Genomic DNA, 123,270 nt, shown 5'->3' with positions numbered 1-123,270 from the left:
TTATTATGACATTATATTATTATATAATTTATTATACGTGAATTAATATCATATATGACATGTTAAAAGTTAAAACCGCGTTGGTGAGCCAGAGACATTTTAGTGATTTTGACCCAAAAAAAAGTAAAATTATAAATTTAATTTAATTGCGTTGGACTATATTATTATATAGTATGCTTGTTTTGTCTTTTTTCAGGTGTGTTCTAACCAGTTAGCGCGGTATAGTCAAAACTGGGTATTTCGGACCGAACCGAAATACAATTTTGGGATATGATTTATTGGTATTTTATTTATTTGTAATTAATCTGAAAATTAATTGAAAAGAGGTTTTATATGATATTGACCTATTTGCCCTTATTTGGTGTTTATGCTTCTTTAAGGCCCTAGGGGCATTTTGGTCATTTTGACCAAATGTGTTATGTTGCAAAATGAGGATTTTGGCATTATTGGATATGTAATTTTCTGGGTTATTCTCCTCTCAAAATCGATCCTCCTTTTCTCTCTTAAACTATCTCTTTCTTTGTTGAATGTGTGAGTTGTTGCTTGGATCAAAGCTTGGTTTGTTGATCTTTGTGCTTGTGTTGAGGTAGCCATCTTAACTAGTTTATTTTGAATTTCAAGCTGCTGAAATAAGATTGAAAAATATGTTCTATGTGTGAATATGTTCATGTTTGCATGTGTGATAAATTAGGGGGTAATCTTAGTAATCTTGATGTTAATTTGGCAGGATTATAGGACCCGAACTGTGATTAACAAGCAATTTTTCATGCTCGTAATCGGGCACTATGGTCAACCAACCTAATTTACTCAATCATTAACCAGCAACGAATTTGGATTAACAAGCTTGAAAAAGTGACAGAAGCTTTCTTGCAGTATCATAGATGAGGACTTCTGTTTGTTGAAGAATCATGACTAGAGGCAAATTCATGAATTAAAATATATAATTAGATTTTGTTTCGTAAGTTTCTTTTAAGTTGTTTTAGAATTAAAATATATATATATTGTTAAAAATATTTGGTCCCTAGTAAAAAAAAAATAAGTACTTCTCTTAAAAGTTACATGATCAGGAAGTATATTTTTGATACAAATTATTAATTAATTATAATCTATGGAACCGGACTTTTTTAAAATTTATGTTTATAAAAACTTATCAAAATTTTCAATCGATGGTTAATTTAGAAAAGTCCATCATAAAATGACCATGCTTTCACATGTCCCCAATATATTAAACATATACTACAACCCTAATAATTAATTTTCAAATTAACAAATCTATTTTCATCAAATCATGAATTAAAAAATAAAAAATATTATTAATTTATTATTCAAATGAATAAAACATAATTAACAACCTAAATAATATCTCAAACATTAAAACTAAAAACAATAAATCAACTAAATACTAAAAACTAATATAAACTAGAGATCTAATAATAATCATAATTAAAAAAAAAAAAAGCAATAATAAACTAATTGTTGGTGGTGATCATGGAGCTGTCTTCTGAGCACTTTTGCAATATGATGCGCAATCTAGAAGTCCTTGAGCCCACTCGGCGTTAGGGCACTTGTTTATAACGTCGATTATAGTGTCACAACACTCTTTAGGAATGGGTGCTTTATCAAGACGAAACAATGCAATCTCTTTATAGCATTTATGAAGTCTAGGTTCCTCCGCACAATATTTACGTGCTAAACCATTAAAATATGGTGCTGGTGGTGACGGTGGTGATGGCGGTGGCAACAAAGACTGTGATGGTGTTGCTGGTGGTGGTGGTGGTGGAATATTTGTCGTAGGCGCGTTGCAGTGAAGTTGAGCTTGATAGAAAGCGAAACGAGATATGAAAGAGCGGTAATAAGGTAAAGTGTGGGAACAAAGGTCAGTATTGGGAGTGATATTTTTGACTTTGTCACAACATGTGGAACTAATAGGTTTTTGCGTATATGTGAAGCTAAACATCTCACCAATGCATGGAGTAAAATCCAAGTATTGATTCATGCATGCCCTCCTATTGTTGTAATAATCACCAATATTACCATAATCATAAGACCATCCCTCACTGGAATTGATCAAGAATAATGACAATGCCAAGACAATAAATGAGTTCATCTTCATGATGAGAAATTGTAGAGATATAGAATTTTAATTTGGATACAATAGTTATCAAAATGTAATTTTATTTATAGAAATGTATGCATATACACTGGTAACTATTAGCCGTAAATATCTCATTTTCTGTTGTAGTAATAAATAATAATATTAATAATATATATTAGTAGGTAATTACCTTTAATTTATTTATACATATATATAAAAAAGTTAGTTATTTGGCAATATGCATAACTATCATTTTTAAAAATCAAAACAGCATATATTTGTTCTCTTCGTAACTTTGTATTGAGTTAGTTTTGGTTGACACAGTTCGATATTTTTTAATAAATAGTTTAATAAAATTTAATGATGTCAGTAATTAATAATTATTATTATTATTAATGAGCCAACAAAAAACCTAATCAATCAAAGGATAATAATTTCTTGATGGCTAAAATCAATAAAAAAAATACAAATCAAAGAATGTTTGTTAATCCTGTTCAATAAACCATGCATATCGAAAACTTTCTTAACTAATTATATTCTTCTTAACTAATTAGCTTAATAGATTTTTATTAAATATTTTTAAGTTAAAAAAAAATTACATTGATTTTGTTGTAACAGCATTAACAAAACAACATTATTTTTACAACACTACTTCGCATTTTAGTAAAAGAACAAAAAAAAAAAAATCCCTAGAAAAAATTCATAAAAAAGTACAAATTTTATGAAATAATCTCAAATATTATAATTTGACAACTCATCAATGCTGATTTTTTTTTCTCTTTCCTGTTACACTGAGAGTGTTCATTGGATTATAATAAATTCAGTGTAAGTGTTCCATAAATTATGAGTGTTTACAAAATTAAAATGTTTCATTAACAGAAATAAGCAAATTGATAGAGAATAACAGGATAACTGAAATGTTTCATTATACGTACCTAGTTGCTACCAAAACTTAATCTCATGATAAAGTTAAATAATTTGACATGCATGATTAATTAAATCTAATATCAAAAACAAAAAGAAACTTATTTTGTGTGTGTGTGTGTGTTTTGCTGAAAAGAACACAACCAGAAACACAAAATCACCATGAATTTTTATTTATATAAATATATACATTTATATTTATAAGAGAGCATATATATAGGTTCCATCACGTACATGCATTAATTTGATTAATTCCATGCAAGATAAGATGTTTACTAAACATTATTATATATATATAACTACTTGTATAATTAACTGTAATCATGCATGTGATCAGCTGAATAAAAAGTCATATTATAAACAAAATTCAAAGATGGTGATCATGACCCCATTAATCCTATAAATTAAAGAAGTTGTGTATATATATATAACTTCTTGTGTTAATAGCTTCATCAATCCATTAATTCTTCTTTCAGCTAAAAGTTTCCTAGTTGAACTTCTCTTTACTACGTACTTAATTAACTAATTACTCACCAATCCGAATCATTAATGGCTTCCACAAGTGTATGTTACACCCAAATTGTGCTCATTATCATGATGATCATTTTCATTATGCTACAAAAAAATTGTGTTAAAACACAGTTAGTGCCTGCAGTTTTTATATTTGGAGATTCGATTGTAGATGTTGGTAACAACAATAATTTACCAACTCTCGTCAAAGCAAATTTCCCTCCTTACGGTAGGGATTTTGCAAACCATAGATCAACGGGTCGATTTTCCAATGGAAAATTAGCCATTGATTACTTAGGTACATAAGCAATTATTGCGATTTTATTGATTCATATATGTAGCATTAATTAATTATATTGTTTTCAGACTAATTGATTTATATAATATTGCAGTTGACACTCTCCAATTAGGCTCCTATCCACAAGCTTATCTAAGCACACATGGAGTCAGCAATGAACTTTTGATTGGAGCAAATTTTGCTTCAGCTGCTTCTGGATATGATGATTCCACAGCTAACTTATATGTAAATTATCTATTTCACATTTCTTTTATATTTTATTTTTTTGAACATGCATTTTATGGATCTCGTATTTTAAAAGACAATACAAGATTTTTTACTTTTAGTGACAACAAAAATTGTGACTAAACGTAAAAAAAATTGTAATTGATTAAAAGGTCTGTGGCTAAAGGTATTAGTCACAAATATTTTTGGTCAAAATATTTTTTTGAATATAATTATTAAATTTTAACACCTAACATTGAATACTAATGATGTGTGTTGTAATTTGTAGCTTGCTATATCATTATCGAAGCAGCTGGAATATTATGGCGAATATCAATCGAGAGTTGTCGGAATGATAGGGCAAGCAAATGCTTCGTCCATATTTTCCAATGCACTTTACATAATCAGCGCAGGGACCAGTGACTTGATACAAAATTATTATATTAGTCCCATTCTACAAGCTACCTATCCAAATATTCACCAATATTTTAACACTCTTCTAAGAAATTATGAGCAATTTATTGAGGTACATTTAAATATACATACACATACACTCATTATAATTATGTGTAAACCATTATTAATTATAGATTATGATTTGTGTAGAATTTGCATTCGATGGGAGCCAGAAGAATTGGAGTGGCTTCACTAGCACCGCTAGGGTGTTTGCCCGGAGCCATAACAATATTTGGATTTGGAAACAATAATCAATGTGTGGATAGGCTCAATTATGATGCCATGTATTTCAACACAAGATTAAATTCCACTTCCCAAATACTAAGGAACAGATTGTCTAACCTGAATTTGCTTGTGTTAGACATATACCAACCTCTCTACAACTTAATTGTCAATAATCCTATACAAAATGGTATGTAATGATATATTAACAATTGTATATATTTTAACGTGATATATATATATAGTTGTAAATAATTAAACTTAATCATCATGATTATTTTTGTAGGGTTTTATGAGACGAGAAAGGGTTGTTGCGGATTAGGGACGATAGAAACGGCATTACTTTGTAATTCATTAGCTATTGGAACATGTTCAAATGCATCCCATCATATTTTTTGGGATGCTTTTCATCCATCAGATGCAGCTAACAATTTACTTTCTAGTTATATGACTATTGCTGGTGCTTCCCTCCTCAACTAATTAATTAATAATTAATTTGTCGTCTATATTATATATTTATATTATAATTATGATTATGATTATTTTTCTTATCATTTAATTATTCAATATATTTGTTATTAAATATGTTAATAATATTATATGATAGTGATCTTGTTGTTTGTAATTAATAATAGTGATTTACCATTCTAATGTGTTAATTTTGGTTTACATTTGATTATGTATGATTTTGTTAAGTTTTTGCTTTCTCTTAATTTAGACTTGAAAACATCTCAAAAAAGAAACTCAAAGCTCCAATCGACAACACATGATTGCATAGAATCGAAGTTTTTAATTTTCAATTAACTTTCTGTGACAGTCAGTAGTCCCGTGATCCGTAAGGGGAAATACCGGGTAAGCTGTGCAATCCCACACCGCCTGGGGAAGGTCAAGTGGGATGATTCCGAGACTATGTAGGTATGGGACTACACAGTTGAAGAGGGCTTAAATGGATTGATTGGTACTACCTATGTCAACAAGGTGCATCTTGTTTTTCGGTAGCCCGTCACGAAAGAACTCCACAGTTAAGCGTGCTTGACCTGGGAGCAATTTCAGGATGGGTGACCTCCTGGGAAGTTTTCCCAAGAAGCGTGCGAGTGAGGACAAAGCACGCTGGAAACACTCGTGTTGGTCTGTAGGGTCAGTCATCGATCCAAGAAGCAGCCAGAGTGACGTACTCGTGTATAAGAGCCATTCATTCCGTGGGTGTAAGGGCCCAATGGAGGCTTGAAGCGGGGACGTTACAAATGGTATCAGAGCCTTGACCCAGCCGGAAGTGTGGTCGACGAGGACGTCGGACCCCGTAAGGGGGGTGATTGTGACAGTCAGTAGTCCCGTGATCCGTAAGGGGAAATACCGGGTAAGCTGTGCAATCCCACACCGCCTGGGGAAGGTCAAGTGGGATGATTCTGAGACTATGTAGGTATGGGACTACACAGTTGAAGAGGGCTTAAATGGATTGATTGGTACTACCTATGTCAACAAGGTGCATCTTGTTTTTCGGTAGCCCGTCACGAAAGAACTCCACAGTTAAGCGTGCTTGACCTGGGAGCAATTTCAGGATGGGTGACCTCCTGGGAAGTTTTCCCAAGAAGCGTGCGAGTGAGGACAAAGCACGCTGGAAACACTCGTGTTGGTCTGTAGGGTCAGTCATCGATCCAAGAAGCAGCCAGAGTGACGTACTCGTGTATAAGAGCCATTCATTCCGTGGGTGTAAGGGCCCAATGGAGGCTTGAAGCGGGGACGTTACACTTTCACAACAACCTTTTCTTGACTCAATTATATGCTGACGAGGATGATGGGAAAATTAAATTTCTAATTCTAAACTAATAAGCAAAATTAATTAGTACCATTTTCAAAAGAATTGTTAACCAAACTTGGAGTAGTCATATTGAGCCTATGGTTGAATGAAATTGCATCTTAGATAATTTAGCTTACATACACCTTAATATATGTCAATGTGTAGTTAGTGATATTAAATTACTTATTATTTAGGGTAATTTCAAGAAAAATACTTATATTTAGTGTTTAAAAAAATTACTTATTGTTTAACCTTATTTTTTAGTGAAAGTCTGCATTTCCATATACATTATACATAATAACTTATAGCTAGCTTTTCAAATATTTATTTGTAAAATTTTAATATATATGAAGAAATAAACTTAAAGACAAAATTGAAAGGAGTGACTCATTAACCTTATTATATTTTTAATCACAACAACAGAATGAGCAAACAAATAACTATCAACTTGGTCAATATGCAATTATAAATATATGCATCATATGATTCATGATCACATAAATCAATCAAAAAAATTAGTATTTGCTTGTTATATATGAATATATATGTATCATATATATATATATATATATATATATATATTATATCTGGAGATTCAAATGTTGATGATATGCAAAACAATAACAATCTCCCAACATTATTAATCAAACTTATACAACTTTCTTCAAAATAAACTGGAAGATTCTCTAATGGTAAGCTTAATTAATTGTCACTGCATGACTTTCTTGGTAATTAAAACTTTATTTTTAATGTATATATTGTTTTATTTTTATTAATTGTCACAATTATTGTTGGTTTTGTTTACAATATTTGGAATGTTAGGATTATAACTTTAATCTCTGAGATATTGTTTGGACTATATATTAATTATTCTTTATGTAGTATAAAAGTTGATTTCTATAAATAAGATTTACTATAGGAGTTAAATTTTAGCATTTGTAGTATATTTTATTGCCCATTTATGATTATAATTTTTATAATTTAATGTACAATTACTTCATGTTTTATTTTTTAACTTTTTTTATTTTAGGTTGCAATTTAGGTAAGCTTGCTATGTAAATTTTTGTTAAAATGTAAAAATGCAAAAAAAAATAAAAAATAAAAAATAAAAAAATTGAAATGTAAAAATAATAATAAAAAAAATCATGGTTAAATTCTATGAGTTAAGTTAAAAATAAATTTTATAATATAATTTACTTGGTAGTTTATAAAAAAAAATTATTTTAGTTACAAAATAATATTTTATTATATATAAATAGATTTTTTATTAAGATATTTCATAGTTTAGAAAATGATGAATGATATATAGAGAAAAGAGGATAAAGCAAAATGACTTTTTACTTGGTTGATCAATATATTACTTATTCATAAAAAAAAAATCCTCATAAAAAAATTTCAATCTTGCAATTTATGTTATTATATATTATATAAGCATAGTCATGTTTTCAAATCCCGGCCACCTACTTAATCCAAACAAACTACCGCCCTAATAATTTGCTAATTAATAAATTTAATAACCAAATTCTCCTTTTAATTAAAAAGGAGAAATATTATTAATGATTCAAATGCAGACATTAACAATCTGAGATAATATCTCAAACATTCAAAAAAAAAAAACAATAAAACTAAAATCAAAAGACTAATTAATGTAAACTAAATAATAATAATAATAATAATAAATTAGAAAGAAAATAAATCTAATTAAAAAGGAGAAATATTATTAATGATTCAAATGCAGACATTAACAATCTAAAATAATATCTCAAACATTCAAAAAAAAAAAAACAATAAAACTAAAATCAAAAGACTAATTAATGTAAACTAAATACTAATAATAATAATAATAAATTAGAAAGAAAAAAAAATCTAATTACTAATTGTTGTTGGTGACTTTTTCGGAAGACTTGTGCAATAAGGTAGGGTATTTTGGGTTAAAAATGGAGAGCACTGACACTTGTTTGAAACATCGATTATAGTGTCACAACAATCTTGAGAAAGCGGTCTTTTATTGTTAAAAAAATATTTAATATCTGGATAATATTTACGAAGTCGAGCTTCTTCTTCGCAATTTTTTCCACAATAACTAAAAGTCCATGAATATGTTACCGGCGGTGTTGATTGTGTTGGCGATGGTGGAATATTTGTTGTGGGTGATTTTTTCAGAAGACTTGTGCAATAAGGTAGAGTATTTTGGGTTAAAAACGGAGAGCACTGACACTTGTTTGAAACGTCGATTATAGTGTCACAACAATCTTGAGAAAGCGGTCTTTTATTATTAAAAAAAGATTTAATATCTGGATAGTATTTACGAAGTCGAGCTTCTTCTCCGCAATTTTTTCCACAATAACTAAAAGTCCATGAATATGTTACCGGCGGTGTTGATTGTGGTGGCGGTGGTGGAACGTTTGTTGGGGGCGCGGTGCAGTGAAGTTGAGCTTGAGAGAAGGCGGAATGAGATAATAAAGAGTGGTAATAAGGTAATGTGTGGGAACAAAGATTAGCATTGGAAGTGATATCTTCAACTTTGGCACAACATGAGGAACTAATAGGTTTATTCCTATATGTGAACCCAATCAACTCACCAATGCATGGCTTGAAATTCATGTATTGATTCATGCAAACTATAATGTTGTTGTTACCATTATAATATGGCCATGGAAATCCTTGGGTTGAACTCATCAGTGTGGTCAATAATGACAATACCAATAATGAATAAGTGATCTCCATCTTCTTTGATCTTCCAAATATGTGATAATTAATATAATAGATTGGTGTTTGTATGTCCTCAAAATGTAAATTATACGATATAATATATATAGATATATTTATATAATAGCTATTTATCCGGTGAATATCACCTCACCGTTAATCTCTCTATTATTGTTTCATTTTCAAATTACAATGAGAAATGTAAATATATATTATTTGTTATATATTTTGGTAAAAAAAAAAGATAGGAATCTATAAGATGGTTTTTTTTTTATGGATAAGAACAATTGGTTTTGGACTTTATAAAATATTACTTGAATCTATATGAATTTAATTTAAATTTTTATATTATCATATATAATAATTAAAAAGAAAAAACCGTGATTTTTAAGAAATAAACAATACAATAATAGAAATATCTCCATGAAAATCTCAATAAGATGAGCTTATTTTCGTTTTTTTTTTTTTTAAAAAAAAAAAGATAAAACTAATAAAACAAACATTTAAAATTTCAAAAGGGTGATATTTTCACTATATATAGTTATCTAAATATTTCTAAAAATATATATATATAATAAAACACACACTATCATCAACTAAAAAAACCTAGATCGATCTCTTATCTCTCTTTCATACTTTTCATGATGAAAAAACAATCAATAATTATTGTGTTGACTTTGTGGTTGACCATATTGATGAGCACTACACATGGATGGCCATGGCCTTATAATAAGAGCAACAAAATTTGCATGAATCAATTAGAGAGTATTCAACCATGCATTGGTGAATTATATAGCTTCACATGTTGGAATCATCCCATATCTTCTTCTTGCTGTGCCACAGTCCTAAATATTCCTCCTTCCGCCATTGACCGTTGTCCCGATCTCTTAGCTTATTATACAAATAATTTTGCTTTCTTTCAAGCTCGAAAATATTGTACCGTTATGTATAACATTCCATCACAATCACCACCATCACCACCAACACCACCAACACCGCCATCACCACATCACGAATAAAAAATGTGTAGATCAAGAAACTGACTTCTTCCAATGTATAATTTGTAGAGATATCGCAGTAACATGAAAATCCGATCATCTTTGTTGCAACACTATAATCGACGTTATAAGTGCCCTAAAGATGTTGGATGGGCTCCTATAATTTAAAAATGTTTGTACTATTGATAGGGTTTTCGGTCTCTTGTGCTAATTGTGAGTTGTCGATAGTCCAATTTAGCCCTAACTATATTGCGAAAATCTTATTTATTTTAGTTTAGTCAATATTAGGGTTTTTCTTCTTAGTTTGGCATTGCCTATTTGATCAGTTTATATATATGTGCTTTGTAATTTGCTTTTTCTCTGTATTCTATTAGTATACTATAAATATATATACATAATAATTTTGTGTTTGAGCTATTCATATTATGATTTTCTTTTTTTTTTTTTGAAAAAATTTATATTATGATTTCATGAGTATTGAGTACTTAATAATTATTTCCGTAACTACCATTCCGTTAAATGCATTCATTAAAGTAACACATGTCACCATATAATAGGTCCACATTCATTTTTTTTTCCTTCAAAAAAAAAGATAATTCAAATATATTTTAATCTGTTTTTTTTTTAAAAAAAAAATAAATAAGTAATTTAAAAAATAAAATAAAAACCCTAAAACTTTACAACACCATCTCTTCCGCCTCCAATCTCATCTACCATAGCCATCATCTCCGGCCACAGCGAACCAACGATCCTACCACATCGCCCCTCTCATGTTTCTCTCTCTCACCTCAGCCCCAACCGCCCAATGATCCAGCCCACCGCAGCTCCGACGAAGACAACCCCATCCCGGCCACATCTCCAGCCCATCGCACCTCCGACGGTGACAGCCTCAGCCAAGCCTTGGCGATCAGCGACATCTCAGGTACTCCCCTCTCTCTCTCTCTCTCTCTCTCTCTCTCTCTCTCTCTCTCTCTCTCTCTCTCTCTCTCTATAAATATATATATATATATATATATATATATGCAGGTTCAATGGCGCAGAGGATTTTTAATTTTTTTTTTTTAAAAAAAATTATGAGTGGATCTATTGATGGGAAAACTCATATCTGAGACTGAGATTAGTTTGTGACTTGATAATGTTTAATTTGTGTTTTAAATTTTAGAACTCAGATCTGATATTTTCATGAGTGTTCTTGAGTTGATTTTAGTGTTTTTGAATCTGATTTAACTAATTAATTGTTACTGTACGTGTAATATTGATTTGAATCTAATTATTTTTGTAGGTTAATCTGAGCTACAAAGTTTAAGTGATTTGATTTTGTGGATAGTTTAATTATGAATTGGTAGTATGAATAATTTTGTATAGCTTTTCTTCTTGTAATTTAGTTTAGAAAACAATGATTTTTTGTTTATAAGAAAATTGAAAGAAAAAATATTCTTTGGTTTAATTTTGATTTAAGTGTCCAATATAATTAAAAAACTAATTAAACATATTTTTTAATTTTTATAATTTTAAAATATATTTTTTATTAATTATTATTTATTAAAATAATATTTTAATATTTTTTCAAAATTAATATGAAATGGATCAATAAAAATATGACATGTGGCATTTTAATAAATACAATCAGCATTTAACAGAATAGTAGTTACGAAAATGAATAGAAACCAACGTTTGGTATTTAATTAGTCAAAATAAAAGATGAGGTATTTAAGTGTATGAAATCGAAAACATTAGGTATTTATGCCGCAAATAACCCTTCATTAAATAACTTACACTGCACAAATCGTTTGTACCGTACTACACACTTTTAAAAATTTTTTGTGGTACAGTTGTGATTTGCATTTATTTTGCATATTTTTTTAAGAAACAATTCAATATATAATGACTTATATATCTTTTAATAAGATGTTATTTTTATTGTTAATTAAAACATTATTAGATTGAATTTTAAATTTTCATTATAATATTTAATAATGATGATAGTGTAAACTGCTCAAATCGCACTGTAACATACTGCATTTTTACAGTGTTTGTTTTAAAATCTTGCGGTGCAAAATTAATACAGTTTAGTCTGAAAAAAAAAATTACAACATGCACTACGTTTGGATCGCGAATACCCGTAATTATATTTTGCAATGTAAGCAATTAATATAACTTCCAAAAACAAAATTACAAGTAAGAAAAAAACAACAAAAACAAAAACAATTGCATCAATGCATGAAAAAAATCTATATTTAGAAAATTGTCTTTAACAATTAACCTTTCAAATTCAAACTTGTTTTCACCATCACTTCAACAATATATTATTTCTAGGTCAATATAAGTGCTAATGATGCGCTAAGACATGAAAATTTTAGAAAAAGATTACATTAATTGTTGAAATATAAACCTAATCAATTTCACAAAATTATATAATAATCAACCAACAAATTATTAAATTAATTTTCCAATATTTTGTTTCATCTCTTCTCTATACAAATGACTTTCCTCTGGCAATCTTTCTCTCTCTCTTGGAAGCTCATTACATTGTATGTAATTTGTTTAATTAAATTTAATGAGTAATTAGTACTACTTATTATTTATTATGGAGACATAATTAATCATTATTGTTATATTAATTAATATTTTCTCAGCTTATGGTTAATGAATGGTGTTCAATCACAAATAGTTCCAGCAGTATTTCTTTTCGGAGATTCAGTACTCGATGTTGGTAACAATAATAATTTAGCGACGGTTGTTAAAGCCAATTTTCCTCCTTATGGACAGGACTTCAAAAATCACACCCCTACCGGTCGATTTTGTAATGGAAAATTGGCTATTGATTTCTTAGGTAATTAATAATAATTGTGGTTTTTTTTTAGGTTTGTTCGGGTTGTGTTAGTGTTTGATTTTTGTTTTGTTTTAGTTTCTTTTTCTTGTTCTTTTAGTTAATTATATTTAGTCTCTAATTAATTAATTTTTATGTTTCTAATAATTGCAGTTGACACTCTAGGGTTTGATTCTTATCCACTTCCTTATCAAAACACAAAGGCCACAGATAGAAATCTTATAAAGGGAGCAAATTTCGCTTCGGGTTCTTCGGGATATGATGATTCTACAGCCAATTTATATGTACAAATTTAACTTCTTATTAAATTAGAAATCAAATTATAATTAAATGACTTCTAATATGTATATTCATGGTGATTATTGGATATGTCTTTTATTTTTTTTCTAGGGCACAATTTCATTGACAAAGCAATTGGAAAATTATGGAGAGGTCCAAAAGAGAATAATAGGAATGGTTGGTAAAGAAAATGCTTCATCAATATTTTCAGGTGGTCTTTATGTAATAAGTGCTGGAACAAGTGACATTCTTCAAAATTATCATATTAGTCCCACTCTTCAGAATACTTATTCATCTATTGATAAATATTTTGTCCCCCTTCTCAAATCATTTACACAATTTGTTGAGGTACGTACTACTTACAAATTTTTAACAAATTTTATTATTAATAAACTACAGGGTGCTTCTACAATCAATGCATCCCCTAGTACTGTTTCGATATCATTCTGGAAATTTTTTTACTCTAATCTATTTTTTTTATAATCGTGTATGTTATAGTTATTAATTGAAGACGATCTAACAAAATTTTAAAAAATTCGAAACAATTTACAATATAAAAAATATTGTTCAAACAGTATATATATTTCACATATGTATAAAAGAATCACATGTGTAAAAGACTATATGAATCCTGATTATAAATAATTAGACTAAAAAATTCTACCCTATATGTCAAAATAGATAGAGAACTAATATCAGTTCGTATCCCTTTTAAGAATGCACTGTAAAATTAATTATGTAATTATTAAAAGAAAATGAACCCTTAGCTTAATTTAGTGATATGCATAAATTCTAATTTCATGCACGCATGTAACTATATTACCTATTTGACATATATTTAATGATTATAAGATTTTTTGATTAAGAAATATATACTAATTAATTTCATATATATTATATAGAAATTGTATTCGATGGGAGCACGAAAGATTGGAGTGACTTCATTGCCACCACTAGGGTGTTTGCCTGGATCGATGACAATATTTGGTTTAGTAAGTGACCAATGTGTGGAAAAGCTTAATTTCGAAGCAAATTCTTTTAATAAAAGATTAAATTCAACTTCTCAAGCCTTGAAGAAAAGGTTATCTGGCTTAAACTTGCTTGTCATAGACATCTACCAACCTCTCTACAACCTTATCAAAAACCCTAAACAACAAGGTACGTATAACAATGCATATATATATATAACTTTTTAAGTAGGCGCATCACTTTTACTTAGGAGCGTCTTCTATTTTCGGCATTTAGAAAAACTATATTCCAATTTTTTCATCATGGCAGTATACAATATAGTTACAGTAGGTATAGGCCTGGCGTTGGGCCTAGGACCCACCTAATCTAGGGGCTTAAAAAAAATTCTCCTTTTAAAATTACAAATTTTTTAAAAGATTTTAAAAAATACCACATTGTTTTCTAAATAAAAGCTCAAAAATATTAATTTTCTTATACTCTACTAAATTTCAGGGCCGACCCATGAATAGGCATTTTGTACCTTTCCGAAAAATTCTATATAATTTATGGCATCAAAAGTAACTATTTGAGTTATATTTTCAGCACTTTAAAAAAAATTCTATATATATGCTTTTTCTTTATATATTAATTGTATATTATTGATTAATTAAGTACATGATTATGATATATAATTATTAATGTACAGGATTTAAAGAGTCAAAGAAGGGTTGTTGTGGAACAGGATTGGTAGAAACTTCAGTGCTATGCAATAAATTGCAATTATTTGGTACATGTTCAAATTCATCTGAATATGTCTTTTGGGACTCTTTTCATCCTTCTGAAGCTGCCAATAGTATACTTGCTAATGATATGGTCTCAGTTGGATCTTCCCTAGTCTTCTAATCATATATTATATATAATTAATTTATGTTAATAGTCACTGCATATATATATGCTATTTAATTTCTCATGTTGTATATTACTTATTATAAGGTGCCAGCTCATCTTGGTAGCTGGAGTTTTAGTTGTTAATTAATTACTATATATGATATTCTAGAAGGATTATATTTTACTAAGAAATATTCTCTTCTAGCCCTTTGTCAATTAAATTCTAAGTGTTTGGATTCAAACAATTACAAATTCTATTTTACTTAAAGTTAGTTAATTAATTACATTTGGAATTGAATATAACTTGAGGTACTTTATATATTTGTTTAATTATGTGATATTGTGTCACATCTTTGATTCTAGTAACTTTCACATTACATTGTGTAATTGTTAATATTTTTAACTACTTAATCATAAAAAAAAATTATGAAAAAAATACTGAATATGTATAAGACATTATAATAAGTTGCAAAGGCATTATTTTTATTATACGGCCTTGATAATTGATACATAATAATACAAGCCACAAAAACACTATTACTCGTGATTAAACACACCAACAATACAAGAAATTAATAACAAGTCATAAAAATTTAATATTCAAAACAAAACAAAATTAAAGACCTTCGTGGTGATTTGTAACATTGGGATATATATTATTACATACATATATAAATATATATATATATATATATTTAGATGAGGGAAAGACCTTGATTGAGCAAAGCATTAGCAAGAATTTTATTGGCTGCCTCAGAAGGGTGATAAGCATCCCAAAATACATACTCAGATGCATTGGTACATGTCCCCATTGCCCTAAGATTGCATAGAACTGATGTTTCTAAATACCCTGATCCACAACACCCTCTCCTTACTTCAGAAAAACCTATTAATAAAATCAAAACATGATAATATCATATTAAGTACATATTTCGGTTTTTTGTACTTTGACCTAATTTCGATAATTCTTTGCAAAATGACTCCTATCAAAATTTTTGACAAGATAAAAATAAATGTCATTTTGCAAAGAATGATTGAAACTAGCTAGCTAATTCAAACAATGTCAATAATTTATAAAAAAAAAATAGAAAACACGGCGTACCATTTGTAGAAGGTTGTGAAATAATGTTACGAAGAGTCGTGTAAGTATCCAAGACAACCAAGTTGAGACCAGAGAATCTATTTATCAAGTTTTGAATTGTAATATTTAGTCTTGTGTTGAAGGAAATAGCGTCGTTGTTTATTCTTTCGACACACTGATTACTTCCTGAGCCAAATATTGTAATCGCGGCCGGTAGACAACCCATTGGTGGCAATGTTGTAACTCCAATCTTTCTTGCTCCCATGCCATATACCTCCTTTTTATATTAAATAATAATTAATTATTATTATATGTAATTTTTAAATAATTCAACTTTAATATAAGATTTATACACAAATTTTTGTGTTTAAATAATTCATTTTTTAACTCTGTATTTTGTAAAAAATAAACTTTTAGGACTGAATTTTAGTTAAAATATTTTTGATTAATATTACTAGGTTTAAAAAGTTTGCCTTCTCGATAACTTTTTTTCATATATTTTTTGGAAAAAAAAAAATGCATTGTTTAATTGTGGAATATAATTACCTCAACAAATTGTGCTAAGTTTTCGAAGAGAATGTTGAAAAATTGGTCGATAGTGTAAGTGTTATGAAGAAGAGGGTTGATATAGTAATTTTGGAGAAAATCACTGCTACCAGCGCTAATTAGGTAAATTCCACCCGAAAAAATGGATGAAGCATTGGCAGAACCCACCATAGACACAACCTTTCCTTGGTAATCTCTATAGTATTCTACTTGTCTCGATAGAGGAATTGAATGCTGCAAAAAAAAAAATAATTTCATAACATGTAATTTTACGATTTTTAATATTATTTATTAAATTAAAATACGTTCGTTATAAATATTATATATATAGAGAGAGATTATATTTACATATAGATTTGCTGTAACATCAAAATAGCCAGAAGAAGCTGAAGCAAAGTTGGCCCCAATCAATAGGTTTCTTCCAACAGCTCTTCTGCTAAGATAAGCTGGTGGGTATGCACTGAACCCAAGCATTTCAGCTGTTTAAAATCGCAATAAATTATAAAATATAATACCATATTAGAGAAATTTAAAGTAAAACATAAAAATATACTATGCATAATAGAAGGGATTTTATGTAAATTTAAATAACACAATAACCATAAGTATATTTGCTTTGTTTCTTATGTATAATATTAGGTAAATAATATTTTAGACCTTTTGTTTTTGTTAAATGATGATTCCAACCATGTTTTTAAAATAGTATAAAATTTACCATAAAAACTTCCAAATTAAAGTCAAGTTGAATGTTTCTTTGTAAATGTGTTTCAATTATTTTGTAATTTTTAAATTTAACAAATTAAGTCTAATGCTCAAAACAGTAATAACAAATTGAATAAATAGTGTCTCAGGTTTTAAATAAATTTTTCTTAAAATAAATAAAAAAGAGCTGTGTTGTAATGTGAAAAATAAATAAGGTTGGAACTTAACTTATGTTGTATTTATGTATCCAAAATATTAAAATTACTTATAGATAGGGATATTATGTACCTGTAAAATCGGTGGTTAACTTTCCATTAGAAAATCGACCAGTGGGCCTACGACCTATGAAATCCCTACCATAAGGAGGGAAATTTGCCCTAATAATGGTCGGAATTTGGTTGTTATTACCGACATCAACCACTGAATCTCCGAATATAAACAGAGCTGGAACTAAGGGTTGCCCTTCAACCAAACACAAAATAACAAAAACAATTGTACCAAAAATGGCCAAACAGTAACTTTCAGAACCCATTTTATATAACATTATAATAATATTATTGTGCTTTTATAATATATATATATTTTCTGAGCTAAAAAAATTTAATTTTGGCAATGCAAAAATTTATATAGGCCTAAATGATATATATATAGCTCTTTGAAAGAGAATTAGAGTTGCAAGAAATCTATAACATTTTTTTAAGTTCTTGATTAATTGTCTCATGGTCTTTCCATTCTTTGTATTAGAAAATTAATTGCCAGAAACTTTAGATTAATACAGTTCAACTAGCAAACTTTTTCTTTTACTAAATAGTTCCCCAAGCTCATGAATATATTTTGTACAACATAATATAAGTTAATTAAATATACTGATTTTTGTGAAGAAAAAAAAAACATTTAATGTAATATTTCATCAATTTCTATACCACATGTCAATACAATTAATTTAATATATTCTCTTATGCAAAATTATAGCTTAGGTTAATCTTTGAATCTTTAATATTACATCTGAATATTTATGATTATATATATAGATATAAAATATATCAAAATCATAGTATTATTAATGATGGTCAATTTTTTTATTATCCAATAAATAAAATTAATTAATCTTGAGTAAAACCAATTGGAAATGATCATTTAGATTTGATGGGTCGCCAGCAACAATGTATATTTTCATTAAATATGGTCATAGTTTTCTTGTGGACTCTAATTTTGGTTTGGCTTATCTCTAAAGAAAATGATATATTAATTTATCTATATTAGATTTGTTTATAATTGCAAAAAGAAACCACTTCTGCTCCAATAACTACTACTAGTTGTTTTTATTATTTTATTTTTAAAGAAAAACCACAATTTTAACAAGTGTAAATATATGTAGTAGAAAATAAAAAATACCAAAAAGAAAAAGATAGTTGGTTTGTGTCTTGATTATATATATCATTTGAGCTGTTCTAGCTTCTTGGACACATTAAAAATTATAAGACCTAATTTGAAGCTTTAACAAGAAGTTGCCATTTGATCTAATTATCAAACAAAACTCGTAGGTTAAGTCATATATTTTGAAAGAAATCTTTTTTATATATGATCTTTGATCAGATCATCATGCAAAGATATACATGCATATACCAAAGTACTTTAAAATAAAAGAGTTGTCCCTTTAAAATCTAGTAGATGATCTTCAATCTTTGACTTTGCATATCTTCAATCAAGAAGCCATAATATGAAAATTCTTCTCTAGAGCTGCACTACAAAAAATAACTACTTTGAGTGACAATTTTTTAGTCACAACATAAATGTTTTGTGACTAAATGTGATTTTCAGTTACAACAAAATGTTACTTGTGACTAAAATATAGCATTTAGCTATAAGTTATCACTAATTTAGTTTTATTCACAACAAATATTGTGACTAAAAACACATTTAGTCACAATAAATTGTAATTTTTATGACTAATACTTTTAACTACGGATATTTTAGTCACAACATAAGAATGATTTTTTATAATTAGTCACAATTTTTTTACTTTTAATCACAAATTTTATATTGTGACTAAAAGTAAGATTTTTTTGTAGTGCTGTCCTAATATATATTTTAGTAGATTTGTTATCAATAGCCCATTAATAACAATAAGCTAAGGGAAATTTGATTTTCTATACTTACATATACCTAATATTTTATTTCTAAACTAATACATATCATCATTGAAAATATATGATCACTTTATCTAAAACCCAAAAATACCCCTCTCAAATTTTCCATACTTTTTTTTAGTGCAAAAACATAAAAAAAAAATAATAAAAAAAAAAAAAATTGGTAGTCCGATGGGGTCCGATGGTAGTCCGATGGTAACCTGATGCTACTTTTGTATGTACAAAAACATAAAAAAAAAAAAAATGGTAGCAGATTTGGCCCGATGGTAGTCCGATGGGTCCGATGGGTGGCCCGATGGGTGGTCCGATGGTGGCCCGATGGGGTGGCCCGATGGATGATCCGATGGGTAGCCCGATGGGTGGTCCAATGGTGTAAATGGGGTGATGTAAATGGGGGTATTTTAGGGATATCATAAAAATTGTCATATTTTACAAATATTAGTTATTATTTGCTTAGAAAAAAAATTTTAACCAAATGTAAGCATAAAAAATCAAATTTCCCTAAGCTAATTACGGTTTTTGTTCTTTGTAAGTACAAAATTATGTTTCCAATCTGAACTATTGAAGTTGTTTAGATTTAATGACATATCCAATTCAATTCAATTTTACTAACATGAAGATTGTCCTAGTACCAAATCGTGCACACCAAACTTTGATATGCATCAAATTGTGCCACTAAAACTTTGATATGTACTAAATCGTATTCCCTAAACTTCTACTGATATCAGACTTTCTTTAATAAAATTCGACAGAAATCCTTTAGAAAGTATATGGTGTCTCACATTCTTGTGAGGTGTCATCATATCGTTATCAATGTAATTTAATATTAATTTTTTTTTTATTTTACTTTAATAATGATGATAAAGAATCGATGTACTATTTATAAAACGCCACCTCATACAAAATGCTCTTATTCCAAACTCATTTAATTTTCCACCATGGGATTTCTCAAAAATTATTATGATCTTTACCTAAAAGGTATCCTTATTAAAATGGGATTTCTCTATTAAACTTAGTTGTGCGGTGTGTATTAACAACTTCTTTCCATGATTTTGGGCTCATTAAGGGAAATCAAGAGAGAGTTTGGAAATACATGTTGAGTTCTTTATACATTTATCTTTGCCGACCCTCTAGAACTATTGCTTTGCCTAACTCGAGCTAATTCGACCTCAATGGCATCCCCCCATGTTGGACATGTTAAGTTGAACTGATGTTGCTGATCGGGGTCAGCGTCGAAAATTAAAAATTAGGATGGTGCTTCAAAATCAATCTATAGTAGTGCGTACACTATCAGAGGGAGGAATCGAAAATTGGGGCCAAAGTGTGAATAAATTTATTTTGTAGAGACAAAATAACAAATAATTATATTTAATTTTGGGATAATTGCGACATATATAAGTACTAAAAATTTTGAGTTTATAACCGTCATAATTCTAATGATTTTTTTAGCAGCATAAGTATTTAATTTTAGTAAAATTGTAATTTTAATATAGACCCTAGTTTGAATTTATTAAAAAAAATAAAATTAATTAATAATACATGTTTCTATAGACATCTAATGATTTAAAATTTGAGTTATACACATTATGTACTGTTTAAAATATTAACAGTCTTACTGAATGATGACATAATTAATTATAATTATTTATCTTTTTATATATATTTTTTTTAATATTGTCCTAAACTTGCTAATAATAGTGTTACATATTTATTAGCAACATCATCTTTAGTGACCTAAACCCTAGCTAATTCATCTTATATTTGTTGATGCATGCACTCATTAAGTGAATATGAATAGTTTACAAGTCAAAGGAATTACCTAACAAAAAGCTGCATGAGCACTCGAGATTCATTTCTTTCTTGTCTTAAAAATTCAATGCAACCACATCTAATAAAGCTGCCTCTTCTTATAATTATTATCTTGTGATCAAAATAAATAAGAAAAACATCGTCACACAGACATTACAAATTTTTATGTGCTCACATTTATTCGAATTATACATACATAATAAAAGGATTATATATATAATTGGGTGTTTCTATAATGTATCTTTTTAAAAAAGATATGCTGATTCATGTAATTATCTGTTTTAGCATCTAGAAAAAAAATTTGGTCATTTTTTTTCTTAATCATGTACGTTATAGTTATTTAAGATATTCTACAAAATTTTGAGAAATTTAGAATAATTTACAATATAAAAAGAAGTGTTCAAACAGTTTATTTCACACGTGTATAAAATAAAATAGTCACGTGTGCAACACACTGTTTGGACCCTATTATCAGCGTATTAAATTTTTTTTGAATTTTTTAAAATTTTACAGGATGTCTTAAATAATTATAACTTACATGACCATGAAAAAAAAATTAACTAAAAATTATTTTAAATACTAAAATAGATTTAAATACATCGGTACATTTCTTTTTTTTTTTTTATTGAAAGTATGATTTGTAGAATTTTCGTATATTAATTTTATAATTTTAAAATATATTTACTGTCACGTGGAATATCATGAGCTTTAACTCCCTTTTTTAGCTTTGGCATAGGTGATCTAGCTTCACGAGTCTTTCTCTCCCGGTAAAGCATTTGAGCAACCCTATTATATATCAACACAAAATTAAATTAAACAAAAATACAAATATCTTATATATATATATATATATACTATTTTTTTAAATGAGATGTCCTCATATACTTTCTGTTTTGGTATTTAGAAGAATTTTTTAATCTATTTTTTATATATATTCTTGTGTATTATAGTTATTTAAGACATCCTACAAAATTTTGAGAAATTCGAAATAATTTACAATATAGAAAGTAATAATGTTCAAATTGTCTATTTCACACGCGTATAAAATAAAATAGTCGCGCATGCAATACACAGTTTGAACTCTATTTTCGGCGTATTAAATTTTTTCAAAATTTTCAAAATTTTGCAGGTTATCTTAAATAACTATAACGTACATGATCATAAAAAAATTAACTAAAAAATTATTTCAAATACCGAAAGAAATAGGGTACATCAGGTGCATTGTAAAATTTTCCTATATTATATATTAGTTCCATTTATGATTATATGAATATATTTTCAAAAAAATTTATGGTGCATCGATACACCCTTACCCCTTATTTGTTTAGCATCTAGAAAATATTGTAGTTATTTAAGACATTTTACAAAAATTTTGAGAAATATAAACAAATTTGACATGTTGTAAATAAGGTTCAAATAGTGCTGATTTATTTTATATCCGTGTAAAATAAATTGTTTGAAAACTATTTTTTATATTGTAAATTATTTCAAATTTCTCTAAATTTTATAAAATATCTTAAATAATTATAAGATATACGGTAATGAAAAATAATTAAACTAAAAAAATTTCTTAGATCCCAAAACAGTAGAAAATGTTTCGTGCACCATTTTTTAGAAATACATTGTAGAAGCTCCATATATTTTTAATATATATACCTTTTAAGAGCTTCTCCATTTGTAGTTCCATGTTTAGGAGAATAGATACCAGTTTCCAAGTTGACCATTGAAACAGGTTTTTGCAACAGATCTTCTCCAATTCTCACAAGCTTGTCTAGGTTTTCTTTGGTAGCATTATCCATTGAAGATTCCTTATCACCTAGTGTGTCATCCTACATAATAATAAAAAACAATTATAATTCATTAAAAATAAATATGATTTTTTGAAATACTAACACATTTAAATTGTGTCCCTTAAATGTTTTCTGTTGTAAAAATTTCCGAGTTATTTCTGTTTGTTACTAACAAACTACTGACATATAATTCAATTAAGAAAACTAAAAATGTGAATTATTATTAAATAGTCAATTAAATTAATTATAACCTGGATTCGAAGGTAATTTTTCTCAGAATGGAGAGCTTGAAAAACTGTAGAAAGAAAGATATCGGCTAAATCGCTACTAGCTTGAGTGAAAATATCGACCAAGGGAGTAGAGTTGTGACTACTTAACCATCCCAAAACACCCCATTTTGCAGCCTCATCAGCTCTGTATTTCTCTTCTGATTTAGCTGAACCTGTTCCTATCGATATCACCAAAAATCGGCCGAACTCCATCGGCTTGATTGGAAAGAAGTCCAGATTTCCTTGGAAAATTTCTTTAGACACTTCATTTATAGCAACCAATGCCTGAAATATTGAACGTTATGAAATATATACAAATATACATACACGGTCGCCCTAGGTTATGGCGGGCTAAGCTCGAGCTTAGGGTCCACCTATGTTAGTGGCCTAAATAAAATAATATTTTTTAAAAAATATATATTTATATTTTTTTTAATAATTTTTAAAGATATCATTTATTCTTATAATAAGGACTTAAATTTTTTAAAAAAAAAAATTCCTAAGACCCGTTTATACTACTTATAGTATTTTCAATTTTATATATATCTTAAAATGATATTTTACAATGTAGTTAATAATGTCCCACAAATTTTTCAAGAAATTATGTTAGAATTTTGGATAAGATAAATGGGATTTCATCTAAGAACCAATTGACAATAGAAGAATAGCTCATTCATCCCATATATCACAATTTATATCCACACATTAACAATATGAGACTGACTCTGATAAATCAGAATTCAAATAACCTTTAATTTACACAAGTATAACAAACCATGTTTGATCACTAATGGGAGAACATTTGGGATCATATGTCACCCTCAATTTTTTCTTTAAAAAAAACATTATGAACATTAATGCCAATAAAATTCATAATTGAACATCATGAAATATATTATACTAAATACATGTAAATTAAGTTAATTAAGTAATTAATTACCGGATTATTGGCAAGAACACCACCATCAATAAGATGAAATTCTCTGAGTTGACCATTTGGGGTTTGGGTTTGAAAAGAATGAGCAGGAAGATATGTTGGTGCAGCTGAGGTTCCAATACAAATATCTGATAACTTAGCATCTAGGCTTGAGTTTCTTTTTACCTATAAACATAATAAATTATATATATAATATTTTATAGAGAAATTAATTAAAATGAACAAAAAAATAAATTTCTATGTTAAAAAATAAAATAATAACATTTTAATTAAATATTTAATTACCTCATAGGTAGAGAAGACAGTAGGTTGGAGACGTTTGATATCAAATGTTGGAATTATGAGATTAGTGAGTGTTTGGTGTAACCTCAGATCACCTAATTTTTCTTTGAGAAGTTTATGCAAATACTTCCCATCATATTTTGGTCCCATTAGTGATTTAATTGATTGGATTATCCCACCAAATGAACATCTACATATAATAATTAATAAGAAATAAATGTTTTGAGAAATGCTAAATTAAAGGTACACTTGCTCAAAGTCTTTGTATACATATTTTAATTTAATAAGTATTATAAAAAAATATCTATTCATAAAGATAAAAGCAATCCTTATAAAAAGTGTCCGTATAAACAACTCGAGTAGAGATGCCTACATTAATATTTGTTAGTAAATGAAGCCAAATGACATTATAAAATAATACGTTATAAGAAATGACAAAAAAATTAATGTTCTCTATTGGTATGCCAAACTAATAAAGAAATGCTAAAGAACATCAGTGATGCTTAACACTAATTAATCACAAAGTGATAAGTACGTTTAAAATGTGCTAAGCACTACTGATACTTAATAACAGTGCTCTTATATATATGCATACTTTTTTCATTGGTTAAATTAAATAAAAAGTAATTTGTAGGGTCAAATAAGTACTAAAGTAGCATGCTATTATAATTGGAGTTGCCCTAAGAAAGATAAAGCTATAGCTTAATTTACACCAATCAATGAGTACATTGGTGAGATAATTATCATTTGTTAATTAATATTATAAATATATAATAATCTGCTATTCTGAGGATCCGACCACCTTGATTCATGTGGCGAATGAGGTTTGGTCAGCATGTCTGCAGTTAGACCTGCCGACCAACTTGCATCTACCACGAGAATCAGGTGGTCAGGATGCTCAGGGTGAACGACTTTATTAATATATAATAGTGACCATGTATGCAAATTCATATAAGACTATTATTATTATTAGATTTGTTCCAAAAAAAAACAAGAAAGACTATATAATTATTATTAGATATTTCATATCCTCAATTCATAATCATGCATGTTAATAAAATATTAAAAAAAGAAGAAGTTAGGTAAGAAAAGATTTGAACGTATACCTACATAGTTTGTGTTATGATTAATATTAAATACAGGGCCGTTTCAAATATTTTGGAGGCCCTGTTCTAATTTTAAAAAGTGAGTCCCTATCAAAAAAAAATTATAACTTGTAAATAATATTTTTAAATATTATCATATTACGAAAATATATTTTACATAATTAATTAAGCACCTAAAAACTTAAACAATTTTATTAAAATTGTTGTTATCTCTAATGCAACTTCAAGCTAATATCAAATATTATGGGAAAAAAATTAAAAGACATTAAATAATAAAAAAAATTAAGGAAAAACCTTTTTTTTTTTAATTTAGAATAACAAATTAGTGGAAGATTAAGTTATAAAAAATTTAAAAAGTCATACTATGCCTTTTTAATTTGTGGGCCCTGTGCATTAGCACTCCTTGCACGGGTAAATAGCTGGCCCTGATTAAATATAACATTTTATTACAATCTCTTAATCAGTTTCTACGTTTGAAATCATATATGTCGGAATAAAAAAATTCAATTTTTTATAGCAGTATTCGATATAATTAATTACAGATCATCTCTATAAACTTTTAAAAAATTTCGAATAATATACCGTAAACAGAATTCTTGATATTTTAGTTTATTACGCATACATGTTCGAAAAACTTCAATATATTTTTAGTACTGTAAATATTCGAAATTTTTTAAAAATTTACAATAATAATTTTGTAAGCATAACGAACACCGCCGTAGAAAGAAAATTTGAAAAAAAAAAAAATATTTCGGCATATATATTGAGAGACAAAAATTGATTGAGAGATGGTAAGAACTAGGTTAATAATAGCACTTTTCTTGTATTCTTTATATATAGGAATATATTATATTAATTAATAAATGTAATATTTAATTTACCTATGATTTTGAGGGAAGATTAGAGGAGAGTGTTGAAGGTAGAAGTCAATGATATCTTTAGCAGAAAACATTGGCCTATCATCATCATCATCATCATGGTTTGGAGCAGCAAGCATAGCACTAATAAGTCCACCTGTGCTTGTTCCAGCAATTACATCAAAATAATCTGCCAGCCTAGCATTTTCATCTTCCTCCACTTTCTGCATGCTCCCACAAATTCATCAATTAATTTCCTTGTATTATTATTATATATACATGTTATATATAACATGTATGTATACACTACTACTACTACAATAATAACATGAGACGACAGTTTTTGTAAAACTGTCTTCTAGGGTTTAGGGTGATATATCTCGTGATAAATTTAAATACAGAGTCACAACAAATTTTCCAAATTATTGTGCTGTTATATATATTTACATACATAAATATATACCTGAAGTTCAGATTCTAAGAAGGCAAGAATAGTTGCTGGAATAATTCCTCTTATTCCACCACCGTCGATGCTAAGAACAGTTATCACATTTCCATACGTAGGAGATTGTAGAAACGATCTCACTCTCTCCATCACTGAAATATTTTGACAAAAGATAAAACTAATGAATATATATATATATAGCTAGTACTCAATCATTTATATATATACACAGTTGTAAATTTGATAAAGAAAATTATTAATTAATTAATAGATTAATTAGTTGTGAGGTAGGTGTTGGATAAAATGTACATACAGCATTTAATTCTATTGGACTATTATTATATATATATATATATTGACCATAACATATACTAGGTTAGAAACTCATGAATAAAAGTTGATCATTGACTTATCTTGTTTGGATAGCTATATCTGAAATTCATGTGATTACTCTCTCAACTTTTTGTGCTGTGAGCTTAAGAAATTTTGACCTAGCTAGCTAGGTAGCTAGTCTTCTCTATTGCCAATATTTGATCACACACTTCCTGCAGTTGTTACGCAAATTTCTTCATTTTAATTATAAATACAAATGTTAATAACCTTAAAAGTTGCTTTTTCACTCTTGTCATGGATATATAGATTTGAATTTAGACTTTTTATAATTGACTACTGTTAAATATAGCTACTTCAAAAGATATATAAAATTCACGTGAAGTTGATCATTTTATTAACAATTAATCTCTGTCACCAAAAACAAGGTAATAAAATTAATTAGAACCGGCTTCATACTATATAAACATAAGTTTGGTTGTATTTCAAATGTGAACTGCCTATTTTGTGACCTTGATTTAGAGAATCATCAGTACTTATTATTTAATTGTGAGGGGACATATATAATAAGTAGGTGGGGTGAGTTGTTTCATTGCTTAAAATGGGTGAAAAGGTGTAAACGGGCAAGGAAGGAATGAGAGCTCTACGTACGTGACTGTTATAAATGCCTTGGTTTATAATATTTGGGAGGCTAGGAATAATGTCCTTTGGAATGCTCAAGTTTATACTGTACAGTTTCTTGTAAATAAAATTAACCGAGAGATTAGTCTTAAGTTCTCTCATTTTAAAAGAGAGAAAACTAGCTAGTTTAGAAGAGTTGGATTGATTGAGTATAGCTTGATTGTTATACTAGGCTGTAAAGATGTATTTGATTGAAACTAGCTATTTTAACATGTGGTGTTCTAGCTCCTCTTTCAAACCTTTGGTTGAAACAAGTTAGAAGGATCTAGTTAATTAATGTTGTTCCTATGTACCAATTAACAAACAAGCTTAAAAGACTTAAAAGGGACTTATTTAAAGGTTGAATAGGAACTGTTTTGGAAATGTTTAGAATGATAATACTACTATAATTTAGCTTTTTAGTGACCCGGACAAAAGTACTGGTCACTAAAGAGTTAGGAGTGACTTTTAGTGACCTACACAATTAGATTCTAAATGTTCAGTATTAGTCTCTTATGATTTGGGTCACTAAAAATATAGAGGGTCATTAAAGAATTATAAAACTCAAAAAAAATTTTATTTTTATTTTTTTGAAAAATACTGGCATATACATAGTGATGCGCCAAGTGCAATTGGATAAGTATATTCTGACCCACCTGGCATAATTTAGAAAAAAAATTAATAAAAAACAAAACATAGTTGTAAAGTAATGTAATTAATAAATAAAAATAAATAAAAGGTGGATATTTAGGGTTTACATGAAAAGTATCAGACAAGATAAAACACGTGGCGTTTCTCTTTCTTCTCCCTCTCGACTGCTCTTTCTTCTTCTTCAGCAAATGGTGTCCTCCAGACTAGCTCTCCTCCTGGGAATGGCATCCATGGCTCCTTGGATTTGAGTTTTCCATCTCTCAAACTCTAGTCGGACAGTCGTCATCTCCACCTCGTCTCTCTAGTGAAGGGATCTTGGTAATCGGTCGTTGTCTCTATTCGATCGGTTGTCGTCTCTATGGGTCGTCATCTCCGTATTTCTCGTCGAGGATCGAAGATCCCAAGAAACCCAAGATAATAAGTCGAATCTCTATTTTATTTTTTCTATGTTTCTCCCACTCTCTTTTACGCAGAGATCTCGGTGTCCACAGTTTCGGTTCGAGGTCAATGGTGCTTGGAACTTGTTTGTGGTTGCATTTGAAGCTCGTCCATGATTTTGGTTCTAGTGTAAGAAAATTAATAATATACCCAAGATCTATTTGTATATAACATAGAACACAATAGTAATATATAATAATTAGGTATGTGTACCTGATTGATCCATAGCAATTATCTCTGTTTGATCCACAGCAGTTACTCCAATTTGATAGTGCAATACTATCAACTAAGTCTTCCTCCCTAGATCTCTAAATCAGAAGCAGTTTTATTTATCTGATTATCAAAAGGTATACAATTGTGATGAGACAATATGTATTTATAGAGTTAGGGAGGGGACTTAGCTACAAAACCCTAGTTAGACTGGGCCTGCTCATCAAAGGCTTCAGTTAACTAGAAAAGCCACACTTCTGCTTCACCTAGACTTTACACACAGATGCTAAGCCCATTAACAATTGATCACCAACAACATGGGCTAACACAGCAAAGAACTATCCAATCAACCCAAGTTTTAATAAAACCAATAAAATTTAATGTAAGCCCAAATAAAAAGTCTAACATCTAGCTCATCTGTGGTTCATGGTTCCAGTTTGCGATTGACGGAGTGAATCTAAATATTTTTTAGCCTTTTTTTTTTATTATGTTTTGTTCAGAATCTAATAATGCTTGTGTTATTATTTTTTTTTTTTTTTGGTTAAAATTTATGTTAAAACTTCGATCTAATATTATGTTTAAAAATTTGTATCGTTGTTATTGAATTATTGATCTAATTTAGGCTATTAAAGTTTATATTTGAGATTTATTTGTAAAGTTCTAACGTGTTGTGTGTATTTCAGCTCAATCATATCTATATATATATATATATAAATTGTTTTAATTTTTTTTGTTGGGATTGGATATTGTTTTGATTGAAGTTTATTGTTTAATTAAAAAATAAAAAATAATTTTCCTTTCAAATCGAATCTGAATAAATTATACATTTAGTTAATTAAAATTATTTTTATTATGTTTAATTGTATTTTTATACAATTAATTAAACTATTATTTATAATATATAAAATTTGAATTATAAGAATTAAATATTACTTCTTTTAGAAAAAATATCTAATATAGTGGCTCTTTTTTGTGGGTCACTATATATATCTCCAAAACTAATAGTAAAGAATAAAAAAAAAAAAAAAAGGATATATTGACTATTATGTGTGTTGTTGTTACATTTTATTAGTCTGACAAAATCTAAATCTAAACACTTATGACGTGCAGAGAGTGAGTGTAGTGATACGTATAAAGTGTCACTGAAAATTATATTTTAAGTCACCCTCATTAATAATACGTGGTAACATGTCACTAAATACTTTTAGAGTTACTTAACATGAATCACTAAAACTCATTTTTGTAACGGCTTGATTTAATTAGGATTAAATAAAGTTGTGAAATGAGTAGAATGAAGCACACAAGTCTTTAATCTCTTTTTTAAGACAAAATACTAAGATAGAATGGATGAAAGATGGAGATGACAGTACGAAATTATTCCATCAAAGCTTGAAGAGGGGAGCAAAGAATTCTTTTTATTCCGTTACTGATATATATGAATGGAATTCGGATAGATCGATGATGTGAATAAATTAAGTTCCTGAGGCTTTTCTTAGCTACTATAAAAGCTTGTTAGGAAGTAGCCTAATCGATAATGGTGAGACAAGGATCCAGTATTGTTTCTACTATTCAGGCTAAGTTCCTAATGAGACCATATATATTGGGAGATTGAGGTTAATGAAGCCTTATTTGCTATTCCAGATTGAGGTTAATAATGTACAATAGTAAATTTTTAACGCTATACTTTGGACACTATTAATTAAAGAAGACTTACATTTTAGTTAGGAAATTACTTAGAGAGTAGGTGAATGCTATTACAATATAACTCTAGTGTGCCGAAAATTATTTTCCCTTAACATGTAAGTGCCTAATGTGTTGTGTACAATGATTTGCAATAGACTATACGTATTATATATAGTGCCACATATCTTATGTTTCTTTCAGTTATGTTGGAGTCCGTATTAGCTAGGTCGAAAAAGATAGTTTGGTGAGAAGAATAAGGATTTGGAGCTCCAAAAATATGTCTAATATGTCTTTTGCATACATACATTAATACTGAGGTAGAAACACACAACACAATCACCTCTTTTTCTCATCTTCTCTAACAAAACAATTACAACATGGGTTCTAAGTCTTTGGATGGGTATTGGAGTGGCTGCAATGAGAGCTCTACGTACGTGACTGTTATAAATGCCTTGGTTTATAATATTTGGGAGGCTACGAATAATGTCCTTTGGAATGCTCAATTCTATACTGTACAGTTTCTTGTAAATTAAATTAACCGAGAGATTAGTCTTAAGTTCTCTCATTTTAAAAGAGAGAAAACTAGCTAGTTTAGAAGAGTTGGATTGATTGAGTATAGCTTGATTGTTATACTAGGCTGTAAAGATGTATTTGATTGAAACTAGCTATTTTAACATGTGGTGTTCTAGCTCCTCTTTCAAACCTTTGGTTGAAACAAGTTAGAAGGATCTAGTTAATTAATGTTGTTCCTATGTACCAATTAACAAACAAGCTTAAAAGACTTAAAAGGGAATTATTTAAAGGTTGAATAGGAACTGTTTTGGAAATGTTTAGAATGATAATACTATTACAATTTAGCCTTTAGTGACCCGCACAAAAGTACTGGTCACTAAAGAGTTAGGAGTGACTTTTAGTGACCTATACAATTAGATTCTAAATGTTCAATATTAGTCTCTTATGATTTGGGTCATTAAAAATATAGAGGGTCATTAAAGAATTATAAAACTCAAAAAATTTCTAATTTTTATTTTTTAAAAAAATACTGTGTGACAGTCAGTAGTCCTGTGATCCGTAAGGGGAAATACCGGGTAAGCTGTGCAATCCCACACCGCCTGGGGAAGGTCAAGTGGGATAATTCTAAGACTGTGTAGGTATGGGACTACACAGTTGAATAGAGCTTAAATGGATTGATTGGTACTACTTATATCAACAAGGTGCATCTTGTTTTTCGGTAGCCCATCTCGAAAGAACTCCATAGTTAAGCGTGCTTGGCTTGGAGCAATTTCAGGATGGGTGACCTCCTGGAAAGTCTTTCCAGGAAGCGTGTGAGTGAGGACAAAGCATGCTGGAAACACTCGTGTTGGTTTGTAGGGTCAGTCATCAGTCCAGGAAGCAGCCAGAGTGACGTACTCGTGTATAAGAGCCATTATTCCGTGGGTGGAAGGACCCAATGGAGGCTTGAAGCGGGGACGTTACATACTGACATATACATAGTGATGCGCCAAGTGCGATTGGATAAGTATATTCTGACCCACCTGGCATAATTTAAAAAAAAAAATCATAAAAAACAAAACATAGTTGTAAAGTAATGTAATTAATAAATAAAAATAAATAAAAGGTGGATATTTAGGGTTTACATGAAAAGTATCAGGCAAGATAAAACACATGGCGTTTCTCTTTCTTCTCCCTCTCGACTGCTCTTTCCTCTTCTTCAGCGAATGGTGTCCTCCAGACTAGCTCTCCTCCTGGGAATGGCATCCATGGCTCCTTGGATTTGAGTTTTCCATCTCTCAAACTCTAGTCGGACAGTCGTCATCTCCACCTCGTCTCTCTAGTGAAGGGATCTTGGTAATCGGCCGTTGTCTCTATTCGATCGGTTGTCATCTCTATGGGTCGTCATCTCCGTATTTCTCGTCGAGGATCGAAGATCCCAAGAAACCCAAGATAATAAGTCGAATCTCTATTTTATTTTTTCTATGTTTCTCCCACTCTCTTTTACGCAGAGATCTCGGTGTCCACAGTTTCGGTTCGAGGTCAATGGTGCTTGGAACTTGTTTGTGGTTGCATTTGAAGCTCGTCCATGATTTTGGTTCTAGCTTATCTGTGGTTCATGGTTCCAGTTTGTGATTGACGGAGTGAATCTAAATATTTTTTAGCCTTTTTTTTTATTATGTTTTGTTCAGAATCTAATAATGCTTGTGTTATTATTTTTTTTTTTGGTTAAAATTTATGTTCAAACTTCGATCTAATATTATGTTTAAAATTTTGTATCGTTGTTATTGAATTATTGATCTAATTTAGGCTATTAAAGTTTATATTTGAGATTTATTTGTAAAGTTCTAACGTGTTGTGTGTATTTCAGCTCAATCATATCTATATATATATATATAGTTTTAATTTTTTTTTGTTGGGATTGGATATTGTTTTGATTGAAGTTTATTGTTTAATTAAAAAATAAAAAACAATTTTCCTTTCAAATCGAATCTGAATAAATTATACATTTAGTTAATTAAAATTATTTTTATTATGTTTAATTGTATTTTTATACAATTAATTAAATTATTATTTATAATATATAAAATTTGAATTATAAGAATTAAATATTACTTCTTTTAGAAAAAATATCTAATATAGTGGCTCTTTTTGTGGGTCACTATATATATCTCCAAAACTAATAGTAAAGAATAAAAAAAAAAGGAAAAAAAAAAGGATATATTGACTATTATGTGTATTGTTGTTACATTTTATTAGTCTGACAAAATCTAAATCTAAACACTTATGGCGTGCAGAGAGTGAGTGTAGTGATATGTATAAAGTGTCACTGAAAATTATATTTTAAGTCACCCTCATTAATAACACGCGGTAACATGTCACTAAATACTTTTAGAGTTACTTAACATGAATCACTAAAACTCATTTTTGTAACGGCTTGATTTAGGATTAAATAAAGTTGTGAAATGAGTAGAATGAAGCACACAAGTCTTTAATCTCTTTTTTAAGACAAAGTACTAAGATAGAATGGATGAAAGATGGAGATGACAGTACGAAATTATTCCATCAAAGCTTGAAGAGGGGAGCAAAGAATTCTGTTTATTCCATATGAATGGAATTTGGATATAGATGATGTGAATAAATTAAGTTCCTGAGGCTTTTCTTAGCTACTATAAAAGCTTGTTATTAGGAAGTAGCCTAATCGATAATGGTGAGACAAGGATCCAGTATTGTTTCTACTATTCAGGCTAAGTTCCTAATGAGACCATATATATTGGGAGATTGAGGTTAATGAAGCCTTATTTATCACAATATTACCATTCTCTATACCAGAACCTTCTGGGTTTGTTATTTTTCTGTTATATGCTGAGTTAGTTGTAACTAACTCAGCCCTTACTTCATATATATATAGCCTTCTTTTCCCTTGTATTGTAAGACAATTTCATCAGATAATAAAAGATTTACTCCAAAGCTATTCAAGCTTTGTATTGCTCTGTCTTGCTCTGTTTTTCCTCATATGGTATCAGCAGAAACAATTGCCTCTGCATCAATGGCGCGACCCACAACTCGTTCTCAAGATGGTGGTCCTCCATCCACACACGAGACCAATCCTTCGGAGTCCAATCCTGATGCAGCTTCCGCCCAACCTGTCGTTGACACCGCTGTTGCACCTCGACGGAATTCAAGAACTCGAAGCCACAATGACCATGACGAACCAGCTCAATCTTCCCCAGATCCAATCACTAATCCCCCTGTTTCGACTCGTCGAACCTCATCTCTTGATCGATTAGCTCACGAAGATGTCTCGAGTCCTTTTTTTCTCAGCACCGCAGATCACCCCGGATTAGTCTTGGTCTCTACCGTTCTTAATGGAGCCAATTATCAGTCCTGGAAGCGAGGAATCACGATGGTTCTTACTGCCAAGAACAAATCTGCCTTCATTGACGGCTCGCTGCCTCGCCCAGCTACTGGTAATCCTCTCCTCCCTTCTTGGATTCGTTGTAACAACATGGTTATGTCTTGGCTTGTCAATTCCGTTTCACCTGAGATTGCACAAAGCATCATGTATTTCGATCTCGCCACCGACATGTGGCATGATCTTCAAGAAAGATTCAATGAGGGTAATGGACCCCGAATCTTTCAACTACAAACCCAATTAACTCGATTACAACAAGGTGATCAATCCGTCACCTCATACTTTACTAAACTCAAATCCATTTGGGATGAGTTAAAGGAGTTTCAACCCAACACCTCTTGTACCTGTGGTGCAATGAAAGTCTTCCTCGACTACTATAATCAAAACCAAGTGTTACAATTTCTCACTAGTTTAAATGAATCATACGCCTCGGTCCGTGCCCAAATTCTCCTCAATGAACCTATTCCAAATCTCTCTAGAGTTTTTGCAATGATTGTTCAAGAGGAACGGCAAAGAACCCTTGGCTCTTCTGACCCTTCATCCTCGGCTGCTGCTGTTCGATCTTCCACTGCCAACAATCCTCCAAAATCGAAAAAGCCAAGGCCCTCTTGCACCAACTGCGGCAAACCTGGCCACTATGTGGATAAATGCTACTTTATCCACGGATTCCCTCCTGGATATGGCGACAAAAAAAAGGCTGAAAAAGCCAAAAGTACTGCTAATCAAGTCAGCACCAACCTAGACACAACCTCTGGCCAATCTCACATTGATCTGTCGGCACAATGCCAGCAGCTCATCTTTTTGCTCAGCCAGCAACTCAGTCAAGCTCCCGTTCATGGTGACACAAACAACACTCCTGCAACATCAAATATGGCTGGTAATTTTCTTTCTTCTCACTCTCATTCTTGGGTATTGGACAGTGGTGCCACACATCACATGTGTGCCACCAAATCTTGTTTTCAATTCTTTTCTAATAATACTTTCCCCAAGTTTGTTGTTCTGCCCAATGGCACTAACATACCAGTAGAAGGTATTGGTACTGTTAAAATTAATTCCTATATTACTTTGCATAATGTGTTGTTTGTCCCAACTTTCCAACTAAATCTTTTTTCCATCACAACTTTTCTTGATAACAGTCCTAATGTTGTGTTCTTTGATAAAAATAAATGTTCAATACAGGCTCCTTCTCTGAGCATTGTGACTGGGACAGCTAAAAGGATTGGGAGGCTCTATGTTCTTCCTCAAGAGTCTACTCCTATAAAAAATCCTAGATGTTTCCTTTCTTTACACAATAATGTAGATCAATGGCATCAACGCCTTGGTCATCCTTCAATGTATATTTCAAATACTTTCAATAAAAAACTTGATTCTAGTTTCTCTATTAAATCGCAACAATTTTGTCATGTTTGCCATCTTGCTAAACAAAAGAAATTACCATTTATATCCAATAATAACTTTGCTGAAAAACCCTTTGATCTTGTCCATATGGACATTTGGGGACCCTTTCACATCATTAGCATAGAAGGATATAGGTATTTTCTTACTATAGTAGATGACACTTCTCGGGTTACTTGGACCTTCATGCTTAAAACTAAAGCTGAAGCTCAATCTGTCATACCAACTTTTTTCAACATGGTTAGCACACAATATTCTGCAACCATTAAAGCTGTCAGGACCGACCATGCAAAAGAACTTGCACTTTCTGCCTTTATGCTTCCAAAGGCATCCTCCATTATCACTCTTGCGTTGAACGTCCACAACAAAATTCCGTTGTTGAAAGAAAGCATCAACACTTGTTGAATATAGCACGTGCTTTGTGTTTCCAATCACACTTACCCCTTGTGTATTGGCCTTATCTCATCACCACTGCTACCTACTTAATGAACCGAATCCCTTCTGCTCTTTTTAATGGCAGCACCTCCTATGAGAAGCTTCATAATAAAACTCCCAAATATGATCATCTAAGAAGTTTTGGCTGCCTTGCCTATGCATCCACCTTAACTTCCATAAGGCACAAATTCACTCCACGAAGTCGTGCCTCTATATTCGTTGGATATCCACATGGCATGAAGGCTTACACCCTTCTTGATATCCAAACCAAACAAATTTATCACTCTCGTGATGTTGTCTTCCATGAACACATCTTTCCTTTTTTTGGCCAAGGTTCAAGCAATGATATTAATATGCTTTTCCAGCCATCTTGCATACCTACCCATAAACCTGTCATTCAAGACAAAAACATAGGTGCCAATCTCACCAACACCACCATCTCATCAACACCAAAATCCATTTTTGGTGTTATCAACAATGTTCCATCTGTAACACCTCACAATTCAGCAACTAGTATCATCACTACACCAGATTCCATACCAGATCATGCACCAGTAGCCCCAAATATTTCTCCTCTAACATCCAAAGCTGGTCGACAAATTCACAAACCCTCCCATCTCAAAGACTATGTCTGCCACACATCCTCTACTAAATTTCCCATAGAGGAATTCATTTCATATGCCAAACTCAGCCCCCAATTCCGGGCTGCTGTGTTAGCCGCTTACTCTCATATTGAGCCACAATCCTACAGTGAAGCTTCTCAATTCAAACATTGGCTTCAAGCAATGGATGATGAAACTCAAGCTCTTGAGAAAAACAACACTTGGATGGTCACCAAACTCCCCCCTGGCCATAAAGCCATTGGCTGCAAATGGGTTTATAAAGTTAAATATAATGAACAAGGGGAGGTTGAGAGGTTTAAAGCTCGCCTTGTTGCCAAGGGCTTTACTCAAAAACCTGGCATTGATTACCTACAAACATACGCTCCAGTTGCTAAGTTCAACACACTAAAAATCTTACTTGCCTTAGCAGCCATGAATAATTGGAACATTCATCAACTCGACATAAACAACGCGTTCCTTCATGGTGACCTCCATGAAGAAGTATATATGCAATTACCACCAGGTTATATTGCCCCACCCAATTCCGTATGTAAACTCAATAAAAGCATATACGGACTCAAACAAGCATCGAGGCAATGGTATGATAAACTCAGCACGACTCTCATAGCTGAAGGATTCAGTCGTTCCCTATCTGACAACTCTCTTTTCACTAAAAGAACCACAACCCTCTTTATTGCTGTCTTAATCTACGTTGACGATATCATTGTAGCCAGCAACAATGACATGGCTATCACACACTTCAAACAGTCGCTAGATAAAAAGTTCAAGCTCAAAGACATAGGTTCCCTTCGTTTCTTTCTTGGTCTAGAGATAGGAAGAACAAAACATGGTATATCCATCTCTCAGCGACCCTTTACTTTGCAACTCTTAACAGACACGGGTTACCTTGGAGCAAAACCAGCATCTACTCCAATGGAACCCAACCTCAAGTTAAGCAAAGACAAAGGTAAAATATTGACTGATCCTACAGCCTATAGAAGTCTCATAGGCAAGCTCATATATCTCACTATCTCTAGACCGGATATCACTTACGCCGTGAACCATTTGAGTCAATTTCTCACTTGCCCCTGAGTACCACATCTCCAAGCTACTCATCGAATCTTACAGTACTTAAAAAGAACTCCTGGACAAGGCTTATTTTTCCCTGCCAATGCTTCTCCAAACATATCTGCATACGCTGAAACAAGTCTGTCTTCAGCAAATGTACATCTCTCTTTTTTTGCCGATGCAGATTGGGGATCTTGTCAAGACACTAGACGCTCTATTTCTGGCTATTGTGTCTTCCTTAGCCAAGCTCTTGTCTCATGGAAATCAAAAAAACAACAAGTCGTCTCTCGCTCCTCAGCCGAAGCCGAATACAGAGCCATGGCCAATGCTACTTCTGAAGTCACCTGGATTCTTGCCCTTCTCAAAGATTTTGGCATCTCCCTCAACAAACCAGCGACTCTCTTTTGCGACAACACTGCAGCAATTCATATCAGTGAAAATCCCGTCTATCACGAGCGCACCAAACATGTTGAGATCGATTGCCATTTCATCCGAGAAAAAGTTAATCAAGGAGTCCTCAAACTACTTCATGTTCAGTCTGAACACAATCTGGCCGATATCTTCACCAAGGCTCTACTACCTTTCTCTTTCAATGGCATTGTATCCAAGCTGAGTGTCTCCAACATCTACACTTCATCTTGAGGGGGGCTATCCCAATATTACCATTCTCTATACCAGAACCTTCTGGGTTTGTTATTTTTCTGTTATATGCTGAGTTAGTTGTAACTAACTCAGCCCTTACTTCATATATATATATAGCCTTCTTTTCCCTTGTACTGTAAGACAATTTCATCAGATAATAAAAGATTTACTCCAAAGCTATTCAAGCTTTGTATTGCTTTGTCTTGCTCTGTTTTTCCTCATATTATTTGCTATTCCAGATTGAGGTTAATAATGTACAATAGTAAATTTTGAAGGCTACTTTGGACACTATTAATTAAAGAAGACTTACATTTTAGTTAGGAAATTACTTAGAGAGTAGGTGAATGCTATTACAATAACTCTAGTGTGCCGAAAATTATTTTCCCTTAACATGTAAGTGCCTAATGTGTTGTGTACAATGATTTGCAATAGACTATATACGTATTATATATAGTGCCACATATCTTATTGTAGGAAATTTGCTGCAGTTCCCAACAGCCCCCTACACCCAAACACCTAACGTTCAACTACTAGGGGTAGATTCGTCATTTTTGTTTGATGCGGATCCAAAAGAGCATATTCTCTTTTCAAAATCTGATACCCCTTTTTCTCTTTCTTTAGTCAAAACCCTACTGCCATTAATCAAGACCATATATAATCTTTCTTTTCTTTTTCCTTAGAAAAACCTAGCATTAAAAATCATCTCTTCAAAGCACACACAACCAGTAGCCTATTCTTCTCCTCTCCTTCTTCTATTTTCTTTGAACAGCAAGAACACAACCTAGCCAAGCCTCTTCTTCTTCCTTCTTCTCTCTTGCTGAAAAACGCAGCAAGCTTCTCCCTTGCTGAAAAACGCAGCAAGCTTCTCCCTTGCTGAAAAACGCAGCAAGCTTTCGTTCTCCTTCCTTCCTTCTTCAAGCTACAGCAGTAGCTTCAATGGCCGAATCCTTGTACCCCCTTCAAAACCTGCAACACAAAGAGAAACCCGAAACACTAGTAACAACAAAGATCTAAAATGATCTTTGTTGGTTATAGAAAAGAAAAACCCGAAAAACACTACAGAAAAATAAAGGAGAACACAACAAAGTTTGATCTCGGAGTTCCCCTTGAAATCAAGAGTACATCTCCGTCAAGCTTCCCTCAAAGACGCTTGATTCTTCACTATGATGTCAAAACCGGTTACAAGTTCATGGAGATTCCATGCTACAAAACACAGCAGGTAATCTCTTTCTCTTCACTTTATTTCTCTTTGTTTTCTTACAATATCTCTCACTAACTCTCTATATTTTTCTCTCTTGTTTCTGAGGTGGGTTACACAAAGAAACCAAAGGTTGCTGCCTTTTTTTTTTCTGCTTGGCCGAAATGGTGTGTTGCTCAAAGTGGAAGGTTGAACCACTTATTTATAATGTTGTTGTTGTTGTTTCTGATCTGAGAAAGTTTGTTGTAATCTGTTTGAGATATTTTCCTTGTAAAGCTGAAAGTTGTTAGAGTCTTGAGATATTTATTTGCTTCCTTTTATTTTTAAGAAATAAAAGACCTAAGCCTAGGAAAACAGAACCGACAACTCTATGAGTTATAATGGTCTGTTGAGGCTTTATAGAAAGGTCTATTTTATTTTCCTTGTAACTTTATTTATGGGACAATAGTATGGGAATTTATCCAACACTTATGTTCCTTTCAGTTATGTTGGAGTCCGTATTAGCTAGGTCGAAGAAGATAGTTTGGTGAGAAGAATAAGGATTTGGAGCTCCAAAAATATGTCTTAATTTTGCATACATACATTAATACTGAGGTAGAAACACACAACACAATCACCTCTTTTTCTCATCTTCTCTAACAAAACCATTACAACATGGGTTCTAAATCTTTGGATGGGAAAATATTGATTTGTACGGATGAATTTATCTACTTAATTGCATATTTATATATATATAATATAACAAACACAATAATCTTTTCGTTTCTTTTCTTTCTTTTTTTTTTTTATTAGATTAAACTATTTAGAAAGAAGGAATAGAGAAATTAATTAAGAACTGATCACCTACCAAATGACAACTTCAGGTGGAACAATAGCAGTAGTGAAGGCCAACGATGTTGGCTAAGGTGAATTAGTGGTTGTGGCAGAGCTTTGGTGGCCGATCATGAAGAAGGTGATCAACTGAATACTGATGGTGATGGAAAATGGGTCATGAGAGTGTTCTTATTTTATTTATTATTTATTTGCATGAGAGAGAGCTTTTATTGGTGAGTTTGAAAATATAGGGAAAAAAACGCTGTTAATAAGGATAATTTGGAAAATGTCATGATAAAAGTGGGTATAATTTATTAACAAAATAGATTAACCAAGTATTTTTAGTTAACTAAACATAAAAACAGGTATCAATTTATCCCTCCAAAACAAGTATAATTAGCCCATTATAATGGGCCATTTACATGAGTAGAAAATAGATTCCAAATATTCGGCACAATTGGAAAGCCCAATTAGTAAAATAAAAATGAATAATTACAATAGACATTATTTTTTGTAAAAGAAAAGTATATTTTTACGTTAAATTTTTTTTTTTTTATATTTTTACGGTTTTTTATAGAATCACACAAAAACAACAAGAAAATTACATGAAAATAACATTTAAATAACAACAAAAAATAATATACATATATATAACAAAAAAATCAATAATAAATTAACAAGAGTACAATATTAAAAAAGACCGTATTTTTTATAAATAAAATCAAAAAAATTGTAAAAATATTTAAAATTCTGTAAAATCGTATTTTTTATAAATTTTTTTAACTATTTTTGTATATTTTTGAAATAATCTCTAATAAATTAAAACTTACACCCTATAATTAAATGGGTCATACACGATAACTATGACTTTTTTTTTTTTTTGAAATGATAACTATGACTTATTATCACATAAAATTTTTCTTAAATAGGGTTATGTTATTTCGGACTTATAATTAGTAATTAGACACCTAAATGATGCATTTGAATTAATTATCAAGTCATTTTCGAGGTGGCTTCCTTGTTATAAAAGAGTTGTAAACAATGTCAAATGTGTCATAAATATGGTAATGAGTTGTTATAACAGAATTTCCACTTATTTCATTATATATAATTTATACACTGTCTTTGAATTTTTATTATTGTTATGAGAAATGTTAAAAGGTACTAGTTACTACAAAAAAATTTATTTTTAATCATAATAAAACTTATGATTAAAAATAAAAATAACGTTGTGATTAATTATAAAGCATCGATTTTTATATTGTGATTAATAGGTCCGTGACTAAAAATACTAGTCACAAAAATTATAATTTACTGTGACCAAATATATTTTTAGTCACAAATACTTGTTGTGACTAAAACTAATTAGTAACAACTTGTATCTAAATATTACATTTTATTTACAAATAATTTTTCATTGTGAGTAAAAATCACATTTAGTCTAAAAAAAATTATGTTGTGACTAAAAGTAGTTTTATTTGTAGTGGACGTGCCTATTTAGCACCTTTCAACTTGTCATATTTTTATTGATACAATTAAATATCATCAGGTCTCATATAATAATTTAATATAATAATTTTTATGAAATATCGCAACCAATCACAAAGCACTACCTATGAATGTTGTTAGGCGTACCACTAATACTTTATAACAATGCTCGTCCTATAATTTTAATATGCTTAAAGGTAAAAATGTGGCCCTAATTTATTGACCTATTCAAGGATATGGTCTTGAAATTTGGCGGACCTTAGAAAAATTATTAAGACTCTTATTTTAAAAAAAAAAAACAATGTAGCATTTTGAAAATTTATTAAAAAATAAATATGTATATTTTTAAAGATAAAATTATTTTTTTGAGCTCTGGACTGAGTGAGCTCTACGCTCGGACCTAGTCTGTCTTAGCCTAAGCCCAGTCCTAAACCTATGCATGATGATACTAGCTAAGATTGGCCCCCCTTACGAAATCAAAATTTGCGTATATTCATTGTTTTTCTAAATATAGAGTAATAATAAGTTATGAGTTTAATTATATGTTGCCCTAGAGACAAGAGTTAATTGGTAATTAATTATTAATTAATATGATAAAGAGTACACGTTAATTACCTACCATTCTCAACTACAATTCTCACTACACATATATTATTCTTATTAAGCCAAAGAGATTATTTTTAATTGTGACATAAAATAAATGAAATTGGTTCTTTTCTTATATTTGTTTTAAGTTATTTTCGGACTAAGACACCTAACTCATTTATAAATTAAATTAATAATCAAGTCATTTTCCAGTTGACTTCCTTACCCCAAAATGAAATGACAACAATCTATTTAAAATTTATATTATTAAATATTATATTTAAATTACATTAAATTAGTTAAATTACAAGTATCGCCTTATAAACTAGTTGTAAACAATATTAAATGTGTCATAAATAGGTTAGTGAGCTGCTAAATTAACCCAAATTAAACATGTAAAGTCATTTTATAAACTACTCTTACACAAATCAAATTGGAAATATAAACACATATGCTTACGCTTTAGGGTTAATTAATACTACTATAAATTGTACTTTTGGTGTTAGTTTTAAACTGACACTTACACTTTTAGTGTTGGTTCATAAAATTGACACTTATTTTACAGTAACAAAAAGTATATTCTTTGGTGCCGGTTGTGAATTGAGACTTTTGGACATTGATGTTAGTTTTAAACTGTCACTAACGGGTGTGCAATTCATTTTTACACTATATATCTCGATTAATAACTGTAAATTTTGACTCGTTTTTAAAAACTTTAAAATAATAAAATTTTGTAGATATGATTTTATTAAATATAATATCATTATATAATATTATATTGAATACATTTCAAATAATAGACCCGAAACAAATATTATCATTATATAGTAATAGATTCAGAATAAAAAATTCATAGCAAAAATTATTATTATACAAAAACTTTATACAAAAAATAATATGCCAAGAACAAAAAAAAAATAATAAAACTCAGATCTGGTCTGAACTCCATTCCTGGTCTTAATAGAAAAAGGGTTGATATCCTGTTTCCACGAGCTGATCTCAAACACGAATCCAAAACACTGGCTAGAACCGAGCATTGTCAAACATAGAACCCAGTCGAGATACTCCACGAGCTTTAAGACCATTCATCTGCACACACATACACACACACAGAACAAATGTGACCTTGGTGTTATGGATTCCACCACCACTCGCGCGCTAGAGAAGAGCTAGGTACTGATGAGAGAAAGAAAGGGAGAGGTGAGTCGAAATCCATCGTTACCTAGTTGCCCAACTACTGAGACACCACTATATCTCCGGCTTTGCTTTCCCAAACAGTGGCAACAATGGAAGGAGAGAAAGAGAGATCGGGATGGGTTGTTGATTCCCTCTAGCGCTGCACTAAAGCAAGAGAGAAAGAGAGAGAGGTCGGGGTAGAGAGAGAAAGAGATGGAGTTAGGGTTTAAATTTTTTTTAGGGTTCATCATGTTCATTTTATACCCAATTATTATTTATCTATTTATTAACAAAAATTAGTTATATTTATTAATTTAAGTAACTTTTTCATCTTTTTGGTGTCGGTTTTAAACTAAGATTTAAAGGTTTTTTAACCTTTTAAGTGTTGGATTAGAAAAGACACCAAAGAATTTTTTTTTTTCTGAAGATTGTATTACCTTTAGTGTTGATTTTTTTTTAGTGCTGAATTTTTAACCGACACAATTGAGTACTCTTTAGCGTCAATTATAAACTTATATAATTAATTGAGAAACAACACTAAAAGTGATATTTTAATTTTCAGGACAAATATAATTAATTAATACATAATCGGAATTATTTACAATACATGGATTTTGATACGCCCTATGAAACAAAAATTTTCAATCTTTTTCCATCAATTAATTATGATTTGTATAATATTTCGCAGCCTTTGAATTTTCAACCCTAATTTATTGACCTATCCATGATGATCATCCTATATATATCTTTTAATTAATATTACACGAATCAAACTATTCACGTATTCATTGTTTATCTTCTAAAAATAGAGTTAATATAAGTTAGGCATCTCTTTCTTTCACGTCCTTTTTTCAGTTTAATTATTGGGGTGTTATATTTGCACCCCATAAAATTATAAATAAACCTCATTATTAAAAAAAATATAAACTTAAATAATTTTTAAAAATTATTCTTAATATTTTTTTAAAATTTTTTCCTTACATTATTTTATGTTAATTTTAATACTTATTTTGATTTCATTTTCATAATTTTTTTTAACTCATGTAAATATTTATTTATTTTTTTCTGAGAAAATTTCATATAATTTTTTATTTTAATTTTTTTGTCATAATTTTTAAAATATAATTTAATTTTGTTTGATAGGTATATTTTTTAAGAATATAAATTGAAAGAAAAAAGTTAAAAATACTTAGTACAATTAAAGATATAAATTTTATATAAAATAAAAATTATTAAAATAGGGTGTACTTAGGAATTTTTGGGGTGTAAATAAAATTTCCCTTAATTATTTTATGTAAATTGGTAAATTATATATATTAATTAATATATATATAATAAAGACTGTAATGGCAGTTGATAAAGAATAAGTCACAAAGATATTTATATATGATGTTAACTAGGGTTTTCGCCTAGCTATAACTAGCCATGCATATATACCACACGTTTGATTATTGATCACCAAATTATTAAAATTGACTTAATTACCAACTATTCTCACAAGTCTCACCTACAATTCTCACTACGTACGTACATATATATAAATATTTATATGTATATTTATATCTTCTTAAGCCAAAGAGATTATTTTTAATTACTTTTGGTAGTACTCATAGTGGAATAAAGATAAGATTTTTATATTGTATATATACAATGATTTTGTGAATCTCTCTAATATGAATATGAACAAAGGCTTATAATTAATTAATTAATAATTATTATCATCAAAACGCACCATATATGCACGGTTGTCACATTTTTAGTCAAACATAATTAATTAAGAAGGGGAAAATAATTAAACTTATTCGATGAATGTTTCCAATATTGAAAAGTATTCGTTTTTCCATTTTAACTAAATTTCATGGTCCCCAAATGAGAAAAAGGCATAAATAAGGTTAGAAAATTTTGCATATGCATGTATTTGAATCTCCTATAAATATAACCCTAGCTAGTTCTCTCATCACAATAAAATTATAAGCTATAGTTTTTATCTAGAGCCAAATATTATCACTCGAAACCTTAATTTTAACCCTAGCTAAGATATATATTTTTTATTTTATTTTATTTTTACTTGAAACCTCATCTTTACGAAAAGAATACTTCGATCTCCAATCTATTGTTAACTAATATAAATATATATATATATATATAATATATCATCATAAGAGATATATAGAATTTGTAATTAGATATATGGAAGGAAAGTATAGGAATATTATTAATAATCCAACAAGTTTGCAAACTAGTCCTCGTTTGCAGCCTCCAACTTATGGAAATCTAATAACAGTTTTGAGCATTGATGGGGGTGGAATAAGAGGTCTTATCCCAGGAACTATCCTTGCTTTCTTAGAGGAACAATTACAGGTTCGAATATATATATATATATATATATATATGAATATATAAAACTAGACATTTTAGTAATAATAACAATTAATATAAGAATGATGATTTATAATATGTTTAGTTACAACTTTTTCACTTTTAGTCATCAATTTTTACTATAAAAATTTTTACTTTTAGTCACAACAAAACTTGTGAAATTAAAAGTGAAAAAGTTATCACTAATTATAAATCACCATTCTTATGTTGTGACAAAAAAAGTTCGTGACTAAAAATATTAGTCACAAAAATATTAGCTTTTGTGGACTCTATGGCTAAAAGTGCTCGTTGTTCTGAGAACGACACTCCTTGTTGTAAAGGGGAGGGATTTCCTCCTGTGGATCCCATTTTCTCAGTCTCTAATCTAATATGAATACTTTGTCTTTTCAAAAAAAAAAAAAAAAAAAATTAAATGTGTTTTCACAATACTTATTGTGACTAAAACTAAATTAGTAACAACTTGTATCTAAATACTATGTTTTAGTCATATGTTGTAACTGAAGGTAATTTTTTTGTAATAATTTATTGTGATTAAAAGTAAGATTTTTTTATAGTGTCGAAAACTCTGTCTCTTGTAATGATATTTGGTATCTGTGCAGAAATACGAACACAATCATATTTCTTAAATAATTGAGATTTTTTTTAGAGATTAATTTGTTTTAATTTTCAGAAACTTGATGGTGAAGAAGCAAGGCTAGCTGATTATTTTGATGTGATTAGTGGAACAAGCACAGGAGGTCTTGTTACTGCCATGTTAACTGCCCCTAACCATAATAACCGTCCTGTCTTTGCTGCTAAAGATGTTAAAGATTTCTATCTCACACATTGCCCTAAAATCTTCCCACAAAATAGGTTAATTATAATATACTTGAATCTTTATTATTATAACATATATAATTATTACACATGTTTTTTTTTAAAAAAAAAATTAATTAATTCTTATAGCATGATATACCAGTTGTCCAGTGTTTCCTCACCTTACAAAGATTGTTAAAGCATTATCTGGACCCAAATATGATGGTAAATATCTTCATAAACTTGTGAAAGAAAAGCTTGGTGAAACAAAATTACATGAGACTTTGACCAATGTTGTCATACCAACATTTGACATTGAACAACTCCAACCAACTATATTTTCTACCTATGAGGTAATTAATTTTATTGGAAAAATACACTACACCTGGTATATTATATTTTCATATAATTTTTATCTGTTTCGGTATTAAAAAAAATTAATTTAATAATTTTTTGTAATAGTGTATATTATGTCAGTCACATGTAAATTTTTCGAAAAATTATAAATAAATTACAATTTAAAAAAAAATTCAAATATTTTGTTACACAATTCGTTTTTTTTCTTATAGACAAGGTAAGTAACTGCTTGAGTCTTATTTCAGCACTTTAACTATTTGGATTTTTTTAAAAAAAAAATTATAAGTAATCTTAAATAACTATAACGTACACAAAATTAAAAAATGCTCCGGATGCACGAAACATATCAGAACTATCATTTTTTGAGGTATATATATTGGAGAGATACCCAATTTTATATATATACGTAATAATAATAATAATAATATGTACACCTAAAATATAATTTGCAGGTGAAGAAAAATCCATCGTCAAATGTTCTTCTGTCAGACATATGCATTGGAACTTCAGCTGCTCCAACTTATCTTCCTCCACATTACTTCGAAACGAAAGATCCCAATGGAGAAGTTATTAGAAAATTTAACCTTATAGATGGTGGTGTTGCTGCAAATAATCCGGTATACAAATATTTAATAAACTTTTATATAATAATATTCCCCACACAAATTAAATTACTTTAACATAAAAACTTCATTACTAAATAACACTCCTCTTTAGTGTAAACCCTAAAAAAGATGAACTTGTAAATCCTTTTCCATTTATAGCATGTCAAGAAGTTATAAACCAAAAAAAAATTATATAACAAAAATATTCAATGGCAATCCTAAGTTGTATTGGGTTTTATGAAAAATAATTTTTTTTGACCCTTTTTATAAAAATAGATGGTATTTTTAAAATTTATTTTAAAAAATAAGTGTTCTTTTTAAAAGAACTTTTTTTTTTATTTAGGCCCCTAGACTAGGTGGGTCGTAGGCACAGGTTCAGCCCGTACCTCAGCCTAGGGTCAACTTAATAATATTCATTGTAATCTCTATATGTTAAAACAAAAATAAGTACATCTTTTTTAAAGGGTTATTACACTGGAAAAATCACTCAAAAATATAGTGACATTCATTAAAGATATAAAACATTATTAATATTTAGTTATTAACTATCGTTAAGTGGTGTATATTTATAGACTCTAGTGGCAATTGGTGAAGTATCGAAGGAGATAATGGGAGGGAGTGATGCATTTTTTCCAATAAATCCATTGGATTATGCTAGATTTCTGGTGATTTCATTAGGAACTGGGTCACCAAAAATTGAAAAGAAATATAGTGCCCTAGAAGCTGGTAAATGGGGTTTATTGAATTGGTTAACGAGTGGCGGTTCGACCCCAATTATTGATGTATTTTCTCATGCAAGTGCTGACATGGTTGATCTTCATCTTTCTGTCGTTTTTCAAGCATTGAACTCAAACAAACACTACCTTCGCATCCAGGTATGTAATTCACCACAGGTGCCTAATAGCAATGCTCATTAAGAGCATTGCTATTAGGCACCAGTGGTGCCGAACACCCTCCTATGTGTTAATATCGTTATTATAGGATGATACTCTAACAGGTGACATTAATAATATTTGACGAGAATTAATGCACATTAATATATATTTTTATTATAGGATGATACTCTGACGGGTGACATGTCATCAGTAGATATAGCTACAAAAAATAATTTGGAAGATCTTGTCAAAGTTGGAGACGAATTGTTGAAAAAGCCTGTTTCTAGGGTAAATTTAGAGACTGGTCGTTGCTTTGAGGTTTCTGATAGTAACCACGAGACTAATCAAGACGCTCTTATCAGGTTTAATTATATAATCACATTTTTTTTATGTTTATTAATTAAACTTCTAATAAATATATGTAAGATATTTGTAGTGGTGGAGCCAGGCAACTTTTATTGAAAAAGAATTACAAATTTTATGAGAATAAAAATAAAGAATATGTGGAAACAAAAACAAAATATATATATATAAATTTTATGAGAACAAATATAAAAATAAGTAAAGATATAGATAAAAAGAATTATTTTTATGTGGTCAAAATGTAATTAAATATTCAAAAATTTATATATAATAATTTAAAAAAAAAAATAAGAGGGGCAAATGACAGACATGCCTCCCTTCTCTCTTACTAGGTATATGATTGGTCATATTATTAGGAAAAAAAAAAAAAAGCCTCCCATTTATTAAAAATTCAACACTAATTTTTACAAGATTTTGAAAGAAAGGTAAAATATTTAAATTATTTTCAGTGAAAAGAACCTTCTACATATGTGTGTATAAATATAAAGTATATATTAGAGAAATTGGCATTATCAATTAATTTTTGAAATAAAATCCATCTTACAATATTCTAACAATAAGAATAATTTCATTTAGTTTTGTATTATGATAATAATTATTATTAGTATTGTTATTATCTAAAGTTGCTTAATTATAATTAAGATATAAATACGTACATGTGCAATATAATATATATACTAATTAATAACATAACTAATTTGCAGATTTGCTAAAATACTCTCAGAAGAAAAAAAACTTCGTGATGCAAGGTCTCCTCATGTAAATCATAATACAGATAATAATTAGTACTTAATTAGCATCGATCTACAATGCTAATTTTATCAAGAATAAATATACAATTATTGTTCAATCCATGGTATTTGTAATTTCAATAATTTTAATTTTATTAAAAAAAAAAAAGCTCAAGTTCATTAGCACAATTACAAAAAAGTAAGTGAGATTCACATGGACAATTCTTCCCCAAAACATTTGTAATTTCAATAACTATTTATGTCAAAGAAATTGGATTTGAAGATACAGACATAGAGAGAAAAGATGTTGCTGACGTGGAATGCAATGATGAGTGAATGAAGTAATCTCAAGAAAGATTTTATTGTTGTATTGATTTTCCAATTCTGTTACATAAGAATTTGTAATATTCTCTTCTGTGTACACGTGTCTCTTTTTTTGTGGCCTTTAGCCTTATTCCCGTTGTAATACCTCTGCTAAATAATGAAAAGGCCCTGCTCATAAATTTTGAGCAGATTTAATCATTAATGTATTTACTCCTTTAATTTCTCTTGGTATCAGAGCAACACAAGTTGTTGGCCATGTCGACCGATGAAAGTTAGACTCCATCAACCAGCCGAAGAAGATCGGTCCTAAAAATGTTAGCAATGCTCTAAAGAGCTCGAATGTGTAGTAGTGTTTTGCAGGACCTGCTGCAACATCTCTAATATTGGTGACTCCATTCAACAACACTTTGAGTCAACCTTTTTTTACTCAAACTCGACAGAAATAATTTTTTGCTGTGGAAGACGATGATCTCAAAAATCATTCGAGGTCATTAATTTGATGGATACCTCAAAGGACTAAGAGCTTGTCCCTCAGAGTTTCTCACTATTGAGAAAACTACAAAAAGAAGGAATCAAGTTCTTAGAACAGGTGATGAATCCTAAATATGAATCGTGGATAGTCCATGACCAACTCCTAATAGGTTGGCTATATGGTTCAATGATTGAGGGGATTGTCTCTGAAATCATGGGTTGCAACACAACTGCTTAATTCTAGAAAACACTGCTTATATAACTCAAGTACTTGAAAGGAACCATTCATCATGGTCTCCACATTTTTTCAAGTGAATCTCTCAATTTTATTGGTTTTTTTATGCCAATTGGGCTTGTTTTCCAAATGATAGAAAATCAGTTCAAGAATCTGTGTGTACTTAGGAGATTCACTAATTTTGTGGTCCTTGAAGAAACAAATAATAGCAGCACGCTCAAGCACACAAATCAGAGTATCGAGCCTTAGCTCACATTCTTGGCCATTAACAAACACTTTTCAAGTTTCATCACTACGTAGCCACAATAATGCAGTACGAAACAGAGTCATGGGTAGGGTCGAATAACGGTTACATGGATATTGACCCGGTTGAGCACATAGAGAGGTTAGCCTCAGACAACGCCGTGGTCATTTTCAGTATGAGCAGCTGTTGCATGTGCCACGCAATCAAGAGACTCTTCTGTGGTATGGGAGTAAACCCCACTGTACACGAGCTGGACCTTCACCCCACTGGATCCCACCTCCACTCTGCGCTACTCACTCTTCTCGGCTCCTCCTCCGCCCTTCCCGTCGTTTTCATCGGCGGAAAACTCGTCGGAGCAATGGACAGAGTCATGGCTTCTCATATCAACGGTACTCTTGTCCCTCTTCTCAAAGAGGCCGGAGCTCTTAGTTGCTAAATTAACTTGGCTGGAAAGCTTACTGTCTGAAATGAAATTCAAGCTAATGGCAACTCTGTCATATAGTGTGATAACATGAGTACAAGTGTGCTTGCATCTAATCCCGTCTACTATGCTCGCACAAAATATATTGAGCTTGACATTCACTTTGTAATGGACAAGGCTCTACAGAAGAAATTAGAAATAAGATATGTTCCTTCACATGATCAAATCGCAAATTGTTTGACAAAAGGGCTCTCACCAACACGGTTTCAATTTCTGATTAGCAAGCTTAGTGTAGTTCCATCTCCATTTCGCTTGAGGGTTGTGTGTCAAAAAAATTGAATTTGATGATACTCACTAAAGGGAAAAGATATTGTTGATGAATGAATGAAGCAACCCTAAGAAATATTTTATTTTTGTATTGACTTTCTAATTCTGTTAATAAAAATTTGTAATATTCTGTTTTATGTACACGTGTCTCTTATACTATGGCCTCTAGTTTTATTCCTGTTCTAATACCTTTGCTATATAATGAAAATGCTTCTATTATTTATAAATTTTGAGTTGATTTAATCATTGTGTTTACTCCTTTAATTTCTCTATTTAGTGGTTTTCTTATTTTTTATGGGATGTGTTGTCAATAAATTAATATCATTCGCTTTAATTATTTCCAATGATTATAAATTTATTTGGTAAAAAAAGTGAATATATTAATATTGGTAACAAATATATATATAACATAAAATGGAAAAGATCATAAAGTTTTGATATCATGTGTTTGCGGATTGAGTAAAAATATATGTATGGCATATTTATTTATTTATTTATTTTTGAATGCAAATATCAACTTTATTAGATGCAAACTTCAGCTACCAAAAGAAAATCAGTAGAAACATACTCTATACTGAATAAACGATCAGGATATAATATAGCAACTTTCGTGAAGTTATGAGCCACCATATTGTGAGATCATTTAACAAAATAAACCAAAACATTCATCTTGCAAACAAGTTTTTACACTCATTAATAACCATCCCAAATAAAGCAACCATAGATAAAGGACTATGTAAAGCTTGTACTACACATAAACAGTCAGCTTCCACTTTACACTGTTGAATGAAAGCTTGATTTCTTTATCCAACTAAGGGCTTCCCGAATGCCAATGGCTTCGACAAAGACAGGTTCCACTTGGGCGTGAGCTAAGATGGTACATCATGTCGTTGGTGTCTCTAACAACCATACCCAAACCATAGCTCCGTCTCCCGTCAAATATAGCATATATATTTTGCTCATTCCTTTAGTATATATATTATATTAATCTATATAATGATTAATATATATACAGTTAGTTTACACACACACAAAATACACATTAAAACTTAATGATTATAACACATTATTATTAATTAGGAGACCTAGCTTTGCACTGCGAAATTGCTTCTCATCCCACAGTCTTTTAGCAAACCTGCAAATTAAATATATATAATTTGTATAATTATTATTATTCATTGTAAGCAACTCATCAAATAATTAAATTATATATAATTAATAACAATCAAAATAATTAAATATAATTACGTACTAATTAATCATCATCGATCAACGATCATACTTTTAATATTTTTAATTAATATTAATATGTCATATATATTGGCCAATTTTGATTATTTACATGTGTAGTATTCTGCCTATATATCGTCAATAATTAGACCATAACATATTTATGTGTGTAAAAATATATGATTTTGCATACAAGTGCAGTGTGTTTAGTGCTAGGTTAAATTTTTTGACATAACATACTAATTCAAAACGTACAACAACCACGACTAAACACATAAAAGTTAAATATGAGCCGAACTAGCATACCTTACAAGAGCCTGCTCATTAGTCTCGTCGCTACAAATTTCGTAGCGGCAAGTCTCCAAATTAACTCTACACATTGGCTTTTTCAATAATTCTTCTCCAACTTTGACAAGATCTTCCAAATTTTTCGTTGTGGCAATATCTACCGATGATACATCGTTCTCGAGAGTATCATCCTATCACAAAATATACATATATATTTAATTATTATATATTCAAATAATTAATATAATTAAATATATTATATATAACCTGAATTCGAAGATATTGATGTTCTGATTTGAAGGCTTTGAAAAGCACAGAGAGATGAAGATCGACCATATCAGAACTTGCATGAGAAAATACATCAATAATTGGGGCCGAACCGCCTTTGTTTAACCAATTTACCAAACCCCATTTCGCGACATCTTGAGCATTATATTTCTTTTCAATTTTTGGAGATCCAGTTCCTAATGAAATCACCAAAAATCGACCGCAATCTAATATTGGATCATTATTATTATCTATTGTTGGAGACAAAGTAGCTATTATTTTATCCTTCCACACTTCACCAATTGCCACCAGAGTCTATAAATTAAATCAATACACATAATATATGATCAGTACCATATTTAACATGTGAATAATATAAATATATACTTAAGAAAATCAGTGGAAAAAATTGCCAATAAAGTTATGTTTATCTAAGTTGTCAATAAAATATTTGTAGATAAAAATATTATTAGTCATTTACTAGTAGTAATGATAGATACATCACTTCTAATTTGTATGCTTAAATTATATTACTATAAAAAATCTTACTTTTAATCACAATAAAATTTATAATTAAAAATGAAAAAATCGTGATTAATTGTAAATTATTATTTTTATGTCGTGATTGTCACAAAAATTACAATATGTTGTGACTAAATATGTTTAGTCACACTTGTTGTAACTAAAACTAAATTAGTGACAACTTGTATCTAAATACTATGTTTTAGTCACAAATAACTTTTGTTGTGACTAAAAGTCATATTTAGTTACGAAAAATTTTATGTTGTGATTAAAAAGTTGTCACTAAAAATAATTTTTTTTAGTGTATATACCATATGATGGGTAATTAATTAATCTCAATTATATAATAAAATATTATGTGATCAAGTTAAAAATATTTATAATTGAGATTAATTATACATTTTTTTTTTTTTGAATGGAAATTATACATAATTTGAATGTGTTATGTGCAGATTAAAAGTGACTAATATATATTAATAGGTAGTAACAAAAATTACATTAATGATAACTTGTTACTATATAAAATTTAATAAAATGAAACAGAGAAGATTCTATTTTCTCATATATTTTGGATTGAATAAAGTAATTTTATAAAAACATTAAAACTTAATTAGTCTACATATTATGAAATTTATAACAATTATATATATCTAAGTATCTTCCAAAATTTGTAGAAAATATTTTTCTTTATTTTTTATTCATAATAAAATTGTTTTTTTCTTTATTAAAAAATCAAAAATCCAAACAAGATCATCTAAATATAATTTTTTTAATTGCAAACCTTAGTATAAATGTATTTAAAATTTATACCGGATTATTTGCAGCAACACCACCGTCTATAAGATTAAATTTTCTAATAACTTCTCCATTAGAATCTTTTGCTTCGAAGTAATGAGCAGGAAGATATGTTGGAGCAGCCGAAGTTCCAATACATATATCTGATAGAAGTACATTCATATCGGACGATGGATTTTTCTTAACCTGAAAATTAAATAACATTATTTATTAATTTTATTATATTATATATTAATTAAATTATTTTTTGTATATTAACTTAAAATTAATTATTAAAAAATTTTAATTAATTACCTCGTAGCTGGAAAAAACAGTTGGCTGGAGTTGTTTGATGTCAAATGTTGGAATGACAACATTGGTCAAAGTTTGGTTCAATTTGGTGTGCCCTAACTTTTGTCTTATAAGTTTATGTAGATAATCACCATCATATTTTGGTCCTACTAAAGATTTAATCACCTTCTTAATACGAGGGAATACTCCACAACTGCATGCATATGTGTTTAATTATACATATATAATATTAATTAAGTTTGAAAGTTTACATATTATATTATTAAATGATTGAGCTATAAATAGGAAAAGTTTATATTATTAATTAAGGATACTATTTTTGTCTTTATCAATAAAGTTGCTTCTAATTTTAGTTCTTAGCTAAAAAAATTATAAAAATCAAATTTTCTTATGTGAATGTGTACATATAGTGTTACAATATTAGATACGTAATCTACATGCTTTTGAAAAAAATTAAGATAATTTATTAGATCGAAAATAAATATTCAGTTACATATACCTGTTTCTTTTTATACACATGTTAAAAGACAAAGAAAAACAGAGAAAAAAAAAAAAAAGAAGAAGAAAGAAAGAATTATATTGCCCCACTGAAGTGATTACAAGTGGTGCTTATTATATACAATGATGAAAAGATCCTAACAAATTAAGACTATAAGCAAGAAACTTAACTACCCTCTAACTGATTTCTAACTAACTATGAGCTAACTGATTCTCATTCCTAACAGCCCCCCGCAAACTAAGTGTGGTTGAAAAAAGAGAACTAAAAGCTAGAGATTGGTTTTGTTAGGCAAACAGCTACTTAATCTAGTGCAGAGGCATGTTGAACACGAATATGACCTTGATTCACTTTGTCACAAACAAAATAGAGATCTATCTCGATTGTGCGTGGTGCAAGCGTGAGTAATAAGATTGGCAACCATCATGACAGTGCTTAAATTATCGCACCAAATGGTACAACTAAGGGAAAATTAAGTTCCTAGAGTTCCCCCAAAATTCACATAAAAGTCAGTTGTAGACCTTCGATCATCAAGGTCAAAAGCCCAAGCTGCATCACTAAAGGCTTCAAGATGAAAGTTAGAAGCTTTGCGTATGAGCAATCCAAAATCAAGAATCTCAGCAAAGTATCAAAGGATATGCTTGACATCAATTCAATGAGAAGAGAGAAGATTGTGCATGAATTGACACACTTTTCTTAACACTATATGAAATATCAGGCGAGCGATAGTGACATATTACAGAGCACCAACCATAGACCGATATAGTGTAACATCAAGAAGTGGATCATCTTCATACTGAAATATAGTTCAAGACTACCATTCATGGGGGATATTGGAAGGCAGAGAAAGAGAGAGAGAGAAAAAAAAAAAGAAGAAAGAATTGTATTGCTCCACTGAAAATTGATTACAAGTGGTGCTTATATACAGTGATGAAGAGAGTAGAAAAGCCTAACAAACTAAGACTGTAAGTAAGAAGACTTAACTACCCTCTAACTTATTACTAACAGTGTAACTCTCACTATTTTAAATTTTAATTTTCGTAATGTACATTATTCAAAAAAAAAAAAAATAAGAACAAGTAGAATGTCTACCATATAACTATTGTAGACCATCATATATAAAAAATTGAGTTTACATTATTCTTAAATTAATGGTTTGAATTTTATTAGCTAGGGTATCAATCACGAAATTAGAGGAATTTTAAGAGTATAATTATCAATCTAAATCAATATATATATAATTGATTTAATAAATCACAATATAACATAAAAATTACATACAAATAAAATATTTTACAATTATTAATTATTCAATATACTAAATATAATCCAAAACACAATTTAAAAATTTATATAAAAAAATACAAATATAAAATATAAATTATAAAATATTATTAAAAAGATAACTAAAATATTAACGGGTCCGTCGAACAGGGAGTGTCATCCATGTCTCCGCCCTATTTAACGTTAATTCAAGAACGAGAAATGATCTTCATTTTCCCACCTTGTTCTCTATGTAAGTACAGGAAATCCCCACCATTAAGGGCTTGTTCCTGCAAGGTCCATCTCTATAAGAAAAATATGTACCCCTAACCAGTACTACACGTGATGAGTATGAGTTCTCACAATTATTATTTTTGATTTGGGGATGGGGTTATATAGCCATTTTCATTTTTCTTCTTTTTATTTATTTATATTTGTTTTTTTTTTGAACAAGTTTCTTTTTAAAATTGACTATTTTATTAAAACATAATCAAAGTTGAGTAGAAGAAACGATATATATAGATTTAAATACATTGGGGTAGTTTGGATTGTTGTAAAGTTGAGTATATTGTTAATTTTATAATATATATTGGGACAAAACGTTTTACAGCTTTCATTATATAACATACTCAAACGGAGGAGTAAGGGACAAAGGTAAAATAAGATATATAATTATGTTTTAAATATTAATTCTCATTCCTCAGCCAATAAAAATGCACAACAAAAAATTAAAAAATAAGAAAAACATAAATGTGTTATACTTAGCATAACTATAAATACGTCCATGACTTTTTGACTACGGTTTCGAGTCGTGCTGCTCAGCTATAAAAAAATATGGGTTGTGTCAATTGTACAATAATTTTAAGAATTTTTATATTATATATTGAAATTTTTATTTTTTTTTAATGTGGAACAGAATTTTTTTTCAAAAATACTATGTATTTTTATACTGTATACTGTATTAAATTTTCACTATTGTTTCACGATTATTTTTTAGTTGTTCCGTTGTTGATTTAATTGTTCTGTTTTATTGTTTTACATGTTTTATATTAAAAAAATTAGTATTTTTGTAAAAATTCCGTATGGCAATAAAATTGTAAATTTTTATCCAAAATATAGTATTTTTGTAAAAATCCCATAATTTTGTAGGGTAGGCCCAGCACGACCAGTAAGTCCAGTAATTTTGTTCCATGCTCAAATTCGTGTCGTACTTTATTTAGTTCAGTTTGTTTTTCCTAAATAGACCAATTTATTTTTTTATACAGGCTCAAATTTATACTCCATATTTTTATATTTTTATTACAATTAATAAGCTAAATGACTAAAATATATATATATATTATAATTTTAATTACTTTTATATATTTTATTAAAAAGTTACACAATCACATAAAAATAATTATAATTATTATATTTAAATATTTTTTTTGGAAGTAATTATAATTATTATATTTAAATATTATTATCATTTGAATTGATAAATAATTTATTTATTATTATTACTTTTTAATTTATCATGTTTTTGAACTAATTTAGTTCATATTTTTTTATGTCGTTTGGTATCATGTCTAAGCACGTATTTTTTCATATCAAATTTTACTTGTACCAATTTTGTACCGTGTCAAAAAATTCGACTCACATTTACAGAACTAAAAAACTTAGTGATGAAATAGATACTTAACATTAAGATTGGACATTTAATCCAATACAATTAATAATTAGATTTAAAAAATTATGATCCAATCCAACTAGAATATAATTTTTAATATTCAATCCAATATAATTATAATTAAATATCTAATTTTTTAGGGTAAATACCATTTTGGATCCTGTATTTTGCAAAAGTTATCAATTGGACCCTCTATTTTGTTAAATGACAAAATGGACCCTGTATTTTCTAAAATGGTACAAATAGGACCCTGAATTGATTTTTTATCAAAATAAAATTTAATTATAATCCGATCTAAAAGTATTATCACAAAATTGTTTATATTTTCTGTATCTGTTCGTATTAGGAATTGTTTTCAAGTTGATTATATTAATAAAAAAGGTTGTCAAATATTAAGTTCAGAGTCTTATTTTTACTATTTTGGAAAATATAGGGTCCATTTTGTCATTTAACAAAACACAAGGTCCAATCAGTAACTTTTGCAAAATACAGGGTCCAAAATGGTATTTACCCAATTTTTTATAATTAGATAAGATAAAATTAAATTAATTTAATTTAATTAAATATTGTCCACCCCACTACTTAATATTATTATTATTTATTGTGGCTTAAGCCCGCAAATTCAATGATTAACCAATAAGACGGCCCAATCCAGAGCCCACATGTCAAAATTGAGCAGACTATTCCATCTACATGTTGGAAGTTAGAAATTACAGGATTTGTAATCACAGTTTTGGGAAAAGAAATTAATCTTCAAATGCAAAAAAGTAAGCTATAAAATTCATTCTTAGTTGAGCCAATCTAACATCACATTGGTAATTTGTTGCATATATAGAAAATTACAAATTAAAACCAACAAAAAAATTGCTTAGCTAGATTGAAATGCCTTATACCTTTTTTATTCTCATGATCTAATCACAATTGAAGATTTATTCTCTCAGACATTTTCATGATATCGGAATAAATCCGGTCCCCTCCAATATCTCGGCCGCTCGCCCCAGCGGCAACCCTCAAAACATCTTCACTCAAAGCAACATTTCCCATAATATCGACATGTGCACCGCTCTCCAAACCCCTCCCCTGCAGCAGGCTCGATGGAGCTTTGTGTCGGTACTCTCTTAGGTAAGTAGCACTACCCGACGGGTTAAATCTCGTCTTTCCTCGCCACCCTTTTGCACACATGAAGCCTGCACTCAAAACCGGGACACTCTCATCGCCATCCACAAAGTATACACCGCTCTTTAGGCAACTGTTGTCTCCTTGGCCATTCACCGAGCTATCTATTCGAAATGGAATACTCTTGCATTTGCTAGAAGGAGACATTTTGTATATGTATGATCTTTCTGTAGGGATTCCAACACCATAGAGAGAGTATATCTCCATATCAGGAGCATTAGGTAGCCTGTAAATATTGAGTTCAAAATCGTATCGAAAAAAAATTAATTAATTTGTGTGTTCTGTCCCACATTGCTCGTGTATGAGTGATTTGTGAGGTTTATATTACACTTAGCAGCTACCGAAGAAAAATGGTTTATGCTCAATAGCTATATATGTAAACTTACTTGGTTTCAAGTGGATTTGACCAATACTTGTAATGTGAGTATTTAGGATCATCTAGATTATCAGCTATTCCATGAGAGAAGTGAGCCTCGGCCCGTTGCATCAATTTCGGGGCCACAAATCGCAGTAAATCAAAGGTGTTTTGAGCTGTATAGGCCTTGTTTTCGGCTACTTTTATGATGTTTTCTCTGCTTACTTCATCATATTCCGTCCAAACCTCACCGCTACACGATAAATTAAGCCCGGAAGAAGATCGCATTCCGAGAAGTTCCTGCCACTAAACTTTTTAGAATCATGCTTATAAAGAAGAGAGTTTTACTAAAATAGTTAGTTACGAAAACAACATAGTAAAATGTAACCTTTTGTAAATAAAAATTTCATTTTTTTTGGTAATTATGAAAAAATCCCTATAAAGAATGATCAATTAGTATGTACCTTCAAATCAGGAGGAGGAAGATGAGAAGAAGGAATCTGTGAAGCTGCCTTTCCGAAAGAGATTACTCTTCCATACTTAATGGGATCTTTGATTCGAAAACCGATATCTCCATCACTGTGATTGAAATTAGTAGTGTCACTTGAAGAGAGTTTTCTCTTATCCAAATCACAACTAAGTCCTTCCTCAGGAGACCAATCTAAATTACCCCAAATAGTATCTCCACCTTTTGGCAATAAGGAAATGGTGGAATCCCAAGTTCGAGAAACTCGCATGAGATGCTCGAGCGTTTGAAGACCGAGCATGTCAGAATCCAAAAGCCCCGGGGCAATAGCCCTGAGAAAAGCAACATCTTTTCCCTCGGCAGAAAAGATGTTACTTACAGCCTTAGGAACTCCAAGAAAAGCCGGACCGATATTCATGACCGCTTTAATGTGCTTAGCACACCAATTCGGGCCACCACCACCTCCCATAGGGGAAGGTGATTCAACCCATTTCATGAAATGAAGGAAATAAATGACCCCCATTGAATGAGGAACTACTACCACTTTCTTATAGCCATTGGTTACATACATGAGCTCAATTTTACTCTTCAATCTACTTAAAGCTTGATCTCTAATCTGTATAATTGAAATTCACTAATTTAATTAAACAATCTTATGTATTAAGAAAGATAAGAACAGATTTATATACTAACCTCTGTATTTTGGAAAGATAATCTCCAATCATAGGCAGCCATGTACATGTTTTTTCCTTCATAACCAATTTTGGCTAAATTCTCAATAAGAACTGCCCAAACAAAGTAACCAGGAGCAAAATAATCAGCTGCAACAAGTCCTGGAACTGCTCGAACTCGAATCCCGGGCGGGTCAAGCCCTGTTTCGTTGTGTAGAGATAAGTGCTCCAACCAACACAAAGGCCTATAAAATTTCCAACACATTCCACATAAGGGTTCAAAAATTAAGTCTTTACAAACTGTTACTTTCAGTCAAATCAACATTTGTATCACACTAGATTAAAGTTTCATACTTTCATTCTAAATTGTAACTCGTTCTAGTAAAACTACCAATATACAATCATCTTCAAGTAAAATTTGTATAAAGAAAAAAAATCCAAACTTTTTGAAGATTTCAGTGAAAGTTCTTTCCTAAACTGTAATTTCCACCCCAAAATGCAAAATGGTACAAAAATTCAGTCCTAATTGTAACCAAAAAAGAGTCCTAAGACTATAATACTACCACCCCATTAAAGGTTCAAACTTTCATTCTAAATTGTAACTCATTATACTAAAACTACCAATATACACTCATTATTAACTAAAATTTGTACAAAAATTTCAGTTAAAAATTCAGTACTAAATTGTAACTAAAAAAGGGCAAACCTCTTGAAGATTTCAGTGAAACTGCCACCCCAAAGTCTCTTCCTAAAAAGTCCCTCGGAACAAGGTCTACCTTCCCAAAGCTCAAGGCCACCAGTGACAATACCAGGGACCAAAACAACAGGATGAAGAGGTGTCAACCCCTCTCTTTTGAGCCTCTCCCCTGGTGATTCAGGTACCTGAAAACCAGTCATTGTAGGTGGCAAACAATGGAAGAGAAACAACAGAAGCCACCAAGTGGTACACATATACCCAATTAACCAACAACAATTATCTATACACCTCCATTCCTTTGGTTGCTTCTTCTTCTTGTTGTTATTATTACTCCTCCTCTTCTTCTCATCATCATTTAAAACGACACCGTTTTCATCTTTTTGGGCTGTTGTTGTTGTAGCACCAGAAGAAGATTGAAACCCCAAAACTGGCTCAACAAAACATAACTTCCTGAATCTAAGAACAGAAGAAGCCATAGTTACCCAAAAAGAGTCAAACTTTACACAAATTGAGAAGAACAAGAGCAACCCATCAAGCCAAAAATAACACAAAGATGAAGCGTTACAAAGAAAAAGACCACGTGGTGAAAAAGAAGAAGAAGAAGAAGAGTATAGTGTAAAGAATCATCACAATCAAGAAAAAGAGAAAGAGAGAGAAGGAGATAGCAAAGCCAGTTAAGGCTAGCTTTCTTTTCTTTCTAAGTGTGGTGTGGTGTGGTGTGGTGTTAAATTCAAGTAGTGTAGCAGTGGTTGGGTCACACCTAGCTAAGGTTTTGGTTCAGTGAAACGACACTTGTCTATGGTGCTTACATGCAAAGTTTTGATTTTTATGTATATATTTATATTTATATATATATGGTAATTGGTATATCACCGTTTCTGATTTTGGTGCAGAGAGAGAGAGAGAAAGTCTGAATTTTTATTTTATTTTTTTGTTTCCAAAATGTATGGTTTTGATTTTGGCGTGGAGTGAGTTCTTTGATCATCACGTGGAACATTAAACCTTTTACATTTCTTTCATTAAAAACCTCTGTGTCTTAATCCCCGTAAACCAGGGGTGTCACAAAAGAGGAAGTTACCCATTTTTCTTTTAAATTAAAAAAAATATGAAAAATTCTACCGCACCTCCTTAAAATAGATATATTGATGCACCCTTATCTGTTTTAGCATCCGAAATAACTTTTTAGTCAAATTTTTTCTCATGTAGACATCCTGTAAAATTTTAAGAAATTCGGAAAAGTTTAACACGCTAAAAATTATGTTTAAACAGTGTGTTGCACAAGTGACTATTTTATTTTATACGTGTAAAATAGACTGTTTGAACATTGTTTTCTATATTGTAAATTATTCCGAATTTTTTAAAATTTTGTAGAATATCTTAAATAACTATAATGTACATGAATAATACAAAACATATTTTTCTTTTTTTTATATATATATAAAATTTATATTTATATTTTTAATTAGTTATTTAATTTGTATCTATTTACTCACTACCATGTAATCAGTAAGTTTTTTTTTTACAATAAAAGTAAATAGAATATGATAAAAGAACCGCGTTACTTTTAAAGTTGTAATTCGAGTGATATTATTAAAGAGTCTTATACTATAAAATACACAATAGTATAAAAATTCAGAAGATAAAAATACTAATTATTCTAATAAAAATAAAAAATATATATATGGGTAAATAATATTTTGGATCTTGTGTTTTGCAAAAGTTACCAATTGAACCTTCTGTTTTGTTAAATGATAAATTGGATCTTATATTTTCCAAAATGGTAAAAATAGGACCATGGCTCAATTTTCAACAATTTTATTTTTTTAATATAATTAACTCTAAGATAATTTCTAACACGAAATGATACAGAATATGTAAACAGTTTTGTCATATATATCTTTAAATCAGATTATTATTAAGTTTATTTTGACAAAAAAAATTAGTTTAGGAATCTATTTGTACAATTTTAGAAAATATAAAATCTGTTTTTGTTATTTAACAAAACAGATAATCTATTTAATAACTTTTACAAAATACATGATGAATAATAATATTTACCATATATTTATATGAGCTGACTAACTCTACTATATAAATGGGAAAGTGATATGTATATGGGAAGTTTTAATTATTTGGACATAACTAAATAATTAATATTTAATATACAAGATTTTTAGTGATGGTTGGAGTTATCAAATAAATCAAATTTAGTATCCAAAATTTAATTAAGAATAGTATTTAATGTATGCAATTAATAAGGAAGAAGGATAATTAAGTTTGGAAAGGAAAAAAAAAAAAAGGTAATTTGATGTTGTGATACCATTGAGGAATGTGGAGAAAGAGAATCCAAAGGTGGCGTTAATTTTGAGAATATATGGAAAATGGAATATACTACAAATTCCTATTTTTTATTTATATATTTATAAAATGAGTAACTAAATGGTGAAATTAAATCACTTTCTTAAAGTAGTTTTGTAAAACTATCTCTTTTATTTTTTATTGAAAAAATATTTCGTAAAGCATTATAATAAAAATTGCCAACCTTGCCACCACTTGAGGGTAGTGTATTGAGAGAGTGCTAATTATAGCATTTTATTATAAAATATTTATTTTTTCATTCTGTATTTACTATAGTTATAATATCATCATTATAAATTTTTAAAAAATTTTAAATAGTGCAAAAATGAATTTAAAATTTTTTAAACAAGCATAGTACAAAGGCGAGAGATGTACTTGAATAGTGTAGAAAGTTTCTTATGATTTTTAAGAGGCCAATAAACTGCCAGCTAAGAGAGGCAGAAGGGAGGAGGCGAGATGGCAGGCCCCTGCTCTGGATTCTTTTTCAGTCAATGTTGATGCGGGTGTATGAGCTACGACGAGTACCTCTTCGACTAAGATAGTGATACGAAACAGTGAGGGACGGGTTATGTTTGCTTCAACTACTGTGAAGAATCACAGTTGTGAACCGTTTGGTGCTGAACTTTAGAGCATCATGAAGGATTTAAAAGTTGGAATTCGGTGTCGATTGGATCTGTTAGTGTCCAAATGGATCGCCTACAGGCAATTCATCTAGTTAATGAGCAGTTCGAAGATTGCTGGAAGGTGAATGGCCTTGTGCAAGACATAAGAAATTTAGAGCAATATTAATTTGTTTCTAGTTTAAAATTTGTTTTTAGAGAAGCCATTAAAGTGACTCATAGTTTAGCCAATTACCCTTTGGTATGTTGAGAATCATGGGTTTCCATCTCAAAACCAATTGGCAATGAGTGGAGTAACCCATGTTCTTATATATGACTCAATACTTTCATATTTAATCCATGTGGGACAATATTCTCCAATATCCCCCCTCAAGATGGTGGCTATTTTTGCTCACCAATCTTGAATCACCTTATCATAAGTAGTGCCATTTGCTCGCTTATTTTTTTATTTTGCGGCTGGGAGTTCCATTTGCTCGCTTATTCTTGTTCGCGGTTGGGAGTACCATTTTGCTCGCTTGCGGCTGGCTAACTCTTTGATAGGTGTGGATCGAAAGCCCGCTAGGGATATGGCTCTGCCATGTTGAGAATCATGGGGTTCCATCTCAAAACCAATTGGCAATGAGTGGAGTAGCTCATGTTCTTATATATGGCTCAATACTTTCACATTTAATTCACTCCAATATGGTAAATAAAGTTAGTGTTATGTGGATAGGAATTCTTTTCTCTCGTGTGAGTCATGACATTCGGCTTGAGTTGCCAATTCTTGTGTAATTGCTCTTCTTGTATTGAATTCTATTTGAAAAAAAAAATATAATACCATTGAGGAATGTGAAGAAAGAGAATCCAAAGGTTGCGTTTTGGGAATACACAAATACTTATTTTTCATTTATATAACTATAAAAGGAGTAATTAAATGGTGAAATTAAATCACTTTCTTAAAGTAGTTTTGTAAAACTATATCTTTTATTTTTTATAGAAAAATATTTTTTTTGACGCGTTATAGAAAAATATTTCATAAAGTATTATAATAAAAATTTCCAAACACTCGATGATAGTGCTTATTATAGCATTTTATTACAAAATATTTATTTTCTCATTCAATTTACAATAGTTATAAATAATATTATCATTATAAATTTTTAAAAATTTTCAGACAATTAAAAAACGAGTTTGAAGTTTTTTAAATACGTGTGATGCGTATATAAACTGGAATAACAAAAATTTTAAAGTTTGGTATTATAATAATAACAAACATCGCTATAAAAAAATTATACAAACATGTATTTTTAGATACAAAAATTAAAAAATTAAAATAAAAGATTCACAGTAACACTTAAGGATAGCAACAGGTAGGGTATGAATATTATTACAACCCTACTCTCAAAAAAGTTGTACCCATACCCTACCCTATTATTCTATTATTTTTTGCGGATAAGATACAGGTATTATCCTAACAGGTATAGGATACTCACAGGTAATCCTACCCTATTAAAATTTAAAAAAAAAATGATCAACACAAATATAATGTTGTGCAAAATTATTAAAAATTTAATTAAATACATAGTTATCAAACTTTTTTAGATTTCAATATCCAAATTGATGTCCATATCCGACCATGTAATTATGAAAGTGTAAAGCCAAACTACAAAAGTAGTTTATGAAAAAGAAAATTGTTATCAAAAATATGATAGTGGTTTCATTTTATTATTGAGTGCCTCCCTTTTTTCCATTATATATTATTTCAAAATTACACTGATTTGCAAATTGTAATTAGCCATATTAAACCAATTCTAGAGTCGGATAATTGACAGAATTTGCAAATTGTTAGCTACCTGATTATAAACAACAAATTACTATAAACAACTCTAATTAATAATTGTCGAAAACATCAATCAATATAAACATTAATTATTAATTAAATTTTAAAAATAAGTAGCAATAGTTCAAAGTACTTATTAGAAACCATGTAAAGGCTTTCTCTCCACATTAATTTACAATAGGTAATTGCAACTTAACAGTCAAATACAAGATATGAAATAAAGCTTTAGTTTCCATTTTATGTGATTGGATGTACTCAATTATTATCTCGAACATAAAAGCAATTACATTTGTAGCATCTCGAACAAGAGCCCCAATACTAAACATAATATTTACTCAATATATATATATATATAAATCAAAACTTAATTTATTATAGGATTGAAACTTTGATAGCTGCTATAATTCTCTTATTAATCTTAATCCAAAATTATCTCCATACAGCCTTGGAAATATATATCTATATTTAGTAGATGTTATAGAATTTTGTATTTATTACAGGAGATTTCAACTCTGTACTTCTCCAGCCACTTGTAATGTAAGTACTAAGTCATGTTTAATAATTGGCACTCATATTCAATGCTATATGTACGTTATTAATTTTTTATGTAATATTTATTTCAAGCAATGATTCAGTCAGAAATTATTTTACAAAAAAAAAAAAAAACATATATAGTAAAGAGAAATGCTAAAAAGGTACCAGTAGTGTTTAGCTATAGCATTTTTTTACGTGTTAATATTAATATTAGTTTAATTAATTATTGAGTCTCATATAATTCAATTTAATAACTTTTAAAGAGTGTTGATAACCAATTACAAAGTGATACGTTTAAAAGGTGTTAAACACTATTAATACCTAATATAATAAAATAACATTAATCTTTTCAAATTACCTATAATTTTTATTTATGATATGCATATATAGGATGTCTCGTGTTAATCAAAAAAATGCAGTGGTGTACTTGAGCGTCTTTGTTGACATAAGAAGTTATCTTTTTAATCAAGTTTTGTTGGCAAAACAAACTCGGCGTCTATACATTTTCCGTCTTTGATCTCTTGCAATACATAAAGGAAAATGTATCTCCCAAGAATTGAAGATATTTCTATCTACAATTCTGAATGGATTCTTATACACGGGCCAACGAAGTTACCAACGTCAACTTTTATAATGATGACTGTCCCTTCGAAACTTCGTTGATGTTTGTAACTTCGTTAGGCATACATGCATGCAGAAGACTTTTTAGTAGTTTACCAAGCGAACAAGAAGCATTATTCCTACCGACCGGTGCGGTTGTTATCGGAAGTTCCTTTGCTGAGGTCCAAAATAAATGATATAAAGAAACCTCCTAATGGGTTGCATTAAAATTAATTACTAATGATGTAATGTGTTAATGGAAGGGATTAGATCGCAATGCTATTAGCTATATATATTGTAGAGTAGTCTAAGACCATTTTAAGATAGTATTAACATTAGATTTAAAACTTAATTACTATTAATTAATAGCAATATAATAATACTTTATAATGGTGTTAATAAAACCACATTTCTTATAGGACTATTGCCACATATAGTGGTGTTAATATAAAACCAAATATAAATATGATGAAAGTATTATTTTACAAGTAATTGATAATTTTTTGTAGTAAAAATTAAATTTAAATATATCCTAGACGTTTTAATAAAAAAAAATCAATAAAACATATCAAATAAGGTTACTCCCACAACAACACATATGCAACCATATATATGAATATATATATGATATATAGATACATATATTTTTTTATATAATAATATTTATATAAAGTGGCACAATGTTTAAGGTGATGGGGTGATAAATATAAATATACATATTATATGAAAGATTAAATGTTGTTTGTATATATATGCAAAAGTCGTCATATTTGCATCACTACTTTTTTTTTTCAACTATGGAGGCCTACATATCCAAGTCCAACAATTAATGGGGATTCAGAGTTCAGACTATTCAGTAATAAAATCAGTACTAAGTTATATATATTTACACACTTTTATTTCTTTCTTCAATTATTATTATTATTATATTCATTATTCATTTACTCTATCAATTAATTATTAATTAATGCAGAGGCTTCAATATATTACCCCACACCACGTAGGGCACGATTATGCATGCATGCATGCATGTATTTTATTTTACTTTTATTTTTCAGAAACTTTATTTATTTATTTATTTTTATAGCAAACTTTATTTTTTTCAACCCCATATATAGGAAAACAGCAGTAAAAAAAAATAATATATATGTATAATAGAAATTACATTGTAGAAGAAATAAATTAACACACATATATATATCTGCTATATTATTTTATATAATATAAAATTTAGGTTAAATGATTTAAGTAATATATAATTTGTTTGTCATTGAAATTGAACGTGCCAAGATTAGCAGGTTCAAGAAAGTAGTTTTGTAAATTTAAAAGCCTTTGTAAAAAGATTTGTTGAGTTTGCTATTCATTGTACAGATAGATGAAATCAGATCTTCAAATGAAGATGTTTGTAGGATGTAAATTGATATTTTTGAAGTAATGAATTTCACTGATTGATAAAAAAAAAATTAATTGTCAAATAGTAACATACAATAGGATATTTTAGTAAAAAAAATGTTAAGAATGTGAATGAATAATAATAGCTATTAAAAATATAGTTATGACTTTGTTATTTATTAAGTCTCACTCTTCTTCACACGAAACACTAGGCCCATGTCCACTCATTCAAGGGAATGACTTTGGGGTAAGTTGAAAAATGTCTTTTTTATTTATCAATTAATCAAATTTATCTCTAATTTTATATTTATTTGAAACATACCTCTTTTTATATGTATTATACCCAAAATACCCTTACATAAGAGAATCACATGGAGAGTATCTTGAAGTGACAGGGGCAAAATTGGTACAATATTTAAAAAAAAAGGTAAAAATGATAGATTTTAAAAAAGAAGATAAAAATAAAAGAGGACAATATAAAAAGGGTATAGAGTGTAATTTCCTCAATGACTTTGTTATTTATTCTCCGGCAGATCATGGGTCTACAACTTGGGCCTTGGGTGGCCCAAACTTTGCATATGTTAAAATAACTTTAGACAAAATAACAAAACTCTAAGGTTGGTTTGATATTTTGAATAATATTTGACAATGTAGTACTATATTTGAGAATGTATTACTATTATGACTTGGGATAGTTACACAACATACTTAAATTTTTTATTTTTTTACTTTTATACTGTGGAGCGGAATTTTTTTCAAAAATATTGTGTTTTTTTTAAAAAATTTATGTAAGTTTTATACTGTGTATCGTATTAAGTTTTTACTATTGTTATACTAGTATTTTTTAGTTGTTCTACTATTTTTTTTAGTTGTTCTGTTTTGTGTTCTACTAATGTTTTATAAAATACAGTATTTTTTAAAAAAATTTCGTGTGACAGTATTTTTGTAAAAATTAACTCAAATTCTATTATTTTTGTAAGTTTCCCTATGACTTTTAGTCATATTAAATTTTACATCCTAATTATAACACATTTAAAAAGAAAGGCCTGAATTTTGCTATACAAGTATACCCTTTACAACTTATCAAACCACTCTCTATCTGTTATTGTCATTTTCTTTGCTAAAATTATCGCAGATCGGTTTGCCCTTTTTTCTTTTTTAGAAAAAGATTTAAAAACATTATATCATTTGTGGCAGTGGGCCATTTGCACAAATAATAAAATTTGAAAAAAATTACACAATACACCTAAAAATAGAATTATTTTACATATTTACAAACTTTCTTTTCACTTATATTTTTATGATTTTTGTGTTATTTTACTATTGTTTCATGTTGTCCCAACGTTATACTATATTTTTACAAAGTTAAAACAACAGTTTTTAAAACCAATGTGTAAACAACAGTCTTTAAGAAAAAAAAAGTCCGTAAAAATGTAAAAAAAAAAAAAACTCAAAATTCCGTAAAAACATAAAGTTTTAGGTTTTTTTGGTATTTCTGAAATAATTCCTAAAATTTGTGACAAAATTTACATAAGTTCATAACTGACTCAAACGCCAGGCCCAATATTAATCACAGCCCAATAGTGTCAATAAGTTTATTGTGTCACTATTACTCATTTTTTAAATATAATTTTTTTGCCTTATCACAAATATATGACACAAAAAGATCTTTTAATAGTAGTAGTAGTGCTTATACAATTAAATAAAATATTATACTGCAAATTGAAAGTATGTAAAAAAGAAACAACAATAATAATGGTGGTTCATGCAAATTGATGACCCAATATATTAATCATGTTTAAATCACTAGGAAAATATAAATTGTAACAAATTTTCTAACATAAAAAGAAATTGTCACTAAATATTTTACATAAAATAAATTATGTGTTACAAAATGAACTCTTTTCCTAATTATTCTAACATTAAATTTGCTATATATTTCTTATAAAAAGAATAAAAAAAACAATTTGCTAGATATTTATATTTTTAGATTAATCAAATAATAATGAGTGAATCTTACCTTCTTTGAATGTCGGTGATAATTCTAACATGACTGTATTACTTTCCTTTTTTTAAAAAAAAAAAATAATAATAATAAATAAAATAAGAAATAGACAAATTAATGTCTGCCCGAGCGTGTAAAGGCGCGTGCACATAGTGCGGATGGGGATAGAGATACTATGTTTTTCTTTTTCAGTTAAAAGAAAATAAATGAGCACGTGAGTATCAAACATAGACAGCTCATTGCCATTGCTACATGACGCGCTTTCGATTCCCAAATGGGAGGGACATTTTCGACTTTTCACTTACATTAATATATTATTTAAATAAAATAAAAAAGGAAGCTTCTTAATCCATAAAAATATAGAGTGTACCATGTGTACAGTGATGACTAATTAATCATACTATTATTAGTGAGCACATTCTAAATCTGATTTTTTCTAAATTAAATAATTTTAAAAAAATTAAAATCATTTATTCCCCTTAAAAAAAATTGTTTATTATTCACAGGTCACATGTGAACAATAATTGAATATTGTTTTTAGCTAATATATATAGAATAAGATAAGGTTTCGTGACTGTAAAAGGTCCTTGATTAGTTAGTTAATTGAAAATGACACCATTTCATTTTTATTAAATTGAGAAAAAATGATTAAAATAATTAATTATGATACAAATAAAAGAAATTAGAGTAGTTGTTAAGAAATATAGAATTATTGGACAAAATTACAGGCGTTAATAAAATTGATTATAGGCGAAAAAATAGTTTTTATTTTTATTTTTATAAAATAGTATTATTTTTTGTAGAATTATAAGAAAATAAAATAAAAACTATGTTTGGTGAAAACTCATGCATGCAAAATTTTCACGTGTTTTAAACAATATTACATATTTACTTTCACGTGTTTTCTGCTTTGTGTCCAAACAAAACTTTCAATCCAACCTCTATTATTGGCGTCGTTTTGCTATGAAAATACAATAAAACGACATAAAAAGTATTTAATTGAAAATTGAGCTCCTTTTTTCAGACTATAAATAGAGATAACAATTATACCCGCGGTTCGGGTACTCGACTCTAATGGGACGGGGCAGGAATCAAATTTTAGTATGGGTTTAAATGTTCATACCCGAACCCGAGTCATGTTTGGGGTGGGGTGGGAGAATAGATATCCGCCTGGAACCCACCCTAATATGATATATATATATTTAAATTTAAAATCTAACTATTACAATTAAAATAACTTTATGCTTTAGGTTTTTTATTAATTACATTAATAAGACATTTCAATTTCAATAAAAATACATGTAGTGATGTATATTAATAATTACACTTATCTGCTTTTAAAAAAAATGATACTTAACATTTATTTTCAATTGTCAATTTTGCATTTACTAATTTTATTTATTATACACAATATTCCATTTATATTTATTTTTTAATGAGTTTTTATGATATATTTTTTTTAATTCTATTTGAGATATCATTTTAAAAAAAAAAATATAAATAATGGGTATTTGATGAGAATTCTCGGGTAATTTCTACTCCGTCCCTACTTTGATTTAAACAAAGTATTAGAACAGATATAAAATGAATTTAAAAAACGAATATAGGGTAAGAGAGCAATCCTCGCCCCGCCCCGTTTACATCTATCTATAATAAACAAGATTTTGTCTAATGCATTTTAAAAAAAATTTCTTTGATACTTAACTTGTTCATATAAACAAGAAGGTGTTGACTTGACACACTAGGACAAATAATTAATTATTTTCTCTCTACCCAAATTTATTAGTCATAATCCTATTCTCATATTAATTTTACAAAAACATAAAAATAAAAATAAAAAATAATAGTCTTATAGTGGGAAAATGATATAGACATGACTTACAAGACTCTTCTTGAGCAAAATTCTTAACATTTAGTCAAGTTTCTACTTAATAAATAATAATAATTATATATATTTGAGTTTTTTTATTAAAATTTGTGAAGTTATAAATTCATTTTGCTATGTCTCTAAATTATTTGCAAACTTCAATCACTTTTTTTTTTTTTAATGTATTTGTACTCTTCTATATTAGATCATCACGTGTTACTATCAAAAATATTTATGATAATTAATTATTATTATTTAATATCTACTCACAATTAGGGTACTAACTTATTTTTCTTTAATTTTTTTTTTAATAAAGGGTTAAGATTTCACTAATGATGATATCTTTCTACAAGTCATTTTAAAAAGTTGATTCACTTGTAAGAAGAAATATAAATGTTTTTAAATAAAAATTACAAAAACTTCATTAAATCAAAATCACCTAATAGAATAGAATGTGCATCAATTAAGGTGGCGTTTGGTAACACTTTTTTTATCAGTTTTTTGTTTTTAAAAGTAGAAAAGTGAAAATATTTTTCAAAAACATGTTCTATAAAACTGTTTTTACTTTTCAATTTTATAATTAGAAATCAAAATTTTAAAAACAAAAAAAATCACTTTCAATATTTTTTTAAACAGTTTTTTTTCTTAATCAATCTTTTAGATTACGACCAGACCCGAACCCAAATCCCTTCCCTACGGCCCTGGCGCTAACCCAGCTTTTGACTTGAACCCGAATCCGACCCCGAACCTAGACCCGACTTAAATAAAATCAAAAAATAAAAATAAAAATGAACTTTACAGAACACACTTTTGTTTTCTGTTTTTAAAATTGAAAAATAAAAGTAGTTATAGAACGCATTTTTGTTTTTTAAAAATTTTACTTCCACTTTATGATTAAAAAATTAAAAAATAAAAGTGTTACCAAACGACAAATTTAAATTTTTTTTTAATAGAAAAGTTAATAATTACACTATATTATATATATACATATAATTTTTTAATATTTTGTTTGTTTGAATATAATAAAGAGTAGTTGAGTTTACTTTTTATAATGTGATTAGGTATAATAATGAGCCTCAAATTTTAGCATTGCAATGTCATCAAAACATTAGGTGATGTTTAATTTAAATCATAATTATTTTTTTAATTAATCTTAGATAATGTATTAATTCACAAACAAAAGAAAAATTGGCCATTTTTAAAAATAAATAAATAAAATAAAAGAAATAGAAAAAGGAGAATAAAAAAAAGAAAACAAAATCGCCACACAATTATTTTGGATATTATTGTTATTATTATTTTGTCAAAAATTAATTACTAATTAAGAAACTTTTTTTTTCATTGTAAGACTAAGTATTATCTTTTGACCAAAGGTCTTAGATTTGAACCCGAGCTCTTTTTTTTTTCCACCATTCCCTCACTACTGAGCTAGTGTCATTAGTTATAATTTATATGGATCAATAAAAAGAATTATATTTTTACTCACTATATTATATAAAAAAAAACTAAAAAGAAAATTTAGATAAATTTAGTTTTTTCTTTTTTGAGATTATTTTAAAAATACATAAAAACAACAAAAAAAATTATAAAAATATAATTGTATAAAATTTTAAATATTTTTATAATTTTTATAATTTTATTTACTATGAAAAAAAGTTTTTTTAATGTATTTTTATATTTAAACTCTTGTTAATTTATTGTTAATTTTTTAATTGTATTTTATTTGTTATTGTTGTTATCTTGTTGTCTGTTGTTTTTATAAAATATTAAAATATTAAAATTTTACAAAAAAAAATCGTGTTTTTGGATAATTATCCCTTTTTTTCTAAGAAATTTTTAATCCTCAATTATCACATTAAATTAATTTCTATTTCCTTTAAAAATAAAATAAAAATTAGTTTCTATTTAATATCCCGAAAAAGAAAATCCTTACTAAATTAATCCACAATTATCCCTTTCCAATTTTTGTTTTTTTTAAAAATCCACATTTATCACAATAAATTATTAATTTTGATTAAAATTTCCGCAAATAATTCCACGTGGCATGTGATAAGGGCGCGTAGCTAAAACCATTTTTACAGACTCGTGTGGGCCCACTCTCTCAGTTTCTTTAGATAAATACCGACCCTTCGTTTCCCTTTCCAAACCCAAAAATCTCTCACTGTCGTTCCTCACTAACACACACACCCTGCGCACGTTAGCATCTTCCCCATACCCATTTCAGTAGAAAGAGAGAGAAACCAAAAGAGAGAGAGAAAGAGAAGAAAACGATAATGGCGTCGGCAACGAGAGTAGATCTGGATGGGAATCCGATAAAGCCATTGACAATATGCATGATCGGAGCTGGTGGCTTCATTGGTTCTCATCTCTGCGAGAAGCTCATTCACGAAACTCCTCACAAGATCTTGGCTCTTGATGTTTACAACGACAAGATCAGGCATCTCCTTGAGCCTGAGACTTCTGAATATGCTGATCGTATCCAGTTCCACCGACTTAACATCAAGCACGATTCTCGTCTTGAAGGCCTCATTAAGATGGCAGATCTGGTTTGTCATCGTTGTTTATTGATTCTTTTAGCATTTTAATGGCGGTTCTTGATTTTTGAAATTTGATTTTTTTTTGAGTGTAGACGATAAATCTTGCTGCGATCTGTACTCCGGCGGACTATAACACTCGCCCGCTCGACACTATTTACAGCAATTTTATTGATGCTCTTCCTGTGGTACGTTGAATATGGAAATGGATAACCTTTTAGTTTTTGTTTTTGGAGTGAATTTGATTGATTGAAGTGGATATGTGTGCGATTTCGTTTTTGAATTTAGGTGAAGTACTGTTCCGAAAACAATAAGAGGCTCATTCACTTCTCTACTTGTGAAGTGTATGGGAAAACGATTGGAAGCTTTCTTCCCAAAGACAGTCCTCTTCGTCAGGTATACTATTGCTTTCGTCTTCCGCTTTTTTTAATTCTTCATGCATAATTTAGATTGAAGTCAGATCTGAATTTTTTTTGGCAATTGTATTGCGATTTGTGATTAACTAGTCTATTTTACTATTTGAACGTTTTGATTGTATAATTGAGGCTTTTGGTGATCTGCTGTGAATGTCGGTGGCATTGAAATGTAGTGGTCAAAGGTTTGATATTTGGTCAATGATTGATGAAATAGTTTGATTTTAAATGTCGGTGCATTGCTGATACTGATGCTTTTACTCAATTTCACTTGGGTTGAGGCTATATTGCTACGTATTATGGAGTTCCTGATTAAATTAATTTGAGATCAATGCTATAAGAGTTTGGAAAAAATCCTCCATTTGCTGGATCTACAAGCATAGGCACTTGCTTTTATGTTTTATCTTTGAGCATCTAGGAAGATTGCTTGTGTATCTTTTGTATGTGCACATTTTTTCTTGTTATTAGTACTCAGTAGGTTCTCTACTTGTGTTTTCATTGGGAAGTGAACTATTTTATTGTTTAGCTTTTTGTAGTATGCTTTTGTATTGTATACTCAAAGTGACATGTTTAAAGAAAGTACAAAGTATTAGGTACACACTGCATTGAACTTTTTTTTCTATTTTCTTAAGCGCGAGTAATGCTTGATGTAAATGAGATGATTTATTGTTTAGCTTGCTAAGAATGTTCTTTTTCTATCTTTCTTGTCTTAAACTGATCTTGGAATTTAACTGCATATGTTTTTATAGGATCCTGAGTATTATGTTCTCAAGGAAGATACATCTCCCTGCATCTTTGGTGCTATTGACAAGCAGAGATGGTCTTATGCATGTGCAAAGCAACTTATTGAAAGGCTGATTTATGGTTTGTCAACAATTCATCTTGTGTAATACTAGCTTAGTTTTATTATTTAGTGTTTGATTATGATTTCTTTTTTCTTTGTGGTGTTTACAGCTGAGGGTGCGGAAAATGGTCTTGAGTTCACCATTGTGAGACCTTTCAACTGGATCGGTCCCAGGATGGACTTTATTCCCGGCATTGATGGTCCAAGTGAAGGTGTTCCAAGGGTTCTTGCTTGCTTCAGTAATGTATGTGGGAAATTTCCTTTGTCATTCAATGTATCCATTTTTTTTGTGTTTATTTGTAATTAAACAGAACCAATACTTTTGCTGCAGAATCTCCTACGTCGGGAGCCTCTCAAGCTTGTGGATGGTGGTGAATCCCAGAGAACTTTTATCTACATAAAGGATGCTATTGAGGCAGTTCTTTTGATGATCGTGAGTTTATTTTCTAGTGAATACTTTCAGATCTAACATCTGAATGTTTTATGCTTTTTGTTTATAACAATGGTGCCAATTTATCTCAGGAAAATCCTGCTAGGGCCAATGGGCACATTTTCAATGTGGGCAACCCTAACAACGAAGTTACCGTCAGGCAGCTTGCCGAGATGATGACTGAGGTCAGATCATTGCCTTAATTGGAATAGCATTGCATTGCTTTGTTCTTTTCTGTTATGTTCTACAAATTTATTTGTCAATTAAGACCAACAAGTCTTTTCTTTAAACGTGCAGGTTTACTCAAAGGTCAGCGGTGAGCCACCGATAGATTCTCCAACCGTTGATGTCACCTCCAAAGAATTTTACGGAGTGGGATACGACGACAGTGATAAGCGAATTCCGGACATGACCATCATCAATACACAACTTGGTAACCTTATTCAACTTCATATCCCAATCTCATTATGCAGATCGTGATTTAGAATCGAAAAGAACCATTTCTAATGAAACTTGTGTTTGAAAACAGGGTGGAACCCAAAGACCTCCCTTTGGGACTTGCTTGAATCGACTCTTACATACCAACATAGGACATATGCTGAGGCAATCAAGAAGGCGATTGCTAAATCAACCAGCTAAATTTCTTGGGTGGTCTCTGGTGGCACTCAAGAGAAGGATTCTTTCTTTCTTGCTTAGAGGTTTGCTGTCGTTTATCATAATCATCTTCATCACCATCGTCATCCAGTGTTTCTTAAAATTCTTTTGTTTTTAAGAATGTGAAGATATATATATCTTAATCATCGAATCGAATATACACTACAATTTTATTCTTTTTTTTTTATATATAACTTCTCTATGGGGTCGTTAGTCCTAGTTATAGTATCACCATCATCATCATCATCGTCACATTCACTAGTAGAATGAAAGAGAAGAAAGATCTGAAATATCATATATCTTACATATATATATGTGAAATGTTTTCTACTAGAGTTTTCATTTTGGGCTAAACGACAATCAAGGGGGACAACCAACTTGTTATACTGAGGGGGAAAAGCTGTCGTTTCTCTCTCTTTAATTTTTCTTGTTTCCTTAAGCATTGTCATATCATATTCCTTTCTTTCTTCTGTTAAAAGCTGTGTTGTATTATTTATTTAGTTTGACCTCTTGTGGGCCCATTAAATTATTATTATAATTATTTATTAATATATTTATATATTTCCCATATCAGATTCTTAGAATAAATTTATTACAGCTTTTTACTTGGGATCTGGTCATAAGTTTATTTATTAAGTTTGGTAAAGATGATATGGATTTAATCTTTAAAATGTGATTCAAAGAAAATGTTCTATTTCTTTATGCTGTGCCATGTTCACCTCCCAACTATATTTTAATTAGTTGTTGCAATTAAATAATCTTTTTACTATTAGTTATCAATCTTTTTAAAGTTTAAATTCAAGAAAGTTATGCAAATTTAGATTTTCTTTCTAATTTATTTGCATAACATAATCCGGTAATAATTGGGGAATATGTTGCCATTAAGCATCAACATTGCTTAGTACCACCACTATAGGTGGGTATATGAATGGTTAGTAATATTTTATAGGGTAATTTTTAATTTTTGATGATAATAGTATATAATTTATACTTGTAAAATGTCAAATCATTATCATGTATCATTTTTTTATTATCAGTTCTGGCATTTCTCGTACTAAATAGTATGCAGGTGTATAATTCTCGATTTATATAGTCATCTTGTTGGAATTGGTTTGGACTTTGAGGTCGTTTTCATTATATTTAAATGTGTAATTATGTCTTTGTCCCATAGAATTTCTATTGAAGTGGTTGTTACTTTTTTTGCCCACCGATTTAATATTTTCATACACGAATCCAATCCATATTTGGTTAGAAAAATTGAGTTGATCATGTCACCTTTGAAAATTGATCGTTGAAAAAGAAAAACAGGAACAAAAAGTAATGTACAAGAATATCATAGCTAGTCTTGTTTTCATTCTTCATTGTCTCGATTAATCTTATTCTCAACCTACACGAAAAAGGAACTTCTGTTTTAATTATAATGTAAAAATTAATAATATATAATTTCACTATGCATAATAAAATTTAAAAAAACATAAAAAAAAACTGATTTAAAATATAATTAATAAATATAAATTTCAACCTAAACTTTAAACTAAACCAAATTTTAATGTTGATTTAAATTCCCTAAATGCCAAAATGTTGCAACAAAAATAAGTTTCTATAGCATCACCGTTTTTAAGTTTTTATTGGGCCTTTATATTTACGGAATCATGGCTTTTATAAATAGTTACGTCACTCTGACTATTTCTTGGAATGACGATTGTATCTACAAACCAACTCGAATATTTTCAGCGTGCTTTGTTCTCACTCACACGTTTCTTGAAAAAATTTCTCAAGAGGTCAGTCAACCATCTTGAAATTATCTCAAATCAAATGCGCTTAATTATGGAGTTCTTTCATGATGGGCTACCAAAAAACAAAGTGCACCTTGTTGACATAGGTGGTACCAATCAATTTATTTAAGCTATTTTCAATTGTGTAGTCTTATACCTACACAGTCTCATAATCATCCCACTTGACCTTCTCTAGGTGATGTGAGATTGCACAACTTACCTAGTATTTTCCCTTAATGGATTACGGATCACGGGATTACTGATTGACACAATCACCCCCTTACGAGATCCAACGTCCTCGTCGACCACACTTCCGGCTGGGTCACAGTTTTGATACCATTTGTAGTGTCCTCTCTGGAAGCTTCTATTGGGCCTTTGCACCCACAGAATCATGACTTTTATACACAAGTATGCCATTTTGGCTGCTTCCTAGAATGACGACTGACAGTAAAAACTAACACGAGTGTTTCCAGCATGTTTTGTCTCCACTCGCATGCTTCTTGACAAAACTTCCTAGGTCACCGTTTTTTCGTGATGGGCTACTAAAAAATAAGATGCACCTTGTTGATATAAGTAGTATCAATCAATCCACTTAAGCCCTCTTCAACTTTGTAGTCACATACCTACATAGTTTCAAAATTATTCCACTTGACATTCCCCAGACGGTGTAGGATTGCATAACTTACTCGATATTTTTCTTTACGGATCACAGGACTACTGACTATCGCAGTTTTTAATATTATAAGCCAAACCACTACAACTTAAATCAGTCTTTAACTAATTAATTTCTTAATAGAACAACAATAAATTTTCAACTAAATATGAGCTACAACAAACAACATAATTAAAACTAACTCAAGGAGTTAGAGATCTCACCCGAGCCTCTATAAAAGGGGTCCCTAGCACTCGTGATTCAAGAGGATCGAGAACCTAGAGATAATGAGAGAGTTCGTAATGTAAAAGAAAGAAAATCAAGAACCTTACCTAGTTTTTCTTGAAGCGATTACCAATCGATCCGTGACTTGAAATCGACTCAAACTGGTATAATTTAATGATTATTCATAGTGGATTTGGCTCGAGCTTCTTTGAGACAGCTCACCAAGGAAGTAACGAATCTGGGGTGAACCTCGTAAACTACCTGTGTTTGATTTCTTCTTCTTCTCATCTCTTTTGGTTTGCTTTTTTGGTCTTGTACATGTGTTGATCTTAATTTGTCTTTATTCTTAACTCGTTTTGTATACGGTTTGTGGAGACTTTGAAGTATTACTGATCTTTGCAATTAAAATTGATATTAGATACATGATTTGTAAAGTAAAATTAAAAACATTCAAGAAAAGAAAATGTGGCAAAATACTGTGCATTGAATTTGATAAAAGTAAAGGTCAAAATTGACCTTGAAGGTTGATTTGTGTGTGAGTTGTATAAGGTTAAAATCAGTACTAAAATTGACCTTGAAGTGTTCGAAACTGCACCCTCACTATCACTCTTCCTTTCTCGTTCTCGTCCTATCATCCTTGCCCTAGCTTTCTCCCTCTTATTTTCTTCTTCTCCCACCGCATATGTGTGCACTGAAGCATTCATTACAATAATCATGCTTTTTAAAGTGTGGTGGAAATGAGGTTTTTAAAAGTACAATGAATGTTAGTATATGACAAAGTATGTATGAGATTTCATCTCAAAATCAACTGTCAATAAGAAGAATAGTAATCTATCTATGAATCTATTAAGTAGTCCATTATCAATGTGACTCTCTAACATTGTATAAAATAGATTGCCTCCATAGGCAACAAAATAGTCACCATACATTTAGTTTTAAATGATTTTATTTCATGAATAAAAAAAGCAAGATTGTATCCACTCACTTAATTAGTACCTTTTTAAATTAAGTTAATGAACAACTAATATCTATTGGATTTTGTGGTATTGCTTGTGTTTTCATATCATTTAACACATGCAAATATATTTGTGGTTCAAATTTTTTTTGGAATAATAATTATGATGAATAATTAATGTTGATATATACATGATGTCTTTTAGTATATATTATGATGAATTGGGCACGTGATAATAATAATGATATGGTGGAGCGATAGTAAATTAATAATATTTGAATTCACTTGTTTAGTACGTAAATTATAATCATTATTATAATTAATAATTAAAGTAACAAAAAATCTCCTATTAATATACATTTTAGGGTTAATAAACTTGAACAAATTAACAAGCTATAGATCTTTGCACCCAAAATTCGAAACAATTATTCTACATGCGTATTGTAGCTCATAATTATGTCATTCTATTTCTTTTGACCAAAATATATTTATATATTATGGTTCAATATTATTAATTATTATTAGTATAATAATGATCATAGAGATGAACTTTTTTTGTGTGTGTGTTCTTCTATAAATTAACAACACATTTTTTTTTTCTCTTGTTTGCAGAAAACACGTGATGATCATAAATAATAAAAATAAATAAAAATCGTACATGATAATTATTTTCACCCTAAAAAAAGATATCTATATTTTGCATTGTCATGAAAAGCATAAACATAATTATGCTGTTATGTTTTATATAATTAGCACTTGGATACTAGCTAATACTATATATGATCATATTTAGTTTGTTTATTATAATTCTTTTGAGAAGGAAGAAAATTGAGTATGAGGCTATTTTAATATAATATGAAATAAATCACTCAAATTTATGTAATTTGTCATATGTTTTCACATATAAGATTTAATATTATTTTGTAAATATTTATAAAATTTGTAAGAAGATATAAGATTGAGTATTATTGAAATTTTGTTTTGTGGCCTAAAACATTAGACAATTTTGGCAAAGTTTATATGCTCTCTAGTTACTTGGATAAAATAATTTTTTTTATTTTTTTTTGTTTTTCTTCCATTAAATTTTCTTAGATTTAATAAATTAAATAATGAAAAAAATATTTATAACTTAAAAGAAGATGAACTATAGTTTTTAATAAAATACAAGGTCAAATTTAATAATAATACTATAGTAATACTACTAATAATAATGATATTAACGTTAAGAGACAATGGAGAAAATACATAATACTTTCATAAATGACTTTCATAATAATCATATTAATATTTACAATGAGATTAATTATTAAGGTGCATCACATAATGTGTCAAAAAAAAATCACAATTAAATTTGTCAAAACCATTATTAAAGATTATGAGCAAGCTTCATCTTATAATATATTCAGAATCGTCTTTAGGTAATTAGACCAGAACTGTTGCTAAAATCTTTCAGTTCAAAAAACCTCTTTGATTTTTTTATTTTAAGATTTTTTTTAACATTAGCCTATACACCCTCAAAATAAATAATAATAAAAAAAACACTCTAAATCTAATGATGTAACTATTGTTTTTAATAATATAATTTGGCATGCTATATGCTTGTGTATTGTGTTTGAAGCAAATAATTCACAAGTAATAAAAAAATTATTTATTATTATTGTTTAATTTTAATATAAAAACATACAGTGAAAATGTGGGACCAGCTGAAGAGGATTTGCAGCCACAAGAGGTGGAGAAAATGGGCCCCCCCCAAAAAAAAAAACTACAAATGTCTAATTTCCCAATTACTTTACAATTATTTAGTTATTTAAAGAAATTTTTAGTTTTTTTTTTCTTTGAAAATTTTGAATACTTTAAAAAGTAAGTTCAAACATTGTTTTAAAGTAATTTGTAGTGTAAATAATTTTTGATTGTAGATAAATATTTAATTTTAATTTTTATAATAATACTATTTAAATTATAGTTTTAAAATTTTTGTAGATAGTCAAATCACTATCTAATTGTCATTTTCTTATTAATTAATTTTTTATAGTAATAATATTTAAATTATATTTCTAAAACTTCCGTCATTTCATTCAAGTGTCATTTTTTTATTAATCATGAACTGTCACGTAACTATTAATTTAACACTTAACGATCAACTACTAGTATAAATTTCGAAAATATAATTTAGTTTAGATATTTATACCGCAAATTATTCTTTCTTATCATAAACACAACAAAATTATAAAATTAATTTTCAGCACAATTAATTAATTATTATAAATTTTATAAAGAATTACTTATGACTCTAAATAAGTATACTATAAATAATCGTAATCGTATGCGATTGTAGTATAAATATTTAAGTTTAACTCTCAGCTGTAAATAAATTTTTAAGTTTAATTTTTGACGATAAAAAAAATTTATAATCTGGATCAATGAGAGACAGTCAAATGATAATTTACTTAACATTTAACAATTAAATAAATTTAATTATTTATTCATAAGAGTTAAACTTAATTATTTATAGAATAAATCACTATTAATTAATAAATAATAAGAGAGAACTACTCTCTGTTTATGTGTTAGAGAAAGTGTTTAATTATGATTGCAGGCGATGTGTTCGACAAAAAGCCTCAGAGAAAAGAAAGAGACAGAAAAACGACACAATTACGGTTTCTCTTAACCAAACCACCTATCATTACTATTGTCTGCTCTCCACACTCACTCCTCGATCCGCCGGCCAAAGCCCCCACCTCACCCCTTTTCTTCTTCTTCTGATTCTTCTTCTCCTCTTTATTTCACTCTCTTTTCTTTTTTCTTTTTCTTTCCATATATGTTATAGCTTGCTTTACAAACAAACAAACTCTTTTTTTTGCGGGTCCGGCAGTTGTGGCGTCGTGATCTGTGTACCCTTTATTCAAAATTTAATTTTAATTATAATTTTTAAAGAAATTTGTGAGATGGAGAAGTGGAAATCGGCAAAGGAGACATTTTTAGAGGTAGTATAGTCTTTACTAGCTGTAAAGGTCCACTCTTTATATATATAAGCTTCCTTCCTTCCTTACTTTCCCCACACCATGACCCTTATTTGACTCTGTGGACTAGGATACCTACCTACCTACTACTACTACCTCTCTCTCTCTAACCTTTTTCTTTCTCTAAAATTAAAACAGAATATTTTTTTGGTTGCCCAATTTCCACCTAGAGCTAGATGATCTTCTTTTTGAAAAAAAGTTGAGAAAAAGAGTGATCTTTGCTTCTCTGCTCAGCTATGGCTCCTCCTCCACATGGGAAGGATTCTGGGTTTTACAGACAAGGCAATGACTGGTACTTCATCTCCCTCTCTGTTCTTTTTTATATGCTTTTTTTGGTTCTAATTTGTAGCTTTTAGAGTTTAGAGACCTTTGAATTTGGGTAAACTCTACTGGGTTCTTGTTATTACTTTCCTTTTAGTCTAATTTTTGTTTATATAAACTCATTTGAAGACTTGAATTGACCTTGTTCTCTTTAATTAGGCTGACCCAATTGTGGTACTATCTTAAAAGTTTTGGGGATAATTAAAGATTTGTTATTTTCAACAATTTCATTGGTGTTGACAGGTTTTACAAGGCTGGATTGCCAAGTGATATTGTTGTGTCTGTGGATGGAGTGAATTTTCATCTTCACAAGGTATGTAATTTCCATTTTGGTTAGTAAATTATATATCTTTACAGCATATTTAGTCAGATTTAAAAGGAATTGCCATGTAATTGTGTTAATTTAATGAGTGATACATGTTTGTTTATGGTAATAAAGTTCTCATTTTTATGTATCTTTTTTCCAAAGGTTTCAGAACTTATTTATTGATTTTGTTTAAGCTTTTGAAATCATTTTTGGGTGTTTTCATTTCTCTTAAAGACATTAATCATTATATTAAAAGAAAGTGTTGCTTTGTTGAATGAGAAGTAAGACTTATTAGTTATTACAATCTATAAACTCTCCAGTTTCCTCTCATAGCAAAATGTGGGAAGATGGCACAAATTTATGAAGAATCTCAAAGTACTCGTACGAAGATTCTCGATACAAATCTGGAAGAATTCCCTGGTGGCCCTGATAATTTCTTGATTGCTGTTAAATTTTGCTATGGTGTGAGGATTGAGTTGACTCCAAGAAACACAGTTATGGTTTATTGTGCTGCAGACTACCTCGAAATGACAGAGGCGTATGGAGAAGGAAACTTACTGTCTAAGGCCGAGAATTTCTTTTATAAAAATATACTTCACAATTGGAAAGATTGTATCTTGGCTCTCCAAAGCTCTGAGCCCGTTATAAGTAGAGCTGAGAAGCTCGGGATAGTAAACAGATGTTTGAATGCTTTGTCTGTGATGGTTTGTACCGATCCTAGTTTGTTCGGTTGGCCAATGATGATGTATGGTAGTCTACAAAGCCCCGGTGGAAGCATTTTGTGGAATGGAATAAATACCGGTGCAAGAATTCGAAGCTCTGAATCAGATTGGTGGTTTGAAGACATCTCTTATCTCGGGATTGTTTTGTTTGAGAGACTTATCAAGACAATGGAAGTGAAGGGTATACGAGCTGAAAACCTTGTAGGCGCTGTAATGTACTATGCAAGAAAGTACTTGCCTGGTTTAGGCCGATGGCACAGTGGACAAAGTAGCATAGCTAGAATGGTTACGAGCATTAGTTTGAAACCCGTTCCCCACGATCAAAAGGTTGTATTGGAAAACATTGAAAGGCTACTTCCCCAGAAAAAGGGGAAATCTTTTTGTCGGTTTTTACTTGGACTTCTTCGTGTGGCTTTGATACTTGGAGTCAATCAACCGTGTTTGGATTCTTTAGAAAAGAGAATAGGGATGCAACTTGAACTAGCAACCTTAGACGGTCTTCTAATTCCTACATATTCGGATGCTGACACATTGTATAATACTGATTGTGTTCAAAAGATTGTCCATCACTTTATGTCAACAGAAACAACTATTGAGTCATTTTCTCCAACATCACAGGACATGGAAGCATCGCCATCAGCTGAACCGGTAAGAAAAGTTGCTAAGTTGATCGATAGCTACATTGCAGAGGTTGCTTCTGATGTGAATTTAAAGCCCACAAAGATTCGTTCTTTAGCTGAGGCTATACCAGGGTCTGCAAGATCATTGCACGATGGGCTTTACCGAGCACTGGATATATACTTGAAGGTATGAAACATTGTAATATGCTGCTAGTGCTAGTGCTAGAATCTGAAATAAAAGCTGATAATTGCTAATGACAATGTTGCAGGCGCACCCTTGGCTCCCGGACAAAGAGAAAGAAGAACTTTGCAACATCATTGACTTCCAGAGACTTTCTATCGACGCATGTGCTCATGCATCCCAAAACGAAAGATTACCACTTAGAATTGTTCTTCAAGTCTTATTCTTTGAGCAGATGCATTTGAGGACCGCTCTAGCTGGTTGCCTCCATGTCTTGGACAATGAAAGCGCCCCTGCAGCTCCCACAGTCGAAACAGCTGGACAGATTGTGCAAAGAGACGGTTGGGTGACTGTTGTGCGAGAAAACCAAGTTCTGAAAGTGGATATGGAAAGGATGAGGTCTAGAGTTGGTGAACTCGAAGAAGAATTTAGTAAAATCAAACAGGAGATGAAAAAAGTGAGTAAATCTCATAGCTCCCTCGGTTCTCCCCGCTTAATAGGTAGAAAATTCGGGTGTAAGCTTCTTCCACGGTCATCTGATGCTCAACAAGAGACACTTGAGATTACCGAGCCAACTCCTAGACCATCTGCTGGATGTGAGCTCACTCCAAGAGCATCATCAGTTGAAAAGGCTCATACTTCGGGTCACTCTAGACACCGAAAAAGTTTCTCATTGTTTTAAGAGAGAACTAGTACATATTACATAAGCGAAAACAATGAAGTCTGCCATGACAACTATAGACTCTGTTTGGTACTCAGAAAGTTTTAAGGAAGGAGAATATTCTTTTGCTTGTAATTTTCGACTGCTTCGTGCTGCTTTCATTACTTTCCTTCCGGATTTTCTGCTGACCAAACAGAGTAAGAACAGGGCACTACTTCAACAAATTATACACACATTGCAACTGTGAATGAAAAATGGAAGGCTTTTCCCAATCTGCTAAGTGAGGTAACTACTCATCATTCTTTCGGTTTAGTTTTCGTTGGTACTTTGAGACATTCTTTTCACTATCACCCTTTTGAAATCGAAGACCAGCAGAAGCGATGAATCGGGACAAGAGGTTAGATTTTCCATTGAAGATGAATTGGTTTGATCACAACAAAGTGCATACAAGTAAATATTACCTTTGTTTCATAGATAGAAAAAGAGGAATTTTTAATTTTTAATCTTTAATGTTTATTTTCTTGTTGGGCTTTATACATGTAAATTTATCAAAACAATGAGAAGATTAAATTATATATAATAACATCATTAAAAGCTTGATCATATAATAAGATTGTATTGTAGTTATTATTTTGGTTGAATTTGATTTTTTCTGAAGTGGTCCTAAACAGAAGTTTATGCTAATAATAATAATTGCTTTGATAGTAACATCAAAGGCATGCATAGGTAATACACACCTATAATATTTGTAGCTATCTTTCAAATGTTAAAGTATTTAATGCATAAACATTATGAGATAATGAGTCATATGATGTTGATTTGGGCATTTATTTATCACTTTGCATTTGTTCATTTATTAGCTACAAAAAATACTAATGCTAATACAAAGTACCATTTTTTTCCAAAAAAAGAAAAATGCTTTAAGGCACCATCGCGCCTAGCATAGGTGTCCTCCTATAAACAGTTAATATTTTTTTCTATAATTATTATTAAAATAAAATAAGTAAAATTTAATATTAAATTATACCTCGGAGCTATATAACACTTCATAATAGTGCTAGGTATATTTTACTTCATAATTTCATATCTCATTAAACTTGTATTATGAGATGTTAAAGTAGATAGGTATTCATAAATATATGTCATTACTTTAAAATTAAAGTGGCAAGGCATGTATAGGAGAGCTCTCATTACCCTTAACTTAAATCATAAGTGTGCTACCATGACAAGACTATTGATGTACTAAGGATATTAGTGTTATACGTACTTAATATTTTGAGTTTATAATCAATATAAATTTAATCTTTTTAGTATGAAAATATATGAAGTTATTAAAATGATAATTCTGTTAGTCTCAATCCATTCACTTTCATAAGTAGTACCAATTTACAGAAATATACTCAAAATACTAAGGAAAGATGGTCTAGACTAGCCATCAATGTACTCCTAAAGTCCATTAGTAATTACAACATTGTTGATTCACTAGGTTTTCCATACATTAACTTGTGTCATCAAGTTTTACAAGGGTTGATTCATGGAAGGTAAAGTAGAAGTGATTTTCGGGAAGAAGGTGAGATGGGCATAAGGGGAAAGGATTCCGGAAGTGATGAAGAGCCGCCCATGAACGCCGGCAGAAGCAACGGTTGCATACATAAAATGATTTTGGAAGAGTATTTAAGTATAACATAGTGTGGGGAGATTTTTAAGCCATATAATAATTAGTGTAATAATCATATTAGTTTTGGTATATTCTCTAACTTTTTGGTATATAGTTATAATATGTCTCTCCTTTTATTTATAGGCATCCAAATATTTGAGGATACTATCCTAGTTCTTTTTTCTTTATTTCTCAATTTACACTATTTTTCGCAAGGTATTTTTTTTTTTTCTCTTTCTTCTTTTCCTCCCTCTCTTTCTATGTGTCTAGCTTTTAGCCCACCCACCACCGACCCTAGGACCGGCAACGCCTCAACCACAAAGATCCCACTATCATTGGCGAAAGAAATCTCTCCCTAGCACTGTCAGCACCCAACCTCAACGATGCAACCACCACTGAAGGTCCCATTTTTTTGCTACCATGTTTTTCTTTTAGTGTTTTCTCTTACTATTTTATGTTGTTGTTTGCAAGTGGTTCTCGTGGCTAACTCAGATTTGTGGTGCATTTTTTTTAAGAAAAAAAAAATAATTTTACGTTTAAGTCTATGATTTATTGGTTAAATTAAACTTTCTCACTCCATTCATTATTTTCCGTCGTTGAATTTCCATTAAAATAAAAAAAAAAATACCTATGGTGGCGGTTATTTGCTGAGTCCCGTTATAGACAAATAACCACCACCGTATGTCCCTTTTAGAGGCAGTTTTCCTTGACCACTTTAGCGACCATTAGAACGCCTACGTAGGAGTGTAAATCAATGGGTCGGGTCGGATCTGATCCGGCTATGATCCGCCCTAATCCAGATCATGTAAGGATCCACCTCATCCCGCTTTGCTTGATCAGATACTCGGATCAGACCAGGTCTAAACCCAACTTATTCGGATTGGATCTGATCTGACCCGACTTTTTTTTTTTTTTTTAAGAATTTTAATTTTATATCTAAATATATAATTTTATATCCATTTTAATTTTCTATTAGTATTATTTAATACAATACTATGTTTGATATTGACTTGTATTAATAGATTGTGTAAAGATAATATATTTTCAATAAACTAGACCCCAGCACTAATTACGGGTCAAGTTCGGGTTCGGATCCAGATCTGGGTATGGGTCTCGGGTCCAAGGTCCAGGTCCGGGTCTCGGGTCTTGGGTTCGGATCTAGGTTCGGGTCTAGGTCTGGGTCCGATCCTGGGTTCGGGTCTGGGTCCTGAGTCTGAGTTCGAGTCTTGAGTCCGAGTTCGGGTCTTGAGTCTGGGTCCGGGTCCCAGGTTCAGTTCTCGAGTCTCAAGTCTGGGTCTGGATCTTGGGTCCGAGGTTCGGGTCTAGGTCCAGGTCCGTGTCTCGGTTCTCAAGTCCGAGTCTGGATCCTAGGTCTGGGTCCCAGGTCTGGGTATAGGTCCGGGTCCTAGGACCCGGGTCCCGGGTCTGGTCCGGGTCCCAAGTTCGATCCTTGGTTCGGGTCTCGGGTTCGGGTTTGGGTTTGGGTTTGGGTCTAGGTCCCAAGCTTGTGTTTGGGTACAGGTCTGGGTTCGGGTCCAGGTCTGGGTCCCGAGTCCAGGTCTTGGGTCCAGGTCCGAGTCTTGGGTTTGGGTCTGGGTCTTGTTCTAGATCTGGGTCCCGAGTTCGGGTCTCGGGTCTGAGTCCTGAGTCTGGGTCCCAAGTTCGGGTCCAAGTTTGCGTCTCAGATATGGGTCTAGGTCTGGGTTCGGGTCCAAGTTTGGATCCTGAGTTTAGGTTTAGGTCTCGAGTCTGGTCTGGGTCCCAGTTCCGAGTCATGAATTAAGTTTTTTTTAAAGTATATTAAAATCGAATAGGATGAGATCCAAAAATAAATTAAGCAGGGCGGAGCAGATCTGATTCGAGATCTAATAAGTATTTGAATGTTTCGGATCAGAAGTGATCCGTCGAATCACAACTCTGACCCGCTCCAACTAAATGGATCATTTTGGCATGCCTACACCGGTTACTAATTTAACCAAAACTGCCTCTAAGTGGTCGAAAAATTTGCATTTAGAGGCCTTTTTGTAGTAGTGAATCTGATCCAATTGGTTATTCAAAAATAACATTCTTTTCAATCCGATCATAATTGAATATCTAATATTTGATGGTTGATTATAAGTGGATCGATCAAATATTAGATTTGACCGATTTATACATACCCCTAAATATATATATATAAATATATATATATATATATCAATTTATTTTGTATTATTTTATAATATTTCATTATGATGGATCTATATATATATATATCCCTCAAATTACAATTATACTCAAAATATCATATGGGTCGTGCACCCACATCCACCCATATATAGTAAGAAAAAATCATCAAAGAATGCTATAGCTAATTAATATTATAAATACATGACTCAACATATAGACAATAAAATGAGGATTTGTTTTTTTTTTTTCCTCATATTCAATACAATTTTCATTATTTATATTTTATCAATTGCCAGCAAAAAGAAAGAAGAATTTTTCTATAGTAATAAAAGAAAAAGTCATGTATAAATAGTTGGTTTTGCTATTAAAAGAAAGTGTCATACACTCTTATATATAAGTTTTGGTGATCCAATATTGGTATGCTAGTTGACTTTAAACGAAAGAGTGTGCACATGACATCATCACCCAGTTGACTTTAAATATTAGCATGCTCATCATGATGTCATTGATTGGCCTGATCACTTTTTTGTGTTTATATATATGTTATGTTTTTCATTTTCAATTTGTTTCGTTATATATATCTAAACAAAAAAAAAAAATGTCAACAAGTGAAGCCAAAGCTCCTATTAGTACTTTTCAAAGATCATCATCAGTTAGACCACTTGATAATGATGGTGATTATTCTAAAAAACTCGATGTTAAGGGTTTGGTTAAGATATACGAGATTACACCAAGTACTGTACAAATGGAACCTAACCATATTTCGCAATGTGATAAGAGTTTAATACAATCCGAGTTGAAAAGTTTGAACAAAGCTCATCACTCTATGCCCTCATCATCATCATCATCATCATCATCATTTATAATAGCCTCGTTACTTCCATTCCACACAATCCCAGTGTGTGGTAGGTATTCATCAACTGATCAGACAATGTCTACAATCTATCCACCAGAAACTCATTCGACGGTGGAGAAAGCATCAAGACAATTCATTTATTGTAAGAAAATTTATTGTGGAGTCGAACATTATGATCATATTAAAAATAATGGATCTTACATATTTTATTTTTGATTAAAGTAGGTGATATTGTTACTAATGGTCTTTAACAATTTTTTTTAAAATTAATTTTTCACTTTAATATGAAATTTTTCTTTTTTTAAAAAAAATTACAAATTAATTATGCAGTTATATCATTATCTAATTTATTTTTTCTGTTTTTGTTATATAATGACTAAAACGACATGCGTTGCACTCTCATGGATCTTATATATATATTTTAAGATAAATGAGAGAGATATTGCTGAATACACACTTGAGATGGGCTGTGGGAGACGATAATTGGAGAGGTTCTCAACATATTTGGTCGGCTTTCGGATTGTTTTGGTAGATTTTTTATCTGTTTCATCATCCATTTGAATTTTTAGTCTATTTTTTTCATGACCGTTTATGTATAATTATTTAAGAATGGACTTATAAATTTTTTAAAAATTTTGAATAGTTTATGATGCCGAAAATAAGATTTAAAATATTTTGTTGAATATATAATTATTTTTTCTTATACACGTAGTAAGCAAATATTTGAATCTTATTTTCGTCAATATTAATTATTTAATTTTTTTAAAAAATTTATAAGTGTCCTAAATAGTTAAAATTTGTGTGATTATGAAAGAAAATGGACTATTTTTTTAAAATGACAATACAGATAGAATGTCTACCAGAACACCACTTTAGAGGTGGACTTTTGAAATTTCCTATATTAGTTTGAATTGTGTTCTGGATGTCATTTGAGTTATATATATGAGATTAATTCGATAAAGGGTTTTGATTTGTTTTGAGATATTTGATTATTTGTTTGTTCAAAAGACTCATGAGAATTTAATTGTTTGTTATTTGATTTGCCATTTGTAATAAATAAAGTTATAGTTTTTTATTTTTGAGTTTGTATTATTAATTATTGCACACGGGTTTAACCTTAGGTATAGGTGGACTAGGCTTGTGCTTAAGGCCCACCTAGCTTAGAGCTGAAAATAACATTAAAAACATGTCAGACAATTTTTCGACGAAGACCACTATGATGGAGATTCATGGTGGTCTAATAAAGCTCTAACTGTAGATAGTTCCTTCAAATCGAATATCCATGTCTAACCAGTTGTACTACGACGCCGTTTCAAGCAGTACTCGTAGATCACGCGAAATTGGTTATACAAAATCTAATTACTCAGACGCTAATTCATCAATTGGTGGTCGTTTCTCATCATCACGAGTTTCAGTTCCACAATTATTCGATTGTGGAACTCGAACAAGTACTACTACTAGTACTATTAGGCAATTAACTAGTAGTACTAATAGTAGTAGAATAATAACAATTAACGAACAGTACACCGTCCAACTCGATCGGCTATGTATAATCATTCTCGTGCATGGTATGATAATTATTAAGTGCAAGAACAGTAGAATGCATGGCTAGGTTGTATCCTTGGAAGCTGCTTTTTTGTTTTGTTGTTTTGGTTTTCATAACAATAATATTATTACTCTCCAATCTAACTAATGGGTTTATCGAATATTTATTTATCTCATGTAAGTGAGATGGAACTTGCAAAGATTATTGTTAGATATATATACAAAACAATTAAATTTTTTTTCTTTCAAAAAAAAAAAATTAAATTTTTAATTCTATCTAGTTACAGTAATTTTTAAACAATTAAATTAATATTTAAAATTAATCGATTATAATTAGAGATTAAAATATGTATGGTTAAAATACTATTAATTTAGCTATTTTCACAAACGTATAATATATAGCCTTTTCTAGCTAGAAAGTCAACTGAAGAGCAGATAAAAAAAAAAAAATAGCAGTTCTTGTATTTGGTGTACCCATCGATCAGGCAGATAATAAAATAATTAATCATACAAATTTGACTTTATTTAATTTAATTAGCAGTAATATTTATACTAAATCACAAATAATAAATATTAAAACCCCTTAATTAATATCTAAGAAAATATATTGTACCAGTTCTTCTTCTTCTCTTCTTTTACCTTAAAAGCCTGATGAAATCGGCGAAATTCTTGCGCGTCGCGTTCTTTTTTAGCTTGTTTTCTATCTTTCTCTCTTTTTTGTTTTTCTTTTTCAGCTTCAACTTTAGCTCGCTCTTCTCTCAACACTTTTTCTCGAGCTTCTGCTTTTGCTTTTTCTAGTTCCTTGGCTTTAGCGTCGGCTACAGCTTTGGCTCTTTCTTTCTTTGTAGCTTCGTCTTTGTCTTGCTTTTCCTTTTTGGCTTGAGCAAGGCCATCAGCTTCGCCTTGAGCTCTGGCTCGGCGTAAGTCTTCTTGGTGAGCCGGATCTTGGTTCATTAGGGTTTTGATTGAAGTAGTAACGCTTTGGGTTATGTCTTTTGTTTTGCCTCCGATTTGTCCAACCAATTTCCATACATCCACCATTATAATTAATTAATATTGGTTCTTAATAATTTGTAACTCACAAGAGAGAAAAAACCCCACTTTATATAGGCATTAATCCAATGTGATTATTATTTTAATTTTATAAATATTGGGACCACGTCAACCAAATTTCTTGTAAATTTTATCAACATTATTATTTTTATAATTATTACTTTTTTATCGACTAGAATAATACTATAAAAAATCTTACTGATTAAAAATAAAAAAGGTGTAATAAATTATAAATTATTATTTTATGTTGTGACTAAAAATTTCGTGTCTAAATATATATTAGTCACAAAAATCATAATTTATTTTTTATTTTTTATTTTTAAAATAATTATTTTTTTTATTTTTTAAAATATTTATATATGTGGACTAATAAAATTGTGCTACGTGTACATTGTGTCCAGGTAGACATTCCACCATAACAATTAACAACTAAAAATAGATGGAAATGTTAAATTGCTAACATAACACAAGTTTAGGGAATTTTACCTCTAAAATTTTAGAATTGGGGATTACTTACAAAAACCTAACCACTTAAAAAAGTTATACCGCAAATAACTCTTAATTTCTAGCAAATTAAAAAGCAACAACATTAGAATTAATTTTGTAATTAATAAATCCATAGCCAGCTAGGTATTTGTGTGTATCTCCATTTAATCTACCATTAATATTATATGTTGGTCACTTGGTGAGGTGGGTGAGGAAAAGTCAAGTACTGAGTCACACTTTATTTGTATATTTTCCATTAGAAATGGTTTATAATAATAAACAATGACCTTCTTTAATTAATTTCTTGCAAATAATTAACAAAGACTATATTTACCTTTCCTCCCTGGAAGGTGGATAGCCGAGTCAACCTTGCTTACTCAGGAGGTCGTGAATGTTATCAAGAAAAAGAAAGGGAAAAGGGGTCTTCTAGCCATTAAAATGGACATGAACAAAGCGTATGACCGCTTGGAATGGGGGTTTTTGAAGGCTGTTATGGAACGATTCGGTTTTTCTACTCACTTCATCAACTTGGTGATGTGTTGTGTGACAACAGTATCCTATTCCATTCTTCTCAATGGGAAGCCCTTGAAACGCTTCAAGCCGGAACGGGGCATTCGACAAGGAGACCCCATGTCCCCGTATCTCTTCCTTCTTTGCAACGAAGTACTCTCTCGGCTCCTCTCTTTCGAACAAGACAGAGGTAGGCTACATGGTATCAAGGTGGCTCGCAATGTTCCAGCTATATCTCATCTTATGTTTGCGGACGATACCATTATATTCTCCCGAGCTAATCTCCGGGATATAGAGACTTTGAATGATTGCATTCAACAATTTGAAGAGTGGTTTGGGCAGAAGTGTAGCAAACAGAAATCTGGAATTCTTTTCTCGGGCAATTGTTCAAATTCGCTCAAGGAAGCCATTGAAAACAAGCTGGATATGAGTGTGATATCGGACTCGGAGAAGCACCTGGGTAATCCCTTTATCTTTGGCCGGAGTAAAAGGAAGGATTTTCACTTTCTTAAATCTAAATTGGTGGAGAGACTCGAAGGTTGGAAACTCAAGTCCTTGTCTAAGGCCGGTAGATTGGTATACATAAACTCAGTAGCTTTGGCCCTTCCCAACTATGCCATGTCCACATTCAAAATTCCCCTCTCCTCCTGCCGTGAATTGGATGCTGTAGTTAGAAAATTTTGGTGGAATGGCTCTCTCGAAAACCAGTATATGTGGGCTGCGAAGTCGTGGAATTCTATCTGTCAACCCAAAATGTTGGGGGGCCTCGGGTTTCGGCGTTTCGAAGATATCAACCATGCCTTACTGGCCAAACTTGCCTGGATGTTGGCTTGTGGGATCAATCGGCCTTGGTGTGATATTATGAAAGGAAAATACTTTCCGCGTGAATCCTTTTGGAGTGTCCAAGAAAAGTTCACTGACAGTTTTTTATGGCGTGGTATCCTAAGAGCTAGAAATACAATATCCAAGGGGGCGTGTACTGTCCTTGCTACGGGCGAAGATGTGGATGTTTGGTGGCAACCATGGATTCCATGGTTGGACTATGTTCAATTCCGAGAGTTGATGGAGAGCATTCGGTCAAAGGCTCCGAGCATGAGATCGGTGGCGGATTTGATGTATAGAAGTACCAGGAAGTGGAATTTGGGTTATCTCCGATATCTGTTTGGCAGTGATATGGGCAACAAGATCGGGGGAATACAAATCAATGTGAATGCTTCCACAGATACTCTTATTTGGAAGAATTCATTGGTGGGAAATTTCAGTGTAAAGGGTGCCTATTGGGTTGAACAACAAGAGCGGTTTGGTGAAAAAGAAGACTTGTGGAGATGGATTTGGAGCTCTAAGGTACACCCTAGGTTGAGTTTGCTACTATGGAGAGTCTGTTCGAATGTTTTGCCTACGGGGGATAAATTTCCTTCTGTGGAGGTAAATTTCTGCCCTTTGTGCCATACTGCCCCTGAGTCACCTTTGCATCTTTTTACCAAATGTAGTCTTGCTTTGGCTTTATGGTTTTCTAGCCCCTGGCCTATCAGAATCGACAGGGTGATGGGCACTAATATGCAGGAAGTTATACGCAATCTCTGTAGTTCAGTTGATCACTCTAATCGTCCCAAATTCATCAACTGTATTGGAGTAATTCTGGATTGCATTTGGAATACTAGGAACAAAGTGCTCCACACTGAGAATTATGTGTCGAATGTGAACATGCTAAGAGGGGAAATCTCCAGCAGGTTGGCCGAATTTCAACTGATCGTTGGGGAGAATGATAGTCGGTCTACCAACTTTGAAAGGGAGCCCCAGTTGAGAATCACAACCATCAAGACTGTTATGGTGGATGGTTCCTTCAAGGAAGGAAAGTACGGTTGTGCTATGGTGGCCATGGATGTGTCTTCTATGGAGTGGTGGCACGGTATCTCTTCTGGTGTGGGGGATTCCGCTCTAGAGGCTGAGATGCATGCTGTCCTTTTGAGTTTGCAATGGGCCGAGATGCAACATTGGGATAATTTCACCATTATCTCTGATTCGAAGGTGCTGGTGGAGGCCATCCGATCAAAGAACACCCCGGATTGGAAATGTTCTGCCCTTTTTTCTTTGATTTTAGGAAAACTTTCTGTTTTTTCTGCTTGTTTTGTTGTTTTTGCTAAAAGAGAACATTTTACTGTAGTGGATGACTTAGCCAAGTCGGCTAGAGCATGTTTGGCTGATTGCCAGTTTTCAATTGGGGAGGGATTTCCCCCTGTGAATCCCAGTTCTCTAGTTTTTTCAATATAATCTGAACTGAGGTTCTTTCAAAAAAAAAAAAGACTAGCTACTATAATGCTCTAGCTAGCTTTGTAGTATCTCCATTTAATTTTCTATAGCACAATACTTAATATAAATATAATTTTATAAATATAAATATGTAAGACTCTATAGCTAAGTGTGGTGTGTGAGAAAGAGTCATTGATGAGAAGAAAAGTGATAAGATCATGATAAATATAAAAGTTGAGTTATATTTAGTAAAAACAAAAAAATTAAATTTGTATATTTTTACATTAAATTTTATTATTATACTCCAATACATAGTTTATAAATTTTGATGCAGAATTTAATCTATCATTAAATGTTTATTTAATAATTAATTAAAAATATAATAATATAATAATAACACAAAATAAATAAAAAAAAATTAATGATATAATGGTAAATATAAAAATATAACATTTATTGTGATGTAAATTTTACATCATGTTATATTGTGATTAAATTTGGATCACTTTTTGTTATTGTTAGGATATTTTTAGCCTATTATTTATGTTATTTTTAAAGTTAATTTTTTTTCTTTATTATCATTTTTTGGAATAGAATTACGCTTGTTTTTGTTAATTTCAGGTTTCGACACTTGGAATGTATAAATTGGTCAAATCTCACAAAAAGATGACTTATAAAATAGAGAAAATTGTGCAAGAAAATAAAGTTAAAACTTCAAGCTTAAATTAAACTATGTTCTGATCAGATTTTGGAGAAAATTAAAACATAAAAGTTCTAGATCACTCTTTTATCTTTCCGAAACATCTTGAATCATCTAATAATTCCGAGCAATATCGAGAGAGTTATTGTTAAAATACTATCAGTCAATGCAACAGAAAATTCACTGCCCAAATAAAAGGGGGTTATGCCTAGGCATGGAAATCCCATGTCGCGGCCCGCCCCTTCTAGTCCTAAGCAGAATAGGTTTTTTTTTTTTTTTTTTTTCAGTATTTTTCATTTTTTTTTATCATTTTTTGGCTATAAAAGAAGTGGACTTCAATAATTTTTAACAAGCAATCAACAAGTATAAATTTCAGAGAGCAAAATTGATCGTGAAGCCTTTTTCAACAGAGTTTTCAACATTATTTTTTTTTCTCTTTTTCTACAATTAATATGTGTGAATTTGCTACAATGAACATGAGTAGCTAAACTTTATTAGGGTCTAGATGGAGATTGTTTGATATTAATATATGTGGTTTTAATATGATTTAATTTTCCCTCAATCTGTATGTATTCTATTTCATTCATACTTAATTAATTACTTTTAATTGTCTGATCATCAATTAAATGTCTATGAGTTTGATGCGAGATTTAAGAAGTGAGTGTCGATTATGCTATAGTGAAATAAAATTAAATTTCGATGTAGGAAGAGTACCTATATGGTTTAGATAACTTATATGGTTTCTGTGTTTAATGCATGTTATATGTTTAATTTATCACGAGAGTAGAAAATTTGCACGTAGTTGAGGTATATATATCTGAGAAGACTATAAAATACCTTAGTAAACCTGTTATTGCATAGAAATTAATAATATGAATAGAATCATGTTAAACCATAATCAATAGATACAATTGAAATCGAAAGTCCTAACTTTTATTCATTATTAATTCTCTTATTAATTTACCTGCTTCTTACTTTCGTTGTTGTTTTTTTTTTTTTTTTAATTTTAATTTTACCTTAAAATTTTATTTAGCCAAATAGAAGAATTTAAATTTTAACGTAAGTAACTACAATTCTCGTGGGATTGGCCTCGCTCTTTGTGAGTATTATTTGTTAAAACGATACGTATATTTGCGTGTTGGTCACAACTGATGTGAAAAATTTGCATCACAATTTGATATACCATTAATTGGAGTAGATTTCATACAAAATGAATTATATTTTATATTTACATCATTTATTTACAGTTTTATTGAAGATGCTCTAAGTTTGAGTGTGGTGTGGTTATAAATTAATAATAACAAGAATAAATAAGATTTGTTCTTTCTAATATTATAATTTTTGTAGAGTTGTGTTTGTTGTTGTAAATTTTTTACTGAATTATAAAAAATCGTTGCAAATCTTTCCCTACAATTTGTTTATTTTTTTTCAGAAAAAAAAATTGTGTTGATGTAACACCAACATAATATTAATATAGTAGTCTAAACAAAAAATACTTGCAATAAATAGTAATATATCATATTGAATTATATATATATGAGAATATGTATATATATTTTTCGAACTAATGTTTATTATGCCAATAAATTCTCATATTGTAACTATATACTTATGAGTACTTATGGCTATATAAATAGATTGTTTTTTAAAAAATAAAAAAAATGTAACTGAAGGTAAATATTTACAACAATTTTTATAATTCGTGAAAAATATTTACAACATACAATTTTTCGATTTATAATTTTTGTCGAGTTATCTCAGTTTGCTTTTCGCAAATTATTCGAATTGATGAGCGTTTACAAAAATTTATATACAACCCTACTATATTGTATCCTGTTATTTTAAAGCTAGCTAGCTAATTTATTAGTATTATGTTATTATTATTCATAAATAAGCAGTATTAATATATAAAAGATCCCTTTCAATGATAATTGAATAAAAACTATATATATAAGCTATATATTAAAACACCATAAATTGATATAAGCTATATATCAATTTAATTTATTAAAACACCATAAACGGCCAAATTAACCAACTAGATAGATCGTTCATGCATACATATACAGGAAACCCTATATATATATTTAATTAATTATTAGAGTATACAACATTATTTCACTGCATGAATAATAATAAGACATATATATATATATAAAGTACTCATTAGTAGGGTGTTTGAATTCGGACTTCGTTTAAGACTTGGTTTAGTCCTTGGGCATGGCCTTCGGATTTGGCTAGGGCAAAAGATAGACGATGGACTTCTCTAGACCTACTCATTTGGGCTCGTTGGAGTGCTCGTCTATCGTTTCCAATTTTAGTATGAGCTTGTTGTGTAGCCCTGCTTAATGCTTGAACTTGGATTTGGGTTCGGTTTCTCGTGTCGCGTCGGGCCTTCAATATGGCTTGAGTTCGAGCTCGGGTTCGAGCCTGTCCTAGGGCTTGATCTGTGGCTATAGGAATCATATTCATCACCATATCAAAAAAATAATTATATCAATTAATTGGTATAATTAGTGTGTGTGTGTTATAATTATGATAATCTCTCTCTCTCTCTATCATGACTTATATATGATTTGATTTGTATAAATTAGTATGTTGCCAGGTAACTACTATATAGCCACATATATAATATTTATTATAATTATTAGGAAAATATTATGATTATTCACATGTATATATGCCCATGCATGGTAGGTACATATATAGATTTAATTATTTTATTTGTAGCTTACGTTGAAAGTAGTCAATTACGATGCACACTTAATAATATTATTAATGATATATATATTTATATGAATCAACAACCGATTCCCTTGTATGCATCTCAACAAGAATATTGTTTTCAATTTTATTAATATTGGTCGTCATGTATTTTTGTGATGACTTAATTAACAAAGACTTTGGTAATTAAATAATTGACTCTACACCAAAAATTCCAGACATTTCAAAATGCCACTATTACAAATATTTAGTGATATTTTATAGTTTAGTGGCATTTGTATAAAATGTAAACTATGCCAATGTGACTAAAAATTCAAGTGTCACTAATTAGTTTTCTAGTGACATTTTAAAATGTTACCTAAACATATAAATTGTAGCAATTTTAAATGTGACTATAATATTTATTATTTATTTATTTAATGTTTAAAAAATAATTTAGTGACATTTTTAAAAATGTAAAGAATTATACTAGTGACATTTTCCTAAAAGGCCGGTAAAAATTATCATTATTTATTTTTAATTAAAATAATAAGAAAATAATTAATTTTCTTTATATATAAATCCATTACGTAATTTTAAATAAGTTTTACCCATATTTTTATTCCTTTTTGAATTTATATATATATATATTTTAAAAAAAAAGAACTCTAAATATAAAGCCATTAGTATATAAAAAAAAACTCTAAACATAAATATTTCAACATTATAAAAATGTAATACATTATAATTTTGTATTCTTACAACAAACATAAACAATAACGTACAATAAAAATTGTATACGCACAAACTACTTATACAACATCAATGAAAATAAAAAAAAATATATATTTACTTGAGTCTACTTTTCTATGTTAATAAAGTCACATCATTGAGTCATGAAGTTGTTTATTTGATTTTTGTAAAACCTGCATAATTTTTAGCACAACAAATAACAAATGAACAATCACTCGTATACATTATAATGAAAACTTTAAAATTGTATTCAAGTTACCAAAAATGTTGTTAGCTATGCAATAGATGCTCCAGCAATTTCACCAATTATCTTGCATTGTCCATTGGTCTAATTAATTTCTTGTCGGGGTTGATACAAACTTCAACAACAACTTCACAATAATAAAATTCTATCTATACTACTTTTAAAATCATAAAATACTTTAATGCTCACTGAAATGAAAAAAATAATAATAGTATTCGAGAGCAAAACCATTGAAAAAGTAACCAAAATTACTTAAAACATCCCTCAAAAGAAATATTAATTTATACTACTTTTAACTTAATAATTAACTCATCACAAAGACTCAAAGTTGTATTTTTATTAAATTAAAGACTCCACAAAAACAATATATGTAAAATAAATGACCTTAATCTATAAACAAAGGTAGTAAGCCACACTATACAGTTTAATGCAAAATTGGTAATAGCAATTAATAAAGAAAATATGAAAACATAGAAAAAAAAAATGGAATAAAAATTTTACACTCTTAATTTATTTTTTTTTTGGACATAACATTAGATCTAGACATGTTCTACTTAGAAACATTTTTTCTATTTTTGTTTTTCCTATATATGATGCATATATATATATATATATACATACTAAATTATAAAAGAAGATGTATCCAATATTATTGTAGCTCAAAACTCAATAGTACTGTTCTGAAAATAAGAGACTCCAGACACATTCAACTCTATGTAACTAAGCTTACATATATAGTTTAAATTTTACTTATAATATTATATATTCCAAATTTTCTATGTTCAACAAGCAAAGTTCAAGTATTAACTCAAAAGAACCACAAAGGTTGAGGCCCTATAACATTAACAAGACCAAATTTCTCTCACCAATCTAAAGTCAAACTCTCTTCACTCACACACTCAGTCAAGAGAAACGGCCCAAGAATCAACAACCCAAGAAGACAAAATAGTAACCCTAGCTAGCTAGGATGCCAAAACCCTAATATAAAAGGTAATTTTCTAATCCCTAATGCTCATACTCGGCAGCCACCATTTCTCTCAAAGTTCAAAAAATTCAAACTTTCTCTTCTTCTCATCAATAGCAGCTAGAAAGAAAAATTCTAGGGTTAGGATTTTCTAAATTTTCAAAAAAACTTTCAGTAAAATGAAATTAATGAAACAAGTCGTAGTAATAGATGATATATTGTTTTTTATCAAATAAATGGATAGCCAGAAAAGAACAATCAGACCTTTTGGAAAATTAAATAAAAATTAAAACATAAAGTTATCTAGTGTCCATACCCAGATTTAAAAGTGAGATTGAGGGACAGACTTGGAGAGGGTAGAAGTCGATTCCAACGTCGACGCCGAAAACAACCTCACGTTTTTCATTTCTCCTTCGCCATTGCGACTTGAGACTAAGTTAGGGTTAGGGAAAATTAGGGTTAGGGAGTTGAGACTTGAGAGAGAAAGAGAGATGTGGCTGGTAAGTGGCATTTTAAAAATGCGTTACTAATATATATAATTTTAAAATTATCTTAAATATATTTTAATAATTAATGAAATATTTAATTATAGTATTATTAATGTTTATATAATGTTATTACTAATCTATTAGATCAATTATGATAATATTTGCATTATAGATTCAATATAATTCATGTTAACAATTAATTACATATAATTATCTTCACCAAATTTAACCATTTTCCACTTATATATATTAATTATATCGACTAATACCATTTACTTGACAAAAACCACGTACGTATATATGTATATAAAATAACTTTTTTACATTGAACGTTAATCATATAATGATTTTTGGGAACAAATATATATGCACTAATTAATCACCTACTTTATATTTATATATAGCTCGAAGGATCGAGCACAAGAACTACTCATAACATAATTAATTTATTCAGTTACACAGCGTTAGTTACAATACTGCTAACACAACCTTAAACATTTTTTACAACAAAACTAGCTTATGACTAAAAGTGAAAAAATTGTGACTAATTTTAAAATTATTATTCTTATGTACTTGTGACTAAAAAGTCTGTGCTAAAAAGTATTAGTCACAAATGACTAAAATTAAATTAGTGACTACTTGTATTTAAAAATACCATGTTTTAGTCACATGTAATATTTTTTTATGACTAAAAGTTACATTTAGTCATAAAAAAATTATATTGTTACTAAAAAATTGTCACTAAAAGTAGTATTTTTTGCCGTGAAGAATTTATTTCGACACTAAGGGTCTCAGCATGCATCATCTCGGCCTTGAGGGCCTCATTATGTATTTCAATTCTCGTGACTTACCGACAACATATGCATGATCTCAACATGTGTTCATCGTGACTAAAAGAAGCCACATGTGTAGATAAAAGATTTCTTCAACCTTTATTATTTTTTAGATATTTTTGTTTAAAATGCTATTTTATTATTATTTTGAACTTTAAATTTAACTTAATATAATAGTTGCGTGGAGAATATTGGAGATGAAAATCTCAACGAGTCCTAGATGAACACCTATAGAAAAAGGGAGGTGATATCAATTATGTAAAGGAACACTCTGAATAAACTGAAATTCATTCTCACGAACTCCCACTCTCTTACTCCAAAAACTCACAACTCTGGAAAACTATTTCAAGCATGAGAACAATAAAATTATAAGTGGATTAACCGATTACCGTTGAAAGGGGATGAACCATGCACTATAAATTATTAAGAATATATTTGAGCATTATTTATCATTAATTATTAATTATACCATTTAGACTTGTATTTTGCTCGTTCTTTTGCTAGGGCATGATCATCTTTAGCTATTTCATCTCAATTTCAGCTATCTCTTTCTTCTTATGCTTCTTATTCTCAGTTTCTTTTCATATGCAGTTTCTTGGCAAGTTTTAGCTCTTTTTAGTGAGCATGATCATGATTAAGCTCAATATCTTGGATTTTTGGTGAAATAACAAACACAGTTTTTAGCTGAGGCTGATTATCATTATAATTATTAATGCGAATTAAGTGCAGCTTTAATCACAGTACTTGTTTGCCCTGCATAATCTTGTGTGCCATCTTTAAATAAGATCCCATAATTAATAACTAATATACTCTCTCAATTAATTTAACCAATTAGCTATATATAGTAGTGTGTATCCACAACAAAGAATAATCTCTCCTTTATTTATATATAAGGTCAATTAACCAAGAATTAATTAGTGATGATATTAAATTATATGTTAAAATATAATTAAATTCTCTTCCTGGCAGTACGTACGTAGCAACAACCACCACCCACCCCAATGACCAAGTGTCCTACATATTTTAATATATTTGTGTCCTTTTATGTAGTACTATAATAGGTAGCTATGAGTAGGTGGACATGTATAACATTTATTTAGTAACAATATATTAATTTATATATATATATATATATATACGTATTACTTATGTGCACAAAAGTACAACATTCTTTCTCCTTTCAAAAAAAAAAAAAAGTACAACATTCTTTCAATAATTAAACTTGAATATATATATATATATATATATTGTAGACTACATAAAATTAATAACAATAACACAAATTTTGAAACTCTTTTATTGGTAAGTAAATGCTGTTCCAAGGATTTGAACACGAGAAAACCTGAAAGACTATCGAACACAAATACCACTACGCTTGCAAAATTTTGAAACTTTGAAGCCACATATCATCATATATATAGAAACACACGAATACTTTGGCTATTAAAACTTCTCTCAAAATCCCCCTTACCTTTAATTATATATTAAAGTATACAACATTCTCCACTTTCTATTTTTCCTTGGGTACCTCGTTTATCTTTCGCTTGTTGGGCAATTCGTGCAGTGTTAGCCTTTTTAGCATCTTGTTTATCTTTCGCTTGTTGGGCAATTCGGGCAATACTAGCCTTTTTAGCATCTTGTTTATCTTTCGCTTGTTGGGCAATTCGTGCAGTTTTAGCCTTTCTAGCATCTTGTTGGGGAGTGAGAGTCATATTTGGGTAATAAGATAAGTCGAGAGAGAATGTACGTTAAGGGATTGATCGATATATTTGTAAGAGTACTTACTATGATCTCCTACACGTATATATATATATATATATATTAATATATGTTGTAGTAGTGTACGTAGGTGGGTACGTAATTTCCTAATTTTCATAATTATTATGTTTGCACTACGTCAAATTAAGTAGTAGGAATTTAGTGATCAACTATAAATTATGATAAAATAATTTATTATAATAATCTAACAACATAATAATGTATTATATATTCTTCTAGACAATATATAATATAATTACGTAATAAGATGGGTTAATTAACACACTTTTTGTTGTATATTAATGTGTATGCACATCAAATAATGCAATATAAGATTATTGACCAACGTGTAATTTAACTATAGCAAAGACTTTTCCTCATTATACATATATAAACTGATATTGGCAGCCTGCAGGCTTTATTATTTAGGATCTTTTTCCTTTCTCATCTCATCTACTACACTTTTTAAATATTTATTTTTACTATTAATAATAGAAATAATATAATTAATTAGCCTAGTTGATCTATATAGTTTTGTTTTTTAATTTTAAAAACAAAAAAACAAAACCACCCTACCGAACACACTTTTTAGTTTTGTTTTTACTTTTTTAGGTTGCGTTTGGAAAGCCACAATGTAATTGAATTTGTGTGTAATTGGAGGTAATTACACAATTTGACATGTTTGTCTGACCATGTAATTACACGGTAACTGTGTAATTGGAAGTAATTGAGGGGTTTCAATTACACTCTCCAATTCTCATGGCCCCCCATGAGAATTGAATGTAATTACACTGTGTAATTGCTAAAAACTTTCCATATTAAACATTAGCTACTAAAAAATATTATTTTCCCATGTAATTACTAATTATTTTACCAAACAAGATATTAGGAATTCATATGTAATTACCACCTCATATCTAAACACACCTTGTATTTTAAAATATAGTGTAATTACTATATTGTGTAATTACCACCCTAGTAATTACTCTACCTAGTAATTACACAGTTACTTCCAAACGCGCCCTTAATTAAAAAAAAATTCAATTTTAAAATCATTACCGAACAGCCCCTATATATGTCTCAATCGATAATAGCTATTGATGATTACTTAAAAATGAATTTTATCAAACTATTAAATTTTGATCCAATAATTAATAATGAAAGAGAATTTGAGTTCCTATAATTAATTTAGCTATTTAATTGAAAAAAAAAATGTCTGAGCCTTGACAGTTTATTTTGAATAATTTCCACATATCGTTTAACACTTTCCTTAGAGTACTATTGAAGACTCCCCTTTTTGTAGAAAAAACGGCCCACAATGGATTTGCCAATTATAATATCCTTCGTCATCGTGACATTAGGCTCAATCTGGATAGCAAAATCCTCCATGGCATCTTCCACCATAGCCGCCTTAGACGATTCAGCAGAAGTATATCCATGTAAAAAAATCACAAAAAATAAACCAGTAAAAAGAGCAGAAGATAATACACCGTACTCAACAAAAATCTGTCAAAATCAGATTACTTAAATGAGGTTGGTCGGGATAAGTGTATTTCTGTAAATACAAAGCCTTACAAAAGGAGGAGAAGTACAAGCACCTAAGACACCGCAGAGGGTCCGCACTACCACTCCCCGCCATCGGGGATAAGGCCTGACAATCGTACACAGCAACACCATCACTCGCTTTTCAGAACGTACGGAGAAAGAGATATTTTATATAAGGTTTTTTTATTAGTTGTATTTTTTTACTTTTGGCTTTACAATTGAATAAAACCCTAATTACTCTACATCTCTTTTATTTTTTTTATTTGTTATTATTTTCTTCACAAATAATTATCCATTTAACAAATAAATTGTCTTTCTTGGTTGTTATTACCCAAATGCATGGCTGCCATGTTCTAATCGAGTACAAAAAAGTTTCTAAAAGAAACATAAAATAAATAAAACTAGCTCAAATAACGGTTGGAGTTTGTCATTCTCATCTATAGGTAATTACTGAATACAAGGCATTTCATCATACAATTAAAGGTTGACACGTAGCAAATGATTACAAGGGAATAAAAAAAGAATCAATCATTATGGTGCTAAAGGTACGTATGAAAGGACATCTGGATAGAAAATCTTTCTCGGGATTGCATGCTCCAATAGAATTGGAAAGAAGGCAGAGCATGGACGAATATACCCCTAGATATTTATCTCGTGACACCACCCCTCAAGCGAGATGGTGAAGCAAGAACTCCAAGCTTGTCGACAAGAAATTAAAATCGTGAGTGAGACAATCCCTTAGTCAAACAATCCGCTACTTGATCGTGGAAAGAGACATATGTTAGGTTGTTTTTATTTAGTATTATTTTAAAGTTAATTTTTAGTGTATTTTTAATTTAGTTCTACTTGTGTTTGGAGCAATTTTACGCTTGTTATCTTTTATTTTTGTACATTTAAAATAGAAGAATATTTAGAGAATATCAAAGGAATAAGATGGAAAAAAGATAAACAAATCTCACAAAAAGATGATCTATAAAACAGAAAAAATTGTGTAGAAAAATAAAGTTAAACTTCAAGCCTAAATTAGACTATATGTTGTGGTCGAATTTTGGAGAAAAACAAAACATAAAAGTTTTAGACCTCTCTTTTATCTTTCCGCAACATCTTGAATCGTCCAATTCCGAGCAATATCGAGAAAATTATATTTGGGCTACATCTCAACCATGTGACGATGTTTGCGCTCAGCTCTTCCATTCGGTTCTGACGTGTGAGGGCATGAGTGTTCAAAAATGATACCACTATTGTGAAGTAAATCAGTGAAAGCTTGGAACTCACCTCCCCAGTCATTTCTAAGCTTTTTAATTTTCCTATCAAACTTTGCTCGATCATTGTTTTGAACCTGGTAAAAGCCTCTAGAGCATCATCTTTAGTTTTTAAAGGATATAGCCAAGTGTACCTACTGTAGTCATCTAAGAAATGGATGTAATACTTAAAATTTGTGTGAGATATGGGATCAGGTCCCCTCATATCAGTATGTATAACATCTAAGACAGCAGCAGCTCAAGAGTTAGATTTAGAGAAAGGAAGAGCATGAGATTTTCTATATCGACAAGCATTACAAAATTTAGTTTTTCATTGATAGGAACTTTTACATTTAACATTTTTAGCACTTGATTCAAAATATTAATATAGGGATGTCCTAAAAGCCTATGCCAAATGTCTTTTAGGGAATCGGAAAAGGCTTCACCAGGTTGCGAAGAGTTTGTTGTAATAGCTGTAAAGTATGAGAGTTGTCACTGTGATTTTGTGGAGGTTGAGGTGTTTAGTTGGTAGAGTCCATCTTTAATTGTCCCTTACAGAACCACCTTCCATGTGGGCTGTTCCTTCACACAACAAGAATAAGAGAAAAATTCTATTGAGACATTATTGTCAGATGTTACTACTGAGATTCTTTAAACATGCAGCATATTGTGTAACAATAAGGGTTTATCAACATCTGATTTAAGAAAACCAGTTTCAACATGTGAGATTGGAAGCTTACTTCCATCTCCCATAATAATTTGTTCCTTACCCCCATATTCAACCTTGTTTTGAACCTTATTTGGATATGTTGTAAGGTGATTGTTGGCACTATTATTTGCATACCAGCTTTCATCATTCAGCATTTCTGGTGTAGCCACAAGGGTTGTGTGTTGTTTGTCTTGATTCCCCTCAGTGTTTGGTTGATGTCCCATATAGCTTTCATCATATTTATTGTAACAAATAGCAGTTGAATGACCATATTTGCCACAAACTTAGCATGTGGGTTTAGATCCACCTCCTCTACCGCCTCGACCTCTTCCTCCCCTGTAACTTCCACCTCTTGTGTTGTCAGAATGTTGATGTTGATTTCCACGGTAGTATTGATTTGTGTTGAATTTGTGGGGTGCACCAGAATGATTTTGATTGTTTGAACCAGAGGGCTTTTGAACAAAGTTTGTTGTATGGCTATTGATCTATTTGTTGTTGTTGGAAAGAGCATTGAGTCTCTTAAGTCTACCATCAAAGCTAAGCAAAATATTTAGCAGCTGCTGCCATGTTGTGTTCCCGGGCTTCTATTTGCACAACTACTGACAAATATTCTACATCCAATCTAGACAAAACATTAGAGATTAAATGTTTCTCAGGGCAGTGTTCACCTACCTAGGCCAATGAGTCAGCCTAAATACGCTTCTGCTTCAGGTAATCTGTCATGGTTTGAGTTCCTTTGCGAGTAGTCTGGACCTTGGTTATGAGATCATCCATGTTAGCCCTTGAGTGTGCTCCATAAAGTTCTTCAAGAGCACTCCATAGTTCATCAGCACTTTGACACCCCATGACTTATGCTGCTATGGCCTCTGTCATGGATCCATAAATCCATCCCATCAAGAGTTTATCGTGAACCAACCAAGCTTCAAAATCAGGGTTTGATTCCATAGCAGACTGAGAGGTTTTGTCTGTATCAACACCAGTAGCAGCAATAATAGGTCAAAATTCAGGAAGGGTTAATCGAGTGCCATTAAGGTATCCTTCCAAGCGATCGATGACCTCAGATGATGGTGGTAACCATTGTTTTCCATAAAGAAAAATTATTTCGATTAAATTTTAGAGAGAATGGTTGGCTCAACATATTGCTAAAGGGGTTGGTAATTGGAGCTAGGTGTTGATGGTGCTACAGCCATTGCAGAGGCTTTAGCTAAGATTTGGGACTATGTTTGTGGAGTCTGGTCCTGAGGGGTTGCCATGGCGTTAGCCTTTTGCTATGATACCAAAAAAGTTTCTAAAAGAAACACAACATGAATAAAACCAATTGTACGGCTGGGGTCTGTCATTCTCATTTATAGGCAATTGCTGAATACAGGGCATTTCATCATACAATTAAAGGTTGACACGTAGCAAATGATTACAAGGGAATAAAAAAGGAATCAATCATTATGGTGCTAACAGTATGAAAAGACAACTTGAGAGGAAATCTTTTTCTCGGGATTGCAAGCTCCAACAGAATTGGAAAGAAGGCAGAACATGGACGAATATACCCCTGGATATTTATCTCGTGACAAGTACTCTTCGAAAGCCCAAGTCACCCGCTTTCTTTGCCATATTTTTTTATTTAATTAATTATTAATTTTTTGCTTAAATATATACTTTAATTTTAAGATTGGAGATCGAATTCTTGTATACCGATACTATATATGCTAAACTATACTCGAATTCTTGTCAAACTATCTTGTATTCTGTTATTTAAAGCTTTATTAGTATTGTTATTATTATTCATATATAAATAAATATTAATAAATGTTCCCTTTCAATAATAATTGTAAAAGATTTAAAGTTTTAACCCTACGATAGAGTTATGATAATTGAATAAAAAACTATATATATTTGCTCATATATAAGCTACAAATAATTAGTGTAATAAGTTTATAAATAAAAAAAAATTATATAAAGAAATTGAAAACAGAATATCAATTTAATTTATTAAAACACCATAAACGGCCAAATTAACCAACTAGATAGATCGTTCATGCATACATATACAGGAAACCCTATATATATTAATTATTAGAGTACAACATTATTTCACTGCATGAACATTAATAAGACATATATATATATAAAGTACTCATTAGAAAAATAAAAGAAAAATTAAATTAAACTTTGATCAATAAGGCGCGCGGTGGAGCATCGATCGATGATGATTCTCTGATGATGATCATGTTGATGATGTTGAATTAGTAGGGTGTTTGAATTCGGACTTCGTTTAAGACTTGGTTTAGTCCTTGGGCATGGCCTTCGGATTTGGCTAGGGCAAAAGATAGACGATGGACTTCTCTAGACCTACTCATTTGGGCTCGTTGGAGTGCTCGTCTATCGTTTCCAATTTTAGTATGAGCTTGTTGTGTAGCCCTGCTTAATGCTTGAACTTGGATTTGGGTTCGGTTTCTGGTGTCGCGTCGAGCCTTCAATATGGCTTGAGTTCGAGCTCGGGTTCGAGCCTGTCCTAGGGCTTGGTCTGTGGCTATAGGAATCATATTCATCACCATATCAAAAAAATAATTATATCAATTAATTGCTAAGTGTGTGTTATAATTATGATCATTTCTCTCTCTCTCTCTCTCTCTCTATCATGACTTATATATGATTTGATTTGTATAAATTTCTATAGTAGTTGCGAGGTAAATACTACATAATATTTGTACTATTATTAATTATTAGGAAAAGTATTATGATTCACATGTACGCGCAATAGATTTATTATTTTATTTGTAGCTTACGTTGAAAGTAGTCAATTACGATACACAATTAATAATATATACATACATATTTATATGAATCAACAACCTATTCCCTTGTATGCATCTCAACAAGAATATTGTTGTTAATTTTATTAGATTGGTCGTCCATATAAGAATATATATGTATTTTTGTGATGACTGATTAATAAACAAAGACTTTGGTAATTAAATAATTGACTGGCTTAGCAATTGGACACTTTAATTATTCAACAAATATCATTCTTTGCTAGCTTTCTATTAATATACTAGCAAAAAGTTACGTGCGAGGCACGTATACTAAATTTTATGCTAATTTTTTTCTATGTTATTTGAAATTTATACAATTAAAAATTAAAGAAAAAATGTTATTAGTTATTCGGTGAGATTATTATTATTATGTGTATAGGAAGAAATCACAAATTAATTAATCTTATAATCTTAACTTTAATCAAATAGGATTCTAGATATATGAACAATAAATAATCACGTAAAAATCAAAAATAATTATTTGAATAAAGAATTCAATATACACAGTTATATATATGAATCCCATTAATAAAAAATAATTATTCAATATATGAACAATAATTTGTCACGCTATATGTTTCCCAATAAAGAAATCCACCTCCTCATAGTCAAAAATAAATAATACATGTAATACAGATCTTTGTAATGGAGTACCTAAAAGAAACAAAACTTCAGTTATCATAATCGGAAAAGGTTTAAGTGAACTAAATAATGACTAAGAAGATCTAAATTACAAAATGAAAATAACATGTCTATATGAGTATGATTTTTTTGCTATATGAGCATGATTGATCTAAGAGAAAATAGATAAACCTATAAACATATAAATATACTTAATATTAATTTTGACAACGAAGCAATTCAATTATAAACAATTCTAAACATCAGCTTGACAATTTCAACACACTAATTACTCATTAAATAACCATAATGTATACTTCATGATAATTTTATTTTATTTGATATCAAATGATAGAGATTATTGAGGTTTTCAGCCATGGAAAACACACTATGATCAAAAAGTAATGCTCATTAATTGTATATTTTAAAGAAACCCTAATTTCCATGAATGTCCCTAATAAGATATAAACAATCAAGTTGTAAATTAAAAAAAAAAAAAGTAGCAAAATTTCAGTTAATATAAGAAATAGAACAAATTGAAGATTTATACAATATTGGAATTTGAACTTTTAGAGGCCATTAGCGAAGGGGCGAAACTCGTTAGATACCCTAGGAGAACACTACCTTAATAGTCTGAACACAAAAATTGTAGAAATCAAAATATAAATAAATTAGCATCATCAACAAAAGAAAAATTAAAGGGAAAAGACTTAATAATTACGTGACAAATAATTATTGATTGAATTAAAAAGTTAAGATTATAAGATTAATTCAAATTATTATTCATATATTGATTCTAAAAAGAGTAAGAAAAAGAAACATCATTTCTTTGTGCCCAAACTCTTTCGGATTTTACAAACTCTTTGATATTAACAAAATTGTTGCTTTAATTTTTCATCACACAGGAAACATATTGCTTTAGCTCTATTAGACAACTATATTTTCCCTCCTAAAAAGTCATTTTTTTTATAATTGAAAGATGTGATGTTTGAGTAATTACATGTATCGTGTAGTTGAAGATTTGATGTTGAGTAATTTACATGTTGTGTAATTGAAGATTTGATGTTGAGTCATTTCACACTGGAAACATATTGTTTTAGCTCTATTAGACAACCATATTTTCCCTCCTAAAAAGTCATTTTTTTTTTATAATTGAAAGATGTGATGTTTGAGTAATTACATATATTGTGTAGTTGAAGGTTTGATGTTGAGTAATTTACATGCTGTGTAATTGAAGATTTGATGTTGAGTCATTTTTTTATTTTTATTTAATGAGGTTTTTTTTTGGATTTAATGGGATTTATTTTATTATATATAAATAAGAAGTGATCCATGAATTTCTCATAAACCATTTTATTTTTAATAATAAATTATTTTATTTTTAATATAAATAAAAAGTCACCCACGAATTTCTCATAAACCAAGAATTCGGTTATATAGGCACACTTTATATAGAATAGATATTGAATTAGTATAAGAAATATCTAATTAGATATTATTAATAAATACACTAGATAACCCACTACTACGTATTCTTATTCCCTTATTATAAAGAGTAAAATAAATAATGAAAAATTAATTAAAGAGAAAGGTCACACAACTAAGAGAGACCAAGTCCACAAAACACAATTATACATAATAAAAAGATCTTTGTTAATTAAGTCTTTAATGTGTATGTTGTATTATATATATTAATAAAAACACTCAGCCTATTCTATCTTTCTGCCTACACTTCCAAATTCTCTAAATAAACCAGCATGAATGCACAATATTTAATAATTAAAAGATAATCAGAATGTTCAAGGAAAGCAATAAGATATAAACAATCAACAAGCCATGATCACTTTATCTCAGGGTATTTTGGGTACAATACACATAAAAAGAGGTATGTTTCAAATAAATATAAAAGTAGATGTTGCTATATTTTTCAACACTACGCAAGTATACGCAATCAAGTAGTAAATCTCACACAGGTGAGGTCGATCCCACAGGGAATTGGATTAAGTACCACTAAATTATACTTATGATTCTATTCGGTAAATCAAAAGTAATTACAGTTTAAAAACAAGAAATTTGAAAGAAATTCAGAAAACTTAATAACACAGTTTAAAGTTGAGCAAGATGAGACAATAGGGAGGAGAATCCTGTTGTTGTTTACCCAAATTGTTAATGATTAATTACTATCCTATTCTTGGGGTGAATGACAGATTATAAAATAACCTAGCTCCTTTCAGATCTTCTAGATTCTAAATCACATGTTATCTAATTAATTCCTTAATTAAACTAACATGAAATCAGCATTAAGCAATAATCTACTCGTCACATAAGTCATGTAAATACTTTCGTTTCACATAGAACATCGATTATCTTAATTTTAGCATTCTCAATTCTCACTTTTCAGATTTTGAATTGAGATCATAGAGCATGCACAAGGTGATCAATCTTAAACATGAAATTAAACACAAATTAAGATAATTTCACACACACAAGAATTGAGGAATGGTAATTAAACATTAACTAGGAAAACATTAAACAACAATCATCATCCTCCCTAAATGGGAAATTTAGTTCAGAAACAAATCCATAACATTCCTATAGCAATATTCAACATAAATAAATTAAAGAGGAATAAAGAAAAGAACTGTTTGAGGATGAATTCTGGATCTTCACTTGAATCTCTAGGCTCTTCCTGCCGCTCTCAGCTGTGTTTTAGGGTTCCAAATCGCTCTCCCTGACTTCCAATCGCAGTTTTCTATTTATACTTGAAATTTAGGGTTCGATGGACGAAAATACCCCCGGTCCGTACGGGATCTCGCCGCGGCCATGCTTCCTCTCGCCGCGGCGAGAATGTGCCAAATTTAGGCACTTTCTGTAAGTTGAATCTCGCCGCGGCGAGCCTCTTCATCGCCGCGGCCAGTTATGCAAAAACTCAAAATTTAAGTTTTTCTTCGGCTCAGCACGTCTTTTAATGAATTTCTGCACCCGAGACCTCTTTTACTCCAAAGAACCTGAAAACATAGAAAACAAGCGTAATTCCGTCCCAACACAGCTAAAAATGCACATAAATTGGATCCAAAACATAGGCTAAAAATAGCCTAACAAACTCCCCCAAACTGACTCTTTACTCGTCCCCGAGTAAACTAAGACTAAACTAAAAAAAACTAAAAATGATAGCTGAACTTTCCAACAATTAAATTGTTACCACCACCTGCACAACTTCAATCCCTCAATAACCAGAATTTCAACTTGCCAACTCTAAGAACTAAGTTGAATGTGCAGTTTACAAGTAAGTAATTCATACAAACATAAAGCATCGCAATTCCCATCAATATCACAACTGTTCTAACTTTCCAACATCCCACTAACACATGATCAATAAGTTTGAATGACATACCTCTCTCCACTAATGTTGACAAATTTCTACCTGGAATCAATAGGTCTTTTTCGGTTAAAATCACATGGCTTAGGTACATGGGTAGATGAGAAGTCATTTAGGCTATACTATACCATAAGCACTATTAACCAAGCAAGCCTAGACATTTATTTTGCTTTCTTTCCATATATCCCAAAAACAGAAATAAGAGATTGCAATTTTTTTCTTGTGTGTGCACCTCATAATTTTCTTAACTTTTTTTTTCAAGAAGACACATTTTTTCTTTTTTTTCATAGGCACAACACACAATATTCTTATTATTTTTTTTTCAATCTCTCATTCCTACACTTTATATTTTTTTTTTTTCACTTACAGCACTTATTCCCCCCCAAACTTGCTTCAAGGCTCATGGCATAACACAATATGTTCAGGGTGAAAAGAGTTTAGAATAACGAATTCAGCTCCGTGAATGAAAAATTTTAAAACAGGCTAAGGCTCAACTTTGGGTATACTAAGGAAAAATTTTTTTTCAGGTAGGCTTGAAAGGCTCAATCGATCCAAAGAAAATTTGCCTAAATCATTTTCCAAACAAAAATCATCAAGGATTTCGCTTCAAGAGAGTATGTCAAACAAATTCTATTCCATGTTCAATCAATCATTCCACAATCCAAATAGAACACAAGTGATATGTGAGAATAGCAAATGTTTTAAACCTACATGAATCACTTCCTAGCACACATCCAATTTAATTCAAACAGTTGCAAGTCAAGCACACAGTTATGTTTCAATCCATTGCACAAGTGAATAACAACAATTCAATCCATTTTTCAATTTAGCTATCACGCAAGACTAAAAAAAAACTAAAACAAACTAAACTAAAACAAATAAACGCGAAAAAATAAAGCGAAAAAATAAATTAAGTTTCCCCCCCCCCCAAACTATAATGCACATTGTCCCCAATGTGTGACAATAAACCAGGGTGAGAGAAACTTACCTGAGCCCCTTAAAAGGGGTTTGGCGGCGGTGGCTGATCATACGGGTTGAAACGGGGTGGCATGGGAAAATAGTTTGGATCATCCACACCGATGTTCATCCTCGTGACAAGGGTGTTCAATTGAGCCACCTGCTGCTCATCGAAGATACTCCTCTGGGCCATGTAATTTTGCATATGAATGTTCCGCCGAATCGATAATTCACCGATTGTGAGTGTACTGCATGGCAGGGTCAAGAGGCCCGACAAGACGTGGTGGTTCGATGTCCTCACGTTCCTCTTCTTCTCTTGCCGGAGGACCTCCTTGAACTGGCGGTTGACCATGAGGATGAGGAGGTTTGAAGCGCGTAACGCCGCCAAGTTAATAGGGCGCCGGGCGTACCTTTGTATCATATGAGTACTGTGGTACTCCATGTTTCTCACAGAGGTCAGTGATTATTCCAGCCAACCCCAGTCCTCCACCGGAAGATCCCTCAACCATAATATCAAAGGTTGTTCGAACAATATCTCCCACATTCAAATTATACCCTTTCATAATACCGTAAACCCATTTAAGTCTGTCCATTTGAGCATCAGAAAAATGCTTGTTGGGGAGCATCCTTGCACTAACAAAGTAAAGCCAAGCCTTGGCCACTGGGTTGAGTTCACATCGGTACAATTGGTATGGTACTCCACTAAGCTCATGGAACCTAAGGCCACGATACCCTAGAGTCTCAGCCATATCCACATAATTCGTACTTCTCTCATAGAATTGTTGTTTCAATTGTTGTTCTTCATAAGTGAAAGTTTGGAGATCATACAGGGCATGAATAGCTTCTGCGGTAGCGGGCACTCTAACCCCCCTAACTCTAACTTTGCCCTCTTCTCTTTCAGGCCAGTTGGCTAAAAATTCCAAAGCTAGAGTTTGATTACCACGCTCAGTGACATCGACGAACTTAGTCCACTGCCTCTGTAGGATTTGATCCCTAATAGATGCAAAAGCAGGGGGAATATTGGCAGTTTGGCTTAGGTTGACTATGTCTATCCCTCTATCTTCAATGAACGCCCTATCTTTTAATTTCAAAAACCGCTCTTGAGCCTCAATGTTGGTAAACCTAACTCTATCTAGATTAGGGCGTCCCCTAGATGGGTTGGATGATGAAGCTCCCTCTTCATTAACCCTTGACCTCTTTGGACCCATAACTCCCAAATTTTTTCTAACTTTCAAGATTTTTCAAAATTTTGACAGCACTTCCCCTTAAAAATTGACTTCCCGGGATTAAAATCCCTTTCAATTTAACCCAATTCTATTCACACAATCAATTTCAACAATGTATATAGCAAAAATCCCAAATATCCACCAAATAATTCAAAACTATCCAACAAATTCACAAATTTTTCAATAAAAATTGGAATGGAAGTCTTAGAATCAATACCTCAATGAAAATCACTCTTTAGTCAACCTCCATTGATGAGAACCTTGAAGCTTTAGGGAAGAAGAAGATGAATAGTGATTTTTCTGAAATTTGGGTGAGGTTTAGGGATTTTGGAATGGATTTTTAGAGGAAAAGAGTGTTAGATGAGAGAAATAAGAGATTATGATGATTTGGGATGAAAGTTTATGGGTGATTTTGAGGAAAATTGGTTTGAATGGGATTAGATGAAGAAATTAGGGTGAAAAAGGATGGTTTTCGGCTGGGAGAAGAGAGGGTGTGAATGAGGTGTGATTTTGAAATGTTAGGGTTTTTGGGATTTAAAAAGGGAAACTGACCATCTCGCCGCGGCGACCATGTAGCCTCGCCGCGGCGAGAATCCGTGAATTTAAGGGTCGTTCTGTAAGTGTTATCTCGCCGCGGCGGTATATACCCTCGCCGCGGCTAGAATTCGTCAAAAAACAGGACTTTCTGTAAGTCCATTCTGGCCGCGGCCAGACATCTCATGGCCGCGGCCACTGACCCAAATTTTTTTTTTTTTTTTTTTTTTTTTTTTTCAGTAACGAAACAGAATGAACATCAAGAAAAATAACAGTAAACTTAAAGAGAGTTCAACTAAATCAAAAGAAAACTTGGGTTGCCTCCCAATTAGCACTAACTTTATCGTCGCTCAGCTAGACGTTGATCGAGATCTTTAAAGTGGCGCCAGAATCATGGCGGACTTGGTTTGATCAAATTGACCCCCCAAGTAGAGCTTTAATCGTTGTCCATTCACTTTGAAAGTATTAGGACTTTCACCTTTTAGTTCCACTGCTCCGTAGGGAAACACTTTGATCACCGTAAATGGCCCTGACCACCTTGATTTTAATTTACCAGGAAACAACTTTAGCCTTGAGTTAAAGAGTAGAACTTGTTGACCAGGTTGAAACTCTTTTCTGACTAGATTTCTGTCATGCCATCTCTTAGTTCTTTCCTTGTAAATCTTGGCGTTCTCATATGCTTCATTTCGAAATTCTTCCAACTCATCCAACTGTAGTAGTCTTTTCTGCCCAGCAGCTTTTAAGTCCATGTTCAGAGTTTTCATCGCCCAATACGCCTTGTGTTCTAGCTCTACCGGTAGATGACAAGCCTTTCCAAACACCAACCGATATGGTGACATCCCGATTGGCGTCTTGAACGCTGTTCTATAAGCCCACAATGCGTCATCCAATTTTCTTGACCAATATTTTCTTGATCTCTGCACCGTTTTCTCCAGAATCATCTTTATTTCTCGGTTAGAAATCTCAGCTTGGCCATTACTTTGCGGATGATAAGGTAGAGCTGTTCTATGACGAACACCATATCTCGAGAGAAGTGCTTCGAACTGTTTGTTGCAAAAGTGACTCCCTTCATCGCTTATGATTGCTCGGGGAGTTCCAAACCGAGTGAATATGTTCTTTTGAAGGAACCGAAGGACTGTTTTACCATCATTAGCTGGTGTGGCTGCAGCTTCCACCCATTTTGACACATAATCCACAGCTAATAGGATGTATAGATTGCTAAACGATGAAGGAAAAGGACCCATAAAATCTATCCCCCATACATCAAACAATTCAACTTCCAAGATTCCTGTCAAAGGCATTTCGTTTCTCCTTGAGATGTTTCCTGTTCGCTGACAACGATCACATGCCTTCACAAAAGTACTAGCGTCCTTGAAAAGTGTTGGCCAAAAGAATCCACTTTGCAACACCTTGGCAGCTGTTCTAGTTCCACTGAAGTGTCCCCCACATGGTAAAGCATGACAGTGATTAAGAATAGAATACATCTCCTCTTCAGGCACACACCTTCTTATTATCTGATCTCGCACAAAGGCTTGTAGAGGATTGGCTCTTCCCAATAATAATGTTTCACCTCAGAAAAGAACTTCTTTAGTTGTTGACGAGATAGCTCAGGAGGAGTGATATTGGCAGCCAAGAAGTTAACATAATCAGCATACCATGGTACCATCAGACTTTCCCTCACACTAAAGAGTTGTTCATCGGGAAATTGTTCATTTATTTGTACCTCTTTTGTATTCTGACTTTCTTCCAGCTCTAGTCTTGACAAGTGATCTGCCACCAAGTTCTCAGTACCCTTCTTGTCTTTTATATCTAGATCAAATTCTTGCAAAAGAAGAACCCATCGAATCAGTCGTGGTTTGGCATCCTTCTTAGTCATCAAGTACTTGATTGCTGAATGGTCTGTATACACTATCACTTTATTACCAATTAAGTAGGGTCGAAATTTGTCACATGCAAATACTATGGCCAGCATCTCTTTTTCTGTAGTAGCATAATTTAGTTGGGCATCATTCAAGGTTTTGCTTGCATAATAAATGGTTACGAATACCTTGTCAACCCGTTGTCCCAAGATCGCTCCAATAGCATAATCACTTGCATCGCACATGATTTCAAAAGGTAATTCCCAGTTTGGTGTAGTCACAATCGGTGCTGAGATTAACTTCTCCTTGAGAATTTGGAATGCTTCAAGACAATCTTTCCCAAATTCAAAAGGAACTCCACTAGCAAGAAGATTGGATAGCGGTTTGGCCACTTTGGAGAAATCTTTGATAAATCTTCTATAAAACCCTATGCATGACCCAAAAGCTTCGAACTCCCTTCACTGACATTGGAGGAGGCAAGTTCTCAATTGTAGATACTTTGGCTCGTCAACCTCAATACCTTCTTTTGAGATTTTATGTCCCAAAGACTATTCCTTCTGAACCATGAAATGGCACTTTTCCCAGTTCAGCACCAAATTAGAGTCTTCACATCTTGCTAAAACCAACTCCAAGTTACTCAGACATTGGTCAAACGATGAGCCAAACACTGAAAAATCATCCATGAACACCTCGATGCACTTTTCTATTAAATCTGAAAATATAGCCATCATACACCTCTGAAATGTTGCTGGAGCATTACATAGCCCAAATGGCATTCGTCGAAAAGCAAAAGTACCATATGGACATGTGAATGTTGTTTTCTCTTGATCCTCCGGTGCTATAGCTATTTGGTGATACCCTGAGTATCCATCAAGGAAACAATAGTACTCTTGTCCTGCCAACTTGTCTAACATCTGATCAATGAATGGGAGTGGAAAGTGATCTTTTCTTGTGGCCTTGTTGAGTTTTCGGTAGTCAATGCAAATTCTCCATCCCGTGACAGTTCTGGTTGGGATGAGTTCATTCTTCTCATTCTTCACCACCGTCATCCCTCCTTTCTTTGGGACCACTTGGACAGGGCTCACCCATTTACTGTCTGAAATAGGATACGCTACCCCTGCATCTAACCACTTCAAGACTTCTTTTCTGACAACCTCCTTCATTGGTGGATTTAATCTACGTTG

General features: G+C 30.6%; 10 protein-coding genes and 1 long non-coding RNA gene across 17 annotated transcripts; 7 read left to right on the top strand and 4 right to left on the bottom strand.

The window, feature by feature from the left end:
• The first annotated feature begins 3,602 nt into the window (after positions 1 to 3,602).
• Positions 3,603 to 5,189, top strand: LOC115700399 (GDSL esterase/lipase At5g03810-like). The gene is made up of 5 exons (XM_061102295.1): positions 3,603 to 3,827; positions 3,922 to 4,052; positions 4,321 to 4,557; positions 4,638 to 4,899; positions 4,996 to 5,189. The coding sequence occupies exons 1-5, from the start codon at positions 3,614 to 3,616 to the stop codon at positions 5,187 to 5,189; spliced, it is 1,038 nt and encodes a 345-aa protein (XP_060958278.1). The 5' UTR covers positions 3,603 to 3,613.
• Positions 5,190 to 10,726: 5,537 nt separating this feature from the next.
• LOC115698831 (GDSL esterase/lipase At5g22810-like) lies at positions 10,727 to 15,457 on the top strand. 3 transcript variants are annotated; one of them, XM_061103070.1, is made up of 6 exons: positions 10,727 to 11,136; positions 12,984 to 13,047; positions 13,198 to 13,328; positions 13,435 to 13,671; positions 14,226 to 14,481; positions 14,978 to 15,457. In XM_061103070.1, the coding sequence occupies exons 1-6, from the start codon at positions 11,020 to 11,022 to the stop codon at positions 15,172 to 15,174; spliced, it is 1,002 nt and encodes a 333-aa protein (XP_060959053.1). In that variant the 5' UTR covers positions 10,727 to 11,019; the 3' UTR covers positions 15,175 to 15,457. The 3 variants fall into 3 exon arrangements, with proteins under 3 accessions (XP_060959053.1, XP_060959052.1, XP_060959051.1); XM_061103069.1 differs by having other exon boundaries at positions 11,025 to 11,136; positions 12,851 to 13,047; XM_061103068.1 differs by lacking the exon at positions 10,727 to 11,136 and adding an exon at positions 12,300 to 12,745 and having other exon boundaries at positions 12,851 to 13,047.
• A 164-nt stretch (positions 15,458 to 15,621) lies between these two features.
• On the bottom strand, positions 15,622 to 18,113 carry LOC115698830 (GDSL esterase/lipase At5g22810). The gene is made up of 5 exons (XM_030626025.2): positions 17,777 to 18,113; positions 17,135 to 17,265; positions 16,787 to 17,020; positions 16,262 to 16,517; positions 15,622 to 16,045 (listed from the first exon to the last, which is right to left on the bottom strand). The coding sequence occupies exons 1-5, from the start codon at positions 18,030 to 18,032 to the stop codon at positions 15,855 to 15,857; spliced, it is 1,068 nt and encodes a 355-aa protein (XP_030481885.2). The 5' UTR covers positions 18,033 to 18,113; the 3' UTR covers positions 15,622 to 15,854.
• A 3,692-nt stretch (positions 18,114 to 21,805) lies between these two features.
• Positions 21,806 to 27,319, bottom strand: LOC115698882 (patatin-like protein 2). Its single transcript, XM_030626086.2, has 7 exons — positions 27,152 to 27,319; positions 26,713 to 26,912; positions 24,729 to 24,915; positions 24,447 to 24,608; positions 23,489 to 23,791; positions 23,104 to 23,276; positions 21,806 to 22,233 (listed from the first exon to the last, which is right to left on the bottom strand). The coding sequence occupies exons 1-7, from the start codon at positions 27,281 to 27,283 to the stop codon at positions 22,110 to 22,112; spliced, it is 1,281 nt and encodes a 426-aa protein (XP_030481946.2). The 5' UTR covers positions 27,284 to 27,319; the 3' UTR covers positions 21,806 to 22,109.
• Positions 27,320 to 39,624: 12,305 nt separating this feature from the next.
• LOC115722481 (uncharacterized) lies at positions 39,625 to 40,817 on the top strand. The gene is made up of 2 exons (XR_009684200.1): positions 39,625 to 40,373; positions 40,461 to 40,817. It is a non-coding gene; the product is annotated as an uncharacterized LOC115722481 (long non-coding RNA).
• Positions 40,818 to 46,331: 5,514 nt separating this feature from the next.
• LOC115701564 (patatin-like protein 2) lies at positions 46,332 to 51,661 on the top strand. 2 transcript variants are annotated; one of them, XM_030629384.2, is made up of 7 exons: positions 46,332 to 46,775; positions 47,464 to 47,645; positions 47,752 to 47,941; positions 48,398 to 48,562; positions 49,123 to 49,425; positions 49,606 to 49,787; positions 51,079 to 51,661. In XM_030629384.2, the coding sequence occupies exons 1-7, from the start codon at positions 46,605 to 46,607 to the stop codon at positions 51,110 to 51,112; spliced, it is 1,227 nt and encodes a 408-aa protein (XP_030485244.1). In that variant the 5' UTR covers positions 46,332 to 46,604; the 3' UTR covers positions 51,113 to 51,661. The 2 variants fall into 2 exon arrangements, with proteins under 2 accessions (XP_030485244.1, XP_030485243.1); XM_030629383.2 differs by lacking the exon at positions 51,079 to 51,661 and adding an exon at positions 50,493 to 51,041.
• A 137-nt stretch (positions 51,662 to 51,798) lies between these two features.
• Positions 51,799 to 52,678, top strand: LOC115701565 (glutaredoxin-C7-like). Its single transcript, XM_061103063.1, has one exon. The coding sequence runs from the start codon at positions 51,858 to 51,860 to the stop codon at positions 52,227 to 52,229; it is 372 nt and encodes a 123-aa protein (XP_060959046.1). The 5' UTR covers positions 51,799 to 51,857; the 3' UTR covers positions 52,230 to 52,678.
• Positions 52,679 to 53,386: 708 nt separating this feature from the next.
• Positions 53,387 to 56,453, bottom strand: LOC115700875 (patatin-like protein 2). Its single transcript, XM_061103481.1, has 6 exons — positions 56,434 to 56,453; positions 55,938 to 56,127; positions 55,659 to 55,829; positions 54,327 to 54,641; positions 54,078 to 54,250; positions 53,387 to 53,676 (listed from the first exon to the last, which is right to left on the bottom strand). Exons 1-6 carry the CDS (start codon positions 56,451 to 56,453, stop codon positions 53,598 to 53,600), a joined length of 948 nt encoding a protein of 315 aa, XP_060959464.1. The 3' UTR covers positions 53,387 to 53,597.
• A 3,655-nt stretch (positions 56,454 to 60,108) lies between these two features.
• On the bottom strand, positions 60,109 to 63,501 carry LOC115698889 (putative phospholipid:diacylglycerol acyltransferase 2). 3 transcript variants are annotated; one of them, XM_061103061.1, is made up of 6 exons: positions 63,016 to 63,155; positions 62,737 to 62,912; positions 62,053 to 62,275; positions 61,358 to 61,975; positions 60,925 to 61,199; positions 60,109 to 60,764 (listed from the first exon to the last, which is right to left on the bottom strand). In XM_061103061.1, exons 1-6 carry the CDS (start codon positions 63,019 to 63,021, stop codon positions 60,278 to 60,280), a joined length of 1,785 nt encoding a protein of 594 aa, XP_060959044.1. In that variant the 5' UTR covers positions 63,022 to 63,155; the 3' UTR covers positions 60,109 to 60,277. The 3 variants fall into 3 exon arrangements, with proteins under 3 accessions (XP_060959044.1, XP_030481952.2, XP_030481953.2); XM_030626092.2 differs by having other exon boundaries at positions 62,737 to 63,501; XM_030626093.2 differs by having other exon boundaries at positions 60,925 to 61,193; positions 62,737 to 63,501.
• Positions 63,502 to 76,041: 12,540 nt separating this feature from the next.
• On the top strand, positions 76,042 to 79,365 carry LOC115698732 (UDP-D-apiose/UDP-D-xylose synthase 2). Its single transcript, XM_030625884.2, has 9 exons — positions 76,042 to 76,468; positions 76,552 to 76,644; positions 76,745 to 76,852; positions 77,619 to 77,733; positions 77,824 to 77,957; positions 78,045 to 78,146; positions 78,236 to 78,328; positions 78,441 to 78,576; positions 78,673 to 79,365. Exons 1-9 carry the CDS (start codon positions 76,196 to 76,198, stop codon positions 78,780 to 78,782), a joined length of 1,164 nt encoding a protein of 387 aa, XP_030481744.2. The 5' UTR covers positions 76,042 to 76,195; the 3' UTR covers positions 78,783 to 79,365.
• Positions 79,366 to 84,967: 5,602 nt separating this feature from the next.
• Positions 84,968 to 88,841, top strand: LOC115700832 (BTB/POZ domain-containing protein At3g44820). 2 transcript variants are annotated; one of them, XR_004008455.2, is made up of 5 exons: positions 84,968 to 85,716; positions 85,989 to 86,058; positions 86,373 to 87,581; positions 87,664 to 88,521; positions 88,604 to 88,841. XR_004008455.2 is itself a non-coding variant. In XM_030628497.2 (4 exons), exons 1-4 carry the CDS (start codon positions 85,661 to 85,663, stop codon positions 88,255 to 88,257), a joined length of 1,929 nt encoding a protein of 642 aa, XP_030484357.2. In that variant the 5' UTR covers positions 84,968 to 85,660; the 3' UTR covers positions 88,258 to 88,841. The 2 variants fall into 2 exon arrangements, 1 of the variants encoding a protein (XP_030484357.2); XM_030628497.2 differs by having other exon boundaries at positions 87,664 to 88,841.
• Positions 88,842 to 123,270: the final 34,429 nt, after the last annotated feature.

The sequence above is a fragment of the Cannabis sativa genome, chromosome 8 (genome assembly GCF_029168945.1).
Source record: "Cannabis sativa cultivar Pink pepper isolate KNU-18-1 chromosome 8, ASM2916894v1, whole genome shotgun sequence".
NCBI classification, from domain to species: Eukaryota; Viridiplantae; Streptophyta; class Magnoliopsida; order Rosales; family Cannabaceae; genus Cannabis; species Cannabis sativa.
This window is presented reverse-complemented; position numbering and strand designations above follow the sequence as displayed.

Excerpts from the sequence above, each read along its gene's own strand:
- LOC115701565 (XM_061103063.1), top strand. The coding sequence starts at position 51,858 with ATGCAGTACGAAACAGAGTCATGGGTAGGGTCGAATAACGGTTACATG.
- LOC115700875 (XM_061103481.1), bottom strand. The coding sequence starts at position 56,453 with ATGTGTATAAAAAGAAACAG. Across the intron at positions 55,830-55,937 it reads CTGTTTTTTCCAGCTACGAG|GTTAAGAAAAATCCATCGTC; the intron begins GTAATTAATTAA and ends TTTAATTTTCAG. Across the intron at positions 53,677-54,077 it reads AATGAGCAGGCTCTTGTAAG|GTTTGCTAAAAGACTGTGGG; the intron begins GTATGCTAGTTC and ends TTTAATTTGCAG.
- LOC115698889 (XM_030626092.2), bottom strand. The coding sequence starts at position 63,203 with ATGGCTTCTTCTGTTCTTAGATTCAGGAAGTTATGTTTTGTTGAGCCA. Across the intron at positions 62,276-62,736 it reads TTCACTGAAATCTTCAAGAG|GCCTTTGTGTTGGTTGGAGC; the intron begins GTTTGCCCTTTT and ends GAAATTTTATAG. Across the intron at positions 60,765-60,924 it reads TCAAATCCACTTGAAACCAA|GCTACCTAATGCTCCTGATA; the intron begins GTAAGTTTACAT and ends CAATATTTACAG.
- LOC115698831 (XM_061103068.1), top strand. The coding sequence starts at position 12,696 with ATGACTTTCCTCTGGCAATCTTTCTCTCTCTCTTGGAAGCTCATTACA. Across the intron at positions 13,048-13,197 it reads ATTGGCTATTGATTTCTTAG|TTGACACTCTAGGGTTTGAT; the intron begins GTAATTAATAAT and ends TAATAATTGCAG. Across the intron at positions 14,482-14,977 it reads CAAAAACCCTAAACAACAAG|GATTTAAAGAGTCAAAGAAG; the intron begins GTACGTATAACA and ends ATTAATGTACAG.
- LOC115698882 (XM_030626086.2), bottom strand. The coding sequence starts at position 27,283 with ATGGAGAGAGTGAGATCGTTTCTACAATCTCCTACGTATGGAAATGTG. Across the intron at positions 24,916-26,712 it reads ATCTTCCCTCAAAATCATAG|ATGTTCATTTGGTGGGATAA; the intron begins GTAAATTAAATA and ends TATTATATGTAG. Across the intron at positions 23,792-24,446 it reads GTGTTCTTGCCAATAATCCG|GCATTGGTTGCTATAAATGA; the intron begins GTAATTAATTAC and ends TCAATATTTCAG.
- LOC115701564 (XM_030629383.2), top strand. The coding sequence starts at position 46,605 with ATGGAAGGAAAGTATAGGAATATTATTAATAATCCAACAAGTTTGCAA. Across the intron at positions 47,646-47,751 it reads AAAATCTTCCCACAAAATAG|TTGTCCAGTGTTTCCTCACC; the intron begins GTTAATTATAAT and ends ATGATATACCAG. Across the intron at positions 47,942-48,397 it reads CTATATTTTCTACCTATGAG|GTGAAGAAAAATCCATCGTC; the intron begins GTAATTAATTTT and ends TATAATTTGCAG.
- LOC115698830 (XM_030626025.2), bottom strand. The coding sequence starts at position 18,032 with ATGTTATATAAAATGGGTTCTGAAAGTTACTGTTTGGCCATTTTTGGT. Across the intron at positions 17,266-17,776 it reads GTTAACCACCGATTTTACAG|CTGAAATGCTTGGGTTCAGT; the intron begins GTACATAATATC and ends GATTTTAAACAG. Across the intron at positions 16,518-16,786 it reads ACTTAGCACAATTTGTTGAG|GAGGTATATGGCATGGGAGC; the intron begins GTAATTATATTC and ends TAATATAAAAAG.
- LOC115700399 (XM_061102295.1), top strand. The coding sequence starts at position 3,614 with ATGATGATCATTTTCATTATGCTACAAAAAAATTGTGTTAAAACACAG. Across the intron at positions 4,558-4,637 it reads ATTATGAGCAATTTATTGAG|AATTTGCATTCGATGGGAGC; the intron begins GTACATTTAAAT and ends TGATTTGTGTAG. Across the intron at positions 4,900-4,995 it reads CAATAATCCTATACAAAATG|GGTTTTATGAGACGAGAAAG; the intron begins GTATGTAATGAT and ends TTATTTTTGTAG.
- LOC115698732 (XM_030625884.2), top strand. The coding sequence starts at position 76,196 with ATGGCGTCGGCAACGAGAGTAGATCTGGATGGGAATCCGATAAAGCCA. Across the intron at positions 77,958-78,044 it reads TTCTTGCTTGCTTCAGTAAT|AATCTCCTACGTCGGGAGCC; the intron begins GTATGTGGGAAA and ends CTTTTGCTGCAG. Across the intron at positions 78,329-78,440 it reads TTGCCGAGATGATGACTGAG|GTTTACTCAAAGGTCAGCGG; the intron begins GTCAGATCATTG and ends TTAAACGTGCAG.
- LOC115700832 (XM_030628497.2), top strand. The coding sequence starts at position 85,661 with ATGGCTCCTCCTCCACATGGGAAGGATTCTGGGTTTTACAGACAAGGC. Across the intron at positions 86,059-86,372 it reads TGAATTTTCATCTTCACAAG|TTTCCTCTCATAGCAAAATG; the intron begins GTATGTAATTTC and ends TAAACTCTCCAG. Across the intron at positions 87,582-87,663 it reads CACTGGATATATACTTGAAG|GCGCACCCTTGGCTCCCGGA; the intron begins GTATGAAACATT and ends ACAATGTTGCAG.